Below are 144179 nucleotides of genomic sequence, written 5' to 3' on the forward strand. Positions count from 1 at the left end.
TCTGTATTCCTGTCTCTTCCTGTTCCCATGTTTTATTGTCTCTTCACAACATTTATTTGGGAATTATTAAATGTAATACAGAGTTGAGGAGAGGTAACTAGTCTCCATTGAAAGGCATGTAACTAGTTTCCTTACTACCACTGTTTTTATGTCCCCTCTTCTTTGGCTTGAAAAGTTTAATTTGAAAATCACTTAGAACATTTTCCTGTGTCAGTTATATAATTGTAGTTAAATATATTAGGATTCCCTAGGATTTAGGACCTTATGATTTCCAACAGAGAATTTACAAGCCATGAAATAACATGGAATGCCATAGAGTAGATTATTAATTTATATTTTTTTAAATAGAAAAAGATATGTTACATTTTGTAATAAAACACAACCAGTAATATAAGGAAGTGTATAATTTTGAGCCTGACCTTAATTTTATGTAATTTTTCTGTTTCTTAGGTTTAATAGCCAGACCAGGCCAGCTTTTCCAGTGTTTCAAGTCATAGTTCCATTGATTTTACTGATGCATGGGAATAAACACTTCAACACAATTATAAACCTACCTCAGGTAAAATATAAATCTATAAAAATGCTTTATCTATAAAAGTGCTGTATTTTTTTGCCTTCATTGACAGCCAGGAGTCAGACCTTCTTTTAAAATTTCACCTCTTTCTCTCTAGGCAAATAAAGGAGCAATTTAGGAGTAGACATTTTTTATCTGTTTTAGTTATGATGAGATAGCTCATAATTCCTGAAAAAGCTATTTTATTTTTCCTTTCATTGTGATAACGTTCTAGCCAAATTAAAAGTTATAGTCTGCAAAGACTGTATATCTGGCAATCCAGAGTACTTTAATGCATCTTTTCACACTTCACAAGAATTGTTTCCATGTCATTTGCCACTAAAGCGCACTCCACTATCCTGAAATGCTGCACTGTTCATTGCAGTTGTTCTGATACACTGCTGAGATGAACTGTCTCTAATATCAATACATTTTCTTTCCAAAACTAGTCACATCTGGGCACTGAAAAGTGTTTATTTCAGATGGGCCAGTATCTCTTTTTGAAATTATGAACAATTTTCTCAAACAAGAAAGTTCTATTAATATAAATTTACAAGCAAGAAATCCATGTCTATGTTCTTCTCTGACTCATCTGTTATCAAAAGAATGAGTGTCGTTTCTAGAAAACTATTTTACAACTGCAGCCTGAAACTTCAAAACTGTTTAGCATCTTTCAAAGGGAAAAAAAATGCAGCATTAACATCTCAGATTAAACAAAGGGTAACAGAGAAAAAAACATTAACTTTATTTCTGTCATGGAAAGATACAAAGACAGGATTTATCATTCCTGATCAACATCTGACTTAACATCCTATCTAAACTTGGTAATCAGTTTAAATCTCTGTCCAGTGTGGGATGCTTCATCTAAAGAGGAAGTCTTGCTACTCCCTCAAATACCAAGATAATTGCATAATGCTATTGGAAGCTGAAGAGATGCAACTACTTCCTAACTTGTCCAATTACTAAGCTGAGCCTTCAGGCTTCCTTAAGGCACAGGACCCTGCCTGAGACCATAGGCAGCAAGTGGGGACTGTCTCCCTGGCATCCCCTCCTGTACTTCCTCTCCATCAAATACATGTCTCAGACAACAGTTGTATTTGACTCTTCTCGACCAACTTGAAGTAATGGAAACTATGGAAATAACTACTTTAAAAAGTGAAAACTATAGACAGGCGGTTTAGTGAAAAGCCAGACTGAAGACTGGATGATAGGTCAGGGATTGCTACTAAAAAGTGACTGTATGTGTATGTGCACACCTTTACACCTGAATGATTTACTGAAATAGCCTTCATATGTGAGGACAGGCTCACTTCTAGAAAAGGACATTTTAGTGCTGCTGGATGAACTTGTTTTGATAACTATGAAAACTTGTATCAATAAGAAACAACTTGTGGTGAAAGATTTAAGTGACAGGGTCTTCTTGGATTTCTAGCAGCATTTTTTCACAGAGCACTCACATCTTCACAGCTTATGCAGTCAATGGAATTTCTTTAGTAGTGAATTACTGCTTATTTTCTCAGAAGGAATTGTAAATGTAACTGTACATTTTATTGTAATTTTCCATTTTATCTTAGAAGCAGCAGAATAGCTGAGGTTATCTCAGTGTCACTGTATTATACTTTGCTTTTTGAAGTCAGTAATTTAATCTATTAAGCTCCAGAGTATTCATTGGGTACTTTGAAATACTATTTTGACTATTTTGAAAAGTTGCAGAATAAATTAATAATAATTGATGGCTTAATATATCAGATCAAAAAAATGGCATTAAGGGATCATGATCAGCATTTTGGGTTTTTTGGTTTTGCTTTTTTTTTTCTCCCCACTGCACACTAAGTTGTGATAACATGCCTGGTAATCATATAGAAGTTGAGGAAGATTCCTCTGCTTCTGAGTGTCTTCTGGAGTTACTGATAAATCTTGCTTCTATCTAGAGCATATCTCAGAAGAGTTTCCCCTTTTCTTCAGTTGAACTTCTGCTGCACTTCAGTCCTCAGGACAAAGAAAAGCAGTCTTGTCTGCATCACTAGTCCTTTGTATAGTGGTTCAGGTTGCCCAGAGGGTTGTCCTACAGCTTTCCAGTTTTAGTACATTTCCGTTAAAAACAGAACTGATAAAAAAATTTAAAATATTTAATTAAACGCTTTTTCATTAATTGTCATACACTGTAAACACTGTGTCAAGTTGTGGGTGTCTGTAAACACACAGCAGTGAGGCTGCAGCTGATTTTCAGACAGGAAATTGTTGCAGGTGAAGCAGAGCAAGATCACATCATTTTAGAGTATAAAACCTATTGGGTAGTAATATGGGGCAGGATTACAGTTTTGACCTTATGCTATCAATGAGGAAGATGAGCTGTACACTAATAACAGTTCCCAGCAATGCTCCCTATTGTGCTGGGAGTGCACACAGAGCAGCTGCTGCTGCCCTTACAGAGACTTGTGCAAACACTGTCATACACCAGTCCAGCTCTGCTGAAATCTGCATACAAACAGCATCATCGCTTGAACAGTGTTAAAGCTATTGCCTACCGCTACTCAGGTTTCTGTTACTGCTTTTGACAGGTCTTGATGAAACAGGTGAGGTTCTGCATAGAGTGAAATAAGGAAACAGAGGAATATGCTCTTCTTTATCTTCATTCCTATGCAGACACTTACGGAAAAATGCTAGCCAACATTTTGTCATCTCACTGAGAGATATCTACACAGCAGTACAGCTTTCAGACAGCTAAATGGGTGGCTTGGAGATAAAAGAGAATTTTGGAGAGGCACAGTCAGAGACCAGACCTCTCATTTTGATGCAGAACCAGCTAAATGCTGTTTAATCCATACATAGTGAGGTGATATAAACCTGCAGTCATCTTTCTACTAAAGTGTGAGCCAGTAACAGAACCTTGACATGAGACAATGACTAGATTAAGATCTAACGAAGTAAGGTGTGGCTAATATTGGAAAAATAATTATCTAGCATGAGTAACAGAGAATCTACAATCTGCTTTCTGAAAGGGTTGCACAGCTCAAATTGATTCTTAATGAAATTAGTTATTTTCTAATTGCAGAGCTAATTAAATTGTAAAGAGAGATCTGCTGGCACTGGAAACAGTATTTCTATTCTTCAGCCACAACCTTCTTATTACAAGAGCTGTTGAACTACTTTAGGCTGGCTGGACCTCTGCTAGAGCTATCTAATCCAGGTTTCCTTCAGTATTTCTGGAGAATATTTGCTTAAAGTGAGAGATAATTTCAAGGAATGTTTTTATAATAAATGTCTCAGAGTTGAGTATATATATGCTTCCTTCAGTCAGTGAACAAAGCAATAGATAGATTCTGGGTTACACTTTCCTTTGCCCATGACATTAGTAATTGGAAGGTATATAATATAATTGGAAGTAAAAGGACCTAGGTGGCCCTTTTACTAGGGCCTGCATTCAACATACAGAATTTAAATCACTAAAAAAATTTTAAAAACCCTTCAGAAAATAGTTGTGTTAAGAAATACAGATTTCTGCCCCATAAATTGAAGAACAGAAATATTTTCTGATAAAACAGTGGTAACTCTCCTAATGGCCACCATTCTATAATTTATTAAAAAAGCAGGGTATTTTTCTTCACTAAATATAAGGTTTTAGAACATTTAGATACTGCCTATATCTATGAAAAAAAAAAACAAACCATAACGTTATCACCGTTATATCTGAATATGCACATTTTGTATGAAAATTGCTACTAGTTAGATTAAGATAAATGTGCGAACCAAGATGGTAAAGGATTCAGTACTGAATAAAAATATTTTTAGGCCAGCATGTGTCATATATCTCATATGTTTAGGATGCTATTTATAAAGTTTTCCTACATGAAACCACCAGAAAAAGGCATTGCCAGGGACTGCAAAAATAACAATTTTTGTCTTTTACACTTTGAAAGCCAAATAAAACTGAGTCATTGATAATAGCAGAAAGCTTTCCACACTTTCATGCTTACAAATACTCCAGATTATTAATATCTCTTTAAAAGTGTCTGCATTTGAAAATAAATCCTCAGATAATGATGTAATGCTTTTAAACTATGAGAAGGGAGATTCAGACTAGAGATAAAGAATAAATTTTTTCTTATGAGAGTGATGAAGCACTGGAACAAGTTGCCCAGAGAGACAGTAGATGTCCCATCCCTGGAAATATTCAAGGTCGGGTTGGGGACACTTTGAGCAACCTAATCTGGTTGAAAATGTCCCTGGTCATTGCAGGGGGTATGGACTAGATGACCTTTAAAGGTCCCTTACAACCCAAACTATTCTGAAACTCCATAATACATGCCATTAGATCAGTCACTCCTTTAGAAAGCCCTGGCAAAATCAGAGATAAAAGAATGGGGAAATCAGACACAGTGAAGATAGACTTAGTGGAAAGCTTCTTGTGTTAGTTACACACACATATATATATATACATATATGTATCAAAACATATATCTATATATAAACCCTCAGTGCTGGTGAAACATAGGTGTTGGTTTTTTTGCCTTTCTAAGTAGTACTGATGTATAAGCTTCAGTGTTTTAACATATGATCTCTTCTTCACTGAGTGTGACTGAAGCTGCTGTGTTTTATATTTAGCACGTTAACTAAATGAAGTTATGATTAGGAAAAATAAAATGTAAAAATGACAAGTTGGCAGCTCTGATGGGTATCTCTCTGACAATGTCTCATTTATTCTCTCAGGCTACACATGCCAGTACACGAACAGAGCTACCTGCAAATGAACCACATCCCCTCTCTTCTGCCTATCATTCATTGCCTACCACCGCTGAAGACTGGAGAGACTCAGTCTTGCTAATAGTCAGCCCTGTGGTTAATTCTGAAGGCAGAATGTGGTCCATCCAGCTCGCATCTTGGCAGCTGCTCTCATTTAGCAGGGTGACATTAGCTAAAACTTATTTTTGTCAGTTCATAAGAAAATATGATGAGGTGAAGGCATACATATGGTTACATTTTCAAACTGACTGCTGAAAAATGTTCTCAGGCTATTTGGAAAAATGCCTGTTTTTAAAGACAGAATTGAAGTTTTGTATAGAAAATAAGTTTCCAGCATATACTGTATATCTTAAAAGTGCTACAGGTGAATTTGAAATTATGTTTTCAAAAAAGTGATTAAAAAATATATGTAAGAGTTGCCATTCAAAACATGACAGCTGACAGCCTTCAATTTTTAGCAATTTGGAGGGTGCTATGAGGCTGAGTAAGAAAACACAGGAATACAACTGAATGACAATTAAATCTGACTTTAGATCATTTTACAGGCCGAATTATCAAAACCAAATACCTTATCTTTCATATTTGTAGTCATAAAAATATACATATTTGTCCAAGACTGTTTAATTGCCTTAACAAGTTTTGAAAGCTTGCCAAAAATTGAGTCTCGCTTTGCTCACATTACTATCCAAGAACATTCAGGCAATTGCAGCTCTTGCAGATGTCATGATGTCAGATTTGTGGGCAATGACAAGCCATGTGACTTTCTGCTGCCTTCACAAACAGCAGCTGAGAAATATACAGTATCAGACTCTGAAAGTTACAGTGCCTGTATAAAAGCATGCTGTAACAATGAAACAACAATAACAATATTTAGAGGACAAGGAATGATATTGCAAGATACCTAAAGTCCAAGATTCAGTTTCAAAGTCTAGGAAAGTCATGTGAGAAATAAGGAAATCACACAGATTTGTATTAAGGACAATATATAAAAAATCAGGTCTAAATGTGAAATTAATGCATATACCACTTTGAAATTGTGTCCAAGAGAGAAATATAAATATTTTACTTTAATTTTGAGGATCTTGATGACATAAAATTTTCCCAATATATTTCTTCTACTTGAAAATGAGATTAAGGGCATCTAAGTCCATTATCAAATATTTCAGCATATTACTATTGTATTTTCAACATATCTCCAAAAGTTAGAGAAACTGAGAAACATAAAAATGTACACTTCCAATTGCATCTGAAGTCAAGTCACAGCTGCATAAGCATCTCGATCTTTCTTTTCAGAAATTGTTCGCTACTCAAGCCAGGATGTAATTTACACTACAATCATTGTCTCAGTAATTTTCTCCCTCTGTCCTTTCTGCCTGATGTGAATCTACAGTGTCTGGAGGATGTAAGACCTGTGTGTAAATAGCAGGTCACTTCTTATGTGTGATGAGAACCATAATTTTGAGGAACTTGGTAGATTCTTGAAAAGACAGAATGGAAACTGAATGTAATTTCCCCTTTCTTTGGCACTTATTTTGATTATTTGTTATTTCTAAGAGAAGGGTAGCACTGGAGAAAAGTATTAAATGGGAGGCACTCAACACTGGCTTCTCTTCTGTAACTCAGAGACTCTGAAGGAAGTGCAATGGTTAATTAATAGCTAGACTTGTAAAAACAACTATGTGGCTGAGATGCATAGGGGTAACAACATGAGTTCGAAAAACTCATTTTCTGTGGCAAGAAAGAGTATTACATAGCTTGTAGATACTATTATTACTAATTAAGTAATAACATTCAAAATTATATTGAGCTCTATTAACATCACCTGAAGTTTTTACAAGTCCATAAACTAATATGATACAAGATGATTACTCCATCAATATTTTAAGAAGAATTATTTCCTGTTTTGACCTAGACTCAGTGATTTAATCAGTTACATCAGAATAAAACAAAAAATTGTCATCATGTTGACTAAAAACGGAATATCTTCCAAATCCAAGAAAAGATTACCAAAATATTTTTATCCTTTACAATGATGTACAGCATTAGTATTAGCAGAAAAGAGCAACCCCTGTGCCAATTTAACAATTCTCAAAAATATATTGTTTTCTAGAATTTTAGACCATTTTGATATCTTTAATATTATCCAAGCAATTAACTATAGAAGCACCTCCCTTTAGAATAAACTGTCTTTAGAAAGTAAGTGCATGAAACAATGTACTGAGTGATCTAAAAGCAGTAACAGAAGTGCCTTGATACAAACTAAAATGCTTTAAGTGATGTTTTAATAACATCACAGGTTTTATCAGAGTGCTTTATTAATTTTCAATGATATAACCAGAATTTGTTTATAAAAGGGAAAATAAATGCAGTAATTATGAACTGTGAGCCAGAAAATGTATGCAATGCACTGTGCTTTCAAATAAAGCAAACTAGTTACATATGTTAGGCATTGCCTTGCCTGCTCTTTCTGTGAAGTGGATGCAGGTACAATTTATGGTACTTTAATCCAGCTTTTTCATTTTGGAAAAAAAATCCAAACAAAACCAATCACACAAAAAAACTATACCAACATTCAGTATAATTTGGCTTTATATTTCTGAAGGAAGAAGGTGCTTGCTACCTGTGAAAAGGTCATTAAACACCTGTGGGCTATCTCTCTCTTTTAAAGGGTTTGGAAACTGACAAATGCTAAAAGCGGAGGACTCTTCTCAGTGTTGTAAAGACTAATAATCCTATTTGTCTGCATTCTCAAAGTGATATTCCCTTTCTGCTTATGATATGTTTCCTTTGATGAGATCTAAATTCACTCATCAGAAGAGAATAAGAAACATCTTACAGGGGCAACTGATCCAACTGTCCCCACAGTAAGGACCAGAGACACTGCTGAGAGAAAGCTGCTATCCCTGGGCTGTCTGCTCCATCCTGCCCAGAGACCACAACAAGCTGCCTTGGAGGTCAGTGGGCACATCCCTGCTTGTACCTTTACTATCTATGGTTCCATTCTCCAATAATTTCCCTCATCTTTTTTTTGGGGGGTTTTACTAGTACTATCTGCATTAACAGCCTCCTGTGCCAACATATTACACTATGTTCATTACTTGTGGTATAAAAATCTGCTTTTACATGTTTTAAACATCACACAAGAATGATTTTTTCACTTAGGGTTTTAAAGGCCTTTTGTTCTCAGTTCCATGGTAGACATTTATATTGGTATTGACTGACTCACCAAATACAATAATCTTTATGAAATTAAATTGTCTAGCAGTTATTTAGGTGTGTTTTTTTCTGCACCACTCTATAGTTCACTTGCATATCTGCATATGTAATTTAGCATAGAAGATAGATCCAGTTAAATGTAAAATAAAAAAGGAAAACAGAAAATTAGAAAGTCTCATTGGGAAAAAAACCCCATAAACAATAAATTAACAATGTCATAAATGAGCTTCAGAATTTCAAGCTGCAATGCTGCAAACACAGACATTTGTAATATGTACTTAGGTTGGGTATTACATACCTGATTTGGAAGCAGATAAATTGAGGACTTTAAAGTACCTCTTTCCACAAGCTTTAAGATAACACAATAATAAAATACCATTCCTGGCTGCAGAAAACAGAAAGGAAAGAGTTTGTATACATGAAACTCCACTGAAAACCTTTGTAAGTCCACTACCATCCCACTGATTTTGACTACTAATTACAGGAATCTGGTCATTGGCTAAAGCAATAAACACACAGCTATTGTGTGTAACCTGCCCAGATTCTCTTAACTGTGCATGTGCAGTAGGTCCAGTATGGACTGCATATATAGGTAACCAACAAGTTGGGATTTCTTCTTTTTTTGCAGTTTAGATACTTTTTTACCAATAGCTACTAGTGAACAGAGAAGGATGAGAAAGCTGAGATTGACAGTTGAATGAGGAAGGGCTTCAGGACAGGAAAGGATACTTTTAAGTGGACCCTCAAATGAATCAAGAGAGAAATGGAGAAGGTGGTTAATATATAGAGATGTTTTTCTTAGCTGGGGAGTTCCTCATCTAAACTCTTGTCCATTCTGTCTCCTTCCATTCCCAGTTTTCTCATCATTTTTGCATTCTCTCCTCCCATTTTGCAATCTTCTTTCTGCTGGCAAATTGTAATGTCCATTTTAACTATAGCAGTCAGTGAGGTTTGGGCATCACAGTCCCTATCTGGCATTCCCTTCAGACAGGCACCTGGAATTCATGTTTTCTGCATCTAACATGCCCTGATGTTTCTTTGTAACGTAGCTGCTCTTTGACATAGGTGAAAAACCAGACAGCAGGAAATTCATGGAAAATTAGAATTTGCAACAGTTAAACTCAGAAGCACAGCAACAAAATTATCAAAAATTGTATCAAGACCCTGTCAGATAGAGTCTTTGATACGTTGATCTTCAGAGAACTTTAGGAATGTAAAAGGACAGAACTCAAATAAAATAAGGAAAGGAAAAAACTGCTGTGAAAAGACAGCTTTGAAAAAAGAATGCAGAGATAATAAGACTTCATCCTTCAATGAATGAATTACAGCAGTGATAAATAAAAATAAATCAGTCTGAAAACTCTATAAAAACAGGAAGTTTTTTTCAAGCTCATCTCTCTGTATATTATTTGGCTGAAGGGAAATTTGAAATATTTGAAGTGCTAAAAGATGGTTTTAGTGAAAAACTCTTCACAAAACCACAAAGATTACAAAGCCATCTTAATATGTTCACCTGCATTTATGGGTAAAAACTTCTTGAGCCCAGACACACAACAATGTCCACTACTTGTCTACCTGTCACCAGCTTATTGGGGTAGAACGCAACAGATACATAAAAGATGAAAAACAGTTACTGGAATTACAGAAACTGAGCTTGTGAGGAGACAGGAGTAGGCAGCTCTTTAATGTTCATCTTATGCAGAGTGCAATAAGGAAGCAACAAGAGACAAGGTAAATGAGATTCAGTGACTAATTTCCCCAGTGGTGGAACTCCTACACATTTTGACTGCAGATCATTAAGCATATACATGGTAGAAGAGACATCCATGTTAAACAATGCCAATGGATAGTAAAAAGTCAAAATGGCTTCAGAAGCAGTTATGAGAATCTGCAAGCTAATGGAAATAAGGAGGTAAGAGGTAAAGTGGAGGCAGTAGTGGAGGTCCAAAACAAGAGATGAAGACACAGAGGGAATCAGCACTCCCAGTAATGAGAGACTAGTTTTCTCCTATTTAGGCTGTCTCACAATGCCAACAATAATTACTGAACCCATCCACTTTTTTCTTTTTTTTTTTTTATTTTTAACATCCAGTAACAAGTTGGTGGGTTTTATTTTCCTTTTTTATTATTTTTTTTATATACACACTGCCCGTAACATATTGCTCCTCTGTTTTAACAAGGAAAACTTGATTACTTGTGATCATCTTGAATATCAATCTTGAGTCATGATAGTATAAAATACATTGCACCAGCTGATACAGTGTGCTCCCAAATCACTATTTTGGGTATACAACCACCTCTTTTCTGGTTTTGGTCTGGGCCAGGTTTTTTGGTAGCGGGAGAGCTACAGGGGTGACTTCTTTAAATAAAAAGTTGGCAGAAACTTTCCCTGTAACTCACAGGGTTAGGGTCAGTCAGTTCTAAGGTGGACCCTGCACCTGGCCTAGCCCTGGCCAATTAATGATGGAGGTAATGCCTGTGTAAGTAAAATATTTGAGAAGGGGAAGAAGTTGTTTCACAGTTGCTAAACAGGGAGTGAGAATGTGAAAACATCTCCACAGACACCAAGGTCAGTGGAGAAGGATGGAAAGATGGGTGCTTAGGCCCTGGAAGAAAGATTCCCCTGGGATATGTGGTGTAGACCATGGTGAGGCAGCTGTGCCCCTGCAGTCCATGGAGGCCACCAAGGAACAGAGATCCACTCACAGGACCCCACACTGGAGCAGGTGGATGTCTGAAAGAGGCTGTGACTCCATGGGAAGATCACTCTGGAGCAAGTATCTGGCAGGACATGGGAGTCCATGGCGGGAGAGGAACCCATGCCAGAGCAAGTTTGCTATCAGGACTTATGATCCTGTGATGGACTCAGGCAGTAGTAGTCAGTACCTGAAGGATGACCCACGTTGGGGCAGGGTGTGAGGAGCTGTCCCCATGGGAAGGACCCATGCTGAAGAAGTTCATGAGGGACTGTCTCCCATGGGATGGACACCACAATGTAGCAATGGGAAGTGTGAGGAGGCCTCCCTCTGATAAGAAGCAGCAGCGAAGTCCATCTGCAATGAACTGACTGCAACCCCCATCTCCTGTGCTGCTGGGGGGGAAGGAAACAGAGTCCCAGGAAGAGGGAGCAGTGTGGGGAGTTTAGATGGTTTTATTTCTCATCTCCCTGCTCTTATTGTTCCTTTAATAAATCAAACCTTTTTCTCCCTAAGTTGAGTCTGTTTTGCCCGTGATACTAATTGTTGAGTGATCTCTCCGTCCTTATCTTGACTCACAAGCCATTTGTTATATTTCTCTCTCTCACTTGTCCAGTTTGGCAGTGATTTTATGACTTGGTGGACACTGGGCTAAACCACCACACTGGTCTAAAACAAGAGCAAAAAAATTGAAGCTGCTCTTCAAGGTTAGGAATATTTTTTAAAGTTGAACTTAACTAGGCTTTCAATTAAGAAAATCTGAATGAAATACCCACGCTTACAGTGCAGTGGGGTGTGCAGATGTCATCTGGGCATTTGTAGCAATTCTATGAATCATTATGTAGCTATCATTTCAGACACTGAAAACGGTGTAAAAAACCGTTTTTCTCATGCTATATAGATTGACCATATATAAAGAGCTCAGAAGGAGCTGGATTGAGCACTCCTATAGATGTGAATGATGCATCTCTTCCTCCTGAATGTTTTCATTTAGTCTATTTTGTGAAATGACCACTTCAGCAATTCCTTCTCCTTGCTGGACAAATGAGATACAAATCCATTCTTTTATTACATGAGTCTCATATGGGGTCTCATAAAGTTCCCAGCAGTCTTATTTGGGGAAATGTGAGCAGCCCTGTGTGCATCAGATTAGAACTTTTCATATTTCATTACATATTGCGCACAGCAAAAAAGAATTTCTACTGAGTCAGTGATGCTTCTTTTGTAATTGCTCTTGAAAAGCACTAAGAAATCCATGGGAGCTCAGCCTCTTGTGGAAAAAAGCCCTCATTGCAGCAATCATAGTACATTTATAATTAGCTTAATAAAGTTTTTTTTTTTAATTGCTCCACAGATAAAAATACTGTCTTGTAAAACAAGTGACAGTTCTGAGTTGCAAGTAAGAATTTATTACAACCTTGATACTGCAGATGGAGAACATTAATGTAAGCTTACTGTGAAAGAACACCACAGTCATGGAGACCAGGTTGGAAAAACAATTACACATAAGCTGAGACAGCAGTGACATACATCCTTTGGTAAATTATTTGCATGTACTGTACTGCACTTCATGTTTTTGTTGAGTGCTGAAAAAAAGGGACTTTCTTGTGCAATACATGATACGCAAAAAGCTGTGACTATTACAAGATTATTTTCTTTTGTGCACCTGAAGTTACACACAAAAGCTTAATGAGCATGTGCACACAACAATGCCCATCACTTGTCCACTTCTCGTCATTTTGGGTTTTTTTTCCAATAATGATAGCAAGTAAAATCTTTGAAATATAAGATTGCCATGTAGTCAGACAGCCCAAGATGGACTATGTGTCTTTACTGCATGTTTAAGAACCTCTGCTTTATGAAATTGCCTTGCATGACAAAACAATGTAATTCCGGAGTCTAGGTTGCATAAACAAGGAAACCCCAAATATCTCATGGTTTGCCTTCTACTTCACACCCTCATCCATTTGCTTTGAATAAGTTGGCAAGAAGACAAGTCAGTAAGAAAGAACTTTTTCACTGAAACGGTTACGCATTGGAATGGGCTGCCTAGTAAAGTGGTGAAGTCACCATCCCTGGCGATACTTAAAAGGTGCGGCTTAGAAGGTGCGGCTTAGTGATGGGCTTCGCAGTGATGATCTTAAACGTCTTTTCCAAACGAAATGTTTCTATGATTCTGTGAATACCTGTTTCCAGATTGCTGTCAGACATGTCAAAGAAATCTTTGCAAAGGCACAATTATTACTAGAAATCATTCTCTGGCTTCCAAATTCGGGGCCATGTGGGTACTAAAAAAATACACCCGTTTCTTTTCTCACGTTTGGACTGAGACAAGAAAGGAAAATCCTTTCTTTGCAGAAGTCAATGCAGTGCATACGCATCGAAGAACGACGGCAGAACTGAGGATTAAGAAAAGCCACCGTTTTACAGGTACTGGCAGGGCTCACATTCAAGCTACAAGCAGAACACCGAAGTCACAGCTCTTGCTCGGGCAGCAGACCGCGATCAGTCCTGGAACTCGTACTAGCCTGAACGCTGCCCCAGGGACAGCCCGTTCGGCTGCGCCAGGCTGACCCTTACACCGCCCCTGCACTACCCGCACTGAGCTGTCAGGCTGGGAGAGCGCGGGCCAGGACACTTCCCGGGCCGCGGCGGGCCACAGCCCTCCGAAGCCGCGCAGCCCCGCCGATACCCGCAGCGGGCCGATAGCGCCCGGCGCGGGGACATATGGGAACTGTAGTAGGTGTGCTCCCGCCGGTGCGCTCTGGGGTTCCGCAGGGCGCGAACGCTCCCAGCGTGCTCCGCGGCCGGCAAGGGGCTGTCGAGGAAGCGACGGGCCACAGCGGGAAGGAAGGCGGACTACGTCTCCCAAGGTGCCCCGCGGCCGCCGTTGGCCAGGCGGTGCGGGTTGGCGGCGGAACCGGCGCGGCGGTTGAATGCCGGCGGGAAGAGGGGTGCAATGGAGTTGTCCTTGCTCGTCAGGAAACTGGGTAACGGCTCCGCTCTCCTTCTCGGGGTTCTGGGCCCGGCGGCCAGGCTGCGCCGCGGCTATCCCGACCCCTCCGCGGGGCTGTGGGCCCGGGGGCGGCAGAGGCCTGCCCCGCGCCCGTTACAAGCGCTGCGTGGGTTTCACGCGTCCAACAACAGGCCCGTCAGCTATGTGTGGGAGCCCGGCTGCGGGCTGGAGAGCGAGGAAGAGAGGGAGAGGAGCTGGGGGATCCTTCCCGGGATCCTTCCCGCTCCTTCCTTGGCACTCGAGCAGCGCGGCTTGTACCCGCCCGGCCTCCGCGTCCCAACGGCCGCCCCCCCGTCCCCTCATTCTTTCTCTTTGCTTTGCCACTCGATTCCCTGCTGCAGACGAGGAGCAGACGGGCACACGGTGATGCTTCCCAAGGAAATGGCAAAGGCTTTCCCTTTCACACACGGTGCCTTTCGATTCAGTGGGCTCGAGCACATTTATTGGCCGATTCATGAGTCTGAGGAATTTTCAATATTATCTACAATATTTACTATTATATATATTCATAGTAATATTATTATAAATAATATAAATAATATTAATATTATCTACAACATCTGCAACGTTTTCAGAATTTAGCCATGTGCTTCAGGAAAAAGCCCATCCTATTGATACAGCCTGGTGCCAAACGTAAAACAATGTGTTTTATAATATTTCACCACTTTACACCCTGCAAACATACTTGATTAGCTGGTGAACACAATCATGTTTGTCTTCCTGATAAGCATCATAGTGACAGCATAAAAGCCAGATATTTTCAGCAAATCCATGACAGTATTCTGTTTGTCCAAGAAAGAAATGTTACGTCGGGTAGCTTTACCTTTTTATTTAATCACTTTTTCTTGGGCAGGTCATGAACTGGCAGAGATAAGAGAACGATCATTGAAGACTATTCTGTTTAAATTAGATCATAACTTGATTTCATATGCTGATCTAGTCCATGAAAAAGCGCTTTTCCGTAATCTTTTGGAATGGTTCAATTTTCCAGTTGTACCAATGAAAGAGGAAGTGCTAAATCTTGTCAACAGTTTGATCAAGGTATGACTTAATAACATTCATCTGTATTAAAACTGTATGTCTTTAGAATGCTCAACCTAAGTAAAACTGGATGTTATTTTGTTTTGTACCTCTGTGTAGTGAGATTTTAGAGTGTGTAACTAAGATAGGAATAATAAAACCAATGTGTGGACAGAAATTAAATCAATTTGAGTGACAAAAGATGGGTCAGAGGGACAGCTGAAAAACAAAAATTCTTCATTTGTACATTAGTTTCTCTGCTTCTTCGGTGTCTTATTTAGTGCTTAATTTCTTCTTTCGGGCATGTTTTGCAGCTAAGCATTTGCACTATACTTGGAAAGTGAAGATTTGAATGATAGTGCAACTTATTTAAAAAAAATTAAAAAATGTTGCAGAAATTTCAGAGAACTCAGATGCTTACATTCCCGTGTTTTAATTGCTAAACAGCAACTATGCAGAGGAAAACATATTCCATCCTTGACACTGATGGATGATCTAAACAAATAAAGGCAAAATATAACTGAAGTTTAGATTACTGGTCTTTCCTTTCCTTCCCTGCCTGGCCTTCTCCCTCTAATCCAAGAGCTCGAGACTCTTCAGTCTAACTTTATCAGTTATTTGTCCTAATGTAGCATCCACTTGCTGCTCAGAAAATGATTGACATTGGTGCAGTGGAATTCTTCTCTCAGCTTCGCCCTGATGTGAATCCAAACTTTCAGGCCATAATAGATGGGATTGTGGATGGACTATTCTTTCTCCCTTCTGGACTTCCTTCTAGTTCTTTATCAGTATGTTATCAAACTCGGTCTCAGCCTTCAGTAGATCAACCAGGTAAATGACATATTTTGAAATGTGATTTACTGAAAATGTAAATAAAGTCAAAAGCTTCTAGGCTAGCAAAAGCTGATGTTTTCAGGCATGGTAGGCTAATAATTCCTGGGAAATCAGTGATGTGTATAGTAAATAGATTCTGTCAGAGAAAGTGTGATCTTGGTTAAATCACATAGTACCATTCCTGTAAGAGAATCCTGTTTGTAAACAGACCTTCTCTGTCCATTTTTTCACTGTGTTATATTTGTTTGCTATAATGTAAAAAGGGCATGACACATAAGAAACACCCAAAGACACCTTTATGGCAGCCAGTGTAGCCACTTTGAACTAATCTGTAGTTAAGACTGTGTACTTTGCAGCTTTTCTTTGCATAGTAGACTTCAAATCTGAGAGCTAATCAAATAATAAAAAAACTTAAAAACCAAAAAAATTGAAACAGTGAGTGATCCTAGTAGAAGGATTTTTAAATCCACATTAGATGTATGGACTGTCTGCTTAGATTTGGAAAAGTATTGGTTATAGAAAAATGTGTAAACCTTGGGTAATATATGTGAAGTGCTTCACATCTATATAAAGTGCTGTTACTTCTGTTACCTAGCTTACGATTTGTTACAGTGATTTACAGTGCCTCTATTATTCCCGTCTAACTTTTCCTCCTTGTGCCCACATAAGGGCGGATTTTTACCATATATCTTATATATGGGAGGGCCAACTTTTCACGTGACCTGAAAAGACAGTAGTTTTGGTAGAAAAAGGTTTTAAGTGGTTAATTAAATAAGTTAATTTTATTACTACGTAAGTGGATTAGAGGAAAATGTTTATTTTGGCTGCCAGGTCCCCATCGGGCAATACCTTTTGTTTAAGTATTTTTGCTATTGCTTATATGTTGTGTGAGGTAGTATAAGAAAATGGAAAAAAACTTTATAATTTCAGAATATGATTGTGAAAAATAAACATTATGTAAACATTTATCTACTTTCCTGATCATCTAAGACTATTTAAAATCAATTTCCAGAATAACTTAAAACTTAAGGGCAAAAGGTGGCAGTTTGGGAAAAGCGTGAATTTAATTGAGTTTTGCTTTTGGTTGTGTATGTGGTTATTTGGGTTTTTTTAGTGCATTTTTTGTAGACTTACCCTTTATTTGTTTCAGTTCAGCCTCAAGAGAAATCGTTCTCTGGATACTTTTGTCAAGCTAGAAGTCATCTGTCGCAGTTAGAAATACCTCCCAAAAGAAGCAGTGGTACGTGTTATTCTTACAAAATAAGAATATGTTAATTACAGAAAGTGCTTAGAGTTGTAATTTAGATTGAATTTCATTACAAGTATTATTGCTGGTTATTCTTTCTCCTGTTGTTACTCCATGAAATTTAGTATCACAGCAACTACAATTATAATGCTTATAAAAATGACATTTGTCGTGATCTTTCTTTTTTATACTAAATACTGTAACTCTTTTTTTGAATATGTAAAGTATCTTAAAATGTGCTGTAATTAATATTTAAATTGCCAAAGCTTTTCAGAAGGTCTGTGTTCAATAATCAAAAGTGACTATTTAAGCACCTTTTTCTTTCAAGAAACAGTCTGAGGTACATTTCTACTTTTCAGAAAACTGGATTAGATCCTTTAGAAGCCTTTAGTTTGTATCTAAATGAAATCCAGTGTCATGCTTTTATTTTTTTGTTAGTAAAATGAAACATGTTTCACTGACAAACACAGACCAGTATTGGATTTACCTGTGCCAATATACTAGTAGCAGTTTACTGGAGAATGTTGTATTTACTATGTAATATGGTGCTGAGAACTAGATATGTAAAATATGACTTTGGAGTTACTGTATGTAAATCACCAGATCACGTTTTTAGCAGTATATTAGCTGTCTTTAGGATTGCACAGTAATTATTACAAATTTTAAGTTAAAAATAGCTTTAAAATTGAGTTAGTTAAAAGTTATTAATATTTAGCAACAACTATAATTACAACTGCTTTAAGACTAAAATCCTGAGGTCAATTTTCTATTTTTGGAGATCATGCTAATATATATACTCTTTTAGTAGAAGAATGAAATTGTAGTTTGATTGAAAGCATGGCCTGGGGTACTGAGCACTCTTTCACTAATGCTGTGTTTTCTATTTGCTAAAACTTTCATCAATAAATTTATTTAACTTTGATTTGAGATGATCTTAGTATTTTTTTTGGTATTGCAGAAAAATTTTTAGAAATACTTGAGTTTGTACAAGTCTATATTTAGTAAGTGATATTTGTAATTCAAATAGTATACAGTTTGTAAGTTTTTGCCATAGAAATATACAGTGTAACACATTTATAAAGCATACTGCAAAATATCCACTTTTTTTTTTTGGCAGTGAAATGCTTGAAATTTTCAACATTTCCTTGGCTAACTCTGACTTCGACAGACAGGCATGTGCTTTCATCAAATGAAAGGTACAACTTAAACATTGCTGATCACATGTTGTTTTATTTTTTCTTGGGTAGAAGTTATAAATTTCTGTCCTTCCACATCATTAGACTTCCTGCAAATAACCTAATGAGTTAATTTTTGGTAAGTGATTGTAAAAGCTGTGCGGAAAGTGGGCAGAGCAGATAAATAATGAACTGTAGTAGGACAGATTTTCTGTTAATGTTGACCTACATAATTTGTGTTTAATTCAGAGTACTTTTTCTTTATTCATAACACTGCAGTCGATCTTTTAAGTTACTCAAGTGGATCAAAGATATAATTCAGTTAATTTTAGAACAAACTGGAATAAAATCATGATTTACCCCCATGGACACTTGGCAGTAGTAGCTTAACTAGGTTTAGGCTGATGTTTAGGTACAATGCCTCATCCAGATGTTGAATCATTCAGATCATTTTTTTTTATTTGTTTGTTTGTTTCATTTAGAATAAGTGTTTGAAGTGACCCAAAGAAAAGTTCTGTAGTTGGGATTCCTTATGAGTTGACACAGAGCTGTGATTAGTTTTCCAGCACAGCTGGCAGTGCTGGCATAGATGGACTATTTAACAAGCCTACTTTAACTGTAAGCTTTCTTGGAATAATGTTTTAGGATTTTTTTTTTTGTCCTTTTGAAAGATCTCTGAAGGATTTCAGATCTTTTTTGCCTGAGTCTAGAACAGAAATCCTGAAAACTGGACGTTTGATTTTTTTTTTTTTTCCCCATTGGTTTCAGAAAAAATAAAGAAAAGAAATATGAAGCAGAATATCCAAAAGATTGCTCTTATTTACTAATATACATATTGGAGAACAGCTAATAAATTTCCTCCTTTATATAACTTGTTATTGATAAAAAGTATCAAACTTTCTTATTGTTAAGAATTAGATTACTTGCTGTATACCACTGAGATAATCACTAGCTTCACAGAGAATTTCCTGTCTTTTTTACCTTAATTTCAAATGCAAAATCAATAAATTCCTTTCTCTTCTGGAACTGATTTATACATGTGGCTTGAAAACAATTGGCATTGAATTTGTTCTTTATTGTATACAGAATTAGAATAACCAAGGAATAATTCAACTTTAAAAATTCTATGACAAAAGAATTACAGCATTTTTTTACTTTAAATTCCTCAGTGTTGCAATTGCAATGTGTTCAAGCTAATGATTACTGGTTGGGTCTTTTTTTGTTTTAATATGTATTTAAATCTGAACTGCATTTTTAGCTCTTTGAGAAGTAACAACCAGAGTTTAATTTGGAGTACGTGTGAGCTTCTTCAGGATGTGATTATGCAAGATTTTCCTGCTGAGATCTTCCTTCAAAGACCAAAGATTGTACAGGCAAGAATTCACATAAAGTTTAAGGTTTTTATTGCACTATGGTTTAAGTTGTGCCAAGTGAGAATTGATGTAAATGATAAAATTTGTTTCTAAACAAAATAGCTAAAAAAAGTTCCTTTAAGTAGACACTAGGTGCATAGAAAAGAAGATATTAGCTATGTATTGTGTTTAGAAATTTATTTGGTTGCTGTAACTTGTATTGCTAATCAGTAATGAAGTGTGTTGTGAAGTAATACAAATGGTGTTCAATGGCACGGAGTTGCATTGGAGGCCTGTGGCCAGTGCAGTTCCACAGGGATCAGTTCTGGGGCCAGTCTTGTTCAACATCTTCATCAATAACCTAGATGACGGCACAGAGTGTACCCTCAGCAAATTCGCTGATGATACCAAACTGGGAGGATTGGCTGATTCCCCAGAAGGCTGTGCCGCCATTCAGCTGGATCTCGACTGGCTTGACAGTTGGGCAGAGAGGAACCTCATGAGGTTCAACAAGGGCAAGTACAGAATCCTGCATCTGGAGATGAACAACCCCATGCACCAATACAGACTGGGAGCCCTGGTTGATAATAAACTAACCATGAGCCATCAATGTGCCATCATGACCAAGAAGGCCAATGTTATCCTGGGATGCATCAAGAAGAGTGTGGCCAGCAGGTCAAGGGAGGTTCTTCTCCCTCTCTATTCTGCCCTGGTGAGGCCTCATCTGGAGTTCTGTGTCTAGTTCTAGCTCCCCAGCTCAAGAGGGACAGAGTCCAGTGCAGGGCCACCAAGATTATCAGGGAGCAACTTCCTTATGAGGAGCAACTTCCTTATGAGGAAAGGCTGTGTCACCTGGGGCTGTTTAGTCTAGAGAAGAGGAGACTGAGGGTGGATCTCATTAATATTTACAAATAACTAAATGGTGGGTGTCAGGAGGTTGAGGCATTCCTTTTTTCTATAGTACCTAACAATAGAACAAGGAGTAATGGGATGAAGCTGGATTCTTTTTTTTCTGGGTAGGACAAAATTGTATCACTATCATATACATACCCTTGAATGAGCTCCCGTTATGAAAATAGTGGCTTTACTGGAAGTACAATATTGAACTGAGCTTTTTACCTTAGGTCTGATAGCCTTGCATTCAGTAAGAAAACAACAGTTAAGCCTATCTATCTATTTATTTATTTATTTTGCTGTGATTTTTAAGCACTTAGAAACCTTTGTTAACTGTATTTAGTGCAAGATTCTTGCTGACATGGTTATTCTTGAAGGTGCATCAATGTTGAGATACCTTAGCTGATGTTTTTGTATTTGCAGAGCCTTTTATCTTTGCTAAACCTGGCTTTTGGGGGAGATGGAAGACACTGCTTAGCTTTGCAGGCTGTATCATGTCTGCACCAGTTGTGCATCTTCTTGAGAAGCAGACTTAATTTTCACAGAGATCCAAGTTTTTCTGCCATGGAGCAAGGTAGGTAAATTTTTGAAGTACTGTTTTTTTTTTTTCTTCCGGTAAGATTATCTAAAATGATTGAGAAAAATAAATAAAAAGCCAACCCACAACTTCATAGCAAGTGTAATCTTGTGAAACTGTTTTACTAAATGATGGTGTCCAGTACTATTCATGTTAGTAAATATTTCTGGAGTACTTTCATTATTTTAGAATACTAACTCGTTTTTACAATTGCCTAGGATTCTCCATTCATCAATTTCTCCCAGTATTCAACTGTTTTTGCATCAGCAGGAAAGAGATTTTAAAGTAAAAATAAATGAAATATGGAAAATAAAGTTGGGCAGGCTCTCAGAGAAGTTTTCAAGCTATTAGTGCTTAACAACTTAGTTACTAATTTCATGAGCTATACTAATTTTATATTTTATATTTTATGACTGAAAATAATAATTATTCTGGATTTTGCAGTCAATATGTCTATTTCACAATGTTCTTAATGCTAAAATTTTTTAGATTTCATTTTGTAAATTAGTTATAATGATCTTCCTGTTTCCATTTTATCAGCTGAATTTAATCAACTTTGTTTCTGTAAATCGATAGTCTGCTTCTCTTCATAAAATTGCCATTATATTTGATGTCCTAAACGATAGTCGCTATTCCTTTGATAACTGAGTTACAACATCAACAAATCTAATAGCCTTAGTGAGAAACTATGTTTGTATCTTTCAAACTCAGGATTTACAGTTCAACTGTAATTTTCAGTGGTTTTGCCATGGAATCGAGTTTCTGGACTGCTACTAGACAGAGATGGAGCTGTTCTAGCTCACTAATATTTATTACTGTTTTCCATATTCTACCTTAGTTACTTTTACCATTATTTTTCTGTGTATTATCTGTCAGAATAATGGAAAGTATGGTTTATGTTACATAAAGGCACAGCTTCCCAGAATTCATCTTACTGTCAAGAAGCAAGAGCACCACCTCGTTCTCAGAATCCATCGCTTGGAAGTAGTAGCCCTCGGCCATCTGTGATTGGACGGACAGTTCAGCGTCCCAGAGGAGATGGTCAGGATTGGGATGCAGCATCTTCCAGGTGAATAAAATAGGAAATAATTTACACTTCAAAAGAAATTATTCATTCAGGATTATATTGTCAGCTCCTTATCAGTGTGTGGGATGATGTAAAACTTTTGATAACTTGTGAAAATTCAAACTACGTTTGTGAATTGAGCAGTTCTTTTATGTTCAGGATACCTAAGATTAGTTTTACCTGCCACATTCTATGACCAACCAACATTTTGAGTGAAATCTCTTAGTATCAATTGTTATTGCTTGTGCATGTAAGTAAAGTCAGGGATTTTCCTTTTTCCTTAGCAAATGACCCTGTAAGTTCTTTTAAGTTGAGTGAAGTCATCCCATAGATAACAGTGTACAGTATTGTCAAAAATGCTATGCTGTATGAAGACTTCCATTAAAGACTTTAAAGTTTGTTGTTAAATCTGGCAACAGATTTCAGTTGTATAACATCCGTAAATTTGACTCCAATGTGAAATTATAAATTATCTGCATACCTTCAAAACGTTGAGGGTTTTTTTGTGTGTGTAGTTTTGTTACTCATCTTCACACAACAGACTTAAAGCTTCTGTTCAAGAGCCAGTGTCTTAGTATCTGGGAATTTAAAAGTTCTTATGAATCCTTACTATGTCCTTGTTGGCAGCTCTTTTGAATCTCTATGATATATTGGCTTAGTGATTGAGTAGCTCCAGGTATTCAAACAGACTATGCTATTATAGATGGGAATAGCTCATGCACTTAATTGTAAGTATCTAAATGTCATTATGTTAAAAGATTATTTTTACTTATCTTAATTTTTATATATATATATATCTATATTTAAATTTTAGAAATGCTATTGCACTGTAAATTAACTCAGGCTTTATGCATTCTAAGACTTGACCGTTTTCCCAAGTTGAACAGATAACCGTTTAGTAGTGACTGGTAATTGTGCAAGAGATAGAGATGGCCTGGCTATCAGAGTAGTAAGGAAATTTACATAAGAGTAAGCACCTGTTAGGGTGGTGATGAGACATCTACAAACCATGGAGTGGTAAATTATTAAAAGTATAAGGCTATGTTATAAACCATTCATGACTGTGCACTGATCTTACATCCTGTGTGCTGCAGTGGAACTACTCACTGTCCATGAATCCCTTTTCTTACAAAAATGTAATTTATCCCAGAGACACAGTGAAGAAAAATATGATAGAGGGAAATGACTGTGTGTTGCTCTGACATTACTGATTCTGATATAGAAGAACTGCTTCTAGTGAATCTTGCATTTTTTCAAAGTAAACAAATAATTTCTATTACAATTAATGCTATTCTATGTGTAACTCTTGGCTTTCCTTGTTCTTAAATCTTGAGACTCTACAATCTATCTGTTTATCTGTTTCAAATTCTCCCTGGGAACTTAACCTTTCCTCTCCTGAATTGTTTTTATGATTGATACCTCTCCTTCCTTCACCTCTGGTAAGTACCATCAGAACCACCATGTATGGGTGAACTATTTTATTAGTCTTTTATCAACTTCTTAAAATCAATTTCTTTTAAAATTGTTAATTTCTATTATTCAGACATCTTTTACATTTAGTTAGACAATATAATGTAACACAGTCATGCCACAATTCAGTTTCTTCAGCTTGTTTCATAATAAAAGGCAACCAAACAAAAAAACAACTGGAAAGGTTATACAGGTTTTTTAAAGCGATGCATGATTGCTAATTGTTTTTTCAGAAAAGAGAAAACACTAGAAAACATTTGTACTGAGTTGTATTAATTATAATACTGAAAATAGATTGTTTTTGAAAACAGTTGTAAAATAATAAAATGGTGAACTATATGTAGAGCTTGATTTTTAAATTATACATATAGTTGTTATATAATATATTCTTGGTTATGCTTTAGACTTTATTGGGCAAGGGAATAATTTCTGTTTTACAGTGGATAAAGAAGTTCTGCAGGCTTAAACATAGGGCACACTTAATTTTCCTTTGAAGGATTCTTGTTGCTAGCTTCATTGAAGAGTTTTAACGTAGTGGATACAGTTCAGGTTGAAATTTGATTTAGGAAGTGGCCTTGCTTCAAGTAACTGATAGATCTTGTTAATCAAAGTCTCTTGCTCTTTTGTATTCTTTGCAAATCAAAGTCTCTTGCTCTTTTGTATTGTTTGCATGTGTTTTTCATCCAGTATGCATTTTTATGTGTATGTGAAAATGACTGCTAAGCCAGTAGGCATTCACTTGTAATGCTACTAGTTCTGACATTTGAAAAAACAACAAAAAAAATTCCCCTCTTCTGCAACACTGGTGAATAGCAGAGAAAAGTTGGAATGGAAGGAAGCATATGCATTAAGGAAGGAGGACATTAAAATACTTCATGCTGATTTTAATATCTATATGTATATGGATTTTCTCTTTGGGATAATTAACTATGTCTCTTTTTGTTTGTTTGTTTGATTTGGTTTATTTGTTTGTTAAGTGGAAACAGTACTCAAGCAAATGCAAACTCCAGAATCTCTCTGCATTCCCCACTTGATGCAGTACATCTTGACCTACCAGATATTGAAAATGAGGACACTTTAGAATTACAGATGAAACAGCTTAGCCTTCCTCAGTTCTGTGTTTCAATCTTAGAAAATGCAATACCTCTTCTAAGAACAGGTGAGAAAGTTTTGAATTAAGTATTTAACTTCTGTATCCTTCCTATCTTTAGTACAAACCTAAGTTGATATTATGAGGTGAGTACCTCAAATAAATAAGATACAGATGATTAGTGATATACTGTAGCTATTTATAACAGTTCTTTTCTAGGGACTTTGTTCAGCTTGAAACCTGTATTTGATTTCCAGAATTGCTGCAGAGATTTCAAGTACTTTTTTACTATTGTAGAGGAGTGGTTGTAGGAAGAAATGAGAGCGTGGTGGAAAAATGGTATGTCTGTGGAGAAAGTAATTCAAGAAGATGAAAAAACAGCCATAGTCAACAAATGTGTCTTCCAGTGTCTTTAAGCAAGGAGTTTTCCTCTTGTTCAAGAAATAAACACAATTTCTGGGAAGAGATTTGTTTTTAGACTTAAGAATGCAGTAACGAATTATAAGTTTGTTTTAAGAAACATAAGTAATGATAGTCTAATTGTAACTAATGATTTTTATTTTAACTTTCGAAGGTTCTGAATTGCAAAGCCTTTTTGAAAAGACAGTCTTTTTGCTCTTAAGTTGTCTAAAGTAGTATTGAGCGGTACTACACTGTCATTCAATACCGATATTGGTAAACATGATAAAATTCTCAAATACAGGAGCTGGAAATGTGTATGTATGTATGTACGACTGGAATACTAAAAGTTGTTTTCTCAATATGCCTGAGCTAGGTAAAGGCTTTAACTTAAAAAAATGGCATTAAATATATATGATACTTATATTATGGTTCACAGAACACTGTAAATACTGTTGCATTCACAATTCTTTATAACTTTTTGGGATGTTCCCTTTTGTCACAAAACACTAATATGTGTGTGTATTTGATAGTAATGTCAGCATTGATTTGTGTCCATGGGAAATTTATTCAGTCCTCTTTTTTTTGGCAATAAACGAAACTAAAAGGAATGAAAGTTTCATTTTCTACTTTCAGAGTAGTGATATTTAAATATTAATTCTTCACAAGAATATTCATAACTTGTGACATCTTGTTTTTTATTTATAATATAAAACTGTAGAAGATGTGTTTCTATTTGCATTTCTGGTGCATGTCACTTCAAATCTGCACAGTTAAAGTAATAAGGTTTTCTATCTTTCAAGATTCTTTCTTTAAATCTTATCACAAAACTAATTTAGTTTCATCTTCAGATGAAGTTGGTCTGTTTCTCTTTCCCACAATATTTTTATGCTTTTTAAACTAATGGATGATATTTCTTCTTTCTTCCACTGTGCTATGATGAGATCTAGATTGTAAGCAAACTAATATTTTTATCCTTTTCCCATTGATCTGAATTCCTGTGATCCAAAGACACGCTATGTTTCTGTAAGACAGGGACACCCATTAGTACACTGTTTCTTCTGTGGTTATATTTTCTGAATTATTTTCTTCAGCAAGATCAGCAGGCATCTTTACTAACATTATTATCACTTTATATGGTATAATGTAGATTTTATTCTCTAACTGTTTAAATTACTGGGTAAAGAAAAAACAGTTTACCGTAAAATTCACCTGGTTGTGTTTTACAGTATAATGTATATTTCAATTCAGCTTAAATTCTGTTGTGTATGTTAACCTCTCTTGTGAGTGAAGTAACTTCAGAAATCAATTGTGATATGGCTTGTGGATGCTTGGTTTTTTTGGTTTATGGATTTTTTTTTTCTTTCTATGTGATCAGTTTTGAGGTACTATACTTGTCAGAAGTTCAATGTTAATACTGCATGTCTTAATTATTTAAATCTGAACAGCAGAAGATTTGTTTTACAGTCAGTCATTGATTATATATGTGTTACTGTGCATTTAGTAATAATGAACTCGTAATACATACTAATTGCCACAAGTATTGAGAAGTAAGTACTTTGTTGATAAATTTGAGTAGTTTGTTGGAATGAACTTGCATGCCTGTAGATCATCACAGGTGCAACAAAGCATTGTTGCAGATGTTATGTTTAGTTACTAGCTTAAAAATATTTCTGAAACAATAACTTTAAACCTCTGTTTTTTAATATTTGCATTATAATGAAGGAACTTAAGTCAGCTTTCAAATGTTTTAAGCACAGAAATTGAATTAAGAATTTGCAAAATAACTGTAAAGATTGAAAAAGTGATTTTTGAACTTTTTAAACATTTAATCTTCAAATTGGAAGCATTTTTCTAAAATAAATGGAAAACAACACTTTGTGAGATAGGAAAAAGCAGGCTTTCAAAAAGGCCCACTGCCATTCTCTGCCATATGCTCACTCAGAGCAGATCACTTAGGCTGCAAATTGTATGAGTTGTGGTCGTTGTGACTCCATATATAGTCTCACACACACACAATTTGCCTCAAGTATATCAACAAGGCTTCTACAGAGTGTAAAATCTGCAAAAGATAGAAAAAGTGATGGAAATTAATGTTCAGTCATAAAAGCAGTAAAGCTTGCTTTCTTTTTTTAACAGATTTTGAAGAATGCAAAATTTTTACAGTAGTTAAAGAAAAAATTGGAAATTCAATGGTTGTGTATGAAATCCATCCATGGTTTTAAATAGAAACATACCATCAACAAGTAACTAAGCCAACAGTAGCACTAAATGGAGTATTTGGGAGAAACTGTCACCATATGGTTCCCCAGGATGTCAGATGGTTTTGGCATCTTCTGTTGTATGAGCTTGAAAAAAATTGGTCTGATTCCAGATATTCTACCTTCTTGATGAAATGTTCTAGCCTTTGACTGCTTCTCTTCTATTGTCTTATGATCTGAGGGTGTTAGGGAGAGGTTTATATTTGTGGTAAATGTAGGCTGTAAATGTTTAAGCTCAGGCTAGGTTTCTTTGTGGCCCTGTGTTGAAGCATAAAACATTACCAAATATAAAAGTAACCAATAGACAGGCCAGATTAGCCTCGTTATTAAGAGATACTGAGTCAGAAGGAGCAATGAAAATAAATATTAGCCTAAAAAAAGGTGGGGTGGAAATTGGTGTGGAGTAAAAGTAGATAAAATGGTTATTTATCTCTTTGCCTTTCTAAAGATGATCTCAATATAATCATAGAATCATAGAATGGTAGAAGTTGAAAGTGACCTTTAGAGATCATCTAGTCCAACTCCCCTGCTAAAGCAGGTCCTCCTAGATCAGGTTGCAGAGGAATATGTCTAGGCAGGTTTTGAAAATCTCTAGAGAAGGAGACTCAACATCCTCCCTAGGCAGCCTGTGTCAGGGCTCCCTCACTCTTACAGTGAAATAGTTTTTCCTTGTGTTTAAATGGAACTTTTTGTGTTCCAGCTTTATCCCATTAGCCCTTGTCCTGCCACTAGATACAACTGGAAAAAGTGATGCCCCAACCTCCTGACATCCACCATTTAGTTATTTGTAAATATTAATGAGATCCCTTATCAGTCTCCTCTTCTCTAGACTAAACAGCACCAGGTCCCACATCCTTTCCTCATATGAAAAGTTGCTCTTGTCCCCTGATCATCTTGATGGCCCTGCACTGGACTCTCTCCAGAAGTTCCCTCTCCCTCTTGAGCTGGGGAACCCAGAACTGGACACAGAACTCCAGATGAGGCCTCACCAGGGCAGAATTGATGGGGAGAAGAACCTCCCTTGACCTGCTGGCTACATTGTCCTTGAAGCATCCCAGGATGCCATTGGCCTTCTTGGCCACGAGGGCACATTGCTGGCTCATGGTTAGTTTAATATCAACCAGACCTCCCAGGTGCCTCTCAGCAGAGCTGCTCTCCAGCAGGTCAATCCTGAGCTTGTACTGGTGCATGAGGTTGTTCCTTCCCAGATGCAGGACTCTGCACTTGTCCTTGTTGGACCTCATGAGGTTCCTCTCTGCTGAACTCTCAAGCCAGTCAAGATCCCACTGAATGGCAGCACAGCCTTCTGGGGAATCAGCCAGTCCTCCCAGTTTGGTGTCATCAGCCAGCTTACTGAGGTTGCACGCTGTCCCCTCATCCAGGTTGTTGATGAAGATGTTGAATAAGACTGGTCTCAGATCCGAGACCACAGGCGTGTGACTTGACTTGTCTCTGTTTATCACCACCCTTTGGGCTCTGTCATTCAACCAGCTTTCGATCCACCTCACTGTCCACTCATCCAAGCCTGAGTTTGCTTCTGAGGATATTTTGGGAGATGGTGTCAAAAGCCTTGCTGAAGACAAGGTAGATGACATCCACTGCTCTCCCCTCATCTAGCCAGCCAGTTATGCACTCATAGAAGGCTATCAGATTTGTCAGACAGGATTTCCCCTTTGTGAATCCATGTTGACTCCTGATAACCATCCTCTCCTTCATATGTTTAGTGACAACATTGACGGTGAGTTGTTCCATCACCTTTCCAGCGATGGAGGTCAGGCTGACTAGCTTGTATTTTCCTTGGTCCTCCTTTCCCTTTTTGAAGGCTTTTTGAATCCGGAAAGAAAGCCACTTCTACTGTACCAAAATTGCACATTGACAGGAATATATAGTACATATATGGAAGCCCTGTAGTCTAGCTTTTTGATGGGAAATCTAAGTGACTTCTTTCTGAACTTCAAAGATGTCCAGTAATTGGATTTACAACTGTAGTAAAGTTTATTTAGCACAATAGGATTTAAGGAAATGCAGTCTTTTTTTAAGGATATAATTGCTTTAATCCTTTCTGTTATGATTTTTGGCTAGTTGTTATGTGATTTAGCATCGGTTTAGTGGAATTTCAGATTCAGAACAATCACTTTTTCAAAGTGTTGCTTTCTGAACATCATATGATATTTTGTCTGTATTTGAATTTATCCTTTAATTTGTATTCCTAGGCAGTAGGAGAATGACGATGGAAGTTCTTGAATTGCTTGTTGAAGACATGTTCCTTATTGGTGATGCTATTTCTGAAAATGTTTGGGAAGATGATAGCCTTTTTGCATTGGAATTGGTAAGATTCTTTAGGCTTTGATCAGCCATATTTAACAGTCTGTTTTTATATGCCTCTGACATTTTCTGCAGTGATTCATATATGTATCTAGTCTTCTGCTGAGCTACCCTTTTGAAAATCTAAAATAGTTTATTACTAGTTCTATCACTGGCAAATTATATTTTTTATAATATAATATAATTTATTTTTGCAGACGATACTTGAAGTTTCATTTAAAGAACATAAGTAATGAATTTTGTCTAGTAGTGAAAGGCTGTTAAGCAGCCATTGAGAGAAACACAAATAGGAAAGTGATCTTAAGAGAAAGTACTGACTACAAATGTTGGAGACTAATTTGATGTAAATGACAACATTTACTTTCCTTACACCTTATCAACTGTTTAAAATTGGGGACTTAACTGTTTAGATCCAAGACTGGAGTTATAGAATGGATGGTATCCATTTCCTACACAGGATCTACGAATCCCTGCATAGATTTCAGCTATTTTTGCTTAGCTGGCAAAGAAAGAAGGGTTTTTGTCCCAAGAGAGACTCAAAGCATTAAGATACAGTTGACCAAACTATTTAAATTGCTCAAAGTACATACTTGAGCACACTTAAGAGTTGATATGTACATGAAATATCAAATTAATGAATAACAGACAAAATAACAATGTCCAGCCTGGCTTTTTGAAGACAGTTGAAACATGGCATGGCTTATGCTCATAACAGGCCAGAATTGTACTCTGAAACTTGTCTAAAAAGTGTAGTCCTGGTTGCACAGGACTTTAAGGTTAGAATTCATGAAAATACCACTGAATATGAAACAATAGTATTACAATAATTACAAATATCTCTATTTTACAAATGATAATAGTCATATTATTAGTAGGACGTTGCAGTGAGTGAGAACATTTTTCTTTGAGTTTAGTGTACTTATCTGCCAAAATCGATTATAATTGATGAACATCAGGTCAGTACTGAAGATTCCTTGCAGAACACTTAGTCTAAGAAGCTTAGTATAATCTTTGTGTAGTCGCTGTATGACCTGAATCGGGATATTCCATTTCATAAAAATTTTTCAAACTACCGTAGAAACTATGAGTATCATCATATGTACATCATATGATTTTTGTTAGTAGTATAATATTTGTTTCCAGACTACTAACAAGCAAAACTCTACAAATTAGCTGGGCAATTGTATACAACTATATTGATAAAAAAAAATTAAAAAAAGAGCTTTGATGATAAGAACTTTATTCCATTGGTATAACTTCCAGATTTATTAGTAAAATAGTTTTCATATATAAAATTCACCTCTCATTGAAAGTTCTAAATCTTCATCAATTTGGGATGCAGAGCTGTACTGTGCACTGCAGTTCAATAAAGCTAATTTTGATAAAGCAATTGCAAGCCAGGACATTAAAAACAGGTCTTCATCTTTCTTAGTGTTTAGTAAATAAAAATAACCAAATGGATCATTTTAGTAAAATCAGCTGTTAAGCTTACCTTTATATGATTTAGTAGTGTTATCAAAATAATGTCTTTTAGCAGATGTAAACTGTGTTTTTGAAAACGCTAATTGCATAACTTTATTGCTTCGTTTCTTTGTTTATCCAATTTTTAAACTTTGTACTGGAATATCTTAATTAAAAGTAAGAATTTTTGAAATCTCATTAAAAAATACAGAAGTTTGTAACTGTGTGTTTTACCCATGTTTTTATACTTACTTCCTCCCATCTAAAGTTTTTACGGTTTTCCATTTTGACAAGTGTTAAATACAGCTTTTTTTGGATCACTGGCTTTGAGACAGCTATCTCTGTCTTGGGGAGGAATGGTCCTGAAGCAGAGACTCTTCCTGCCTCTGCTAAGTGTAGCAAGGCAGAGAGAAACTTACTTTTTTAACTCCTCAAGTTGAAAATGAATCCTTTTCATCTTACGGAATAATAACATGTATTGATAATTATTTTGAAAGACTGATTTGATTTAGTCAATTGCTTCATGTCACTTTCTACAGCTATGTTAAGTCAGATAAACAGTGCTTAATTGCTTAACGGTGATTATCGTTTTCTGGAATTAGTAAGATAAATCTCACATATGCTGTTGCTTTCTTAATCATTATTTGGCACTCCCAAACTGGTAACTGAAATTAATTCTAGCCTTGTTCTAGTGTCCTTAAGTACAAACCTGGCTTTTTCAGCTGAGCAAAATTCAAGGGTTTTATTTTATTTTTTCCAGTGTCAATGAGCAGAATTTATTCAAATGATAGTGATTCTCAAGTAGGCTTGTACATTATCTGAAAAATTTGCTGCTATTTCCTTTGAGAATGAATAGGCATAAAACCCATTTCATGTTCTCAAAGTTTGGGTTATGGATTGTTAGGGTCTTTTAAAGTTTTTAAAATTTTATTGTAAAGCTTTATTAGCAGATTCAAACCAGCTCCCTCTATTTCCATATTAAAAGTGAACTTCAAAATTAGTGAGCAGGAATTAAAGGGAGGACAAAAAGTGTGGGGAGGGGGAGAATAACCAGTAATGGGTAATCACTGACCAAAGTATACAGAACTACAAGTGAAGGTGGAGCAAGGTCTGGAACGAACGCAGAGTTCTGATCAGATGACAAACAAAAAGCTATGTTTTTTGTAACATTTTTTTCACATTTAAATTATTAGTTATAATTGTGTTAATGATGTTATTGAGTGCTGTATAAATGTTGTAAAGATACAGAAATGTTTCAACTATTTCTAAATGATTTTATTTCTGATTTTGTTTTCAGAAAGACAAATTGCTTCTGGCCATGGGTTTGCTTGGAGAAACTATATTATATCACAAAACCAATATTACTGCAGAGCAGCCTGAGCTGATGTTTGTGCATCACAGAATGGCATTTATTAGCATTTCACTCTTCAGTGTTAGATTACTGCAAATTCTTCTCCCTGTAGAAAAGGTATGCACTAGTTTTAAGTGATTATCTTGTGATTTTGCATTTCAAGAGGGCAAAAAGTAATACCTTGGTGATTAATACTGGGAAATTAGCCATTGGTCAGAAAGATTAATCAGATTTACATTGGCTGATGTATGAACACAGAAGGCAACTTTGGCTCTTCTTCAGTTATTGATGCATTCTGCAGAATCTTCTGCAAATTTCAAGTCTGTAAAAAGAGATTTTTAATATGTTTTTTAATGAGTTTTTGAAATTAAATATCCTTTTTCCTCCCATAGTGGGTTTTTTGGTACGATGTATGGTTTACAAAGCTGTCCTGATCCCTTCTCATTTATAGTGTATGTGTGCAAGTAAAACTAACCAAGGCTAGAACTACATAATGTTTGAATTCAGCACTCTTAATCTGGTGAAACTTAGTCAGCAATTATGTTTTGTACATCCTAGTGATTTCAGTTACTCTTTGCTCACAATGGTATTTAAAAGAAATTTGTTGTAGCTCTTGAGATTGTGGGTTTGTGGGTTTTTTTTCTGTTTGTTTCAGATGGAGAGATCTAGAAGTTTTTCTTCTGATGGAAAGTGTTAGAAAATGTTTAAATCTATATGAGTTTACTTTTTTTGGGATCATTTTATTGTAATACAGCTCCTTTTTTAGACAATTTTCAATCTCAGTCGCAGATTTCAGTTAAAGGCTTTTTTCCAAAAATATTAAGTCTTTCACTATTAATGTAAGTAGTCTCTTGACCTGCAAATAAATCTAGACATGGAATCTAGTGACTTTTAATAATATTTGTCTTTATGTTCTTATGTACATAATCTTTCAATTCTGTGTATGATGAGAGTTAGAAAAAGGTTACTGTATTTGAGATCAAAATTGTAGTTAGAGGAATACTGAACACTTGCATTGAAAAACCCAAAAGAACAACAAGATTTCCAGTTTTTAGTATGGGATATTGCTAAGTGGAACTGTAGACAGCTTTTTATTAAATACAAAAATAATTGTGATCTGTGTGTTCTCTGCCATCTAGTGGTTAGACAGTAAATTGACCTGGCCAGTGTTTTGTGTGGTTAGTGCTGTGGCTGATTCATACATAACTTTTGTGACTGGCTGCAAGTCTGACATCTAATGAACTGTGACTTGTTAATTGTAAAAAAAATCTTTATGTAGAACTGATTTGATATGTATTTCTCTAATTTTTAAGGAGCAGAAAAACTGATTTTACTTGTTGAATGATTGCAAATGCTGTTGTTGGTTTCACTAGTTTTTTTGGGCTGTTATTCTAACAGTTGTTTTTTTTTTTCAAAGGCGAGTAAGGTTTCACAAAAGAGTTTGCTGAATGCTTTGTTTCTTCTATCTCTGGATGTCTCCTTCTCCTTGGAATACCCAAACATTCATGAATCTGTAACAGCCTATCTGGAGCAGATGAGTACTGAGGACTATAATACTTATAAACAAACTTCAGAAGCTACGTATTCGATCGAATGCACTTGTAGCTTTATGATTGAAGTTCATAAGAAGGTGTGGAATTTTATTATATAAAATACTCCCTGTAGGCAAATATCACTCCTACACTTCTCTTTCTCATTGCTAAAAATTATAGTCTAGTATAGCTCAGGAAAGTCTGTAAGTATGAGTATTTCATGCTATGCTAGCTGTAGTTAGTTGGTATTCATTTTCACTAATACTACTCATGATGTTTGTAAAAATCTTATTCTAACTAGAACCAAAGAAATAAACATTTAGAGATCATAAGTGGTTGCAAGAACTTTAACAGGCAAAGCAGTGAGATCAAATTAAATACTCTATTTAAATATATAGTGTGGGTATATATGTGTGTGTATGTAAGTGGCTTGGTATTTCAATTGTACAAAAAATTTCAATTCCCAACTAATTGGTAATTGTAACTGTAATAAACAAGTACTTCTAGACTGTTAGAGCTTTCTGTGTTTCACTTTGTGATGAGGACAACTAAAACCTTGCTTTATTTGTTAAGAGATTCTGGCATACTACTGAAATATTCTTCTCCATTATCCAAATGGACAAGTAATTTTGAAAAAATACTTATTCAATTGGTACTAACAGAAATAAAATACAGAAATAAAAAATTTAGCTGTCCTAAATCTGCATGAATCCTTTACATAGGCAGGTTCTGAACTTAATTAGAAGCAATATTCTACATGTAAAATACTATTTACAATGAAACAAACTCCATCAAATTTATGTGGCTCCTGTATTTGGTAACCAAAAGTAGGAAAACATTTGTACTTAACTTTTTAGTAAAAACAAACTTGCTGTTTAATATTAATAGTGAATTGTTGAAAATTTAGTAGTTAAATCTTTCGTTATGTTCTTCTTACAGAAAATTCATGTTGATTTTAAAAAAATAACGATTTGATTGAAAACAAAGTATTCAAGGATGAGTCTATTCACGGTCATTTTAGAAAGTGTTGTGAATAGAGATATAGCATTCATACTGTGAAATGTTAGACATACATTATTGCCATTGAGTTTAATAGAATTTTATTTGGATTCAGTAGCTGAAGGGTTTTTACCTCCTAGGAGTACATTCTAACATTTATTTCTTTGAAATCTATTGAATTTGTTAATCAGGTTAACTATAAACGTCTCTGTGAAAGGCTGAATCAAACCCTATTTAGTAGTTGTATTGATGGTAAATTCTAAAAGATTATGCAGTAACATTGTGTATTTTAATATTACCAATTCTGATAATTTATTTTTTTTCTTTTTACTTTTCAGGGGCACGAAAATCTTTCTGAATTAGTAGAATTGGCACAGCAGGCCTTGAGTAGTCTACCCTACCATCAGCACTTTCCCTTGCTTCAGGAGTGCATTCACATATGCTCAGATATGTGAGTACATTACAGTTTAAAATACTTGAGAAAATAGAATCTTTTATGGATAAAGTTTCTCAAGTAGAAGCTTAACTTGTTTATTCCCTGTATTTAAGCAAGTGTTTTCTTTTAGCCATTTAAGTGTCTCTTCTAAGTAAATTCTCTCTTTTCTAGTGGATCTCTTGAAAATTGAATTTTCAATAAAATTAATGTTTATTCTTTTCTATTTTTAAGCTTTTACAACTTAGTATGTAAAGTTACTGTGTGATTTGTAAAGAAACAGTTTTAAATGCTTTGATCAGACTTTAAAACTTAAAGAATTCCTTTGTTTTGAATTTATTTGTGTAAATTACTTTTACTTTCAGAAACCAAGACGACTTATTTTACTTTAGATACTATATGTTACAACATGGCATCTAATTTATTAAATAGGATTGTTTCATTGGGTTTTTTTGATTTTTCTGTGTCTCTAGTTGGAGAATTTAAGTTAACCTATGGTGAATGAAAAAATTTTGTCTTGAACACCTATTTAGAAGTAAAAAATCTTAATTTTATACTGATTCAGAATTTGGCATTAGCCATTTTTTCAAAGGAAACTCCATTTAAGAGTTTTCTAATAACTATTCTTAAATTCTGAAACATCATAACACCTTTCAGTGTTCTAATGCTTTTAGAATTAATCACTGTTTACTGTTTCAGACAACAGGAAATACACTTCACAGTCTTGTAACTAACATGGATTGACTTTGTGATACTGATATAGACTTTTACCTTCCCAAGGAAAAAAATCAGAAGACACAGAAATTTTGTTATAAACATATACCGTGATCTGAGGAGCCTATTGAAGCTCAATAGAATTTTGTGTTTTCAAATGAACATAGATGTTTGTCAGACCCGTGAGAATTTTGAAAAACTATAATTATTATGAATGGAAAAAAAGATACAAAAATGAAAATTGATACTATGGTTTTGGCAGACATATTGTGATCTCTGAACTTCTGACTGTCAAGTCATTCTGCAGAATATATAGCTTTTCAGGAAGCTTTTTTCCGAGATTATCCTGAAATTTTACAGGAAAACTTTTGTAGACCTCTTTGGGCATTGTAAAATGTGTAACAGATTTTTCTTTTCATTTTTAGTTGGAAGTCTGACGAGGGTAACTCATTGCTCCAGGCTGAGGGTCAGAAGATGCTTCTGCATCTATTGTCTCATCCTTTGCTGAATGTAAAAGCTGAAGCCTATCAGTGCTGTTTGGAAGTGGTTAAGGTTAGAACTAATGCTTGCTTAACACAATTGGCAATGTGCATATTATCTAATTAAAACCCCATTTTTATTGTGAATTCTTTTAACTTTATTAGAAGCTGTGAAATGTATATATTCTTGGGCTTAAAAGTTTACTGTTACATTTTTGGTATTAAACTACTTGATGAAGTTATACTTCAGAATGACAGAACTTCTAGGGGGGGAAAAGCAGTGCCAACCAATTTTATTTTTTAAAAGGATTCTTAATAATGCTGGTTATTAGAAATATTTGTATTTCATTTTGTTTTTTAAAAAGTTGAGTTTTTTTTTTTTAAGTTTTCAGTTTTGGTTTTCTGCTGAAATGAGGTTTATAGGATCGTAAAATCATTTGGGTTGGTACCTTTAAAGACCATCCAATTCCATATCCCCTTTCACAAGATCAAGGTGCTAAGAGCCCCATCCAACCTGACTGTAAACATTTCCACAGATGATACACTTAGCACCTCTCTAGGCAACCTGTTCCAATGTTTGACCACCCTCATTGCAAAAAATGTCTTCCTTTTATCTAGTCGAAATCTACCCTCTTTTCATTTAAAACTGTTACTTCTTGTCCTATCGCAACACTCTTTGCTAAGAAAGTTTGTCCCCGTCTTTCTTATAAGCCCTGTTATGTTCTGAAAAGCAAAAGTAAGGTTTCCCTATAGCCGATCTTCAGGCTGAATGACCCCAACTCTCAGTCTTTCCTCAGAGGAGAGATATTTCGTATTTCATCTCTCTAATAATTTTTGTATTCTCTCTCTGGACCCACTCCAGCAGGTCCATGTCCCTCTTGTACTGAGGGCACAGAACTGGACACAGTACTGCAACTGGAGTCTCAGGAGAATGGTGCAGACAGGAAAAATCCCCTCCCTCATCCCCCTGACAACACTGATTTTGATGCAGCCAAGGGTACGTTTGGCTTTCTGGGCTGCGAGTGCACGTTGTTGGCTCATGTCCAGCTTCTCATATGCCAGTACCCCCAAGTTCTTCTGTGCAGGGCTGCTCTCAATCCATTCCTCACCCTGTGTGGATATTCAGGGGTTGCCCTGACCTATATATGGGACCTTGCACTTTGCCATGTTGAACCTCACAAGGTTCACATAGGCCCATTTCTCAAGGGCAGATTCTACTCTATCATAGTGATTTTGCATTTTCCTTTTTTTTTTTTTTAAGGAAGCAAAAATCATTTTGGGTTGATTACTGTTCAGTTTTATGCAAGGATATTTACCGAAGGAAAAGTAAATGTGTAATGTTAATAAAATACTGATACTTTCAGAGGAAATATTTTCACCTAGTTTATGCTTTACTTGCTTATACCTTATAAAAATGTGGAAGAAAAACATCTCTTTTTTCCTATGTATAAAAGTTTAGGTTGTATTTAAGAAAATATAAGTCCTTTTATGTAGTCATTGTTTTAAAGGCTTAAGTTATTTTTGTTTTGGGACAGCCTGTTTTGATTCTGTTTTATATGATGTTTTGCTACTACCTTAATTTTTTATAAAAATAGCTCAAGGGATAAAGAATATCAACTTCTTAAAACTTTGCCTGTATTCTATATTAAGGATGCCAATGTCATATTCATCAGGTCATTTTAGGTATTCAGCAATATTGTCTCACTTTTCTGTTTTGATGTAATACTTTGTCATAATTCTTATTTTCTGTAATGGATATCAGCAAAACTTACTGTGCCTATAGCACAATTCACTGATGTACAAAGATGATGGAGCCAGTCTTATGCAAAAAAACCTGCTCTATCTCCCCTGCAGAAAACTTGTATTTTTGGTGAGATTCTTACCTGCCCGGTTTAGGTTTTGTTTATTTTAGTGTAATACCAAACAACATATATAACTTGTCTAATTTATTTTCTCTGTTTAAAATAAAACCAAAATTATTTTGTATTTCTTATAGCAACAGGAATTGTGAGTAATTTATCTGTAAAGACAATGTCTCCTCCAGGACTGTAGTGTTTAGCTTTCAGAACTGTAGTCTTCCCAAACTGCATGCAAAAGCCTTTCAATCAATGACAACTTCAGGCAATCTGTAGAACATGATGAAGTAGTAGAGATTGTTGTGAATTTTAAAACTAACCAACTTCATTTTTACTGAAGAATTGTTTAGGTATTCATAATATTTCTAATCCTGTGTCTTCAATCTGCCGTGGAATACATTTTCTCCTTCATCCAAAAGTTTTATATGAAATCTGTACATTTGGCCTGCAGGAAGATAAGAATGAGGTACTGTGTTTAGTAGCTATGTTTATAAGTTGATGTGCATGCAAAGTAGGGGTTGGTATTGTCCATGGTGGTCTAAGGGTTATCTAAAGTTTTGGCTACATAGCATCTTGTATATAGAAAGTCTATGCAAACAGTGAAGTTCTAGTAAATGGAAAGGATATTTAATGGAAAGGTTTTTTTAATGGTAAGTTCAGAGAGAGAATAATGTTCTATGCGTAGGATGTTATTAAATGCAATGAAGACCAAGGAAAGATTAAATAAGCCTTTTTAAAAATTATTCTCCTGTACTATATTAATCTGTAATAGAATGTGCATATGGTGGAAGAGTATGTATGATTTATGGCATAAAATGCAGAATTTTAGCTACTAAAAGTGTTTTTACACTATATAAGGAGGAGTGTATTCTAAGAAGCTGGGATTTTCCTTCTATTCCCATTGTAGTAATAATACTGTCTTGGTAAATACTTTTTGATAAAGAGCCTCAGATGAGTTCATGTTCAGTTTGAAATATTTGATAACCTTCTTAGTTTGATTATTTGCCTCAAAAAAATGAAATAGCCATGTAACAGAGGCTTTAAGTTGCTTTTCTTCCTATATCTTCAGAAGCATAGCATGAAGCCTGGGAATGAAATGCCCCAGAAAGGTAGAGTCAGGAAAGAAAAGAAACAATTTGTTTTGTCTGCAGGACAGAGAGACCTATAGATGTATAAGTTGAAGTAATAATTTATTTTATTTCAGAAAAAACAGAATTCTAAGAGAATAATGATTGGATGCTATTACAGCATTGACAAACTGATGTAGACACATTGGCTGCTGTTGCATTAGTTTATCTTTTTTGTTATTCAACAGGTAAACTCTACAGCCGAGACCATTCTGATGCATCTATTGCAGGGACAATTAGTAATGGCAGTATTGACTTGGAACAAGTTTATTGAGGCCCTTTGTCCTGTCATTCCTGTTTTACAGGTACTTCTAAGTGCTTTAATCTGAATTTGATGTATGAAATGATGTAAACAGTAACACTGTCATGTTAAACAATAGAGTATTCACCTAAGGAGCTGATGGAAAATAGATTAACAGTAATATATCTACAGGCATCTTTTGTTACATGTCAAATGGATAATTGTTTTTTAGAGTTCTTAATGCTGATCAAAGTTACTGGTTTGAATTTCTTGGTGAGTTTTAGCCTGATATTACTAGTGTGAGACTTTGAAATGTTATAGTAGAAATTGACAAGTACTGACTTGGATTTAAATGGCTTGAAGATTTGAGTGAATAATCCAAGTATAGTTTAAAACACTGCATGCTTTTCAATATTAGTAATTATTAGAATATCCTGCATATCCTAAATTAAAGGATTTTAACACTTCTGTCATGATTATAGTTTTCTGATCAAATATATGCTCAATAAATAGCAATAGGTGCAAACTATATTTTCTGACTATTTTAGTATTTGTGTTTTTATTTCTTTCTTTCCAATATTATAGAAATATCAACAGTCAGTATTATTCTTCAACTTTAATCTTTTTATCTGTAATGATGTGCAATTTTTTTTGTTTAATTGTCTTCATTCTTGCCTTGATCTAATGAGAACTTTTTTCATTTCTCAGTCTGATTTTTCTCCCTAATTTTTCCATCCAAATTCTTTACTGTTTTTTCTCTAGTGCTAGAAATTTCTCTTCTATGATCTACCTGTACTCTTTCAGATTAAATGTTTTGCTGCATCTGCCTAGTGTTTGGTTTTCCTGATGTCTGTTTTTTTGTCTTATTTATCTCTTTTATTTAACTTAGCTAATACCTCCAAGTGTGCTATAAATGGTGGATGTCAGGAGGTTGTATCTAGTGACAGGACAAGGGGTAATGGAAAGAAGCTGGAACAGAAAAAGTTCCATTTAAACATAAGGAAAAACTGTGAGGGTGAGGGAGCCCTGGCACAGGCTGCCCAAGGAGGATGTGGAGTTTCCTTCTCTAGAGGTTTTCAAAACCTGCCTAGACACATTCCTGTGCAACCTGATCTAGGTGGACCTGCTTTAGCAGGGGAGTTGGACTAGGTGATCTCTAAAGGTCCCTTCTAACCCTACCATTCTGTGATTCTGTGCATGGTTCTGTGCTTTTTTGTCTTATTTTTTTTCAAAAAATATCACTCTTGATAGTGATACCTACTTATTTGTATCACTGCTACACATGAATTTGTTGCCTACACCTCAATATTACATATGTTGAAAAAACTACTTATCTAATTTAATCCCTGAGATAAATGGCACAGAAATCAAGACAAAAATGGGGAGAAATTGCACATAAGATAGGCTATGAAATAGAAGGCTTGGACAGAAAAATATGCAGAGAAAATACACTCAGAACTTGAAAGTGGTGGGAAGAAGGTTACTTCAGAACTTTCTCATTCAGTTATGTTAGCTTTTCTGTGTCACCCACATAAGAATCTTTCATTGGTATTCAAGATTAAATGACTGTAAGCTAAACATGTGAGAACGAACTTACGTGTGCTCTCATTTTTGTGAAAAGAATTTACCTCTAATCTGTAGCATGTATTTGAGCAGAGTGTACTGGAGGTCTATATTTACCCAACACATATAAAATGCATTGGTTTTTTTACTCTTTAAATGTTTGCAGTAACATTACTTGGTGTAACTGATTCTTGCTTGTCTTGTTTCTATGTGCAAATGCTTTGATGAAACATCTGAAAATAGATAGGATTTAATATTTCAAAGTAACTTCTGAGAGACTAAATTTTATTTATTGAAATGGAAACTGACCTTCCAGAGCAGCGTCATGGTAACAGATTTGGGTCAATGTACCTCTGGGCTGTGTAAAAATCTTTAGTTCAATTTGTATAGAGGATCATTTATTAATTTTTAAAATTTGTTTTATAGCAGAATATTTAATCTGCAGAAATGGAATTTTTTCTTAAAAGTTATTGCTTTTTATTACTGTGTTGCTCCTTCTCCACCCCTTAGCCTCTAAAAAGGGAATTATCTTGTCTAGTTTGCTAAGTTAGTAAGAAGATTTTTTTTTTTTTAATTTGTAAATTTGTTTGTTTATTGGTTTTAGGGGTATGCTGACACAAAAGATAGGCTAGGTAACTGTATCCTCACTTTGAGTGAAACAACCTCTGACAAAGGAGAGGGTGTTCTCCCTAGAACTACTAGAATACGGGCTGCTCTGCGTCTTCTCTTCTCAAAAAAGCAGTTGTAAGTAACACGTTATTTGTTGTTATTATTAAATGATACATTATATGTATCATTTCAGGATGTCTTCTAATGTTGATGACAAAAATGTCTTTTCTAGAAAACCGGTTGATTATTACGTAGTGGGTTGATTGGAAAGCTAGATTAATCAATGTTTAGTTGAATAAGTACTTCTCCTCCTGTATTAATTTTAATAAACTAATTAATTTCTAATAATACAGCTGAAATTTTCTAGTGTGCAGATTTTATTTTCATTCTTTACTCCTTTAGAGTTCGTTCAGCGGCACTTAAGCATTTAGCATTCCATCTTACAAATGAAGAAGAGGCAAACCTGAAACGCCCACATCTGCATGGTAGTGTGCTTTCCAGCATCTCAAACTTATTTATTATAGAAAGAGCTATTGAGCTAAAATTGGATGATAAAACGGAGTCAATATTCAAGGTGAGCAGCCTCTGTCTAAATATTGTGTCATTGATCAGCTCTTCCACGTGCCCAGTTAGTGAAGTTACCACTTTCTGAAGGTTGCAGTATTTTATAAAAATTGGTTTATTTCATAAAATCTGTTGATATTTCTTTCTGTGAACTTAAACAGTAGTTTTTATGCTACTACATGCAAAAATAAGTTAGTTCTTTCTTCATTTTTTCTTTTACTCTCTGCAGATAAGTTAACAACAAGACTTGAGTACAGAGAGCACAGACCTGCCCTGTTTCCAACAATTTCATTGTACATGAAAAGAGTCTGATTTTTTTTTTTTTTTCCCCCTCACATAGAGCTTTTCCCCCACAAAATCAATTTTTAATGAAACAGGGACAATTAATTTTTAATGAGTATTCTAAAACATTATAAATTTATGTCTGTTTTCTTAATACTACTACTTTTGCAAAGTGAAGAACAAATCACAGGTATTTGACCTATGTGAAAACCTATTTTTCTTCATTTTCATTTTTTGCTATCTTTCCTCCACTCTCCTTCCTTCTTTACCCTCAACATTTTCAGATTAACAGCAATATGTAAACCAAATGCTAAAATGCAATCCATCTGTAAAAAAAACTACTCTGGCTGCTTATTTTACACTTGATTTATACTCTTCTGCTATATTCTTCAAAAATATGCAGGATTATTTAAATTTCTCTAATCCTGTTGCCATTAAAAAATCAATCCCCTTCACAGACTTAAAAGCATATTCTAGCATTTCTATGTGGTATTGGTCTTTCCGTAGTCCTACATTAAGCATTTTTTGTTGGAAATCTGCATTTGTTTTACACTAGAAACTATTATACTGTTATATCCTACAGATATTATTAAAGATTAGTTGCCAAATATCTAAATATTATTACAACCTAATCCTTTCTTGTTATATTCATGTGCAATCTTATCAAATACAGTCTAATAAGGAATTTAGGTCTTTTTATTTTCCACTTGCTGTTAGGAAATTTGACTGGTTACCTTGAGTCATAATAGCGTACTGCATGTAATTTTAATATAGTTTTACTTTTAGGCAGAAACTGTTGAAAAGCTGTATGACATCTTGACTTCTGATGCTGTTGACCTAGTTTTACGAAAGTCTGCAGCTGAGCAGCTAAGTATCATTCTAGAAGGTAAAATTCTTCAGAAAATTTGTATTCATGTGCTGATCATTGCTTGAGCTTGCAGTTTTGCTAACTTTTCTGTATTTTTGTGCCAAAGGTACTCCTTATATGTATATTCTTGAACCAGAATTTTAACACTGTTGTGGATGACCTAGGAATTCAAATTAAAAAAAATAGTTGTTAGTTGTTGTTTCCCTCAAGAATAAGAAATAGCGATCTTACTATTTAAAAAGAAATAGCTGCCTTGGGTAACAGAGGATTAAACTGAATTCCCTGATCTTTTTTTCCTGCTTTTCCTTTTCAGTTTCTTGGTCTACCTCAGAACTAATGGTGCATCAAATTTTTTGCTATTGCTAAATCAAATACTCAGTCTTGAGTGAGGGAAGTGATGGTCAGTAAAAAATAAATATATTTGATGCTGTAGTATTTTACTTAGGAAAGTTAATTGTTAGATTACACAGACTAGCTAAAGGGATTTTATGCTTAGTGAAGAATTTCTTCTGTCATTCTGAATTTTTTCCTGTATTTTTAATTAGGCTAAGTGGAAACTACAGTTAAAATAAATTGAAAAATCATTTGTGTGAGTGAGGATTCAATAAACAAAAGCTAAGCTTCCATGATTATAAACTCTTTCAATATCAAGAGGCAGACTTCCTGTGGCATTTCATCTAATATCTTTGCAATGAAAGTTTTCTGCCTTTTACTCTTCATGATATAAGTGACTAATCATAAATTTGCATCACAGTTTTTTTTAATAATTGTGTTGCTCTCTTGAGGAAAACTTATGAATTCTAGTAAAGGAGATCTGATTCAATTAAGATGCAAGTAAGCAGTCTTACACAGAGTATTATTTGACTTGTTGCAGTCATAACTATAGATTTTAAACTTGAATGGTTACACTATCCCTACTCAAACTCTGATTCCAAACTGTGTTTTCTTCAAGGAACTCAAATCCCTATAATTGAACATAAATTTTTTTTCACCGTAGGAAGGTGAAGCCTCTGATAATATTAAAATTAACATTTTTCTTGCCAGAAAAGTGATCACAAAAATCAGGAAATGTCTGTCTTCTAAAATACATTTAGTTGTGGCTACCAAAGTTCTCAGATGTCAAATGATAACAAAACAGCACAGGATGAAATTGTGAAGTGAAAAATGCAGCTTCACTGGGATGAATTTCATGTGAAGAATCACTTTATTTAAAAAAAAACCAAAAACACACCCAACCAAATGATGCAGCTTTTTTGTTGTTGAATATTCTTAGACTAGATTCTCTGAATGATGAGATCAGTGAAAAATACTCTTAAGGGGATTTGGCAAAAACCATTTTTAGTTCCATATTAAACTGTTGAAGTCTTTTTAATATTACAAATTAAATCCTTACTTGACTGAAATTGAATTGCACTGGGAATCACTGTCATTGTGGATCATAAAGTTCTTATGGGATGTTATGCGAGGTATTTAAGAGTTTAGTGTTCAAGGGGATACTAGTCAGATAACTAGACTTTGAGGAGGCTTGCCTTGGTAGAGCTAGAGCTATACTTGTTCTGTTGATTGCTAATTTTGGAAAGCTGTTCTCAACAGCAGGAGTTTGTGATCTTGCAGAAAGAACTTTAATAAATTGGTGCAGAACTAATGATTATTGTAATACTTTTTTTCCTACAGATACCAAAATGCATGGCATTGTAAAGAAGTTAGGTGTGATAGAACAGATTTTGTCTTACCTTAATGAATGTGTACATGTGGATGGCAAGGTAAAATACTTGTTATAAATTCTTCTGCAAGAATTGCAAAGCATGACAGTAGTAGAATTTGCCATTTTGTGCAATTAAAACACTAATTTTTGTGCATTAATACTGTATAGGCTACAAATGTTTAGTAACAATTCCAGTTGCAACATATTTTTACAGTTTTGGTAATTCTAAGATTCTTTTAATGAAAGCAGATTGGCCTGCCTATCTGTGAGAGTAGGTAGCCAGAAAACTGTGTTTGATGTGGTTCTGAAATATACCAGAACTTCCCTGAATTTTTGTAAGTAGTTTACAAAAAAAAAATTTTATGATCTTAAAAAAAGTGTTAAATGTTATAGTGTCTAAACTTAAGTCCTGAGGCAAATTGTAAGTAAGAATGAGATGTTATTGTAAATGACAATCTAAATCAGATTGAGTTTAAGTAAGTATATGACTAAGAAAGGTCTTGGGAGATAAGATCACATTTAGAGTTGAATGTATATATATTCCATTTTTGTAAAATATCTACCTTAATTTTTCTGAAAGTCATTATTTGAAAACATTTTATGCAAGCTTATTTAGGTTATAAGTTGCTCAGCATCATTTCACTGAATAAAACTTTTGCATTTTTCTTAATTTGCTTGCGTAGTATTTTTACAGCAGCCTGGAAGTCCAATAGAGTTATTTTAAGAAACTGTGAGAACATTTGTATAGTAATGACTTCTTTCCCAAAAAATTACAAGAGAAAAGGATTGCTTGATACTTAGTGGAATTCCTCATATTTGTTAAATTAATGAAAAATTATGGTGGTCTTTGGTATTTTTTTTTCCAGATTATCAGAATCTAAGATTATTTTATCCCTGTAGCAATAAGAAATGTGTAGTCCAGTTTATGATAGCTTGAATATCAGTACTTTTGCAAAACAGATTAAGGGAAGTTCTCCTCCCCCTCCACTCTGCCCTGGTGAGGCCTCATCTGAAGTACTGTGTCCAGTTCTGGGCTCCCCAGCTCAAGAGGGACAGGGAGCTTCTGGAGAGAGTCCAGCACGGGGCCACCAAGATGATCAGGGGATTGGAACATCTTTGTTACGAGGAAAGGCTGCGGGAACTGGGACTGTTCAGCTTGGAGGAGACTGAGGGGGGACTTCATTAATACTTAGAAATATTTAAAAGGTGTATGTCAAGACGATGGAGTTACACTTTTTTCTGTAATGTCCAGTGATAGGACTAGGGGTAAAAGCCTGAACACAGAAAATTCCCCTTGAACATATGAAAAAACTTCTTGACTGTGAGAGTGAGGGAGCCCTGGCACAGGGTGCCCAGGGAGGTTGTGGAGTCTCCTTTGGAGGTTTTCAAAGCCTGCCTGGACATGTTCCTGAGTGACCTGATCTAGGTGGACCTGCTTGAGCAGGGGAGTTGGACTAGATGATGTTTAGAGTTCTCTTTCAACCCCTACCATTCTGTGATTCTATGAAACGCAATTGGAGAAATTGAAGTATTGGATTCTTCAGGGGCTTTTACTGTTTTTTTTTTTATATTTTTTTAATTATTTTATCTCTTTTAAGAGATGCAGAGTAATGCAACTATTATTTTTGTTTTGTTTTACATAATAGATATTAGCATAATTACTTAATAATACAGAAACACAAAAATATAAACAATACCTAAGTCCTTCATAGCTGTTTAAGAGTCTAGGATAAACTTAAAAAAGAATGTTTTCAGCCCTTTATAAATTTTAATTTAATCCAACAAGGGCACAGGCAATACCTCTCTAGGGGCTGTGACAACTTTCTTTTACATATATGGTTTGTGGAATGTAAGATGTTTAATATAAACAGGATGTTCAAATGTCAGATGATGAAAGGAGGAGAAGAAATCTAAAATTGCATATATGAATCAATTAATGTTTGGATCAAATAATCAGGACAGTGTAAGCAGATAGCTGTATATGAAATTGTACTTCTTCAAGTGCTATCATTCAGAAATTTGTGTATTAACTGTTCATAGAAGTTTTGAATCTGAAGCGCTCTGCTCTGTAAAATAACTGTTATATGTTTCCTCTGAAAAATTACTATGTGGCCTTATTCCTGTCTCTTGAATATAACCAGTAGAGATCTTATCCTTAGCTTCCTCAAGCTTTGACAGTTTGAACTACTTCCCAAGAAAATGGACAAATTAATGGTCTTGTGAAAGACATACTATCTTCTCATTCTTAGAAGCAATGACTTTGGTTATGTTTTTGACTGTTTACTGATGCTTCAACTTTTAGCATGCTACTTCTTAGGTTTCTTGATCTAAAGACTGAGACCCAGAAAATGGGTATGGTATAACCAGCTATTTGTGTTCTTAAAAAAGTAAGTAAGCTTATTTACTTGTAAATATTTTTTGATTTTAGAAATCCTTTTCCTCACATATATGCTTCTTAAAACAACATATTTCGGAAGCAAAACCTATAACTGTGTTGTGATGTCAGAGAACAATAAAATGACCATAAATTAATAATGAAATAAACCTAGAAGCTTATAAATACTTTTTAATGAATATGCAGTTATTGTCTGGTTGAAAAGTGCTTGTCTAAGAAAGTTCTGTATTTCTACACTAGAAATGATGGAATGTATTGCGTCATAGTATGACAGTTTGTGTTAAGCATCACAATAATAAATTATCCTACTTATTATGTGTATTTATTTTTTTTCTGTGTTCCTGCAGCTTATGGAATCCATAATGTTACCATGTCTAACACTCTTACGCAAACTTGTGTACGCTGATCCAGGTGTTCGTCTGTCCTTAGCACAGCAACCATCTTTACTGCTTTTGCTATTCAGAGGTAAAAATTGTATTTTAACTTGAAAACACGTGTGGAAAGAAAATGTGTGAAATACAGTTAGATGTTTAACCCCAAAATCTTAGAGACCTTGGATCACTTCAGTGTCTCTTAATAGTTAAAATAAAAATCACTGTGTGCTGTTGTTACCTATGTTGTGACATCTGTTGAAGATGCTGGGAAAATTACTGTGAAAATCAGTTGTTTTTAATGGTTGTTCTCCGATATGTCATTAAATGTTGATGCTTTACTAACATTTTTAAATATCTTTTTTTTTAATTTAGTTTCTCTGATATTCCAAAATGATCACACTGTTTTAAGTGAAGCTACAGTATTGCTTTGTCTTCTGTTGTTTGATGAAGTAGCAAGAACAGAAACATGGTATGAAAATCCAGTTACTTAATGGCATATTCTCTAGTGAAGATTTAAGAGTTTTTTATACATATCCAAACAAATTATGCGCTGAACTTTTATATATCCAAAAGTGTATATTAGTGGACCAAACAAATTGTTTCATGATTTGAGTTGCATGCTGTATAGGTCTACATGGCAAACTTTTTTTCAGTATAAATATTTTGTACCTCAGTGCTACTTTTCAGTTGAGTTTAACTTTAGAAAAACCCTGATTGGTTTCTAATACATCTTTTCCATAAATGCAAACTACACAAGTTAAGCAACTAGTTGTAGGCATGTTTTTTTCACTTAATTAGAATTCTTCTGTTAACTTTGAGTGTAGCGGTTGACTTGAAAGCAACAGACCTCAGTTTAGGATATTTTGGTTTTTGAAATTTGCATACGTTTCAGAAAAAAGATGCTGTTAGAATTCACACACGTGAAATATATGGGAAAGAACTATAATGTACATTTTTTTCTCTAATACCAAAAAGGAAACAGTCATGTGCTTTTGATATGTTGTCTCTAATTTCATTTTTATGTGCAGTACATCTTACAACAAGTGTTCTGTCGTGATCTAAGAACTATCTTAATACTGCATAATTCTGAACAAACACTTATTAATACAAATAATTAATCAATGAGTTACTAAAGAGCTAGCTGGAGGAAAAAATTAATACATCTGAATAATCAGTAATAAATGTAGCATTAGTAGAAAAGTGAAGCTTAAAATAATAGGGAATAATAACTAGTTTAATCTCTTGCAGGGCTGATGATATACCCATTAATGATACTGGCCCACCTGCCTTCAGTTTACCTGTTGCTGTTGTTAGAAGGTATGTGTGAGTGGTTTGATGTTTTTGTGGCTGTTTTTACAGTTAACTTCTTTCTGTTTATGGCCCATCCTGAAACATGAAAGTGGGAGAATGAAGGGAAACATTTGATGTTAAATCTTCTTCTCCAAGCCTTTGTTCTCTGAAAAAGAGTTTCAGAAACTTTATTTGCAAATGTAAAAGCTTACTCTAATAGGTCATTGAATTAATAAACAAATCCCAAACCACACATTTTAGTATTATTACTTTTTAAATTTAATATTTTGTTTCTTTTTTAGGTATCATCTCCCAGTCAGGATCACTGCTCATCATGTAGTTAGCCCTAATACTGTTGTGGTGCCACTGTCTTCTGAACACTTGACTATGAAACCTGTGTCAGATATGCTTAAGATGGCTTGGAATCTTTCGTGGCACCATGGGATTGAAAACCTGTTGCAAGTGATAAATTATGAGAAGCAAGAAGAAATGTGAGCCATTTTATCTGGATTTTAAATACCAGTATAGTTCAATTAAAGTAGTGTTCCATCAGGTTTAAATAGCGTTTCAACTTCAAATAGCAATTCAGGTTTTTACTGGTCTGAGAATGCTATCAAATATGAGAATACTACTGAGAGCAGCTCTGCAGAGAGAGACCTGGGAGTTCTGATTGATAATAAACTAACCATGAGCCAGCAATGTGTCCTCGTGGCCAAGAAGGCCACCAAGATGATCAGGGGACTAGAACATCTTTCATATGAGGAAAGGCTGTGGGAATTAAGGCTTTTTAGTCTAGAGAAGAAGAGACTGGGAGGGAGGATCTCATTAATATTTACAAATATCTAAATGGTGGATGTCAGGAGGTTCGGGCATCCTTTTTTTTGGTGGTATCTAGCAACAAGACAAGGGGTAATGGGATGAAGCTGCAACATAAAAAGTTCCATTTAAACATAAAACTGTTTTACTGTGAGGGTGACGGAGCCCTGGCACAGGCTGCCCAGGGAAGTTGTGGAGTCTCCTTCCTTGGAGGTCTTCAAAGCCTGCCTGGACATATTCCTGTATGACCTGATCTAGGTGGACCTGCTTCTGCAGGGAGTTTGGACTCTTATCTCTAAACATCTATTCCAACCCCTAACATTCTATGATTCTATGATCTTTTTAAATGTAAATGATCACATGCCAAGAGTCTGTAGATATGTTGTCACAGCTAATGTTTCACCTAAATTGCATTTATATATGAAATGTAGAGTTGATCCAACATTTATTGATGATCAGGCTCATTTCATACAATTTAGAATGGGCTCTATGTCTTTTTTTTCTTGGTAGTCGTGGATTTGTTAGGGAGCTCTCTTTTTTTCTCTTTCTAGTTGCATGATTTTTTTCTCTTTCCTTGGGGATTTAAATTTCAACTAAGTAGTGGTTGTTGTTGTTGTTTTCTTTTGGTTTTTTGAGGAGATAGAAGAGGGGGAAGGAGAAGAAAAGATTGATTAATGAAAATAAAATTTTAGGGCAGTTAATGTTTTGTCTTCTCATTTGAACTGGGAAGTGAAGGAGTCACCGCTCACTAAAATAGTTTGTAAATATACTGACTGTTAATCCTTTCTCTTTCATACCTTTTCAGATTTTTAGACTCACTAAAACTGTCTTCAGAAGACATTCTTATCCTCAAAATAACTCATACAAACTATGGACTGCAGGATTGTCTTAATTCAATCATTCAGGCGGTATCCCACAAGGATGTCAGGGCTGCCCTTACTAGGCTTAGTTTTTATGTTTTGAATGACAGACTTGCATTAAAATGTAGTTCTGAATCTTGTGGAGCCACTTTGAAGAGCTTTGTTTGGCAAAAAGCAATAAACAGGTAAGCATACTGACTGCAGAAATCTATTAAAGATTATGATGCTTAAATTGTAAATTCCCTAGTTTTCCTTTTGTGGGTGCTTGCTTTGATTGGTTTGATTTGGTTTGGGATTTTTTTTTTTTTTCAAATGTATGGAATTGCTTGTCATGCACCTCTGATTCTGTGATATATATGTATGCTGTTCCCTCTATATGCTGGAGGAACAGCACAGCATGGTCTAAGGAATCCAGGAGGTTTCTGAAGAGCATCAGTGACAGCTACCTGATCTAGATGACAGAGGAGGCAATGAGGAAAGGTGTTTTGCTAGACATCACGCTCATAAACAAACAAAAACTCATTATTGTTAGGGATGTTAAGGTCTAAGGCAGCTTTGCCTGCAGTGACCATGAGATGGTAGAATTCTGGATCCTGAGGGAGAAAGGCAAAAAAATAAGATCAGAGCACCAGGTTTCAGGAGAGCAAACTTTGACCTCTTCAAAGGTCTTATTGTTAGTGTTTGATGGAAGTTGGATGAAAATGTCAGGAGGCCTGCATGGATTAATAAGGAGGTCCTGGCAAATCTCAGGCACATAAACAATGTCTACAGAGGGTGAAGGTAGGGACAGGTAATTTGGGAAAAATACAGAGACATTGCCTGACACCACAGTGAACATGAGCCAACAAAATGTGCCTTTGCAGCAAACAAATCTAATGGTATCCTGGACTGTATTAGGAGAATTGTTGCCAGCAGGGTGAGGAAGGCAATCTTTTCTCTCCACTTGCTACTGATGAGGCCATGCTTGGTGTGCTGGTGTGCAAGAAATACATGGACATATTGGAAGAAGTCCAGTGATGCACCACAAAGATGCCGAAAGACAAGAGCATGAGGAAAGGCTGAGAGAGCTGGAACTGCTTAGTCTGGAGAAGAGAAGGCTTAAAGTGGGCGTTTTGCGAATGTGTACAAATACCTGAAAGGAGGATATGAAGAAGGTGGAGCCAGGCTCTTTCCAGTGATGCCCAATGACAAGGCAAGAGGCAATGGGCACACACAGAAATATAGGAGGTTTCTTCTGAACATCAGGAAACACTTCTTTACTGTGAAGATGACGAAGCAATGGCACAGGTTGCCCAGGAGGTTATGTGGTTTCCGTTTCTTGGAGATACTCAAAAGCCACCTAGACATGACCTTGAACAACTGTTCCAGGTGTCCCTGGACAAGTAGGGATGTTCTACCATGTGCTATCCAGCCTCAATGATTATGTGAATCTGTAATTTACATACATAGAACTAGCAAAAAATAATGCTGTTTTTAAAATAATCCTTATTTGAAATGCATAGGTAGACTTTGCTATTATTATTCATTACTGGTGTTTAACAGCTAATTACCTTTTTTCTTTCCTGTTTGTGGCCTTTTTCAGATTTTTCAGCCTTTTATTATATGTAAATACATTTTTAATATACACAACATGCAGATGTTGTAATAATACACAAAGGTATAATAGTACATAAGTATATTAATATAGACATTTTTAATACAAAAGTATTTAGATAATTTACTGTGTATATCATTAACATAATTTCATAGATATAATTAACATACTTTCAAATTACATATATGTACATTTAACTGCTTTATATATGTACTCTATAGGATTCCACATTTGCAGGTGACTTCGGTCGTATTAGTCTGAGATCTTAAACTCTTTTAATGTGCTAGAAGTATGAAAATGAATATTTGTATTTGTGTTACAGGTTTCTGCAAGTTCTTCCAGCTTCTGCAGAGGATGAGAAGCTTTTAGTAGATATCCTAAGATTTTTAAACAAATTGCTTAGAGAGCAGAGATCAAGTTTGGAGTCAGACCATGTAAAGTGGTTCTTGAAATCATTGCTTAAAAATGTAAGAATATACCTAAGAAGTTATTAAGAAATTATATAACTATGAACTGGTTAGCTGTTCTATTTCTGGTGAGTTCCTCAAAGGAAAGACTTTTCTCAAGAAAAGCACAAAATAATATCAGATCTTGTGGTATTAGTGTCTGCTCTTTCTTGTTTTTCTTAAGAGAAGAGTAACAAAGAGTAAATTTCCTTCTCTGCTTTACTTATTATATGAACTGTATCTCTAAGCCCAAATGTTATATTTGTCAAAAGCAAACAACTACTTGTGGATGCCATGCTTTGGTGTCGTTAACTATGGTGATATGATTTTATAGAACCCTATGACTATAGTTATAGCTATACAGAGCTCTATATGTACATAAACGTGTAAATATACACATATGATATGTATGTCTCATTGCATAGTTAACTGTGATGTGTGTGCAATGTAACTTAAAGAATGAGATGCAATGTAACTTAAAGGATGAGGTTCAGACTGGTGTGTTGGAACCTTCTGTTTGGCAAAGATATTTATGAACATTATCTGTCTTGCATTAAGAACAAGAATTAAAAGTTAGGACATGTTTTTGCTTTCAATGTGTGTGTCACTTCAGTTCTGATTTTACATGGTTACAATATGTCTAAATAAAACATTTTTTTTAAACATGAGGAAGATATTGTATGAGCATATGCAGTTCAGTTACTGTAGTTAAAATACATGTATAATATTGAAAGAATGTATATTTTTTCTTGTCAGTTTTTCTAGACTCTGCTTTCTGTTTGAGAGATTGGTTATGTCCAATACTGTTCATTTAAGATGTGTAAAATTGGGAACTACAAAAACAAGTAGCAAATGAACATCGCAGAGCACTATAAAACAACATGTATTAGATTTGTCGAAATAGAATAATTCAATCTTGTGTAAAAATAATAGTTCAGTGGCAAAGATGGAAATAATAGTTGTGGTTTTAGAAGTTTGCAAAGTACTGTTCTTCAGAAAGTGAGAGCATACTGACCACATGCAAGACTGTCTGTGGTAATGAATGTCGTATATTAAATACAGTCTGCATGTGCTTGCATTTTCCCCCTTTAAAATACAATCTAAACATTTAGGGAAAAAATGCTAGTAGACTTCTTTTCAATTACTTATAAAATTTAAATGCTTCCATTTATATGGCTAGCTGGGAATCCTGTAACATTTTTGTAAATATGTCCCATTCAGTATATTAAGTGATTTTAAGTCTCACAAGCAACCAAGAGATAAAACATACATCTTGAACTTTCTGACATGCATTTTCTGGTTTTTGTGATCTATTTTTTTGTTGCAGATTATTGCTGTATGTAACTGACTATTCTTTCATGCTTCAAAATACACAGTATCGTGGCTTAAGAGATTTTAAAGGCCTTAACAGTAGATTTTTTTAATGATGTTTAGTAGGTTCAAGTAATTGGTAATTATGACTTTTTACTGTGCTTTTTACAGAAAAACTTTTAAGTAAAGTTATCATGGAATTTATGATTTTTAACGTTTGTGATTTGCAAGCACTCAATAGAAAAATGACTTTAGTGTGAGTATTAAAATAGGATTTAAACAAGGCATTATATGACTGTATTTTCTTTTTTTTCTTTTAGAAGCCAAAATCCCTTTTGGGCCTTCTGGTGCGGACAGAATCTCAACTGCAGGATGAAATAGATGAAATACAGACTGCTGTCAGGCAGCAACTGGATAAAGAACTCATTCATTTTTTTAACACATTGTTATTTTGTTCCATGTCAGTGACCGACAGGTACAGTGTGAATGGACCTGCCCATGTAATTCTAACAGGGAATCACAATACTTACTGCTGCTGTATCTCAGTCAGAACTGAAATAGGATTGCATCATGACTCAATCATTTGAAATTGTAAACATGGAATATACATCTCTTAAAGAGAAACATTAGACAGTCCTTTTCACAGTAAATTAGTAAATTAACTGTGAAGCTTGGAAAGTATGTACTAGTGGTCTCTTTTTCAGCAAATGATAATTAAACATTGCAGGGAGAAGATAGGCTATTTCTTTTTCACTTTTTCATTTGCACAAGTGAATGATAACTTGATTGATTTTGTAGCATTTATAGCAAAGTAAAACATTGAAATATTTGAAATAACAACAAATGTTTATTTTCATTGAGCTCCTCTTTGGCCTAATACAGTATATCAGTGCACATTAATGATTATTTAGGACAGCTGCTTGCAGCATGAAGTTCCAGCCTTTTTCAGTCAGTCAAGCAAACACAGAAATGAAATTCTATTCAGGTTTTTTTCCTCCAAGTTTCTAATATTACGTCTTCCCACACTAAATCTTTATGTCCAAGTGTATAAGAAGAAATACTAAAATTGCAGCTTAAGATAAACTTGTTTGTTAAGTGTCACAACATAACTGTAAAGATACATTCACAGTGTTACCTTCTTCATTCTTCCCATGCAGTTAGTTATTTTCTAATAATATTGACATCTAGAAAAGGGAGGATTGTAGAAATTCCTGCTAGTTATATTTCTCACTCTTTTATTTTCTGTCTACCTGAATTCTAGAGTGATGGTATTTTGCATCAATCATTTTTAAACCAGAACAAATACAGGCTGAGCTACAAAGCTTTTCAATGCTTCTTACTCTATTACCTATTGTCCAGTCTCATTCTTTATTTAACAGGCTCCTTAATAATTAGAATTGTATCTAATTTGTCCTAATTTGGTTAAGCACTGTTGCTATGAGGTATAATATTGTGCTTTCAGAACCTTGGAAAAGCTAGAAATGTCAACATCAAATCCATATGATTATGTGTATAAGGCAATAGTAACTAATTGAGATGCTGAAACTCACAGACTAAGAGTAAGAAGAATGAGGCAATTGTCTCTGGTAAAGTGATTAATTGTAATAGCTTCGTGTTTACAATTGGTTGTTTTTGTCTGTTTGTTTTGTTTTTTACAATTAAACCAGAGAGGGCCTGGAACTTGCTGGCTCTTTCAGAACTGAGCTGGCAATGAAGCTGCTACAGTGCTTAAGGCTAACAGATGCACCACACTTTTATGGACTTCCTTCACTGGAGAGGACATTACGAGGAATGGTTCATGTCACTGCACTTCCAGACTGGAGTACCTACTCTCCTGCAGTTGAACCTGTCACAATTTGTAAGAAATATTTAACAAGTCTCCTTGAGGTAAGTAGTTTATGTTAAAACTTTGCTTTTGGTTTGGCTTTTGGAATGAACCATGCAACTAATAACACTATAATTTTTAGGACATACTTTTACTGAATATCATCACTAGGAATAGATGTGGAAAAGGTACTTTTTTTCTGCTTAGTAAATAGCAAAAATATGGAGGCTAAATTGAGTGATGTGTGTCTGTAATTCTTATAATGAGTTGTATGTGCCCTCATCTCCTATTTAAGAGATAATATGAAGTGATGATAGTTTAAGCAAGATCAAAAACAGATGTGATTATTTTTTTCCTTTAAAATTATTTTTATAAATTAAATTCTTCAGAGCAAAAGTCCAAGATCTTCTCCCATAGGCAAAGTCCATGTATGAAAGGGAATCTGAGGGAACGGTAACTCATTAGGCAGGTTTTAACACTGAGAAAGCAGAAAAGAGTTAACTCACAGTGCTGCATTTATTGAGAAGCTGAAATTACCTTCTGTTTTTTGCTACATCCTTGAATGTGATAGACAATTAGTTTTTGCTCCAAAATTACATCTTTTGAAAACTCCAGGAAAAGAGATATTTGACTTTCTTGTTTTATGAGTATTAAGTAAGGTAGGTACATTTAGAAGCTTTCTTCTTAGTTTCAAGTACTAAAATCTTTTTGTAGCATTGGCAGAGAGAAAGAAAAATTTAGTCTTTTACAGGGAAGTGTAGCTTTCCAAGATTTCTTGAGTAGAAATATATATTTTAGAGCTACTTGATTAGTAGTTTGAAATCTAGATTAAAAATGTACCAAGGTTATAGATGTCATGTGAAAGAAAGTTTATTCCTAGGCAAAATCATAATAAATGTTACTGAATGAAATGAACTGGTAATACATAAGCTCTGTGCAAAACAATGATGCAGTTTTACATGGTTTAAGTATGAAAATAAGCATAAGGCTTCTTTTTGGGGAGGAGGAATGAAAGTGGGTTTGAAGGAATGCTTGTAGAGTGGAACACTGAAAGAAAGAACAGCAGCAAAAATAGAGAGGTTTAAATAGTGATGAACTGAGGAGAAAAAAAATTGAAGTGTAAGTTTTAAGATTATAATTAAAAAAAAGCATATTCTGTTGAAAGCAGCATGCTCTTTTATTTAAAAATGTATGATTAAATACATGATTAGAGACGGGTGATTTTATGTTACGACCCAATGACCTTTATTTTTGTTCATTAGAATTCTAAAAAGAAAACTGATATGTTTATTCCAGTTCAAGTCACAATAAAAGATACATATGTTCCATTTTCTTGAACACAGAATTCTGAAAGGAAATTATATTTCCTATTCCAAACTTAGTAAAAATAAATGGGTACTATAAATGGACTGTTTCCATCAGATGCAAACTTTCAGGATTCCATTAAATGTTGTGCTTGTTAGTAAGCTCTACCGCATTCTTCTTTTGAAGAGCACATAGTCATTGAACTTCAGAAGTTCAACCATATAGGAAACCATCACTTGACTGAAGGACTCATAAATACATTTTTAAAATTCAACTAAAATTCATCTTTTAATGAGTTTAAACTATGATTTCATAGTGTTTAGGACAATTTGTACTCTACCTGTAGACTGCTTACATTAATGATGCCCCCACTCTTAGGTCATCTCATCATTTTATGTTGAGTGGGGAGGAAATGCAATGTCCTTCATGGGAAAAGGTGTTACCAAAAGCACTGTTCTTTGCTTACTTCACTTATCTAATGAAATGATGGCTCAAGCTAAGGATATGGTAAGTGTCCTTATCTTGTCATTTGGGAGGGGGATGCACAAATATATTTTAACTTCTAAGTTAAGCAAAGAATTTTGGTATGTAGTGGAGGAAGTTGTCATATGTTGCAACAGATGGTAAAATGAAAAAAATGCATAAATCAAGTAATCTAATTTGATATATAATGTTAGATAGATAGAATAGAGTATAGCACATAAGAAAGCTGAAGATTCAGTTCTAACACAAATAATTCTGCAACTAATTCTGTGGATTTAGAAAGGCCTTCTAGCAGAATAAGGTACAATTTTATTTTTATAAAAATGAGAAATCAGAATTTTATGTAGGATGAATAAATACAAGATTTTATAACAGCATGATTTCTTCGGCCTTGTGTAGATAACAGACTTTCTAACATGTTTACACATATTTGTGTGTTTTTCATATATATATGTTCATGAAAGAATATACACAAAATGAAAGGATCATTGTCTTACTTGTAAAAGGAGCTATCGTTACTTATTAACAAAATTTATTTTTGTGTCCAAGAGCTGAATTTTTCAGAGATTAGAAAAAATGACTTTAAAGAAAATTCAAGAGTTTAGTGTAATCATTTTTGAGAATTGCTGTCCACTCTTGTTAATATATGTGATAGCCACAAGTGAAAACCTTTCAATATGATCAAGTATATATATATAATAGAAATAGCAGTATACCTGCTTCTCCAAATTACGGATATATATTTCTTCAGTTTTGTACTCCTTCTTCAAGATATTAAGTACAGACAAAATTTATTAAAATTACAGGGGACAGAGTATGAAGATGCAGAAGGATGCAGAAGACTGCATCCTCACAAGAGTAAGATCATAAATACATGATGAAAGAGTGGACATTTTTAATATCCATCTCATAGAGTAGTATTTATAGTAGCATAATGATCAGTGACATTTTTTTATGGCTATAACAATGTTAATGTCTAGACTGTACTAATAACTTACAACTGCAAAGAAGTTTTACATCCTGGATGTTTAGTAGCATGTGATTTACTGTCAAGTCTAATAGAAAGAGAAATACAAAATTAGCCTTCTTCCTCCATGCAAGCAGTATTATACAAGGGGTTCGCTGGATAATTATAAGTAAAAAAAAAAAAAAAAATGCATGACTTGAAACTAGTTAAAGCAAGTGGTTGTTTTGTTTTGTTTTGTTCTACTGGTTCTATTGTGAACCAGTATATTAAGATCCTTTAGCTCATACTGATAGACAGATCTTACTTAACAAATGTCTGTAGGAGTACACAAGAAAGAGAGCATACACTTAGAGTATGCTGGAATTGTTGCAGTATTTTGTTTAATTACTATGGTATCATATAATTGAGCTTGCTTTACTGACCTCTGTTTTGTATTCCATTTTCTGTGTTAATGCCCTTCTTCCCCAAACTCAAAGACCGTAAAACACAGTGCTTTTTGTAATTAGTATTTTGTGTATTGAGAAGATCCATGCAAATACATGTCTCCAAATGAAACATCAGTCATCTTGTTGTGTAAAAATATAAAGACTGAGTTGATCGGAGACACACAAAATTTTAGGTATTGTGATTCTTATGAACTTAATGCATTGCTTGTGCAGTGCCATGTTTCAACAGGGCACTTTGCAATTATGTTTGGGGTTTTTTTTAAACTGAACTGAAGAGATTAATTTGCAAAGACAAGTATGATTTATAGGATTTGCAGCTAGATAGTATGTGGTAGTCTGCATGAATTTATATATGAAGAAAAAGAATTAATTACAATAAATGAAGTAATTGCATATTCTTTTTTTGACAGAAAATGTTAATAATAAGCAAAAATAAAAAATGTAAGGAGTAAATATTAGATGGAAATAATTATCTCAATATTTCATGTAAAATACTTAATTTCTCTTTAGCACATCTATCCTAATCCTGTGTGTAAGACAAATTTAATTTCATTCAGTAGGTGAAGTCAAAAAGTTAATAGAGACAGAATCAAAATATTTTTCCTGGAACATCAGTGTTGTGTGCTTTTTAAAGTGTTATTGTCTGTAATTGGCAGTTCAGGCTGTTGGTAGACTGACATTGAAAAGCATGGCATTGAAAGAGCTGTAAAATAAGTTATCAGTTTATTTTCTGTTTTCTGCTCAGGACTGGATATCTCTTTGGTCTTTACCTTATGACAACAGTGAAGAACAAGTTGCTTCTCCACTAGGTCTGGCATGGCTGGTTCCTTTATGGGTAGATAGAGACCCTGAGGTTAGTTAATACAATATTGATATTTTATTTTGACACTTAAGTATTTGAAAACTTTGTTTTATTATTTTGTTTAATATGGAAACTACAGTTTTGCATTATTTTAAATGTTGCTAACTATAACAATAAATATACAATAACAATAAATAACAATAAAGGTAAGGAGAATGTTTCCATATAAATATCTTCTGAGAAATCCTTCCTCACATCTTCATTTTCTGTCCTTTCACTAGGCACTCATGATCATGATTAATAGGCAGTTTTCATTAACATTGCTCTTACTTAACTGCAAAGAAAAAAAATATTTACATGAACTACAAATTTAAAGCACATGTATTTGATGCAGATCTGTTAAATTAGAATTTCCTAGATGGAACTATTTTTATGTGGTAAAATTTGAAGAATACTGAAGATTATCTCAGTAATTTTAAGTATTCTAAATATATTTTATTAATTCTGTTATTTTTACGTACACATAGTTGTGATTTTAAGTGTAGGGCCAGAGAAATATAGGAAAAGAGGTTGTTAATTAAGCTCCAGACTCAGTTGATACAACTTTATTTTAAAAATATGTTCCTAATTTCTGTTAGAAATATCATTGTGTGTTGTGCTTTATGTGCTAGGTCAGATTTACATCTCTTGGAATAGGATCAGCTCTTACATGTCTTGAAACAGGATGTATTGCATTAGCAGAAAGTTGCCAGAACATTTCAGGAGGCCTGTGGGGAACAGTGATAAACATCCTTCTGGACCAATCTGAATGTAGCATGGTACGCAGGGAGGTAAGTTTCTTGTGTTCTTTTGCTGTCTTAGGTTTGTCAAGTTTTTCTTCACTAAGGATTTCACTAAAAGATTTTTTTTTTTTAATTCTACTTATCCATACTCTGATGCTGCACTACTTTGTAATGTAAATACTACCTAATTAAAATGTTTAGCTTCTTACAAGCTCAAGAAGCAACAAATGACTAGTTAAAACCAGAAATGATGAAGACAATGCACGTGAATGAATAAAATCTCATAAGGTTTGCTCAAGCAGACAAATAAGTTGATAAAGCATAACAAATTAACTCAGATTTTAATGGCTGTTTTGTTTCATTTATGAACAATTTGGTTAAAACTCATCACCTGATCTGTAGTATTTTCAGCCATGAAGTAATCTAATTTGCCTGAACATTAAGGTTTATTTGTGAGAACTGAAAGTTTGTACTCTGGTAGAGCAGCATATAAATAATAATATATTTAGACTGTGCACACATTCTTTCCAACTTTCTATCAACACTAACTGTGAGGTTTTTTGTGTTTTCCAATGACTAAGAACAACTGTGACAAATATTAAGTTTCTTCCTAGCTCAGTTGCTCAACCAATTAACGATTCTAAAGTAATTTTAAATTTATTTGTGCAAACTGCTTTTGAGATTGTGTGCTTCATTGTTTTATCTAACTTCCAAATAATTTTAGTAGTCTTATAAGAGTAAAGGTATTGACAAAAGATTGACAAAATATGAAAAAGTGATTTCAATCCAACCACATATTCATGTATGTTCTGATTTCAACTGAGACAGAATTAATTTTCTTCCTAGTAGCTGGTACAGGGCTGTGTTTTGGATTTAGTGTGAGAATAATATTGATAACACACTGACATGTTATTGCTAAGTGTTGCTTATCCTAAGTCAAAGACTTTCCAGTTTCCCATGCTCTGCCAGCAAGGAGGTGCACAAGCAGCTGGAAGGAAATATGGCCAGGACAGCTGACCCCAACTAGTCAAAGGGCTATGCCATAGACCGTCATGCCCAGTATAGAAAGTGGGAGCAGTTGGCTGAGAGGGGCAAATTCCTACTCGGGCATCAGTCATTGGGGTGCTGAGCAATTGCATTGTGCATCACTTGTCTGTCTAGGGGTCTATTTGTCTCTCTATCAATTTCCTTTTCATTATTGTTATTGCAATATTTTATTTTATTTCTATTATTAAATTGTTTTTATTTCAATCTGTGAGTTTTAGTTTTTTAAAAAAATCTTATTCTCCTCTCCATCCTGCCAAGAGGTCAGGGAGGAGTGAGCAAGTAAATGCATGATGTGTAGTTGCTGGCTGGGGTTAAAACATGACAATGTGATATGTGTGTAATATAAAGTAGAAGCACACACATGCGGTGTACTTAGAAAGGAAAATATTTGGAACATAATGTGCCTGTCCCAGTGTGTCCCTCATGTTGTTCCAGTTCTGCTACATTAATTTAAAAAGGGTGCATGAGGACAACAGAGTGAAGAATCATAGAATCACAGAATGATAGGGATTGGAAGGGACTTTTAGAGATGATCTAGTCTAACCCCCCTGCTGAAGTATGTCCACCTGGATCAGGTTGCACAGGAACACGTCCAGGTGGATCTTGAAGACATCCAAGAAAGGAGACTCTACAACCCCTTTGGGCCACCTGTGCCAGTGCTCTGTCACCCTCACAGCAAAATAGTTTTTCTTATGTTTAAATGGAGCTTTTTATGTTCCAGCTTTATCCCATTACCCCATATCCTGTTGCCAGATACAACAGAAAAAAGGATGTCCCAACCTCCTGACACCCACCACTAATATTTATAAGTATATAAATGAGATCCCCCCTCAGTCTTCTCTTCTCTGGACTAAACAGCCCCAGTTCCCACAGCCTTTCCTCATAAGGAAGATGCTCCAGTCCCCAGATCATCTTGGTGGCCCTGCGCTGGACTCCCTCCAGAAGTTCTCTGTCCCTCTTGAGCTCAGGAGAAATAAACAGTTATCCAGGCTTTTCTGCTTAGGGATTTTTTTCCAGTGCTATTTGTTGTGTAATGCTCATTCAGTTGGATTGACTGTACTGGAACAGTGCTGAAAGTTTTTTATAAAAAAATAAATTAATTTCCTAGTGATTTCTTTTCCATCACTTCCTTGTCTTTTTGTCTTAGCAGCTTTCTCTTGCTCTAATGACATCTATCATGTTTTTTCCAATGCCAATGTTAAAATTCTTTGGTCTTCAATGTATGTCTAAAGCAATGGAATAATATATAGACTGCTGTTCAGTCTGATGTAAGTTTCTGTGAACTGTGACAGCTAGATGTCAACATTGATGCTTTCATTTCTTTCAGGCTGCTTTTATTCTGCAAAATCTCCTTGTGATTCCAATTCCTACAGAAGATGTGAAAGATTGTCTTTGGCAAGTAGGTGACTATTACATTTCATGAGAGAGGTCGTGGTGTCACAGAGATGTTACTTGATATAAAAACTTTTGTCTGTATACCTGTGAAATAGAAACTTAAAAAATTACATGTCCAAGGTAACATTTTGGAAAGAGAACTATATGAATAGAGAAACTTCTTTTAAACTTTGAGCATGTCCAAGGAAAGAACCAAAGCTAGTTTGTATATATGTTACGTTTTTTGAATATAGTATCTGTGAGCTCCTAAACTTGCTTACTTACATAGTATCATTAACATTTTAGGATGGAAATTGGACATTTATTTCACACTTGGAATGCAACATGATTTGAGGGTTACGAGCAAGAAGAAATTCTGGCCATGTGAGGTTTATAAAATATTTTGAAAGAATGTGCAAGTGATGATAAACAACCTTTTCTGACAGATGAGGCAGGTTGTTGTTGTAGTCAATTTAAATGCTGCTTAAAAACATAACCCCTTGCGTAAAGCTGGATGATCTAGAGAAGGTTACTTGGGACTGCGTCCAGTTGTTTTTTGAGTATTTCAAGGATGCTTTTTGAGTATTTCCACAGCCTCTCTGAACAACCTGTTCTGATGTTTGACTTCCCTCTCTACTTATTAAAGGAGAAATAAATTTCTTAAGTTTAAATATAATTTCCTGTATTTCAATTTTTACTCATTGTCTTTTGTCTTGCCACTGGATACCAATGGGAAGAGTCTGTCTCTTTTACTTTCTCTAATCAGATACTTGTCTGAACTGGTAAGGTCTTCCGGAGACTTTTTCTAGTTCTGATCTTGAGTCACTCATCTCATGTTACTTTCACAAGTCTGGTTCATTTTAGATAAAGGTCTTTGGATCTTAGTTCCCCATTTTGCAAATTTCTATGGCCTTGATACCCATTCTTTCTGTCCATTGTGCTTCTTCCAGTATGTGAGATTGTACCTGTATGAGAATTACATAAATTCTTTTTTGAAGAAATTTGAAGATGCAACCATATCCTCGTTTATCTGTTCCTTTCTGCAAAAGATCAAGTTAGTGCTGAAAGGCATTTTTGTGATTTAACTGGGATAAGTTATCTATGATTCAGCTGCACACAAAGTCAATTATACCATATCTTGCAGAGCTACATTTTAAAGTATGTCTTATCGTTCCTTTCCGTTGATCATGAAGGAAAAAGTTCAAGTACTCTTATGAATCTCACCCATGTTTCAGTTTAATGCTTATTACTTATATAGTGACAATATAAATAGTAATTCTTTAAATTCATAATAGCAGAACATTTATGAGGCAGCCACTTGTTGAATAAACAGTATTAAAAGTTACTTTGTCTTTTTTTAAACACTTCAGTGACTATGGTGAGGTGACAAAATTTGAATCCAGTAACAGAATTCTGGATGAATTCCAGTACAACTAACAGAAAATTTTAGTCAATGTGATACTTATTAATAAGTGCAATTATTAATAATTGCTCATCACATGAAAGATATTATGAAAGATATTATGAAACAACAGTTTATGGTAACTGGTAAATTGAAACTGTTGAAACTGCAAATAACAATAAAAATGGAAAGATACTACAAGGATCAAATTTTGTATTTTGGAGTTACTTTTTTCCCTTGCATTAGATAAGATAGTTTGTCTGTTGACTTTAATGTAAGCAAGCTCAAGGAGAGCTACAAAGCAGATCTTGGTGAATATCAGGAATAAGGTACCATACCCTAAGTAGAACATGATTTTTGCATCACTTAGGCAATTAGGACTGGAAAAGGAAAGGCTATTAATAGGACAGTGTTGGCTGTTTGTAGACCAGTATCATCATGAGAATCTCTATAGTGCTGCTATTATGTAATTAATCTGCTTTATAATAGTTCATTTTGCTATGTTACTTTAAAGTAAGTGCTGTAGGAAATTTGTTGTCATGAGTAAAGTCAGCTTGTTTAAAGTACTCTAAGACTGCAACACATTGTATTGTATAGATTGCTGAAGTCAGAGCACTTTATGAATGTAATTGATGAGTAACTCGGAGGCCTTGTACAATAAAGTATCAAACATAGCTTTTTAAACTGGCAAAGACAGTTCAGGATAGTAAAACCTTGACTTAATCTAACACAATTTCCACAGCATGCATTTGTCATTGTTGATAAAGTCTAAATATGTTGCTGAAAGTGTACATTTTATAATTCATTGTAAACAGTTTACATAAAGTATCAAATCCTTCAAACTGTTTGTCATACCTGATTCTTCATGAATTGACATAAAAGGCAAATAGTTAAAGTAGTTACAATAATCTGTTTACATATTACAGAATGCAAAAAGAATGGGCATTAGCTATCTAAAACTGGTTATAATTTACCCTGTAACACAAAAGAGTTTTAGTGCTTCTACTTGATCTGGTTTTTATTTTGTTTTCTTGGAAATTAAGCTTGTATTTGGTGTAATGGAGGGGCTGGGGAAGATCTAGAGCCTCCTGGGGACAAATAGTGTTTTTCAAATTACTTATTTGCAAATGATCTACATCTGCTGTCTCCTGTCTACCGAAGAAAGTTTGTGATTAACACTGATGATTTTTTCTTCATAATTTCAACTAGTCTTTTTGAAGTACTGCAAGATATCGTCTAAAACTGCCTTTCAGAATATGATTGGTTTGAATTTTTCTCAGGATGAGTTCTTTTGCCAAATAACACTTCTGCTTTTATGGTTACTCTGAAACAGGTTATGTTGTAGCTTAATGATAACTTCTTCTGTTACTATAGAAAACACTAGAGAAATACAGTAACAAAGGCAGTCAATCAGTCTTTTTCTTTGAAATTAGATTATGAAATCAATCTTTTCAGGTGTAAACCACTGCTCTAGAAAGTTTTCCCTGACGTCGGTATTTAAAAAGAAATGACTGAAAACCATTCTTCAAAGATAATTTATTTCTTTTTAGTGTCTTGTTTTCTAAATAAATCTCTTATCATGGTGTATTGACATGGATATAGTATAATGGCAGTATACTTTAGAACTGGATGACCTTTTCAGGATATTTACTTTTAGTATATTTACTCTTTTTCTAAAAAAACCTTTCGCATTAGTTGATATATGTCAGTAGAATTAAATTTGAAATTAAAATTTTTAAATCTCCTGATACATTTACTGTCCTAAACCCACTCAATTACATCTTTCCGTGGCTTTGTACTTAGCTGTTAAAGAATTTCACACACACTTCTTAGGCTTAGTTAAATTTTTTTGACAGTTTATTTTGTGTGAAAGAGTTCTTTAAAGAAATGATGTTTGTGAATTTCATGTCTTTAGGATCCTTGTGTACATGATGAAGAATCTGGCCTCTCTCAGACAAGAAGACCTGCACTGAAGTCGCTTTTGTATCACTGCCGATTCTATGAACATGTGAATCAGATGGTAAAACGCTGTTACTTAGGATGTTATACTTTTGATTTGAATTCTTCCAAGGAAGACAACCTCATCATAGAAGAAGAAGGTATAACTGATAGGTCATGTTAATATAATCTAGAAGTATTTTAAACTTAAATAGTTTCCAGTTTTGAGTAACTTACCTCAAATAATTTTTACCAATAAAGCGAATCGAAAATGAATGCATAAACCATGAACTTAAATATATTGTCAAAATATTACTCTGAGGATTTATAAGTAATAGATCAGTCATTAATTTAACATATCTCAGAAAAGAGCTCTGAACTGTTACTTACATCTTTACAAAATTACAGATGGAAAAAATGTAATTGGTTCTACAGTACATTTTCTTGCAACATATTGGAGGTAAAAAACCCATTTTTACAGCTGTGACTTTATGACAATGAAATTTTTGGAAAAAGAAATCCATGGACTGCGTCTAAGGCTCCTGTTTCTTCATGTGCTCAGCCTCAGAGAGGTTTGAGTAGGAGTTTTCTGAATTTCTAAGTCTTACTGGGATTCATTGTGGGAATCTACATTCTTGTTCAAATGCATATTGCGATCTTAAGTTTAGAAAGCTAGAAGATTCTTTGGAGAGCTCAATTAATCCTTCATTTGTATTTTCAGAGTTACACTATTGATCTATAATGACCTGTTTATGCTTTTTAATAGGTTCCTTGTCATCTTAAAAGGAAATATTACTTTAGTTTATCTTCCTGAAACCATTTTTGTCAGGTTTTCCCCAATGCATTTTTCAAGAAAATAACCTCATCTGCAAAGTTATGTTAAAAAACAAAATTAGCTAGCTCAATAATTAGCTATGATATGTATAGGATTTATATTTTTTGAGTTTTACACTAAAAATCTATGCTTTGTTCTTTGTTGTTTTCTAAATATATGAAAGCCTCAAAACCTAGTATTGACAGATTGTAATTTTTTTATTCTGAAAGATTTACAAAGTAATTCTGCCTTCATTATTTTAAGGATAAGAGTTCTCTTGAAACAGCTTCTCTCAAATGCAAATTTTAATTTTTTTTATTACAAGAACATCTGTTCATTATGTTTATGCTGCAAGACTCCAGTATTTTCTATACTTTTATACTTTACATTTTAAATAAGTCTAAACCTGAACTCCTTCAAATAACTAAAGGCTGTGCAACTGTGGTTTGACCAAAGTGTAGCTTTTTTCCTACACTATTTTATATTGCTGTGAAAATTGTATTTAACTTGTTTATTCAGGGAATTTGATGAATAAGAATTCATAGCTACAATGTATAAAAACTAGTATTCTGATACCATCTATGGGTGACAACTTTTCTGTTTCACTGAAGAAATCCTCTGAAAAGCTTGTTATGTGCTCTGCTGGTCTTGTAGTAATGAAAAATAAAATTTTATTTTCTTAACGTGTTTTTTTTTTTAATTTTCCAACAGATTTTGATGATTCTCTTAACATTTGGAAGGCTCCATCCAGTGAAAGCCGATCTTCACATTCTCAATCAACATCTGAAACTATGGTAACTTGCAGAGTAGTCTATTTATTTTAAATATATGACTGTTCATTAGATACTTTGAAGAAATTTTGCACTGTTACAAATTATTAAAAAAAACAAACCCAAAACAACAAAGCAAAATTGAAATGAAAATTTAAAAAATGAAACTAAAATGAAACTTACTGTGAAGTAGCTTTAATGGGCTAAAGAAATTTTTTATGATTGATTAACTTTAATTATCTTTGTTGACAAAATGCAAACATCTCCATCTATAGTTGTCATTTCTGCTGCTTTAATCCAAAATGTCCTTTCAGAGTGAACCTGTATTTTCATTACAAAGCTACAGAACTTAATCAATCAAAACCACATCAGTACATTAGATTAAAATTGTGTTCGGTGTCATAACAAACTTTGGATACTTAAAATGCTTTTATACAGAAATGGCACTAGTGCTTGAATGACCCAAAATAGACATGAAGAATATAAGAAGGCAGCTGACTGCTCGAAAAAATAGTTTCTGACTTGGGATGACTACTGCAATGAAAGTCTGCAAACGTATTCTTTCTTTCAACATGACAAATGCGAAGGAGGAGAAATTAAAGTACATTCTTCCACTTCCAGAGTAGATTTGCAATATCAGATCAGGCTATGGAAGAAGCTTTTATAAGGTTCATTTGTTACCTGATAAAAATAATCTGTTTTCAAAGACTGCAGCATAACTCCAGAAAAACTCTGAGATGTTGAACTGAAATCCATTTTTATATTTTTATTACTTTTTCTTCAAAATATTTTGATTTATGAGTTACAGTCTAATATAAAATCAAAGCTGTAATATATATCTCAGAAGTTTATTTTCTGTTAAACAGATGTGCTGTTATAACAAGGACTGAAAAAGCACAGAAAGATTCTGTCTTGTTTTATTGAATAAAGTTGATGCACCCAGTTTTTCTGTGGATCGTAATAAAAACATAGAAAAGCTAGTATTGACATTTTGTTACCATTACAATTTATCTCTACTGTCCCGACTTTCTATTATAAATGTGTTGTTGATTAGTAGAGTGTTTCTTACCTGGCATGTTTCTAGTAATTGGCGAATTGGATTTTCATTTCTCTAAAATGTGCCTCCCTCCCCAGTGCTTAGGGTAATTTTAAACAAAAATATTCAAATTTACATATTTAAAAATAGAATGAAACTGCCTGTAAATCAAGAACTAGATGTTAACATGAATACTGCATTAAAAAAAAACCTTTATAAAAGAATCTCAGGTTGTTTAAAAGCAATTGTTTCCTAATTGTTTTTATGGAATACATGATGTGCCACTTTTTTCCAGGAATGAAAATGGAACAAATGAAATTTTATTTTGTTCATGGTACTTGAGGGAAAAGTTAATTTCAATTAGCAATTCTTATCAGAGTTGAGTGTCCAATCCACTCAAAATTATGCTTAAGTGCTCATGAAGAGTTCAAGAGTTCATTACATTTCTTTGGATTCAGTAGCTTAAAACAAAAAAAGCAAAAAAATAATTTGGTATTTACTAGATCAAATTAATGTCTTTTCAGTTATATGTGCAAAGTAGAATCATAGTTTAACAGAAAGGCATAGCTCTAAAATTCCAGTTAACAAATGGACAATTTATTACTTAAAGTGGAAAGCGTAGTGTAAAACTAAAATATGCTCATTTGTGTCAGTCTTCCAGATGTATAATTCATTAGATATACTCCATACCAATATTATGCTTTTACAGCTAATGTAACAGCATTTTATTCAATTTTGGGTTTTCTATTCTTTTGATTTGTTTTCTTTCTTCCCTTGATACATATGAAGATTTCACACAGTTACTTTTGTTGGAATTTTTAGAAGTTAATTTTATTTCCATTTGACCTTCATGGACTTTTTTAGCAGCTGTAAACTCTTGGGTTTGTGAACTAAGTTTCTTACTTTTAAAAAAATACCAGTGCTAACATGACAGATCGTAAATTTCCAAGCTGAAAGGCAAGATAGAGAGGTCTGATATTCTAATGCCAGTGTGTGTGTTAGGAGCAGATAGAGGCAGGGAACTGAGACTAAATAGAAACTGTATTTCAGAGTGTAGTTAATGACTATTGTCTATCTAGTAAAGTTTGGAAATACATTTAAAAACTCAAACTTTTTGAGAAATCAGACATTTGTAATTCATTCCTATATTGCTTCAAATTTTATGTTCCTACAGTTTGGCCCAAAGCTTTCCATTTTTATGGATGTGCAAAAGAAACATGTTTATGAAGTCATTAACAAAAGTTTGTAGAAATTCATCTCTAAATTTTATATATTGATAGTATAAGAAGATGTAGTTATTCTAAGCCCAATAGATGGCATACTTTCCCCACCACAGATGAAAGGGAGTCTGCAGGTCTTATTTAAGGGAAAAATGTGTGATTTTTTTTTTTTTGCGCGTGCTGTGGATTTGATAATAAAAACCACAAATAATTGAGTTACCAGCTATCAAAGTAAGTAAAATTGTTTCTACTCTACTCTGATGTTTTAAAATATATATATATATTTAAGTTGTTATGAATATGCATATTCATTTATTTCTTGAATGTCAATCTAGGAAGCTGAAACTGCTTTTTTTCTTCAGTAAGCAACATCCTGAAGATAATTGCCCAAGCAAAAGTGATGTCTTTTTTTACTGAATTGTGTGAATTTCTTTTTGGTGAACAGAAAATGGCTGGTGGATTATCATTTTTTTTAATATTTGAAAACAGTTCTGAAAAAAAGATAATACACTAGTTTTCTGTTTTCAGATATCAAATAATTGATACTTGAGCTGTGTACTATCAAAGGCACATAGGTTTCATATAACTCTAAGTGGAAATTACTTGAAGTGAAAATGACACTGCATAAACACACTAGAGTTCTTCTGTGTCCAGGACTGTTTAGCAAAATGAGCAGTTATTTTAAAAACTTCAGCTAAAACTAATGAAGGTAAAAGATCTACACACTTTTCCCAGATAGCTTTAAGTAATGGATATTCTTTCCTATGAAATCTTCTTGCTATTTTATAAAAATGTCTGCTTCATTTTCTGGAACCATGGTTACCAGTGTGCTATACAGTTAAGTGATTTAAACCTTTGAAAAGGGAACTGAATAGAATTAATCACAGCAAGCCTATTAAAGCAATGCCAGAGGGATTTTTATACAAGAGGTTAAGAAAAGACCTTTTATTAATTTCTGGTAGATAAATGGAAAACCCTCACACTTCTCCTGTATTTCTACACAGACAGTTTTTGTACTCTCTGGTATTAGTTCTAATCTCCAGCTGTCATCTCCCAGCCAACATAACCCTTTCTTTTCCCCAGTTAAACCCCCTTCTAAAGTCTGTTGTTTCACTGTTAACCAGCAGAATACTTCATTGCTCCTAGAAAGAATACAGTGGCAGTAGTAAATGTCCTTTACTTAGATAAAATGTCTCACACCCCACCATTCATCCTTATCAAAGGTGATTTATAAAAGCAGTAATATCTTATCTTCTGGATGGCAGAGCATTGTGGAAACAACTTTATTGTGTTACTGTGTGTTTTCTGTTAAAATAGCAGAAAATTTCTGGTTTTAACCCATATCCCACTGTGAAGCAGTTACCACTAAATGTTCCATTAGTGCAGGAAGCTGATATATTTCTAACAAATAAAGCTTTTATTGATTTTTTTTTTTTTTTAAAGCATATCTAAGACCTTGTTTTTATTTTTTTGTCTGAAGTGTTTAGTTATAAAAGATGGATAAAGAATTGTTGTGTGATATAGAAGATATTATTTAGTCACATGTGAAAACTTGTAAAAATTCATAATAGTATCTTTAAGCATAGTAATAATTCCTTTTAGAGCTTTTTACAGAAGAAACATGTCAACTGGTGGAAGTGGCATTTTGAGTTTGCGCTTTTTAAGAAAGAGTTAAGTTTTTGTCCTTTACTAAAATGAAGAACAGTGCTGAGTAAATGCAGCATTTTCCATGTGTCAAGATAGATTGATTTATTCTAATAGAAATAATGGATTTTAGTGATTATTTAAATTGGCAAGCACGAAACTTTAGTTTATTTGAATTGGCAAATACTGATTGTATTTGTATAATCTAACCAGGATTTGAATTCCAGTTGGTTGGTACAATTTGATGGTGCATTTTGCTAATGACAATTATCCAAGCATGTCTCAGTGTTTCTGTAACCCAAGCTATATGTGAATCCTGGGTTTCAGTCATGTTCTTCCAATCTTACTGTAGCCTGTCTTCCATGTTACAATAAACTTCTGGCTTTTTTGAGGAACTGAACATGCTTGAGAATAAAGATTCAAGACAGGAAAAAAAACGGGAGAGAAGCGAGTTGAGAGTATGAAGGTGGAAACCTTTCACTCCTCCAAGCACTCTAATCTCAAGTAAAGATGTGCTGATAGAAGCCTCTTTGGAAAAATAGTTTGAAGTGATGAAGGGCAGAAGGGAGGTTAAACCTTCTAGGGAATATTTCTGTAGCCCAAAAGACTGCTGAGTAAATCCAAGACAAACCTGGAAAGCAGTGTCCTAACTGCAAGGACATGATAGCTAGGAAAGGAGTAATCTGTGATTTCCTTCCCTCCACTTTTTTTGTCAACCAAGTAATTTTTAATTTTTCCTTAGGTAAAAAATGTATTCCAACTGATATTCTAATAGACTTTTAAAAAGAAGACCTTTGAAATATTTCAGTCTTCCTTTGAAAACTCCCTGTAAGGAAAAATTTTCTCATCCATCTTCAAACTATGACTCAGGATTTCATTGGATTTTCCAACATTCTACATTCTTTACACCGTGTAGTGACACTCTTGAAGAAACTTTTTGGTGTGAATTGTCCAGCTAAAAAACAATAAACAGAAGCGAAAAAGTGACCTGACATGGGAGATGCCTATCAGATCCTCTCTGTAACAGGTCATAGGTCTTGTCATGCCACAGAAGCATTATAAAGCTGGAGACTCTAGGTATTCTGATCTCAAGTTTGTGGTTTTAACACAGTAGCAAAAGTATGGAGAACTTTTGAAAGCATGAAAATTTAATAATATAATGGGTAATGTAGAATTGATAGAAGGAGCATGGTAATAAAACAGTAAAATTATCTGCTGTCATATAAATCTCATGTCTTTACCATGAAATGAATACACATAATATGGATCACAGAAATCAGGTTAAGAGAAGTACCCAGAGTTGGAAAGACTCTGGAACTTTTTGGCTAATGATTAATGTGCTTGTGATGTTCAGATAAAAATATGTCCTGATACAAATGGACAAACGCTGATGTTCTCAGTAGAGCAAATAGTTCATGAAAAAGTGGAACTTAAATGCTTCAGTAATGCCTTTCTCTCTTAGTCTAAACGTAGATTCAGTTGATTGTATGGATGAAAAAGAAGGATGAAGAGAAGGAATTTTCTGTAATGTAGGCATTGATGAGTTTTTAACTGAAATGTTCATACTGCACATCTTTCAATAGTTTCAATTATTAACTGCTTATAAATTATATATATACATACAGTGCACAAAAAAATCATCAAATTGGGTTTAAACAATAATTTTTTACTGTTTTTTATTTCATGAGTTTGGTTTTGTGGGACTGTTTTTTTCCCCTTCAAGCAAAATACAAATAGAAGTCTGTTCTATAAAAGCTGGAATTAACTAATTTCCTTTTTATATCTTTCTAGATTCAGTCTTCGTCACCATCACTGGGGAGTGTTACTGAGCTTCAGGCAGTAGTCCCAACAGATTCAGCCACTTTTATACCTGAAACTGTAGTTGATCGGCTTATGGCCCAAGGTAAGTCAAACTCTGAGTTTGTGAACACAGTGATGAATACAGTGTATTATCCTACATGTGTTACAGCATTTGGTAGATGCATATAAAATTTGTGTATTGCTGGAATAATCACCATTGATGCTTCTAGTGATTCTTTTGGAAGACAACATGAAACACTTCCTTTAAAATTAAATAAGGTGAAGTACATTTGACAGAAATGAGTGAAACGTAACTCAAGACTTAGGTTCTATTCCTGTAATCCTATCACCCTTTCAAAACATGACATTTTGGTAAAGCATGTGCACATGTCACAGAGGGAGACGTATATATGATTGTATATAGAAAGACAAAAGTGAATATAATATAAAAGAACATATGAAATAGTGCAGATGCAGAGAGAGATATCTACAAATAAAAAATATTTTTATGTTAAAGAACTGAAAATTTATGTCTTTCCAAATTTACAGTTTAATGATTACTAGTGCCTTGTAGAAGGAACATTTTATTTCTGAACTATTAAAAACAACACTTCTTTTCATTATTCAGTTTCTTTGTTGGGTGGCAGGTTTTGTTTTTGTAGTTTTTTCCTTCTTCCAGAATATAGTGTTTTAATTGTAGAGAGCACTTGGGTATTTTATTAAAAAAAAAAAAAAAAAAAAAAAAAAAGCACCCAATATGTCTTATGTAACTGCTCCAATTAATCTTTTTTGGTTTTGTGTGTTGTTTAGTTTTTTTAAACATTTTTTTAATTAAACATGTTCTAGGTCAAAGTGATACAACCACAACAGAATCTGCAAGTCAACATGACTCTCCCATGGCTGCTGCTCTGTCTAAACAGCGTGCTATAGTTACACCTGCACTTTTGTCAGCTGTTTGCAGCCTTCTGCACAATCTACTGATTGTTACACCAAAAGATACTGGAACTGCTCTTCAACAAGCACATTTGCTAACAGCTCTCAGCAGGTATGAGATCAATAACTGCTGAACTACAAAGGTGTAGCAACAGAAGTAAAAATTTTGACATGAGATCTACCAGTGTTTGTAACTGAAACCTTATAAATATATTGATCACTGTTTCTTTTGAAGTTTTCAGAAATACCTTTTTAAAAAAAAGTACAATCAACAAAATAAAAGCATTTGGATTATTTCTTTTTTCACAGAATAGCTAGTCTTCTACAGGACTATACTATTTTCCTCTCTTTTAGTCTTTTATCTAGTCATTTAGTCATCTATTTTGGAGGTGTAATTTTACTTTTTTTTTCTCTGCAGTCGAACAATACACAATATAGTCAGGTATTCAGAATTGCAGATCACTTTAGTTCATTTTGTGGGATTTTTTTTCTCATTGAATTGAATGCATTATTTTGAGGATGAGCCAAGGACTGTCATGCTAAAAGAGAGTAAATAATGCTTGCTGAACTGGAAAAGTATTAGATGACAGACCCTCCCATTTTGTTTCTTTTTTTAAACAATGAGCCACTTCAAAATAGTCTTCGGATAGTATTCCATGTTTCCAGTTGCATTGCAACTATATATTTCATCTGTAGAAAGTGTTTGGAAGTCTTGAAGTGAAAATGAAAACTATTTCCTTTTTTTAAGGTTTTCAAGAGCTTCTGTAGCTGCTCTTTATACTGCAATTCATGGAAAAAAACCACTTCAATACCCTTGTTAGAATACATTTTATATTATTACAGAGCTGTTCATTCTTCTACAAGAAAAAAAACAAGCAAACAAATACAAACAAACATTTTTTACCAGGGCAATAACAGCAATTGAGATTTATCTTAGTCTAATTATTTTGAAACAATTCACTGCTACTGTAGCTATCATTGCACTAGACTTACTTCAAAACCTCACTATTTTAAGAAAGTGCTTTATAATTTATTTTTATTCCATTTATTTAAAATACTTCCTTCTAAGGAATGTTAAGTTAGTTGAATATTTGATTATTTAAGTAAATTTATAACCAATTTATTTTATTTTAGTCTTGTAAGTGCTAATCGAATTGAGAGATGTATCTTGGAACTGAAAGCTCCATTGGGTCATCCCTGTCATATAGAACATGTAAAAACCCAGGTTAGAGAAGCATTTTTTTACTTTCTAATGTTGTTAAAATAATGAAAGTAATTACGTTTGCATAATCTATAGTCATTAACATAGTCCAGACATACTGCTGTAGGGTACATTCTTGTGAATCTCTGTGCTTCTGATAAGGCTTAAGAGAAAATAAACTGTGTTGTGTTCAACTTAGAACAATTAATTTATTTGTTAGAAGTATAGCTAGAATCATTAAACTGAAAAAAAACCAATTGTACTTTAAAAATAAAAATTGAGTTTAGCAGTCATAGAAGTCATGTAATAGAATTTATTTGTATGGTACTCAAGTATGAGCCAGATACAGTTACTGACACATTCTACAACAAACCTGACTGCTTTTGTCTCCAATCCTGGAGACATGTATTTCTCAACTAATTTTGGTATATAAAAAGTATATAGGGTTACTGCCAATGGAACTTAACCCTTGTGTCAAATTTAACTATGTATATGTAACATATAGAGCATTCTGTGTTCATGGCATAGAACTATTTAGAAGAATGATTTTCGATTTATATCGTGTTATTTCTTTTAACTAGTGTGTATTAGTTCAAAATGTTATGATTCAGCTGTGGTGATGTATTGAAGAATGTTTTTTATTGTGAAAGATGAAAATAAATGGCTTTATTTCATATCTTTTAAAAAATATTTAACAGGTATTATTACTGCTTCAATACTTATCATCTTTGTCCAAGCTTCTGAAAACATGTTTACTGGTGGATTCTCAGCTTGTAATCCACGATGAACTCTTGAAACCTCTCTTGGGAAATATCTTCTCGATTCTCACCATTTGCTTCAAAGATGGGTTAGGTAATGAAGTACTATACTGGAAACAGGTTCATTTACGTACCACCTTTGTTTAACTTGACAGTTATTGTTAGACTTAGCTATCCAATTTTGTGTAAATGCTTTGATTTTTTTTTTTTTCTATATTGTCTTTGCAGATACCGAGTTAACATCTGTACTTCATGAAACATGGGTAGACTTTTTCAACCTTCTAGCTACATTATTGTGGAAGAGTGGCCAAAAATCTTTTCCATTTGTGACAGCAGCCCTTGCAAATCATTTTACAACAATTATTGGTAATAACCACTACCATTCTATGAATCAATGAAAACTATTCCTGGATGGGTTTTAACCTAGCAACTAATAAAATAAATAAACAAATAGAAAAGAGGGGTAAGAGATAAAGGAATTGAAGGTTATTGTACAAAGGAGGGGTTTTTTTGTTTGTTTTGCAAATATTCCTTCTTTAGTTAATGGCCTAGTCAGGGCTTTGGGTCACCAAGATTCTCAGACATATTCCAATACTGAAGTATAAGCGTATTCCTTTCAAACTTCTGCTTTCATCCAGGTGCATACTAAGGGATCTGCTGAATCTAAATATAATTGCATGTAAAGCAGCTGATGGATGCCGTTGATATTATAATACATGTTGAATAAAGTGAGGAGAGTTCAGAAAATTGAACAAATGAGTTAGTAAATAGCGATTACTTTTTTGTTTTATAGTCAAATTAATACAGAACAATTAATTCATTGAAACCTACAAAACTCAACATTTTCTTTCTTAGATTTTAAGACTTATAAAATGCATAGAATTTTTAGAATTCCTGGTGTAGTGCTGTACTGCTTGGTTTACACACTTTCTTTGATAAGTCTTTCTGAGTTACGAAGCACTTATGCTTTATTCAGAATGAATTATAAACATATTTATTTTCATCCTTTCAGATGTCATTTGTGATTGTATTAATCTGCCAACTGCATATCCTGCTTTATATATGGCTAGTTTGCAGTTCCTCTCTGTCCTTTTGAATGAGGAAGGAAGAAGACAGCTCCAAGATAAACAAAGTATATGTCAGAATCCAACTATTAGCTTTCTTCTGGACCATGTTGAAGGATGCCAGAAATCAGCAACTCAACTTACTACATTAATTATTCAGGTATTTAAAATTTGATGATCTGGTTGCAGGATATATTTTGCTAAAAAGGAATACAGTTATCTAATGAAAAAACAATTGTTTCCAGTTGTGAAGTAAGACCTCTTTACTTTGAGACATCTATTACACTCATTTTTTAAATTCACATAATAAACTGGATCAATTGCAAAGAAGCGACTTCTAGGAAGTGCTTTGCAATGCAATTTTGTGCAACATCATGGTATGAAATCTGAAGTAGAGAAGATATGTTTGGTCAAATACTGAGAAACTTTTTTTTTCTACTTAATGGGATTTTTAAGGTCTGAGATGTAGCTATCCCCATTGTAAATGGCAACATTGTTGTTCTTAATGTCTACCATGAAAATGTGAACCAAAATAAGTCATTAAGGATTCTAGTTCACTTCCGGTGGTGTGAATGCTAACAAATGCTAACTTAGCACCTGGTCTGCCAGTGTGAATTTTAGCAGACTGGGTCCTAATTTAGTATGCATTATTGAATACAAACAAATTGATAAACTCACATGCTGTCTTGGAAAGGTTTTGATATTTTTGTGTACCTAAACTTTAAGCATTATTTATATATACAGAAAACCTCAAATTTACATTTTTTTTTCTAGATACAAAATTTCCATTTTTTTAGGAAGACTCTATTCTTCTCTTCAACTAAATTACAGTAGGGCTGACTGTAGCTATATCTGCTGTGGATTTCAGGGACATCTTCAAGTTGTTAAATGTCATAATTTCAAAAATTAATTTAAAGTGTCCAATGCATTTTAGTACTTCAATACTAGTAGTTTAAAGCTATAGATTCTCCAGGCAGAAGGCATTATAAATTTAAACTGAGATACTTTTCCCATTCAACTAGTAGTGAACAATTGAGTAATTATTAATTATTTAAGTCTTTGTAATTGACATACAGAACTAACTGGTGGTTAGATGACGGGAAAGCAGTGGATGTTGTCTGCTTTGACTTCAACAAGGCTTTTGACACCATTTTCCATAACAAACTTATAGGATTACTCAGGCAGTGTGGTTTGGATGAAAACTGGCTGAATGACAGAGCCCAGAGAGTGGTGATCAACAGAGCCAAGTCAAGTTGGAGGCCTGTGGCCAGTGGGGTTCTTGGGGAGGAGTGTCTGGAAACCTACCAGGCAGAGAAGGACCTGGGAGTGTTGGGTTGACAGCCAGCTGAACATGAGCCAGCAGTGTGCCCAGGTGGCCAAGAAGGCCAATGGCATCCTGGCCTGTATCAGCAAGTGTTGTCAGCAGGAGGAGGGAGGTGATCATTCCCCTGTACCTGGCTTTGGTGAGGCCACACCTCCAATACTGTCTTCAGTTTTGGGGCACTGTCTACAAGAAGGACATGGACCCCTACCATGCTGTGATTCTATGAATCTGTGCTGGAGATGATCCAGAGGCATATATTTTGTTGCATATTAAAATTTATTAGGCAATTGTTAGCTAGGAGATTAACGCCAATAAAGGTAATATATGTGATATATTTAGATATGTAAAATCTGTGACGTCCTATGGCTAGGTACTCATGAGAGCTTTGTCTGAAGTTTTTCTTAATATGCTGTAATTTTGACTAACTTTAAAATACGTTTTTAGTTTCTTCTGTGATCCAGCAGCAGTTCTTATGTGACTGTATTTTTCTGATTACAATGCATATCATTGTCTATTTTTTTGGATGTCAGTATTGGAATGATATTACAATGATATTATTATTGCTAGATGGACAAAATTCTCTAGTGGAAAATATATAAAGCATGGATATCTACCCATTTTTCAACTAATTTGTTACATTACTCCAATTAAATATACTTCACAAAAAGAAGACAAACTACTATTTTTATCTGGTTGCAAGAATATTTAAACTATTTTCTGTGTGCCAGTGATATTTTAATTCTAAAGAATTTCACTGATATTTCATGTCTCTGCTTTATGATTGTATTGAAGGAAAGTGAGATTGCACTAAAGGCATGTCAGTGCATTGTCTGTGAAAGCAAGCCTGAATATTAGGAAAGGTCTGGAATGCCAGGACTGAGAATCTAGGCTTTAGGAAGGTAGAATGTTAAGAAAGAGTAAGGCATTCATTTTGTTGCTGGTTTTGGGGTTTTTTTTAACATTTAAATTAGAAAAAATAATGATACACTTCAATGCAGACAGACTATAAATATGACTATAGAGAGGGAGAATTCTGTGTAGGACTATAGTGATGAATAATCCAAATGAAAATACAGACCATTACAACGTAGATACGAGTACTGCTTTTTATATGCTCACTTTTTTCAGTAATGAAATTACATTGTTTGTAGGTCTGGGAGAGAAAATCTTCAAAGGATGTGCTGAAAGAAACTGCTACAAATGCACTGTTGTCTCTGTTAGCTGTCAGTAAAAATGCCCAGAAATGTGCTTTGGAAGGTGAGCATTTCAAAATGCATGTTAAATGATTTGTGAACCAAATGCTTGCAGGTTACATTGATTTTAAATCATAATGGCTTTTTTTTCAAAAGATCTAGTTTTCATTGGCATTTCTTTGCAGATTAATACAGAGAAATCATATATGTAGCTGAAGACTTTGCTAATAAAATATTATGTTTTAGTCTAAAATTTTGTGGAAATTTGAGGTGAAATCACATCTCTGTTCAAGTGAGAAGAGACCTGTCAGCTTTTACTGCTTGTGGCGTATTCATCCATCCAAAACTGGAGACTTTGCACTGGCAGTGTCTTCCATTTCTTGTTTCACGCTATGCCAGTACAGGTTTGTAGGTGTGAATGTGTCTTGTGTTCTCTACTTAGATAAGAAGAGACCTTTTTCTCAACTTTGTTCTTCCCTGCCTCTTTGTTTCTTTCTTCCCATTTAGCAATTAAATAGGGGCTTCTCCCTTCTTGCAATGTATCATTTTTTATGCCTAAGGTTTTTACTTTACAGTAGCAAACCAAAAATAAAATACTTCTAATCAGAGGAGTTTTGTGCCCACTAGAACACAGGGAGAGGAGAGACGTTCATTTGCATTTCTCATGTTTCATGGATTTAATACTTGCTCATCAGCCCAAGTGCACTTTGTCTTGGGTGCTTTCTTATTGCATTTCTGTTAGTTCTTTTTCAGGCCTTTACACCTACACTACACTGAAATAGCCTAGACATATCTGCTCGATGTCTGATCCCAATAGCGTCAGTTCTATAATATATTTCTGCTTTTTCCTAGTGTATTGGAGATCTGCTCAGCCCTTGCTTTAATCAGGATTCTCCTTCTGTTGATGACTGACTAGATCATCTAAGACTTGATTTCCTGTGAAGACACTACCAGGGCATGAAGTGCATCATGTTCTGTGTTAGAGCAGCCTTCAAACTATCCTTACTGTGATGCAACACAAATCTTAGTGAAGAGTTCTGGGATTTAAATCAATATCCTGAAGATAGCTGTAGCTCTAACATCAATCACTTGTTCAGCTCTTAATGATTACTTTCTAAGGTACAAATGCAGGAAAGGAACAACTCCTTACAGCAGTAGTATAGGCTGACTGGGGAGCTGAACAACTTGAACTGTCTCAGTCTTTCCTCAGAGGAGAGATGTCCCATCCCTCTGATAATTTTTGTGTCCCTCCTCTGGACCACTCCAGCAGGTCCATGTTTTCTTGTACTGAGGGCTCCAGAACTGGACACAGTACTGCAGCTGGAGTCTCAGGAGAGTGGAGCAGAGGGGCAGAATCACCTCCCTCGACCTGCTGGCAACACTGCTTTTGACGCAGCCTGAGATATATTTGGCTTTCTGGGCACATTATTGGCTCATGTCCAGCTTGTCATCTGCCAGTACCCCCAAGTTCTGTGCAAGGCTGCTTTCAATCCCTTCATCCTGTTTGACTGGATGGTCAGGCCCAGAAAGTGTTAGTGAATGGAGGAGTTAAATCCACTTGACAGTGTCACCACTGGTGTTCCCTGGGGCTCAGTGTTGTGGCCTGTTAACATCTTTATCAATGATCTGTGGGTTGACCTGCTGGAGAGCAGCTCTGCAGAGAGGGACCTGTGAATTCTGGTTAATAACAGACTAAACATGAACCAGCAGTTTACCCTTGTGGCCGAGAAAACCAATGGCATTCTGGGGTGCTGTGGTGGTTTTAGCCCTGGTTGGGTGGCAGATGCCCACCAAATCATTCTGTCACTCCCCCTCCTAAACTGGACAAGGAAGAGAGAAATATAATGAGAGGTTCATGTGTCCAGATAAGGACAAGAAGATTGTTCAGCAATTAACGTCATGGGCAAAATAGACTCAACTTGGGGAGAAAAGATTTTATTTATGAATGAACAGTCAAAACAGAGCAGGGAGATGAGAAATAAAACCAAATTTTAAAACACCTCCCCTCACCCCTCCTTCTTTCTACAACTCTCCTTCCTTCTCTGCAGTGGCACAGGGAATGGGGGATGGGGGTTGTGGTCAGTTCATTACAGATGGACTTTGCTGCTGCTTCTTCTCAGGGGGAGGTCTCACATTTCCCATTGCTACAGTGTAGGGTCCCTCTCTATGGAAGACAGCTCCTCATGAACTTCTCCAACATGGGTCCTTCTCATGGGATACAGTTCCACATGAACTGCTCCAGCATGAGGCCCTCCCATGGGGCAGCTCCTCACACCCTGCCCCAACGTGGGTCATCCATTAGGAGAACAGTCCTTCAGGTACCATGGATCCTTTACAGGGTCACAGGTCCTGACATGCAAACCTGCTCTCTAGCATAGGATCCTCTCTCTACAAACTCCCAGGTCCTGCCAGGATCTTGCTTCCCACTGAGTCACAACCTCCCTCAGGCATCCACCTGCTCTGACATGGGGTCCTCCCCAGACTACAAGTGGATGTCTGCTGCCTGGTGGCCTCCATGGACTACAGGGGCACAGAGGCACTGTGGTCTTCATCAAAGGTCACAGGGAAATCTCTTTTCCAGTGTCTGGGCACCTCCTCCTGCTCCTCCACTGACATTGGTGTTTGCAGAGATGTTGTTCTTACATTCTCACTCCCTTTTGCACTTCCTCCCCTTCTCAAATATGTTAATTGCGGAGACTTTACCTCAGTCACTAGTTGGCCAGGCCTTGGTCAGCAGTGGGTCCATCTTAGAGCTGACTGGCACTGGCCCTATCAGCTACAGGGGAAGAGCTTCTGGCAGCACTTTTTTTAAGGAAGGCACCCCTGTAGCCCAGCCCCCCCACCTAGCAAAATCTGGCCCAGACAAAAACTCTACAGCTGCATCAAGAAATGTGTATCGAGCAGGTTGAAGGAGATTATCTTCTCCCTCTACTTTGCCCTAGTGAGGCCTCATCTGCAGTACTGTGTCCAGTTTTGGGCTCCTCAGCTCAAGAGGGACACGGAACTTCTGGAGAGAGCCCAGCGCAGGGCCACTAAGATGGCTGAGGAACTGAAACATCTTCCATATGAGAAAAGGCTGTGGGATCTGGGGCTGTTCAGCCTTGGGAAGACTTAGGAGGGACTTCATTAACATTTTACAAGTACTTAAAAGGTATATTTCAAGAGGATAGGGTGACACTTTTTTGTGTTTTTCTCAAGTGATAGGACAAGGGGTGATAGACAAAAGCTCAAACACAAAAAGCTTAACTTAAAGAAAAACTTCTTTCCTGTGAGGGTGAGGGAGCCCTGGCACAGGCTGCCAAAGGAGATTGTGGAGTCTTCTGTGGAGGTTTTCACAACCCACCTGGGCATGTTCCTGTTTGACCTGAACTAGGAGGACCTGCTTTAGCAGGGAAACTGGAATAGATGATCTCTACTGATCTCTTCCAGCCCCTGCCATGTTATGGTTTTATGATCTGGATGAGGGGATTGAGTGCACCCCAGTAAATTTGCAGATGACATGGACCTGGATGAGATGGACCAATGTGCTGAGGCCAACAGCATGAGGTTTAACAAGACCAAGTGCTCGATCATGCACTTGGGCTACAACAACCCCGTGTAATGCTACAGACTTGGTTATGTGTGGCTTATATAGAAATAGTGGGGCCAACAGGAGCAAGGAAATGATTGTCCCCCTATATATGGCACTGACGAGGCCGCACATTGAATACTATGTTCAGTTTTGAACCCCTCACTACAAGGACATGGAGGTGTTGGAGTGTGTCCAGAGATGGGCAATGAAGCTGGTGAAGGGTCTAGAGAACAAGTCTTATGAGGACCAGCTGAGGGAACTGTGGTTTTGTAACCTGAAGAAGAGACTGAGGAGAGACATGATCACTCTACAACTACCTGAAAGGAGGTTGTAGTGAGGTGGATGTTGGTCTCTTCTCCCAAGTAGCTTGTGATAGGATGAAAGGAAATGGCCTCAAGTTGCACCAGGAGAGGTTTAGATTGGGTATTGGAAGGAAATTTTTCACTGAGAGGGTAGTTAAACACTAGTTCTGCCCAGGGAGGTGCTCGAGTCACCATCCCTGGATATATTTAAAAGATGAGGTGCTGAGGGACATGTTTTAGTGATGAGCTTGGCAGTGGCAGGTTAATAGTTGGACTTCACAATGTTAAATGTCTTTTCCTACTGAAATGATTCTGTGATGCCCTAGCCTATGTTGATACTAGATGATTTTCTGACCTAGGTGCAGGACCTTGCACTTTGCCTTATTGAACTTCAAGAGGTTCACATGGACACACTTTTCAATCTTATCCAGATCCCTCTGGCATGTTGACTGTACCACTCAGCTTGGTGTTATCTGCAAACTGACTGAGAATGCACTTGATCTAACTGTCTGTGTCATTGACGAAGATATTATACAGTATGGACTCCATAGGGACAACACTTGTCGCTGATCTCCATCTGGACATTGAGACATTAACCACTACCCTCTGCATGTGACCGTCCAACCAATTCCTCATTCACCAAACACTCCACCCATCAAGTTCATCTCTCTCCAGTTTTCGAGAGGATATTTTGGGGGACCATGTCAAAGGCCTTATAGAAGTCCATGTAGATGACATCTCTAACTGTTCCCTTGTCTACTGATACAGTCACTCTATGATCTTTTAATAAACTAAAGAACAAGAGAAGTCCCAGAAAATAACTGACCTCGACATTTTGCGCTTTGAGTCACATGTACATATGCTTTCTTTTGTCTCAATTCAGATGCAGCAAATCTATAGCTGTTAGGGAAGAGCTGAGTAAGATGGATGCATGCTCTAACTTCATGAAGTTTCAGTCTTCTAGGCAATGTCATTGAAGATATCCTGAAGAATTATGAGCTACTATCCTCTTCTTCCCAAATCATCTTCTCTTCTCCATCTTACTGTTCCTTCCTTTGGACATTCCATAACATCCTCATCAGAAAGCTCAGGCAGTGTGGCTTGGATGAATGAACAGTGAGGTGGATCGAGAGCTGGCTGAATGACAGAGCCCAGAGGGTGGTGATCAATGGCACAGAATTGAGTTGCAGGCCTGTGGCCAGTGGAGTTCCACAGGGATCGGTTCTGGGGCCAGTCTTGTTCAACATCTTCATCAACAACCTGGATGAGGGGACAGAGTGAACCCCTAGCAAGTTGGCTGATAAACCCAACTGGGAGGACTGGCTGATTCCCCAGAAGGCTGTGTTGCCATTCAGTGGGATCTTGACTGATTTGAGAGTTGGGCAGAGAGGAACCTCATGATGTTCAACAAGGGCAAGTGCAGAGGACTGCATCTGGGAAGAAACAATCTCATGCACTAGTACAGGCTGGGGGTCAAACTGCTGGAGAGCAGCTCTGCAGAGAGACCTGGGAGTCCTGATTGATAATAAACTAACCATGAGCCAGCAATGTGCCCTCGTGGCCAAGAATGCCAATGACATCCTGGGATGCATCAAGGAGAGTGTGGCCAGCAGGTCAAGGGAGTTCTTCTCCACCCCTACTCTGCCCTGATGAGGCCTCATCTGGAGTCCTGTGTGTAGTTCTGGGCTCCTCAGCTCAAGAGGGACAGGGAGGTGCTGGAGAGAGTCCAGTGCAGGGTCACCAAGATGATCAGGGGACTGGAACGTCTTTCATACAAGGAAAGGCTGCAGGAACTGGGGCTGTTTAGTCTGGAGAAGAGGAGATTGAGGGGAGATCTTATTAACATTTACAAATATCTAAATGGTGGGTGTTAGGAGGTTGGGACATCCCTTTTTTCTGTTGTAGCTAGCAACAGGACAAGGAGTAATGGGATGAAGCTGGAACACAAAAAGTTCCATTTAAATAGAAGAAAAAACTGTTTCACTGTGAGGGTGATGGAGCATTGGAACAGGCTGCCCAGAGGGCTTGTGGAGTCTCCTTCTTTGGAGGTCTTCAAGACCCACCTGGACATGTTCCTATGCGACCTGATCTAGGTGAACCTGCTTCTGCAGGGAGGTTGGACTAGATGATCTCTAAAGGTCCCTTCCAACCCCTACCATTCTATGATTCCTCTCACTGGGCTCTGTTGCAAGGAGGACTCAAATGTGCTCTTGCTCCTTGAGATCATTCATCTAGATGCATTCCATCTTGGCCACTGTTAGTTACCTCCTGATATCAAGAAGATAATATGTTATGAACTCACAGAATTTGGATATCTGAATCCATAAATCTCAGTTCAGGAGCATAACAGTAATGAAGATCGTTATAAGAAAGATATTTACATTTCATAAAATAGTTTTGATTGTGAATGAGCTTCTAAATATTATTTTTTTTTCTTTCAGTTGACCTGATAGACAACTGTATAGATAACATGAAATATGTCCATGCACAGCTGAATTTGGATTCCCTAAAGCCTGGGAAAGCACAGAAAAAAAAGGTAACACTAAAAATTAAAAGACTGATATAATAAGGCATTTCCCAACATTTTTGTTTGGATTTTTTCTATGGGGGAGTGCAGAAACTACTGGTATCTGTTATGGGTGAGACAAAGTGACTGAGAACTTGTCCCAGTATCCTGATCCATTACTGCTTTAAGATTCAGTGATTTTTAGAGCTTTTACCAATGTTGTTTTGTCATACACACACTTGCCAACCCAGAGTTATGTTCCATAGGTCTCAACTTTTTTTCCACCGTGGAGAAAACTGCTGGTTCAGGAAAGTCAGACAGCAAATGCCATCGGTTTGTGCTTTGCAGCTAGTCAGTTACTAGTCTTGGATGTTACTGGCACAAGCACCCAGGCATGTGTTGGTGTTTATATCCATGAATCTCTCTCATGTCAAGGATCTTCTCCCACTTGCAGGATTATCCCTCCAGCCAAAATCTTCATGTTCTTCTTTTCGGGCACATTTCTATCTTTCAGACGCCATTTCTTTTCAGAATTCCTTCTTTTTGCCACCATATTTTCTTTCCAGAACTCTCAGCTCCTGTACCTAATGTAAATTATTGATGTCCTGAGAGTTCTGTTTCAGACACTCACATACACATTCATCCATTTGTCACCCGTCAGTGCTCACAATTTATATATATTATATATGTATTTATTTAGCTTACAAGAGTATCTAAGAGTAATGTATTATTTTCATAGTTGGATTTTCAGCCATGTCTTGGTGGTCCTATCCAGTACAGATATTTTTTCCTGTCTTGTTTCCACAATAGTAATTCATCTGTTTCTCAGATTTTCTTTCTCAGTATCTTTCCACCAGTGCTAACCATTTTCCTTTGGTTTGTTCCTGTACCTACTACCACAAAAACCAGTTCCAGTCAGCTTATGTATATGTCAATTTTTTATTCTCTACCTTCTCATATTATCTGGCTTCCAATTCTAATTCTTTTCTGTCTTCCTGTATAGTTGATATGGGCATCTTGTTCTCATGTCATCAGACTCAATTGTCCCTGGCTTTAACTTTTCGTCAGAGGTTTTTTTTCTGTACCTCACGCTTGCAGTCCTTCCACTATCTGTACTCTGTTTATTTTCTCCATCCACAATTTTTTTTGTTTAGCTTTTTTTTAAGCTCTTTTCCAGTTGTTCCAAACTGTCACATCACCCAGCTCTTCTTTACCATGTATAAAAGTAGATTATTTCTTACCATCATGTAATAGTTTCATGTTTGTTTCAATCTGCTTGTTTTGTACCACTTTCATCCAAAAGAATTATTAAAATACAGAGAATAGCCTCTGCTGTCAACTTTGATATTTGTCCACTCCCACATAAAGCAGAAATTGCAGAAAACATCTTCTTGCAGGGTATTTCTGCATTATTTGAATTCAACAGTATTTTTCTCTGAGGTTTTGGCACAAACAGACATTAGCCTTGATTTGTGAGAGTATGAAACTGTGTTTTATAACAATGAACTCTTAAAAGAATTTGAGTTTGACTCTTGCATTCAAAAGCTACTGTATTTTTTCTTGAGATCTCCTAAACACATTTATCTCCACACTCAAGAAGTGGAGGCTGAAAGATGTCCTGCCCTGGGTATGTCCAGTAAGCTTGAAATCAACTGTTTCTTTATATTTTATGCTTTGAGAGGACGGTAGCTGGGGACATTTGCTCCTTTGTTAAGTGTAGAAGGAATTAAAAACTTGAAAGAAATTAAAGGAAAGGAGCCTCTGAGAAAGGTGAGAAAGACTTTATGTTTAATTAAGAATTCTTTGAAAGAGATTTACAAAAAACTTTGTGGTAGGTTTCCCTGCTGAGCTGGGACTGTAGATTGCTACATCATATTTAAGTGTACTCTTCATAGTATGTGGTGTATAATGACAAATGATGTGGTTTCACGTGAGAGAAACTGAGAGATTGCTTTCATAATCAGATTTAGCTGATCTTTCACAAAACTGCCCTTCAGCCCACTTTTAAAGCACAGCTTTCAAAGTGATGTTACCAAGAGCTGCTTCTTTTTTTCTCTTTCTCTTCTTTTAACTGTTGGGAAAATGTATTTGACCTAGCTTTATTCTCAGGGCAACTGAAGTATTTACCTGATACTCCTTTTCTTGCACAATAATTACTGTGCTTCTAGCCAAGGGCATGAAATGTATTTATAAATAGCCAAGCTTTCAGAAAAATACAAATGCTGCTATCAACAAAGTCTATAACTTTTTCAACCTCCTAGAAGTTTACATGTCCAATATGAGTTGTAACCTGTGACATATTATATGATTTCGTGCTATTTATTTAAAAAAAAAAAATAATATGGAAAGTCCTGAAGGAACATCTTAGAGCTAGCATTTTATTTAGCTAAAAATGAGACAAACCAGACATAAAATGCACTTGAAATGGTGACTTGTATGTTTCTTTTTTAACTTTCATGGATTTTTTTTGGTATAGACTTTTGCTTCATTTCTAGATGTCATCAACTGTACATGGTGCAATTTATAAGCAAGCACTGCTGTTTTACCTTGTCTGACATTAAGTATTAATCTTATTTTACATTTTTGTTTCTTTATGCTTGATAAAACAGAAATAAGTTCCTGTAGCAAACAAACATATTCCAATTTGATCATCTTTCAGAGGTGGTTTAGTATGTCAACTTTATAGGAGTTAGGTCAGCCAACGTTACCCTTTTAGTGTCACAGCACTATCATGAAGATAGATTTTTTTGTTTACTTGTGTACTTGAATCTCAGCACAGTACCTCACTGTCCAAAGTTCTGAATTTATCTTTGTAATATTCTTATTAAGTTTGAAACTGTTTCTGTTATTAAGGATAGGGAACTAAGATACTGGGAATATAAGGATGGATTGGTCTGACCAAATGTAGAGACCTGCAAGACAGAGCTAGTTTATCCTTGTTTTTATTCAAGGAATAAAAATAGTTGCTTGTAGGGAGTGATTCATTCAGCTGTTTTAGATGTCTGCTTTAGGGTGGAACTCGGAAAGTATTCCCACCCATTCTGTTCTAGTTGTAAGGTTACACATCTTTGCATTTAACCCTGTCAGTGCCCCTAGAACTAGTATCTGTGGCTTATGAAGAGAGATGCGGATGTTTTCAAGTAACTCCTTATGAATGTCTTCAGCATACATGTTGAAAGCTAGCTGAGATTAATCCTACCTGAAATCAGAAGGAAACTCTGCTGAAGGGATGTGACCCAAATGTTGATGCTTTAGGTTTGCACCTCTCCTTTGACATGTCTTTCCTCTTTGTACAAAATCAATTTTGGTTTTATGCTGACGATATTAAAATATTTTTCTCTGGATAGGAGGATAACCTTATCAAGCAGTTAAGGTGTTCTATGCAGCTCCTCAGAAACAATCTCTTTCAAAATGAAGAATGCAAAGTAAGTATTCTTATACAGAAATAATGTGAGCACATTCAGTTAGTGAATAAAGATTTTTTTTTTTGTCTACTTTGAAATTATTTTCAAGCTAGCTAAATTTAAGCTTGACATAAATTACAAGAACTACTTGAAATTTCATTATTATTCCTGTCTGCTAAAGAATATTTCATACCTGCATTAGGAACTCAAATGTTCATATTGAAACATCATCTCCCAAAGATTTCAGGTGGCTATCATCCTCTATACCCACTTCTCATTTACTTTCATCAGTAATTCCAATTTTGAAAGCATTTAATATGAAAAATTGATATAGGGAAAAATAGGATGTGCGTCCACAAGAAAGGCACATGAGAGATACATTTCATATCTTGGAAAGTAGTTTCCTCTTTTCCTTTCCCTTTCTGAAAGAAAAAAAACAATGAGCCATAGCCCAAAAATAATATTTTTCCTTCTACTTTTCTCTCTCTGAGTTATATGACACTAATCCTGCAAGGCATGATTTTATTTTCATCTTGATTTTTTTAAAAAATAATTTTTCTTTCTGAGAATCTTGTTTTGAATTTTAATTTTTTAATTTTGTAACCTTTGTCTTTTTCTCTGGACTTTTCAATTTCTGCTTCAGTTGTTCTGCCTACGAGTTTCTTCCATGGGGAAAATTACTGTTTTTTCATTCTTGCCTCTATTCTCTCTTTCTGATCATAACTCCTCCTCTTTCTCATTACTGATACCTTTTAAACGTTTGTTTTACATTTTCTTTTTCACAATTTAATTCATCATGGCATTGTGATACAACTTGTGCTAGTTTTAGCAAATGCATTGGTGGAACCAGAAGATGTCCAGACCTTCCAGTAGTACCTCTATTGAGGGCATGCATTAGCACATCCTTTTTGTATACTGAACACTATGTAAATTACGGGTCCAAATAAGGCATCTGGTTATCCCTAATGTCCCCATAACTTGTTTGTGTCATAATCTCAGATAAGATCATTGTGGAATATTTTTATTGTTTCAATCAGGGGTCTGCAGAGACAGGCGCTTGGAGGAGAGAAGAAGTTTACTGTTGACAACTGAAGTTTTTCTATAATTTGTTTGTAGAACTGCACTCTTCTCTATTTCCATGTTTTTTTAATTCCAGTAATTAATTTAGCTGGATAAAAATAAAACTTGAGAATAGGGCCCTTGAACAATCACAGTTGGAATAAATGAATCTTTATTTTGTTTGCATGTTTATCAGTAATTAAAATGTACTTCTTTTTACTGGGATAGAGTTAATTTCATTAATGTTCAAAGGGGGATGTCAGTTCTCTCCATACCATCTTTTAAAGTATACTGGTGGAACACAGTAAGATAAAAATAGGTAGTTTTTACTTATTTTTCATTTTCAAAGTATTTGACAGTATAGTAGTTTCAATTCTTCCTCATGTTCTTGTAGATGGCAGCACTCAAAGCTCATCTGGTTCCTGTTCTGCATTCGCTGTGGCCATGGTTTTTAATAGACGACTCCTCAATGCAAATAGCTCTGCATTTGCTTTGTGTTTACACTGCAAACTATCCTGCAGGTATGAGAATCACTCTGTGGTGTAATACATCAAAATATTTAACCAGAATAATTAAGACAGAAAAGCAAAATAAAGCGAAAAGAATGTTTATTACTAAAAAACGTAAAAGCACTTAGTCCATCAAAGCTGGACTACTGAAACACAAAAAGTTCCACTTAAATATAAGAAAAAGCTGTTTTACTGTGATGGTGAGGGAGCAGTGGAACAGGCTGCCCAGAGGAGTTGTGGAGTCTCCTTCCTTGGGGGCCTTCAAGGCCCACTTGGACATGTTCCTATGCGACCTGATCTAGGTGAACCTGCTTCTGCAGGGAGGTTGGACTAGATGATCTCTAAAGGTCCTGTCCAACCCCTACCATTCTATGATTCTATGATCTGTTTAATTTAGAAAGTGTACAATTGTATTACAGGATTAAATAGCATTGAATTCAAACGAGTATTTTTGAAGGTTACACTGAAAGTCATGCCAAACTGCATAGTATCCTGTAGAAATGCTACTCAAATTCTGTCACAGAGAACAGTACATTATACAGTTTCCACTTCAGTCCTCATTGAGAACATTCTAGTTCTGAAATATTTAGTAATCTAATTTTTTTCTTAATTAAATTTATTTCATTTATTTATGATCTGGAATCAGTAACTTGTATTTGTATATTTTGCATAAGGATTCTGTTCTTCCTTTGAGGAAGCCTTTTTTTTCCCATTGTTGAGTAATTATCGCTACTACTAGAAGCCTTTTTTTTTTTTGTCAGTATGAATTTGTCTCAGTCCCTATCCTGGTTATTGATTCAGATAATGATTTGCTAGTAACCTGAAAAGACATAAAACAATCTGTTGATGGCTTCCTGTCAAAATACCATAAAAGATACCATAAAAGAATTAGCATGGTTAAAATATACTAACTGAACGATCTCTGAGGGTTTTTTACCCTCTTTTAAATTAATGTTTCCAGACCTTAAATGTGGTGCTTGTGAATCTTTTTTTTAATTATGTCAAAAAATGTCAAAAAGAAAAATGTCAAATATGTGTTAGTCAACCACAGGAGATAAAATGTAATATCCTGTGATGTACTGGAAATCAAACTCAAGTTCTGGTGGCCTCTAGTGTTTCATAAGTCTGGGTGATTCTAGACTGCATTTTTGTTTTCCTTGCCAATAAAGACAAGTGGGTTCAGATTAATCATGGGTTTTCTTCTGTCTGATCAGAACTCTGAATTTGCCTATTCCGAAATGGCTAACCTCTGACCCTTAATGTAGTCACACACTTAGTTTTGCTGTGTCAGAAGTTGACCATCGTTAGAAGTGGCAAATGCCAGTAAATCAAAGCATATATATACATATTTGTGCACGAACATCATGTTGGTAGCTTATTTGTTGTATTAATTTCAGTTTGTCACTCAGTAGCATAGGATTTTGCATGCTAGTGTGGTACAAATTAATGACAGATGCAGACAGTGCTTTTTTTTTCTCAGAAAAATATTTTAAGAAATTTATTAAACCTTTCATATATGGAGAGACTTCTTTTTCAGAACCAGTTTCAAAGGGTCTCTTCAGATTCTGTTGCCAAATAATAGGATAATGCTTTAGATACAAAGTTCTGGTTTTAATCAGACTTTCTAAGACAGAGCAATGGCTTCTCTTTAACAGTAGAATTGTCAATTAGGTCCTAGAACAATAGAACAGTAGATGCTTGTTCCACTAAACTGCCACATTCAGGCTTCTATTCAAAGCATATACCGTTGACTTCACTGTGGTTCAGAGAAAAAAACCAACAATCCTAAGCCCTATCTCAGTCTTTGAGCTATTAGACTACACTAGATTTCTCTTTTGAATGTATACATGCATTTCTCTTATTGTAAGAAATTATTTTTTTTAAGGTTGTACTTCACTTTGTTGGTCTACTGGTGGACAATCATCACTTCCATCTGCGCGAAGTACAACTGGCAATTCGTTAATGCATAACATCTTGAGATTGGCTTCCCAAGTGTCAAATGATAACAGTCCAATTCAGCAGGTGGTCTTTTGTCTTCTTTCAAACCTTGCTCTGTCTCATGACTGTAAAGGCATTATTCAGAAGGTAGGTAGATAATATTCTTGATTTTTAGCAATATGATGGAAGCTTTTTCGTAATAAACACTCGAATCTCAATATGGAGTGTACTGTAATCTCATAGAGATGCTTCTGCAGGAATCAAAACTGTCTTCTCAATTTGTTGTTTTACTGTTCTCTAGGTGCAGTGTGTAATTTGGTCATATTCATAGTTTAGACAGAACAGCATATGGAATTATAGAATTTTTACTAGAACTTTTTATCAACTCTCAGTTTCAGTGTGGTGTTAAATTTTTAGTACCCATATCTATTGATAGCAATTACTAGTGGATCATGAAAGTGAACATGCAGTAGAAAAAACTCATGTGAGTACAATGTTTAATTTCTTGTTTACAAATCATTATGTATACTGTGTGAAATATAATCTTTATAAAAATTATGGAGACAATGTCTTACATGTGAGTAATTGCCTGTTAGGTAGAAATCTATTCTTATTATATAAATGTAAGTACTGCTATTTCGCTTCTTAGTTTGTATATTGAATGATTCTTATTCTATTTTTATCAAATGTTTTTTGAAATATGTTTCTTTTAAATATAACTTTGATCATTTAAATAAATTCATCATCTTGAGATAAGAAGTAGAGAGAATCCCGTAGAAAATCAGCTCTAGTGGGGACACAATAAAGCCAGCTTTCACAACAGAAATTACAAAAAGTGTTTGAGTTTTTTCATCTTTTACAGTAATTTAATAATTACAACAATTTCAGTTTACATCGACAACGTTCTGTGCTTGGACCTAATAAACTGTTAGAAAAGGCAGGAGGAAATGCAATCTTTTTGTGGTGCAAATTATGTAACATCTGTTTATACAGCTACTGATAGGCAACTTTTTGATAGAAACAAAGAATATTAAACACGTTTTATCATATTAACTTTTAAACCAAGATGTGGGTTATTTTTTGGTATGTAATTCTTCCAAAAATCCTTGACTAATAAGGGGTTCCCTGAAACAGCAAATGAAACACTGGTATAAGTTTTTGGTAAACTATGCAGATTGGAAGGTCAAGCAACGGTGAAGAAACGATGGGATAATATAAATTCTGTATTCTTTTTCTTCTTTTTGACAGAGTAACTTCCTGCAGAACTTTTTGTCGGTTTCATTACCAAAAGCAAGTAGTAAAAATCCTGGTAATTTGTCTACTCTTTGGCTGAAGCTGCTATTAAACATATCTTTTGGAGAAGATGGACATCAGATGGTCATGAAGATAAATGGTTTTTTAGACCAGATTGTGGAAATGTGTAAATGCAAGCACAAGAGCAGCCAACATCTAGCACTTCTTATTCTACATAATATATGTTTTAGTCAATCTAATAAACCAAAGATATTAGCAAATGGTAAGTATCTAAAGGGTATACAAGCTATTTTTCTCTGAGAAAGTTGTGTCTTCCAGAATACTGTATTTTCATTGCCATTGGGGTTACTGACCAAGAACTGATATTATGATTTAGAAAAGGAATTGAATAAAACTTATTTTTGCAGAAGTAATTATAGAACATATATTTTGGGAGAAAAGCAATTAAAATAGCATTCAGCAAAAGGAAAAGCATATAAATAGTTTAAAAACCTCCAAGATTTATTGTGTGACTGACCATTTGAACACAGTGACATATTATGAATGAAAGGATTTTTGCAGCTTTCTCAAACAGGTAGCTTTTCGTCAGGGTCGGTGGGGGTAGGTCTTGAAGAATTGATTCCTTGTGTCAGCTGGTTTGAAATATTTCTGTCTTTTCATTTGGATAAAACCTGATTAGCTCCTGCAAGTCGTGGCTGTTGAGACAAACTGTTTTGTCTTCTGTCATGTGCAGAAAATATTTAAGATAATGATAAGATTGCGATGTATATATTTAATGTAATAACAGACACAGAACTTTTTTCTTGGTTGTTTGTAAAAAGCATATTCCTTTCCCCCATATCAATTCAGAGAGAATGCTCCTCATTTTATTATAAGTTCTCAGCAGACTTTCCATAGTGCCCATGCTTTTCATTTTTACCTAAGATGATGATTTGCTTCCTTAATTAAGCAGACATTATTCAGTTGCTTAATCTGTGAATTTTTATTATGAAGTGAACAAGCTAACTTGAAGCATCTGGCTTCAGAACAAGACTAGGAAATTAAGGCATCCGCAGTGAGGTGGCAAATATTTTTCTTTGGTTACAAATTATCTACATAATAAGTACTAAGAGAAATAGAAACATCTTAATTTCAGTTTCATGGCTCAGTCAGTCCCTATGTGTAGCTCATAGCTATATGTAACATGCATGTTTTATTATTGATGGCTTAATGTTTTTTGTCATTGCTTGGGGGTTTTTTTCTGTATTCTTTTTAACAATTCTAACAACGTAGTCTGCCTGTTCCGTGAGTGTATTTAACCATAATTGATCTGATAATAAATTTTTTCTAATTCCTCTGCCATACCAATACTTGTAATAGAAATGTGTGCTCCAAGCATCGAAATATTGAAATGTATAAATATATTTGTGTGCTTTTGATGATATTTCTAGATGCAGGGCTTTTTAAAAAATATGTTTCTCATTAGATAAAGCGATTGCAGTACTCTCTGCCTCTTTGGAAAGTGAGAGTCGTGCTGTTCAGAGAATAGGAGCATCTTCCCTGTGGGCTTTGCTTCACAACTATCAGAAGGTTAGTATTTGAGAAATACTTCAAAAAATTGTAATATTTTATTACACTGCAAACAAGTCAGTAACCTTTAAGTAAGTAAAAATAAAGTTTACAGTAGCAGTCCCATTTTATTATTTTAATCACATAGCTGCTCAGACCAGGAGGTTAAGCAGTTTATCCTCTTGTTACTTGTGACTGCTTAGGTAAATGCAAACTGTTAACTTTGCTGTTAAGCTGTGAGCATGTGGGAAGGAAAGACAAGTCATTGTATTTTGTGTGTTTGTTACAGGCAAGAGTGACTTTGAAGAATCCATCAATACGAAGAAGAATAGATGAGGCTTATTCTTTAGTGAAAAGTAAGTCTTACTTTCAACTATTGCCAATCCTAGGTTTTTTTTTTTCCATCAAGCAAATCGTTAATCCATTTCGATTTATATCATATATTGTGGTGCTGCAAGATTTTCCAGTGTACTTTTAGCTCTAAAATCATGAGTAGTATGGTTTATGGTTAGGCATCTTAAAAATATAGATGTAGAAAAATACATACTGGTTAACAAATTATAAATAAGACCTCAGGTAATTGCTAAGGTTAGTTTGTAAGAATAGGTCTGATTGTGCTTGCAGAGAAATGCTTTCTTTGCACAGTACATTTCTGGGTTAAATTAGGAGGTGAGAAAGATGAGTCATTTAGCATTCAGTTTACTCAACAGTGCTCAACCTCACTTGTGTTCAGCCAGATGGAGAAGGGATCAGAACAGACCATTGTGCCAGTCTTAGAGCAGTGTGCTGGGAGTTAGCTAACTTTCTGAAAGCTTGAGGGATTTTTTTCAAGTGCCTAAAATAATATCATTGTCATTTGCTCAAATACTGTGATTTGAATAGCTTTTATGGGATAGGTTGCTACCTTCAGCTCAAGAGCATTCAGTTTGAAAGGTATTCAAACACTGGTCCATAGCTGGAGCTTCCATAGGTAATGATAGGTTTATTGTAGGTGGTTAATCATATTGGCTCAGATATTGCAAAACCATGCAAATGTGCCATTTTAAACCAATGCGTTTTCATACTGATTGTAATTGCTCTACAGATGTGCTTAAAGAGGTTTAGCAATTGGGGGGCTTATAATACTGGGTTTCATAGTATTTTGCACAAGAGAATTGGCACAGAATCTATGCCTACATTGAATATTGTATCAGAATAAGGAGGAGGTAGAACATCTCATGATAATTCTTTCTGTATTATCACCCAAATATGTTTTGTCAATGTGCTGTTGTTTCAAACTTATCCTTTAATGATTGACTACGTCAACCATTAAACATAATGCAACATTTCATGTACTGATCCTGTGTTAGTAAATAGATAAGTTTGTATAATTCTTTATAGTGTAACTACCACTGATCAGAGACTTTTCAAAATAATATGTTGAATCAACAAGATAGGAATATGCAGCTCTTACAGACTAGAACCTCATAACATTAATCCCCATTTATTTGTGTACTCCACTTTAAAACATAAACTCTTAGACTGAAATGTTGATCCTTAGTTCCGTAAACACTTAAATAGAAAAATACTGAGTATGAAAGATTATGTGCAACTGTAATTGTTAAATTTTTCAGTCATGTGACAGTGTCTCATATATTTTCCTCCATTATTTCTCAAGTAGCCTACCCTCGTAAATATCTGATCACTTTACAGTAATAATTGAACTAAAATAGTAGATGGATAGTGCAAGTGAGGGGATTTTTCAGTGTGGCTGTTGTTATTTTACATTTCCCACTTTGTCCTACCCAAGGAAGACTTTGGGAAGAAAAAGGCATGACCTTATTGTAACATAGCATAATCAAATGTTAGTTTTCAGTTTCTTTGTCACAACTAAGTAGAGGCTTGGAAAACTGCAGAAAAATAGCTGTTTGATTAAAAAAGAAACCCCAAACAAAAAAAGCCCGGACTTTACAACATAAAGTATTAGTACTTGACTTGGTACTCGTAATACAGAGGTTAAGATCGTAAAACAGCAGAAATTCTATCTATTAATTTGATGCACTCTTTGAAAAAGTAATTTTGTATTTAGAAGCAGCTAGAAATTAAAACTTTTGAAATTTCTTTTTAGCAACTCCACAACCAGAAGATAATGAACTACATGGTTACTATTTAAAATGCTTAGAAAATATAGTGCAGCTTCTTGATTGTTGATGATTGTCAGATGACTTCTCATGTTGAAACTGGACAGCTTATTTTGTGAGAGCCTGAAATTTGAAGAAAAAAGCCCTAATTCACAGATCTGTGGCAGCAGCAAGAAATTTACGAAGCCTTTGAGGAAGGAGTTCATCACGTTGAACCAAAGAAAATGCAGTAAATATGGTTCAAACTTTGTGCTGTAATCCCAATGGGAAATTATAATGATGCTTAATATGTAAAGAATGTAAAGTATGTACACAGAAGAAAAATGTACAGAGGATTTGAAAATTAAGTAACTTTCTTAAATTATGCATTGAAATTGTTATGTTAAACTATTAGAATTGTTGTTTTGAATTGGTCTTAATAAAGGAGTTTTTCATTGGGATCGGCATTTGTTGTCATTGTATTGTAATTTGTAATATTGCAGATGTGCCCAGTGAGTACTAGATTCAAGAAATGGAAACACTGGCAGTCGTGATGTGTTATCCCTCTTATGTATAGAACAGCAAGGTATGTGTTTTAGTTTTGGAAGTTTTCAGTTGAAACTGCTGCATTATTTTTAAGATGCTAACAACTGAAAAAGAGCTCTCAATTGCTGATACTACAGGTGACAGTTGTGGTAACATAGCAGTTTATTCAGCATGTGATATGTGCATCAATTTCAGTTAGTTTTGTTGCATAGTAGAAAGTATTTGAGACACAGTCTGTTGATTTCCAATTTATAAACACTTCAGATCTTTTCCTTGAGTCTGTTATCAGGCCTGTGTTTTCTTTGAACTGCTACTATGTAACTGTTGTCATAAGTTAAGACAGACCATAAGTATTCTGTGCTAAATTAATACATTGATGCCTAAGGACATGACAGTTTTGCCCTGAAATATCTATTTCCTCAACACGTAAAGTTTTTGGTTTATATCAGGAACAGATAAAAGTGCGTAAAAATGAAGCAAAACTTAGGTTAACATCTCTAAAAGAACTGTAGCAAGGCCATGTCTACCTGTGATTAGTCTTTTCTTCCTAACCAGGTGATGAAAGTAGTTCTCACTGACAATGGGGATTATTTTTTGTTTTGCAGTGCTTATAAATAATGTGTGACTTAGTATTTAGCTGACATAAGCATGATGCTTATAGTGACTGGATTAAATAATTACTGGAAGTATAATTGTCAGCTAACCTCCTGTTCCTCCACCAAACAAAAAGCAGTGATAGACCACTGGAGCCTGATTCTTTTCCGCTTGATACGTTGCGTAATTATTGTAACTTGCGAAGTGATTGTTAAGTGCTGTCATACTCATTCTGTAGCACTGCAGAACTATACACTGCAGGTCAGGAGAACACTTAACAGCAGACAACTCTGCAAGTCAGTTTGCTGTCTGGGCTTGGTGGCGGGCACTCTTCCCCTCAGACTAGAAAATGCTGATTATCTTCAGAGACGTGTTTCAGCATATTCAACCTCAATGACTTCTCTCATAAATCAGGTTGTAAGTAAAAATGCAGATTGTTTGCAAATTTGCTTTGTTTTTCTGAGACACAAAAAGTGAGAGTGCCCAATGCCAAATTAATTCTGGTGGAAGAAGCTGCTCAGCAGGGATGGCGAGACCTCTCTCAAAGTGTGGCAGTGTAGATTCACACATGGATCTGGTGTGAAATAGGGTGGCATAGTTGGATGACTTCATGAAATGAAACTACAATATAATATGAGCATTGAAGAACTAGATACTTGTTTTCTATTAAATACTTCTATTTTACTGAGCTGTGCAAGTTCTTGACAAAGTTAATCATATTGAAAAATCACTAATACATTTGGTGGTGCAGTAAGCCTTACTGAAAGTGCTGTGTTTATCCCCAAATGAGCAGAGATCTAACCACTATTTGCTCAGTATTTTGCAACATCTTACAATTGTGGGAAGCAACTGTAGGGATGATGTAAGTAAAGATCTCGGTTTGGTGTTGCTCCTCAGGAAAATCAAAACAATTTTTAGCCTCTGAAGGCGTGTACATCAAATCCCTATATTATTTTTATATACAGTGTCTTCAGAGAATACTTAAAAATCTTCTCCTTCAGGATTAAGGAAGTATGAATTTATTTATTTATTTGTTTGAAGGACAGAAGTTCATCACCTTTCCCCTCAGTGTTGGGGCATGTTCAGTGGCCACATTCTGTCTCCATGCATGTTAATAAAGGAGTGACTTATAAAACATCAATGACCCTGTAATTTCTGTTCACTGGCACTTAGACTAGCACAATTGGCCTCACAATAACCTTTAGTCTTAATAGTTTGCATGAAAGAAAATTAAAATATTGAGACCTAACTCAAAATTATACTTGCAGAATTTTAGAGGTGCATCTGTTTTCAAGGATGTGGTATTTATCATGTTTTGATTTTCAAAGAAAATTAAATCCTGAAAGACCTTTAAATTTTAAGAGCTGTAAAATAATTTCTTATCCTACAGGAAAGTGCAATTAAAGTGTGGATGTGTTCCCTGAGTAGACTGCAGAATTAAAGTGTAATATTCACCATTCATCCAGTTTCTCTAATAAAAAGCATGGCCATGCAAGCTAGGAGTCTCTTGAAAATCCTTATGCAGGAGAACACAGTTGCCATTTGCACTAACTGCAGATATATTATGCTCTTAGTTGGTTGCTTTATATTTTATGATAAGTTTGTAATCAAGAAAGAAGTTGTTTCAAACTCAAAAGAGATATATACATAAAATCCACTACAAAAGAGGCCTTCAGATTTGTCAGGACTGATGTATCATCTATTGCATCTTCAAAACATTCAAAGAAGTAATTTTTGCTTGAGTGGTGAAAAACTGTAGATTAAATTTAAATCATTTAGTTTTGATTGTGTATATGTGCATGCAAATAGAGTCATTAAGTCATCACTTGCTGATGAAGTTTTCAAACCTCTGAGTAATAGATTTTCAAGCTTACTTGGAGATTCTCAGACTTCCATTTATGAGAAAGGCACTATTTTTTGCTTTTCCAACAATTTGAAACTATGGATTCTCCTTACTCAGTTGTAACAACTACATAGGCCACGGTGGAGTTTGTCATTGGTTCATCTCCATGTCAGACTTACAAATTACAGCAATTACAGACTTCTGGCTTCAGCTAAATGATGGAGCAGTACTGACCTAACTCTTGGGGGTGGATTTTTTATACTGCAATTTTTGTCCAGCTTTATGTAAGGATTTCCCTTCACAGTAAAGTAGAAGCTACTGTGACATCTCCTCAAATATGGTGTCCTTCAGAGAAGTGCATTTATTGTCCTCTAGAGAGCAAAAAAAATAGAAATGACTAGTGGACACCTGAGTATTGTTGTCCTCTAGGGAGTCTAAGGACACTACAGTTCACTTGAGATTTCTTCTGGTTGTAAAAAATATGATCCCTTAAAATCTCTTCCCCCAGATGTCCTCCTAAAGCAATTACAGCTACACTACTGTGAGAGCAGTCATACTACTGTTGCTTTGCAAGAGAGTTTTGGTAAATAAAATTTCACAACACCACCTTTTGGCTTCTGGGCCACTCTCTAGAAGATGTGTGCTCTTCATTTATCACCTCCTCCTAGTTCATTGGTGACTACCTGACCCTCTTCAGGAACTCTCTTGTGGCCTCTGAGGATTCCCAAGAGCTAATGAGTCTCCATGTTGTATAACCTTGAAGAGTCTGGCCTTATGGACGAGGGTAAGTCTGTGCCATTTGGTGTCAGTTCCAGCTACTCTTGGGCAACTCTTATTTTTATAAGCACCGTTTTAGGTCATTAAGGGTAGGGATTTTAGGCTTGATGTTGGTATTCAGCTGCATGCTCGCCTCACCAACCCTATCTCAGCCACCACAATCTTTTAAAGAAAAAAACCCCAAGTATGGGGTGAAAAATGGTCCCGTTTTCACTGGAAGAGGCAGTTCTCACTGCACTGGCTTCCCTGCATCCAAAATGAGAGTGTCAGTCTCCTTTGGATTTGCAGGAAACAAACGTGCTCCGTTTCACAAGTGTACGCATTCTTCATAAGCACTTTCTGCATAAACACATTCTTCTCAAATAATTCTGAATGGTCAATCTGGATGTTATGTCGTGATTCCAAATTCTGATCTCTTGCCAACAGGACTATAACGTTTTTTATTTTTAAATCCTGGTTCTTAGTGCAAGGGTTTGAGAAGAAATGTAATTTTAAGAGAAATCAATATTGAATATGATTTTTGCACATGATTCTATAATTTCATTAGAAATGGAAGTAGTGTGAGACACTTGGAGTTAGATAATGTTTTAATAAATACATGATGGAACTATTTGGTGATGTTCAGCATAAAACTGATAAGGGTTTCTGAAAATCTTTCCATACTGATTTTACATATAACATTTCTATTTGAAAAAAATATCTTGCTTTCAGTGTTTATTGTCAAGTAATTTGCCTTTGCCTTGTTTCCATTTATCACAGTTATCAATAGCATGACATCCCACCCCCCAGTTTGTCTAAAGCATTTTTTACATGCTTTTATATGGTACCATGACTGAGACTGGAGTCACAAAGAAGTCTTTAAAGCTGACTTTCTTAGTGACACAAAATTTACTGCCTGTAAGAATAAAAAAGAGAGAAGGTTTAAGCACAGCAATTGTTTGTAAGGATTTATATTCTTCTGTTGGTATTGTTCAGAGTCTCTGTGTTGTTAAATATGAAGTCTAATGTTGTGAGTTTTATCCAGTATGCTTTTAACAACAGTTCATGGCAGAAAAGTGAGCATGAAAAAAACCCTGATTTTAAGAAGCTGAAGACCACAAAAATTCATACAAAAATCTTTAGGTGATGTTGGACTAGATCCCAGCAGAGGAAACACTATTGTATAGACAAATTCACTAGGGAATATAGCAGGGGCTGAGATCAAAGTGTAATCACCCAGAATGTAGCTCTTCAAGGTTGGTTATTTTTTTTCTCCCTGTGAACTAAAACATCTCTTAATGATAATGAATCTCCTCATCCTGTGCTAGGCATGTATTTGTAATAACATATCAGAAGACAGATTCTTAACAGCCTACTTCTTCATATGGCTATTTAAAGTATTCTCTGCCTTCTTCTCAACTTGCTGCCATAATTTTATTTCAAATAGAAATAAAATCTCCAAATGGAAACAGTGGTAGCTGGCAAGTGCTAAACCAAGGGTTTGAAATCTAACTACAACTGGACATTGGGGAAAAAAAAGATAAAAACAACTAGAATAACAGGTAAAATAGCCTGATACTGTAGTAAATAAATTCAAAAGATCACTGTTATAAACACTTGTGATAAGAGCAGCTATCTGTACTGTCACATTGTTTGTATTTCATTTGCTTGTTTACTTTCTTTTTAAAAAAATATTGTGCTTAGCAATGACTTATTGCTGTTGTTTTCCACTGTTGCAGTTCTAGAAACTCTTGATGAACCTTTATGAATTGCAATTGAAGGACTTAGTCAACAGATTTTGTGCTAACCACTTCAGTATGGGGTCTTTTTATACCACTATTGTTACACTACCTTAAGGTGGGTTTTTTTACATGTCAGTGTAATGATATTAAGTGTGACTCTCTTACAAATACATCACATAAAGTTGAGTTCCACGTGCATATTCTCCTTCTCATAAGTGAATGACATGGTAAGTGATGAATATACAGAATTTTGTGTTGGTACAAATACAGCAGTCCAAGCATTAACTATGGCTGTATAAAGGTACGTGTTACATGCACAGGAAAGCCCTTGATCTTTTCTGTGGAAAATAAAGGGAATATACGATGACCTACTTTGCCAGTTCTCCATGTCTTCTGCTTAAAACATCTATATTCTGACATTCACCTCTGCTCTGATAGTAATTCTTTTTGGTTTCAGTTAGAATTTTTCTGTCCTTCTGATTTCACAGGGACTAGTACAGCCTGGTTTGTAATTATGGATAATCCGATGCTGACCAGCAGAGTGAAATGGTGCAAAAGCCCAACATGCGCTGGACAAGCGGTGGGCATCTCGCCCATCTGTAAAGCCAGATTGGCTGCCTCAAGGGCCAGTGAGTAGAGTTTTGTGCTCCTATTCTCTTTTTTGATCATTTTATTGCTGCGTTTGAGTTAAATTCTTCATACAGAAATCTTTCCTCTCTCAGAAGTAAAATCTATGTTGTGGTGAGTCACTGGAAGTGCCTGACCTGTTAGCCAACAATGCTAACAATACCTATTCTTTAAAAAAAAATATAATTGAATTTCATTTCTTTTTCCTGGCGTTTTCTGTGAGTGTATCAGTATGCCAAACATGACAGCCTTTTTCGAATGCAGCAGAGGGTCATATAAGTGTTGGAAATTTCTGTTAGCCGTTCAGAAAAGCAAACTGAGAACTATTTAAGATGCTTTTGATGCTTTTGAAAAAACGGGTGGTATCAGAATGACAGGAAATGATCTTTGTTTCCAGAAGAATTTATTCACCATTTCTTGAATTAAGTCAGCTGCCGTATATGTGTTATTGTATATATCTGGTTTTTGAAGCAATAGAATTTCTACTGAAATGAAACGGGGACTCATATGTATTCATCTCAGGCTTAGTAGAAAATGCTGTTGATTCAGTTGTGAACAAAAAAAAAAAAAAAGCCCATTGAGACTGAAAGATAATATCCAGGAAATGTCATTTACCATCATCTACAACAGAAACAACAAAAACCAGCACACCAAGCTGTCAGTCCCAGGAACCCAAGGACAAAGCACAGCTATAACAGTACAATGTATCTTTTCATTTTATGGTTTGAACAATAATCAATCAAAAAATAGTAATGCTGTATATACGAGGTTCCCATTGGAAGACAAATACATTTTGCAATGGGTACAAGTTGATAAACGCAATTTTGACCATGGAGCTCTTGATCCAGGCTATTAGCTTGAATAACCGAAAACCAGAAATTGTATGGGTGACAGTCCAGCGTGTGCATGAGAAGCCCTCTCCCATTAGATCTTTAAGAATGAGCTGCCTGCAAAACCAAGGTCTCTGGTTATTTCTGATCAACCTAAGTTCAGACAACCAAATCTTTAAAATTATCCTAGCAAGGTTTACCTCAGATTATCTGTTTAAATTCCTGTCTCTCTCACAAGTGCATCAGATTGTTCTGATAAGCCTTTAAACATTGAGACTTCATAAACTCCAGTTGCTACCTTGATATCTGCATCAATATGCTAGGACAGTTATGTTGACATAGTTGCTAAGTCTCTTCTGAGTTGATGTGGTACTTTACAGGCATTTTATGATTCCTATAGATCACACACATAATTGGAAAAAAAGCCTTTTTGAGATCAATGCCTCTTACTATGAACAAATTAATGAAATATAAGATCTATGCCGGTGCAATAATTCAATTTTAAAAATAAATTATCATAAAAGAAATTATAATGATTCTGTTATGGATTCTCTGAGCCCTGTAGGTGTTCTTAAACTTTCAGGTTCTTAGAAATCAGGTTACAGTTACAGGCTAAATTTTGGGAAACAGAAAAACCTGGTATTCCTTCTTGAGCTGAAGAGACTAATTAAGAGTATGAGTCACCGCTGCTTTATGTCAGTAAAAATATCATTGATTTCTTTGGAACTACACTAGCATAAACCAGAGGTAATATGTTGTAGTGAGTCAGACAGGAGTTCATGGCACAATAATGCTATTTCTACTAAAACAAATGATTGCAGCAGATATTTCTTGGTTCTGTTAATTTATAGTTGACTGTGATACCACGCTTGAAAAACCTCTACTGTTTTGTTGGGCTTTGCCAAAGCGAATGAACTGCAAAGCAACAGCATGCTCAAGAAACATCTGTACTTGATTTTAGTGGGAAAGGCATTTTTACTTGAGGAATTGCTATGTATCAGTATATGAGACTGTAAAGGTAAAATACCCTAAACTAACTCCCAGACAGAAAGGTTTTTTTGGTTCATTACAATGTGATAGAATTTTAATTTTTCTTTAGATTTTGTTGACTCTTCCATTTAATTACATATGAAAAGGTTTGGTAGGAGGTAGTTGTTCTTGCATAGTTTCTGTGTCCTTCTTAATCCCCTCTCCAATGTATTTTTTTCCCCCTACAGAATTTAGTTCATTATTTCTTTCAAATGTTTGCTAACATATGTAATTTCTTTTTCCAAGCAGTGTGCTTGCAGGGGAAGAGATGATTTGTTTGTTCTGGAGTATGGTTCTTTCAAGGGCTAGTTTGAGTGATTGGATTGATACCTCTTACAACATTTAAAACGTGTCACAGATCAAAAAGAGGAAAAGAAGTGACTGTGCATTTGTGCCAAGGCAGTTACCTGGAAATCAGGATACAATCCTGTCTGTATAAAGTCAACAAAACCTTGGAGTAGGAACTACTGACGCTTTCCCTGAAGCCACTCGACCAAGGAATGACCTAGGAGTACTTAACTGCATTTCTTCAGAACAAAAGTAATGACCTAGAACAAGCCATGTCTTTAAAAAGTCAGATCTCAAACCTGATAGGTGTGTCAGACTAAATAAAACAGTTTGAAAATAATTTTCCCTGAACTCTGTGTCCTCATGGGACCAGATTTCTCCTCCAGCTCTGGTATGAAACGCCTCTACTGCATCGGGGTGAGCAGCCCTCCATGGCCACTGCCAAGCCAGTGAAGGCAGCCTGACACTGAGCCTGTGGGTCTTGTGTGCTTTGGAATCCCATCTCATCTCATCTGCTCCCAGCTCCTCTAACCAGCACCTCTGTGGTGAGCACATGGCTTCCTCCTTCAACTCCATCTCGATGCCTGGCTGTACTCAGCAGTGCGGCAGGGGAGAGCCTGGTCTCTGATAGGCAGCCAGCCCAGCACCACCAGCAGCTTCCACTTCTGTTGCCTAATGCCCTGCTTCCTGTAACTATCAGTAACTATGCAGAACTCATCAGACTAGAAATAACTAATAAAGCAAAGTTATGCGATTTCCTGCTTTTATGCATCATCACTGCTAACTCAAGGATGTTTGGCATTTGGTTTTTGGGGTGACTTCCTTCAGTTTTGATTTGCAGTGTTTTTTTGTGTGTAGGAGGGAGGTTTTAGATAGCATTGTCAGTTCAAGTTGATCTTGTAGGAGAGATGTGCATTATCAGAAAACTATTAGCTGCCACTTTTCTGTTTACCAAGCTTTTTTCCCAATAAAGGAGCACAAAAAGGGCTTAAGAGAAAGACGTTCTTCACCAGAAAAGTAGGCTGGATGCATCAAAGAAAATGTTAAAGATGCCATATATGAAATATGCATTGCTTGCTCTCTTTAGCTTTCTCTTTGGATTTTGAAGACCATTTTAAAAGTCATAAGCTTATTTGCTGTATAAAAGTTACAGATTTTTCTTGGATACAAGTCTGAGCTGACAATATCCTATAATTAAGGATAGCCTCAACCTTAAGTGAACTGCTTCTGCAGGAAATTTTCACATACAGGATGTATTTGAGGGTGTCATTTAGGAAACAATACCTGTGAACTGATCTAGGTGGACCTGCTTTGGCAGGGGGGTTGGACTAGATGATCTGTAAAGGTTCCTTCCAACCCTTACCATTATATGATTCTGTAATTCTATGAAACAGCTCTCTAGGCCTTTGCCAGCAAAAGAAAAAGTCCAGCAACATTCATCTCCCTTAGATTACTTTTAACAGGGTTTTTTTAGCAACATGATGGACATGAAAAGTAGATTTGAACCAGGAGCAGGATAATTCAGGAAAAATAATAGGTTTATGAGAGTGGCTGTATTCTGAAATGGAAAGGTCGACTTCTTGTCCCAATGATGGATTTGTGGGAGGAATTTTTAAGCCTTCCTGCTTTCATTTTTCTTTCATTAAAACGAAGCATTCAGGTTTTAGCAAATAATGTCACTTTTTGGAAACTAATAAAATCAGAGACTTCCACAGGAAGACAAGAAGTAAACTGAAAGAAATAAGCACGGTCAACTATGCAATATTATTACATTAAATTCTTAAGAGACTGAAATGTAATTTACTACTTTCCTTTGTGAATTAGTTCCTCCCATGTCTTTCAAACACTGTCTTCCATGTTAGTACTGTATGAAAATGCACAGACTCAACATAATGTTAATAGAAACCTGGTACTATATTCCTATTACAGAAGCAGAATAATTTATAAAATATTTGGCCTAATCAGAGACAGACATTTACCATCAAAACCACTGAACAGAAAAGGTTTAGATAGAAGAAAAAGGCATGGTGATAGCTTTTATCATTAAGGAATCATGCAAATAAAAATACAAACAAAATTAACTGGATATTTTCTTGGGATTATTTATTGAGATTTTTCTCTCTCTTTTGTAAAGTAGGTCAACTTGGCTTTATTAATTGTCTTAATACTTATCTTCAGTTAGCGCTTTTTTTCATATTTTCCACTTTTAATGAAATGAACAGAGCAGTATTTCACATGGCTGCTTTAAGAATTTCACCCTCACATGCAGACATGCGAACTTCACTGAAGTTGTCACAGGCAGACTCTCCTGCTATGAACACATTCATGGAATGCTACTTACACAGGGAACTTAAAAAAATATCACCAACCTTCTTATTCACACCTTTTTCTTCAGAATCTGCAAGCATAGTTCTTTAATGGTGTTAAAATTTGTTCAGCAGTGTTGTTTCTTCCACTGCCTAAATGTGGACCTTTATACTGTTAGTACATCTCACTATTAGCTCATCACTTCACTAAATGGAGCTTTTCAATGTTCAGTTGGCATCCATTATTCATGAATAATCTCCTTGGAAAAAAATTGTGAAAACACTCTTTTCGAATCTCTACATTTAGTATTATCTAGCTTTCATGTTTCAGTTGTGGTTTCTATCACCAACAGTCTTAGGTTCCTGACCCATTTCAGCAGGTTCAGTGTTATGCTAGGGTGAGTATCCAGTTAGTGGTCCAGTTACAAAAATGTAAATAATTTTCCAGTTCCCGAAATGTAAAAATTTAAAAATTCCTGAAAACATACCCTTTTGCAAAGATTAACTTGGGGGTTGACGCGTTTCATCATAAAGCTATACTTTACAAAATGTAACCTCTTGTAGGCCAGTTTAACAAGAGAGGCTTATCAAGAATACGAGTATGTATATTTTCATTTCTACATTTGGGAAAGCCTTTTAGATTCAGCTTTGTTTTTCCTCACTGAATCTTCCTTACAGATATGTCCCCAAAATGTGATCATATTTAATTCACAACCTTTTTCTTTCTCTTAGAAGGAATATCTGACATTAATATAACATTTCTGAGGTTAACGAATACAGACTGAAGAATCCTATCTGTTATGTTACTGAATCAGGCATGCTATAGATTCATCCAGCTGAGGGGGCTTTTTTTGTTCAACTAAATTCAATGCAGAATAGGAAAATGCAGATTGAATTACCGTGCCTTTATCCAGCTGTACCACTCAGCCATTTTGCTTAAAAAAACCCCCATAGAATGGTGAATGGAAGCAAGCAGTTTTCTTGATGACAGCACACTGACAACCTCATCAGTATGGATGAGGAGTCCCCATCCATAGAGAAACAGGGAGTTACATCACTTGTTACTGAACTGTTTTTTGTGGGTTGGTTAACCTGCTTTCAACAGAGTTGGAGCTAATCTACAGCAATGCTCACACCAAGTGCAAAATAGCTAGAAGTTCCTTCTTCCCAGCCCATTTGATTCATTATCGTTACTGAAAATTCACTGAAACTAAAGAATCTTTTTGCCCTGACCATTTTGCACTTGGTCATGTTTGTAGGTAAAGAAGTGATAGCTTGAGGAGTCTCCTTTTTAGCTTTCTCATGCTTCACTGCACTGCCACAGTCAAGGCCTTTTTTTTTTCTGGTCATAGCGGCAGTCTGCAAGTACATTTGCCACTCTTTCTGCACTATTGCTACAGGCCTATCTGTTAAATCTTAAATACTAATGAATCATTAAAAGGGTATTAACATATTGTGCTGGCCTTATGTATATGTTTTATTCTTCATAGTTTTATAGCCATTTTCATTAAAAAAATCATTACAGAGATTATTGTGACATACTTTGAAACAGCAGCATTTTTTACATATTATCTATGTACTGGAGTTTGGGAAATTAATGCACCAGGAAATGAAATGACTCACCCAGGGTCACTGAAGATGTATGTTCAAGTCATGATTAAAATTGAAGCTGTAGATCTCCATTGTATCTGCTGCACAATCTTTTTTTTCTCTCTCTGCTGTAATTTTCTTTTAAACCACATCCTACAGTTTTATATTCATCTGGAAAATTCCCCCTTGCTGCTTTTGTTGTCAAACTTTATTTGGCATTTCTGAAGCAATTAGTTAAATATGGCTTATTTGTCTTTGTGAGCCTTCTCTTCCTTTGCTTGCAGTTCAACTGACTGAGAGAAAATGGAATTAGTGGGAAAGAAGAGCCAGGCTTTGGGTGGTGGTGGGCAGAGGATCAGAGGCAGGGCCCAAGAAACTGATTCAGTGATGGAGTGACCATGAGATGTTCTGCTATTGTTGTGATCCACAGATTATCAGAGATCTGTGGATTTACTACTTTCACTGCTGGGGAGGAGGAGTGGGTAGGGAGAAACATCGGTTATAGGAAATGGAGGTAGGAGGAAGAGAGAGGGCTACACAGTGGACCTTCCCTTACACTACCTGCTCTGATATCTCCACTGCCCAGGAGGGTAGTGTGGAGATGGTGAGCATTTCTCTTTTTATAGGTTACTTTTTCTGTAAAAATATGATGCTTTAACTGTGGCTGTTCCCAGGGTATACCAGTAGAGCCACTTTCATACTGCCTACAGCTTTCTGATTTGTGACTTGCAGGCACGTTGCCCAGGTGTCTAGAGGGCACTTGTGTTGCACTCTTTAGAGGGAGGCCCGGTAATGCTCTGGTTGCATGTTGATTTTTTTAGCAGATACAACAAGAGACCCCGTTCTTGGGACTAACTGAATGTCTCTGACATTTGTAGGAACTGTGTCCACTGTACAGTACAATAAATGTCTTTAGGCATTAACATAGTCTATCATCAATACTTAGTCATCATGTGAGGTTGGATGTTAATTTCTTAACTTCTGTTTTTCTTTCAATGCCAGATGGAGAGAAACAAGCATGACAGAGCAATAAAATTGTAATTTATAAACAAATAAATGAAGAATAATTTTCATTTAAGGGAATTTTGAGGACTTCCTGAGTACTTTATTTTAGCTTTAATGAAATAAAATAGTTGTGTGAAAAGTTCAATTTCTAATAATAATAATAAAAAAAATCACCATATGTTTGTCTTTTCTGCTTTAGATTATGTGGAACTCATCTGTAAACTACTACATACTATATGCATTATGACATAAAGAATAGCATTTCAAGCTAGAGAGATACTTTGCCATTTTCACAACTACAATTTGAGAACAACTAAGCACTGAAGTTAAAGATTTGAATGTGGGAACCACATAGATCCTGTGTAGCATATTTAAAGGCTGCACAGCATCCAGGAACTGGACTCCCTCGACTCACAAGGTCCTTTCTTTTGCAATACAAAGTCTGCAGCTTAGTTTCAGAATCTTCACATTTCCTGTTTTTCTTATCAGTAATACTTCTGTTTCCTGAGACAGCTAAATGTAAGATAATATTTTAATCTGTTTGAAAAGATAACTTTGTAATGCAAATAAAACAAGTCATGGGAGAGAACTGAGCTGGGGGCTATTAAAATTTTTACACTTAACGTCAGATGTACTACTGACTATCTAGGTGTACTTTTTGCATACAGATTTTGATTTGACCGCGATAGTTTCAATTGCTAAATTAAAATGTAAGTAAACACTACTCTTAGAAAACCTGAAGTTTCTTAAAAGAAACTGATGGTGTTGAAAGACTTTATTAGTCATCAAAGCTTGTGCTGCAGTGAAGTTCCACTGTTTGAGAAAATTCTCAGAATATTTAATTGAAAGTAAAACAACACAGAAACGAAGCAGCAAGATAATTAGAAATTTTTAATGAGGAGTCATTTTTGTTCAACGTAATTTGGAAGGCTAAGATCAAGTTTCTAGGAAAAGATTTTGCATGTAATATTCTGCTTTTAAAGGAACTTTGATTTTGTGAGTAACATATCTGGTAAATTCAAAGAATACAACTTCCTCACAAAACTGAAAAATTCCTCCAGAGGAATACATTACCTACAACAAGTGCAATTACCTGCATCTGTGAACACTAGGAAGTCACTAGTAAAAATGAGAAATCATGAGTGAAAAAAACCCTGTATTGCCTTTCAAGAAAAAACCTTCAAGAAGAAGAACATTAATAAAATACTTGAGTCTTCATTGAAAAATATTCTGGGTAACAGGAACTCAAGAATCATGTCAGCTTAAGAAACTGGAAATTAACCTTTATAATTTTATTTTTTATAATTTGTAACAAAGATGCTTATATTACTTTGAGATTCTGGAGCATGCCCAGACACAGGCAACAAAGCTGGTGAAGGGTCTGGACAACAGGTCTAATGAGGAGCAGTTGAGGGAGCTGGGGATATTTAGCCTGGAGAAGAGGCTGAGAGGAGACATGATCACTCTCTACAGACACCTGAAAGCAGGCTGTAGTGGGGTGGGGATTGATCTCCCTGGTACTGAGATGACAGAGCAAGAGGAAATAGGCTCAAGATGCTCCAGGGGGAGATTTAGATTGGAGATTGGGAAGAACTTTTTCACCAAGAGACAGTGGAACAGGCTGCCTAGGGGGGTGGTGGAGTCCCCATCCCTGGAGATGTTTAACAGACATGTAAATGAGGTGCTGAGGGACATGTTTTAGTTTAATGGTGGGCTTGGCAGTATGAGATTAGTGGTTGGATTCCATGATCTTAAAGATCTTTTCCAACCAAAATGATTCTATGATTCGCTTCTCATTTAACCTAGACTGTCTCATATATCTATAAGTATTACTAATACGGTTAAATAAATATATTACTTTTTCTTTTCCTAAGAGTAAACACAGGCTTTCATTCAGATAGTACATCGTTAAGAGCGACAAAGTGATCTATAGTAAAAGATTTTTTTTATCCCTTCATCATTTGGTGGATTCTGTGTTTATTGATCAAGAGCATCTTTCTTTTGAGGAAAGGCTGCAGGATCTGGGACTGTTCAGCTTGGAGGAGACTGAGGGGGGACCTCATTAATACTTAGAAGTATTTGAAAGGTGTATGTCAAGGAGATGGGACAATACTTTTCTATAGTGTCCAGTGACAGGACTAGGGGTAATGGACAAAAGCTGGAACACAAAAAGTTCCACTTAAGGAAAAACTTATTTACTCTGAGGGTAAGGGAGCACTGACACAGGCTGGCTCCCACAACCAGGGAGATGGTCAAGTCTCCTTCTCTGGAGGTTTTCGAAACTTGCCTGGATGTGTTCCTGTGTGACCTGATCTAGGTGGATCTGCTTGAGCAGGAGGTTTGAATTAGATGAACTTTCAAGGTCCCTTCCAACCCCTACCATTCTGTGATTGTGTAATTGACAAGTGTGGTTGTTTGACCCTGGCTGAATACCAGGTGCCCACCACGCTGCTGTATAATTCCCCCCTTAGCAAGCCAGGGAGGACAGAAAATGAGATGGGAGTCTCGTGGGTTGAGATAAAAGCAGTTTAATAAGGAAATGGCAAAGCCACGTGTGTGAGAAGCAAAGCAGATAAAGCTGTTACTCTTCTTCCCATCAGCAGCGATGGTCCCTGCTTCTCAGGAGGTCCGGCCACCTCCTGAGAAGCAGGGCTTGGGTACGCATATTGCTTTGGAAGGCAAAAATGAATCTCGCCTCCACTTCCTGCTCACCTCCTCCCTGTTTATATTACTGAGCTGACATCATATGGTGTGGAATACCTCCTTGGTCAGCCTGGGTCAGCTGTCCTGGCCATGGCCCCTCCCAAGATCCTGCCCAGCCACAGCTACTGGTGAAGGTGGGTGAAGGAATGCTGGAGGGACAGCCCTGATGCTGTGCGAGCTGTAGCCACAATATTGAAGTGTTATCAATACATGTTTTTAGCTACCAACAGGAGGCACATCACGACAAGAGCTGCTGTGGAAAATCACCACCACCCCAGACCCAATACAAGAAGGTAGAATTGGAATAAGTGCAATTGCAACAATGTGGAATTTTAGAACCAACTAGAAAGTGGTAAAATTGAGTCATTGCAAACATTTAAAATGCCGTATTATCTTAAAACATGCCTGACATAATACAGATAAATATATACAGGGTTTTTTTTCAGACAGGTTGTTGCATTGTGGGAGGTGTTTAAAACAGATCTAATACTAAATCCTGTTCAAACTTGTGCAAGCTATTACTCACTTGAAATATGAATTTCTCTTTTCACCTTTAGTTCAAATTGCATTTGTTTATTCATTTGAGAATTTTAATCAGTTGATTCAAGCTTAGCTTTGTCTTCAGATCAACCATATTGTTCCAATTTTAAGCAGCTCCATAAAACCATGATCTGCTGAGGAGCAAAAATGCTTGCAATTGTCCTGAGAAAAAAAAATGTACGAGTCAGGCTTGTGACAAATTTCACCATAAGTCACGAATGCTGAGGATTCTTACATCTATGAACAAGAATTTTTGAGCTGCGTAATTTGGATCCAAAAATAGTGTCTCATGACGTGTTGTCACAAATAAATTCTCAGATGTTAAGACATTACTTTTTATAAGTAATCACATATTTGGGACCTCTAATATATAGGAACCGTCTTCTCTTTAGATTTTGTGCTGCCTGAATAATAGGTAAATGTTGAACTGCAGTGTCAGAAAAATGGAGAAATTATGTTGATTGTGGATACATGACATGGAAGAGTTATGTTTGCTTCTACTGATGAAACCTAGGAACACCATCAATTTTCATATTTAAAGTTATAAACATCCTGTGAGACGGGCACATGGTGCACAGAGACTGAATGAATCTGTGTTGTAGTGTAGTCACTGATTCCAGTGTTTTTTGAGGTTAACCACACAGCTCTCCTTACCACTGTTCTCCAGCTTTGAGGAAGTAAGGTTGCTTTCTTATTCTTAGCTGACATCTTTCATTTTTTTATCACATCATGCATCATGACAGATACGATTGCAATTCACAAGTGTGTGACTCTGTGTTTCAGATAAACTGTAACTATTCAATGATATTCACAAGTTAGAAGTAGTAATAATTTCTAGTGTTTTAGGGCTTTTTTTTAGTGAAATTTTTCTTCAGTGTTTTGTTTGTGTTGCTGCCAAGGTTGCTACTGAGTTTTTCTATAATTTCAGTTTTCAGTTATGTTAATTCTGAAACTGTACGTACTTCAGTCAAAGTGGAAGGAAAGTTTGAGGACTGAACTCTAAAACACTTGAGAAGGTGAAACTGGCATGCATATATCCAAAAAAAGCCGTGATAATCCAGGCATATTGGATGAAACTTAATGTGTTTCTGAACTCAGAAAGAAAACGCGGATTGAAAATTGAATGTCTTGCATCCAAACTATGATGTGCATATCGAAGACAAATACGATGGAAGAATTCATTTTGAAAATACTTCCAGGGAAGACAAGTCCTTATCCTTCATCGAGAATATTTTTAAGGATATTAGTCTTTACTTTTGCTCAATTGTAACTTATCCAGATGGAATTTGGGAAAGGGTAATAGAAACTATTAAAATAGGTATCATTTTTTTAAAAAAAAATTCTGATATATGCCAAACAGAAATCCATGCCAATCTGGGAAGTTTCTACAACTGAAATTTTTCAATTATATAGCACTCAGAAGTGGACTTGGTGATCTTTCGAGGTCCCTTCCAACCCTTAAGATTATATGATTCTGTGACTCTGTGAAATGATCCAGCATGACAGAAAAGAGTTTTATTACCTTGACAAAAGTTCACTTTAAAAGAAGTGATAAGTAAGCGAGGGAAATGGAGTAGACAGGCAGAAGTCAGAGCAGCAATGTATTACATGGCAATCTTCAGGTATTAATGGGCATTGCAATGGTGATATTTCAATTGGGCCAGGATTCTCATAATGTTTTAACAAGCTGTAGGATCCCTTCAGAGAGTGAAATTGCAACTATCCATGAAGTTACATGGATGAACCTTGTAACTACCCATGGAGAGTACCATATTTCTGTCCATGTATTTTCCAAAGATTCTATAGTTGCTTGACCACTCATCCTATTAGGCTTCTTTTCCAGCTCTAGGAGTAAGAGCAGAAAGAACACTTTTCTAGTATTTTTCGATGCATGCCTGCTCAGCATTGATCAACTGACAACTTTGATGCAAATTCCCAAACTTCTGTGATAAGAAAGAAGTCTTTAGAAGATCATTATGCACATAGGATAGAATAGTCTTCAAAAGATAACTTGCTTGTTGGTTTCTGCTTGGTTTTTATTAGTAAGCATTACTGCTCATCAAATCAGAAATTAAGCCAAACACAAATTATTGCCCTGACTTTGAAAAAAAATAATATTGCCTTCACTGGACTGCTTAGTTAGATGAGATAGTTTGGAATTTAAAAGATTTTCTCCTATATGTGACACATTGGCATAGGTGTACAATTTACAGTTATTCACATTTAGAGGTCATATCCTGATAATGAAAGAGTTAAGCGGGGTCCTTCAGAGTAGGCTTGTAGTTCAAGTCAGAGCTTGCATCATTGGTTGGTTTGATTTTTGATTTGGGTTTTTTTCAAACATTGGAAATTGTGAAGAATTGTTTTTGATTTTGGGTTTTTTTTTTTAAATTCCTGAATAAATTTGTGTTTCTGTCGATCAATGACAATGGAGCATTTGCTCAGGGGATATATTTTGCTATCAACTCTGAATAAGAATGGAAGTTCATTAATAGAGTATTTAAATGCCAGATGTACCATGAAGTACTCCCATATTTTAAATAGAGTGATCAACCTCTTGTGTGATAGCGGAGATAGAGCTTTTCTATTCTTAGCTAGTGTGATGATATCCCTGCCACTCAGCACTTACTTCTATATTAACGTTCTTCTGCCTGCCAAAAGTGGCATGTTGCATAGATTTTTTTTCAAGTCCCTATTCACCTGAAATAGCTTGCTTTCTATTTATCTCTGCCTCAATTTAGAATGTGATTCATAGGTCTCACTGAAAAATTATCAGCCCTTTAAAGCACATGGAAGCAAGAACTAATCCTGAGGGATCTTCATTCTTTGTCTCTTAGACTCTGAGCTCCCCAGAGCTGTTTCTGTTTCTTGCACAGTGTCAACCACATTGTCAGCACCTAATTAGAAAGCAAGAGGATGGAGGCAAGTGAAGCTGCCTTTTTCATACCTCTGCTGTTATTACCGACCTATTCAATGCTGCTCTTCTGTAGGCACAGACATAGCTTGGACCAGCCAGCTTGAATAAAGATGGTAGGGATAAGTTAATGCAGCTGGCATGCTACTTCAGAAACAGGTGCTGCAAGTTAATCAATTGGGCCCTGGGTGATCTCATGGGCAGAAGCAGCATATAAGGAGGTAGCTAGCAAAGGAAGGGTGGCTTCGAGTCAGCTCTGGTGGTTGTACTACGTTGCCCCTGTACGTCTCTGCATGTGCATTACTTAGACCCTCTACGTCTTTGAGTGATTATTGCCTTCACAACAACAACAGAAGGGATGTTCCCAGCCAGAACTAGGCAGCACAGGAGATTTTATTTGTCTTAAAATAGAATTAAAAATAAATACATCCACCCACAATACAAAGAGCAGGTTCCAAAAAAAAAAAAAAAAACCAAAAAAAAAAACCAATCTTGAGGAAAGAACCAAGTGATCCACCCTCAATCCATCACTCTATTAAAATGTAAACCCTCACAACTGTGGCACCACTTAGGCTGCTGTAAATTCCTTCAGCTATAAAAGAATTAAAGAACTTAAGATGACCAACAGATGAAGAGATACTTCCATCTTATTGATAATGCTCACAGATCAGCATGCTAAAGGATCTGAAGAAAAGTCCAGAACTACATCAGGAAAAAGAAATATCAGTGGAGCTACCAAGACCTCATCCCTTCCTGCCAGTGTGCGTCCCTCCTACCATCTTTATTCAAGCTGGCTGGTCCAAGCTATGTCTGTGCCTACACTCTTCTTGCTTTTTATCATCTGTGATGAACTAAGGATTAGATGCCCCTTCAGTATAAAAGGCTAGGGTTAAAAAACCAAACCAGCCGTATTGGGAACAGAGTAGATATATCTCATCTTTCTTTATGAAGGAAAAGCTCAGATCAAAAGGAATTATAAAATTGTGGAAAGCTCAGGCTGGAAGAGACATTCCAAATTAATCTCATCTACCTCTGTGTTCTAAGGCAGCAGAAGTGTTACTGAAATCTATAATGGTAACACTCTCCAAAACAGGTTTTGTAGTTTAGAAATCCACTGTCGGTTTGTTGCAGTTCTGGGTGTGTGTGGGACCACTCCTCCTAGCATACACACCGAAAAATGAAAGAACACTCCTTATATACCTCACAGAGAAATGAAGCAATTAGCTCATTTTGGCCACTGTGGCCTTACTGAAACCCTTTCGAAGTTGTTTGTCTGCTCTGTTTATAGCCAAAGCACAACTGTCTTGCTGTCATAAGGCTCCCTTCCTCAGCTGCTTCTCAGGCTGATTTTGAAGGCCTCAGCTCACAGGTGTCTGCACAACAGAGAAGTGGACACTGGCACTTTAAAATACTTTTAACCCCTTGCTTGCAATTCTTTACTCGTTCATCACTCAAAGTCCAAACCAGGCTTGTATGAAATAGTAAATGAGGTTAGAGATTTGGGGACTATAAATTTGGAGGGGTAGAACTCTAAGGAGTCTGAAGAAGGGTCTACAAATGAGAAATCTCCAAAGTCTGGTATAACAAGTGTATCCGTAGCATCCTTGACCAATTCTCATTTTCGGAATAGATGCTTAATAATACGGTGTAGTCATTCTAGCACTTAACAAGGCTTACAATCAGGTTTTTTTCCCACTGTATCTAAGATAGCTATCTCTTGTTTAATATTGAGTTTATTCCCTGTAGTCCTTGCTTTGGAACAAAAGAGGAAAGCTCTCACATTGCTATCCTCCCCTCTGTACTAAACAAACACAGTTCTTTTTAATTCTTAGTTCATGATTCTACATGTCATCAGTTTTGTTCTCATCAGAGTCTTCTCCAGTTTCTTTATAACCTTATGAAAATAAGATACTTTGAATGAAACACCATATTCTATCTGTCTTACCATTGCTAAATGAAGCAGGATAATGCCTCCTCTAAAGTCTTGTATATGTGTCTCTGTTGACACACCTGAGAAAAATTGTCTTTTGGAAACAGACAATGTGATAATATTTTCAATTCTATTTGACTAGCAATGAGAGCATGCAGATTCTTTTATTCAGCACTGGAGATTTTTCAACTTTTTCTTCTTTTTACTCCTTACCATTTTGAACGTTCAGTTAGTTACTAAGAAAAATGATGCTGTTATGTACTCATTTACTTTGTTTGCATCAAAATATGCTAAGTAAAAAAAAAAAAAAAAGGAATATCCAATACCCAAGAGGATTGCTGGGTTTTCACCAAAGTAAGATAAAATTAGTAGGCTTGTTTTATATGTCCCTATGAGCATTGTTTTGTTGAACATATATTGCATGTCAACTGGATACTATAGCAATAAACTTACAATGTTGTGGGATAATTTGGATATGACTCTCGCTTCTTATCTATTTATCTCCTGACCCAACCTCCTGTATGGGGAGATTTTCTGCTTGCCAGAGAGACTGCCAAGGCTTCTCTAGTCCTCAGAATCCTAACCCCTGCCATTTTTTCACATGTACACCAAAGATGAGTCCAGGAGACACCTAGAGCACATCAGGCATGACTGCATGGTGCTGGAGGTTGTGGTTATGGACGTAGGCATCTTTGGTGGTGTTAAGACCCAGTTGCATGACTGATGTCAACAACAAGGCATGATCTTTTGTCACCATGGACCCTATTTGATGACCAGTGACTGCTAGGAAGAGACAGGATGCACCTGCGTACATGGGGGAAAAAAGTATCCTTTTCAACTGACTGGTGGGAGGAGAGATGAAAACCCACAAGTGAGTGAGAAAGTGGACTGGGCTGACAAGCAAATGTCGTGGCGTTATATGGACAGGAAACACTTTGAAAACAACAAATCAGGGCACAAGGGTGGCCATTCCAAGTATATCTACACAAATAGGTAAATGTTGAGGGGACACATTGTGAGAAAGCTCTCATACATTTTCTGGGAAATCAGTAAGAGTGAAGTGTCTGTACACCAGCCAGCAGAGCATGGGCAATAAACAAGGAATTAATACTCTGTGTGCAGTTGCAGGGCAGCCATCTCATTGGGACCACAGGGACATAGTGAAATAGCTCACGTGACTGGACTGCTGCAATATAGGTTCTTTAGAAGGATGGACTGGAAGGAAAATTGCCTGTTATATAAGAGAGCAGTAGGAATGTGAGAAGTTTGGCCTAGGAATGGATGATGAGCCAGTTGGGTTGGGATTAGCAGGCAGATTAACATAGGTGATGTTGTGGTGGGTATCTGCTACTGACTGCCTGATCAGAGTGATCTATCATAACTAGAAGAAGCTTCACATTCTGTGATCCTCATCAAGGAATTCAGCTACCTGATATCTGTAGAGGAGCAACACTGCAGGGCATGATCAATCTGGTAGATTTCTGGAGTGCACTAATGGTAACATCCTCACTCAGGTAGCTGAAGAGAGGAGGCACTCTTCTCAACAAGGAAGAACTTGTTTGGGTTGTGAAGATCGGGGTCAACCTTGGCTGCATAGTACACTTCATGATCCTAAGAGAAGGCAATAAAAGCAAAGAGGCAGAATTACAACCCTGGGCTTCAGAAAAGCACACTTTGGCCTGTTCAGCGATCTTCTTGGAAGAATCCCAAGTGTTATGGAGAAAAGCTTTTCAAGGAAATGACCCATGCAGACAAGCAGGAAATCAAAGAAAAAGTCTAGGAGACATGTATGGATCAATAAAAAGCTTCTAAGTAAACTCAAACATGAAAAGGAAGCATAGACATGATAGAAGTAGGACAGTCAATCTGGAAGGAAACTTGAAACATTGTCCAAACATCAATGGGTGCAGTTAGGAAAGCCAATACTGACCTGGAGTTGAATTTAGTAGGTTAAAAACATTTGGAGGGGACAAGTATTCTCCTACCTTTATAAGCTATTAATAGGAGAGATGCCAATTCAAATTCCGGACACGAAGTCACCAAGTGCCAAGCCGTGCAAACATGTGAGAGTATCCCATGGCAAGGATCACGGTATGTATTCATGTCTTTTCTGGAAGAATTTTCCATATTTGAAACACTGGAGTTCATGGGAGAGTGAGAATGTTTTACCATCTCAACAAAAATATATTCTGATGCCTTTACTGCTTCTCACCTGCTATTCTGTAATTTTATGCCACTGCAGACACCACTGGGAAATTCAACTTAACTGAAGTATGGTATTGTTTCTAGTATCAACCATAACTGCAGCAACACCTGGTAGTTAAATTCAGATCCAGGTGTTGTATAACTTTGGTTTTTGTTTCTCAGAGTATAAATGTGATGGATGAACTTGTGAGATAATGGAATTTGGAAATCATTGCAGGATGAAACTGCAGGGTAAAATGGAAACTGCACAGTGACAACTTTAAAATATTAAAAAATTAAGGAGATAGTATTAATTTATCTAGGAGAGATTCATCCCAAAGGCTGCAGCTCATCTCCACCTCTCGTGTGGGTCTACTCTGCGGCCCACAGGCTCTCCAGCATGGCCTGTGCAATGACTGCCTCTTCACAGAGTCCCTCGCCCATCCGGGTGCACTCACACAGAGCTGCTGGTAACATTCAGTCCTGCCATGGCCCTGCACGGGTTGCAGGGGCACAGCCTGCATTCTTGCTATGGGTTTCAGGGAGGTCTCTGGTCTGGTGCTCCTCCTTCCTTCCTCCTTCTCTGAATGTGGGGTCCACGTGACCGCCTCCATCTTGTACCACTCTTACACATCCCTGCCAGCACTTCAAATTCCCGTTCCTAAATGGTGATCACAGATGCGCCAGTTTGGCTCAGCCAGGCTGGAGGTGGGTCTGAACCTGGGAGCCAAGGGAGAGTCTGAGAACTTTTTACTGGGTCTTCACTGCAACCCCCTCTGCCTGTTACCAAGCAAAAGCTGCTCCTTGCTAAACCATGACAGTCTGAGATTTGCTTTCCAAGGAAAATATTGAAAGATTATTTTTCTAAAAAACATGAAAGCTTACATTTTTTTCTCCTAATAGACCTAAAGAAGATAGGAATATGTATATCTGAAAAATATAATAACATCCTGCCAAAAGACATGTAGAGAGGATATCAAATATAGGGCACTTCTTTACTCAGTAGAGGCAAATGCACCTACTGTGATTGCTGTCACCTCCTCCTCCTTTCTGTCTCAGAGACAAGATGACATGGCCATCGCAGGGACAGAGCAGGCAGCAGTGGCAGTGGCTGGAATGAGCAGCAGACAGGAGAAGTCTATCAGAAGCAATAATGAAGATTTTTTTAATAATTTTTAAATGTTCACACATGCTGTGTCAATTCAAGTTGTGTGTGTGTGTGGGTGAGGGTGTGTGGGCATGTTTTTTTTCCCCTAGAAGTATTTCTTAGAGTGGGAGGTTCTTCTCCCACATGTACTAGGCTGAAAGCAAAGAAACTGTGTTCAGAAAGGTGCTAAATAAAGTAAGTGATTGAACAGAGGAGAGGGAGGATGAAAGAACTATGCTGATGCTGGTGTCAAAATAAAATGGGCCAACTGCTTAAAACAAAAGCCTGGAACACTTTAGTGTACTTGGAAGATTTAATTAGAACTACGTAGGCCAGAGTCTCTGCTGCTTGTGTCTCTGCTGCATAACCATTTCAGTTGTCCAAGGTATCTTATGGTAAAGAGAGATTTCCACCTTTCATCAAGAGTAAAAATACTTGAATGTTGCTGCATACTGACTAGTAAAATGCACATGCAAAGGGGAATAAAAAAAGCATCATCATGTCTGTGTTTGAAAATGGTTGTGACAGAATGTACAGTGGCCAAGCATCTAAAAATTCTTTCTGTTTTGTCTGCTTGTACCTAATTCCCATTATTAGCATATTATTTATTATTTATATACTAGCAAATTATACAAATATGTCAAGTTTTGACCCTGAAAAGTTTTCACTGAATTTGTAAGGCAACCTTAGCTTTGTAAGGTACCTACTACAGTGTACTCAGCTGTGTCGTAGTATTGTATTGGCAAACTGGGATCTATTATTTGGCAAATATTACACACAAAGTTAACTAATAAGTTATAGGACACAAGAGATTGCCATGATTTTGGTGGAAAATGTTTTATTTATTTGTTCACAGTTCAACATATGTGTAATGTACATTTTTTTCCTAGCAAATGCACAACAGAGTCACAGGGTAGCAGACTGGTTGTTAAACAGTCCTGGTTGGCTGCCTTTTGGGTTAGGTGGGAATCCTTGGAAGGCCAGAGGTAGCATCATCATACACATAATTTCCCAAATAAGCATGTTTGGATAGAAGAAACACTTGGAGCTCAGGGTGGCATTGGCATGCAATACACAGGACAGCAAGGATGGATCCAGAAGCAAATGGGGACACATGAAGAATCTTAAGGAGAACTTGGATAGCAGTGGGACTTGCTCATAGCAGAAGATGACAGCAAAGATTCCACATTAGAAAAAAACATTTCTCAGGGAAGAATATGTAGCTTATTGTAAAACTGGCAGCTATTGCAAGTTATTGGTGTGAAAAGTGGGACAAGAGGAAGGATATGACCTCTAAGAATATGATGTGTGAGGGAGAGAATGGATGCCAGTTACCTTTTCATTTATGCCTCTTCCCTTGCAGATCTGAATCTGAGTTTGCAGATCTGAGTCTGCTAGGTAGAAAAAAATTACCTGTTCTAATGCAGTAATTTTTGACTGACTGCACTTCAAGGAACATATTTTGCAAGCATAGAGTCATTTAGTCTACTTTGAATAATACTTAAGACTTCCATGAGTAAATTCTTGCTGAAACTGGTATGATATCTGAAATGATCATACAGCCTTGGCAGTCATCTTCAGCAATAGAAATTTAGCTGTCTTGGGCAAGCTGTCCAAGGAGTTAATTAGCTTCACTGTGTTGTACCTTCTGTTTAGTTTAGCAAATTTATCTCACTTCTGTCCTTGTCTGTCATTAAATTTGTCTCCTTGACTGGAGACATGATCTTCAAGTTCTTCATTAATTTTTTCTAGGTAAACTCATTAGACACAGTTCCTTTTGTCTTTCGTCACTTTATTGTTTTCATCATACTTCTGGTCTCCAAAGGCAGTGGGAATGTAATTTTTATGTGCTGTGTTCTATTGATAAAAAACTGCAGCTAGACTTTTTCATTTCACCGTTTCAGAACTCTTAGACTTCCACAATGAAGTCTCCATCATATCAATGAATGGAATCACTTATTCCTAGATTTAGGGTAGTACTTACATGAAAACCTACTACTCTTTGTACCTAGTTTAGGAGGTGTGCTAGCCCACCCTGTATTGATGATTTCTCCACTACTTATGATTTTGACAAGTCTAGCTCTAGCAAAATCCAAACCAATACACTTTACTAGCACTTTTTCCCCCTGTATGTTATATCAAGGAGGATCTAAATTTAGCTCAGTCCTACAGCATATTCAGTTCCACCCAGAGTACTACTAAGTTCACCTCATCTCATGGATCTGACTGCAGTTGAATTTGAAAACTTTGTATAAACAGATTTTGATGCACTTCATGACTGTTATTTTTCCTATGAAATTTTATTTTTCTGTCTCTGTTTCCAGTTGTTGACACAGAGAAAACCACAATAAAAATACATAGCAGTGGATTTTTTTGTCTTAAAAACACTTAATAAGAAAAGAAACGTACTGAAGGTCTTGAAAGATCAATTCTTTTGCACTTCAGAAAAATGAGTATGATCATTTATCTTTTTCAACATTAAAGTCTACAACAAGATGACATTGCTGCTTGTAACTGATGAGACATGGACATGACAAAGCTGCCTTTAGAAACCTCATGGCTGTGGAGTTCTCTGGGTATCAGCAACCTTGCCAATCTTTCTATTGAAGGTTGTTAAAAAATGTTTTTTCTTAATTTGTAAGTGGTGAATTTGATTATTAAGTCCTGAACGTGTCTGAAAGTCTCCTTTAATGTCGTTCCACACACGTGAGGGTCACATCAAACCACGTTCCAATTAGTGTGAAAGCAGAAGAAGACTATGACAAACTTCTTTAGACCAGTCTCGGTGGCCAGAAGGGTCTGCAGGCTGTGCGAGGCCGTGGCCTTGGCCTCAGCTGCAGGCCGCAGGCTGCTCACCATCAGCCTGCTGGAGTGGCCATTGATAAACATATTGTAGACTGATTGATTGCTTTGGCCAGTGTAACCCACATATTTTTCTTAGATTGTTGAAATTGCCTAAAACCATTTACCACAATCATTTTAAGCATCAACAGTATGAGAAAATCCATTTTTTACTCCTGATTAAAAAAAAATCCTTCACCAATGAATCCAAAACACAAACAACTTCCCACAAACCTTCTTCACCTTTTTTTTTTTTGAATGTGTCACTGACTTCTCACTGCCAAAATGTTCTGTTCTTCCAAGTTCCATTCTTGACACCTAAAACACCTTAGAAAGTTTCCACTCTTCATCATCACAATTACAGCAAAATGCAGCGTAGAGTCGTTGAGACAACGGATTGAGGATGGAAAAGATGAGCTCGGCGGTCCGTGAGCGCTGGGGCCGGTGGTGTCGGCGCGCGGGGGGTGGGGGGGGCACTCCGGAAACCCGTAACGGCCGCGGGAAGCGGCCGCGCGGCGGCGGCTGCGGATGGAAGGGGCGGGGAGGGCCTCGCTCACTTGTCCCGGGCCTGGCGAAGGTGGTGGCGTCGCTGCTGCTGGTCTCGCTGGTGCTTGGGCTCGCTCTGTGTCTGCTCTCGGCTGCGCCGGGTCCTTTTCGCCTCCTTTGACTTTGTAAAAACTCTTGTGTAGAGGAGAACTTGTTTAGGGTTTGGTTTTTTTTTATTTTGGTTTTTTTCCCCCTCGCAGCACGCCCCGCTCAGCGACGGGCCGCGCACCGGGCTGGCTGTCAGCGCCGACGGGCCGCGCACCGGGCTGGCTGTCAGCGCCGACGGGCCGCGCACCGGGCTGCCTTTCATTCGGCGGCGACGGGCCGCGCACCGGGCTGCCTTTCATTCGGCGGCGACGGGCCGAGCATCGGGCTGCCTTTCATTCGGCGGCGACGGGCCGCGCACCGGGCTGCCTTTCATTCGGCGGCGACGGGCCGCGCACCGGGCTGGCTGTCAGCGGCGGCGGGCCGCGCACCGGGCTGGCTGTCAGCGGCGGCGGGCCGAGCACCGGGCTGCCTTTTATTCAGCGGCAACGGGCAGCGTCTCGATGGTCTCTAGTAGCTCCAGTTTCTTTAATACATCCTGCAGGAGCTTGACCGTCCCCTTATCTGTCTCTTTCGGCTTCGATGTAGTGGCTAACGCCTGGGCTGCAGCCATGGCCACATGCTGTTCTGCTTGCCTTTCCTTTAAAGTATTTATCACGTCTCTCCAAACAAGAACTAGATCTTTACTGATCTTACTATTGTCCTTATCACCACTATCAGTGGCTTCCCAGAGAAGGTTTCCCACCTCTCTGCATTCTTCTGGGCTAAAGATCAAGGGTATATCTTCCATGTGATCTCTCTTGCTTATTTAATCAACTTATGGAGTTTCTTTGTGCTGGCTGCCAGTCCTCTCTTAGTATGCTAGCCAATAAATGCACCGCTGCCGCAGTCTCCATCCCTCAGCTAGTATTCCTGGGTGCTGGAGGGGGCAGATTTCCTACCTTACAGTTGGTGAGTCGCAACCTCACACCCAGATTCTGCGGCTCACTTGCCTCGCAGTTCCAGCTCCTGCCCAGCGTTCTCTGACCATACGTTACTTGCTGCAATTTACCCACAATTTGCCTGCAAGAGTCAGTGGTCCCTGTTTGGGAAAAAAATGGAGAAGAGAGCACCACTGGAGAAATGACAGACATCAATATAGTCAAGTCCTGTCTTCTATCAGATAGAAATTCCTCTACAGATAATCAGTATGGTGTCATGGAAGAGCAGGAGACCGGGGCTTCTGCCGGTACCTCGCAGCCAAGCGAGTGATGCAAGTGTCCTCTGAGGGGATTCCAAAGATCCTGGACTGCTGGATCCAGAGCTTGATGTGAAGCTCCTTCAAAGCCTTCTCCAGTGCCTGTGAAATGCAGAACATAACCTCCCACATAACCATGCTGGTGCTGCACGATAGACCAGCCCATCAGCAGGACTGCCTCTGCACAGCAGCATGGGGCCTGGGTGAGCGCCGTGGAGTGGAGCCCCTACACCTGACTCAGGATGCCATGGGCAGGCAGCAGGAGCAAGATGACATGGGGTTTCTGCCCTATAGGTCTCAAAAGAGCATGCTGATGGGGTTATGGCCTGGTTCGGCCACCTTGGTTTGCTGTGGGCAATGCCAATCCCCACCGCGGGCTGCAGAGCATCATGGGATGAAGGGCCCTGCTCCTCAGGGCTGTCCTGCAGTATTCCTGCCTGGCTCTGGCAGCCAGAGAGTTTGCCAACCCCTCTCTCCTGGGGAGGGAAGGTGGCTGCCAGGGGCAGTACCATTCCCCCAGTGGAGTCACGTCCAGCAGCGCCACGATGACACCCTTAGAGTTGCTGTTAGCCCTCCACAGGTGGCCCCAGGTACCTGCCCTCAGCCCTTCTTCCGCCCTTGGCCAGGCTGCTCAAAACGAGGACCGACATGCCCCCTGCAACGAGACCCAGATCCCAGTCCTCAGGCAGCTGCTGAGATGTCTCCTCCTCCTCGTCTCCCTCTGGGAAGAAGAGACCCGACGTCTGGCTTGGGAGGCTCCTTGCTCTCTCTTTGTACTCAGCCGTCAGCCAAACCATCAACAAGGTGGACATGACAAAGCTGCCTTTAGAAACCTCATGGCTGTGGAGTTCTCTGGATATCAGCAACCTTGCCAATCTTTCTATTGAAGGTTGTTAAAAAATGTTTTTTCTGAAGTTGTAAGCGGTGAATTCGATTAGTAAGTCCTGAAGGTGTCTGAAAGTCTCCTTTCATGGCACAGATTCTGCCACAGGCTTTTTCCCAAGTGAAGTATACGAATGGATAAGAATTTCATGTATTTATTTATTTTTAATTGAAGTGGTGAGGTTTCTGGAATTGTAGTTCATGGTCTGGAATGTCTTTCCACACACGTGAGGGTGACACCAAACCACGTTCCAATTAGTGTGAAAGCAGAAGAAGACTATGACAAACTTCTTTAGACCGGTCTCGGTGGCCAGGAGGGTCTGCAGGCTGTGCGAGGCCGTGGCCTTGGCCTCAGCTGCAGGCCGTGGGCTGCTCACCCTCAGCGTGCTCCAGGATATACTTGAGGAAGAGCTGCCTTTGCCGCAGCAGCTGCTCTTGGAGGCGGAGCATGTGGGCGGCCTGCTCGGCGTCGTCCTCCCAGTGCAGCTTGCTGAGGACATCCTGGAGCTTCCCGCGGGCCTCGCTGCTGCTCCCGCAGGCTCTTTGCACCAGCTCCTTGGCCAGCTGCTGCTGCAGGGCCCGTGCCTGACGGATGGCGTCATCACGCTGCTGCTGCAGCATCTCCTGTGCCTTCAGCAGCTCCGTCTCCTTGGAGTGCAAGAGTTGCCGCATCTCCCCCTCCCGCTGCCTCTGGTGCAGATCTCGCAGCCGCTGCAGCTCCCGTTCGCGCCGCTGCCGCCACGTGGAGTGTAGCCGCTGGGCCAGGAGCTGCCGGTCCCGCTCTGCTTCCTGCACCAGCCGCTGAGTTTCAGTGGCAAAGCGGCGGCACAGCTCTTGGGAGTGGAGCCGCTCCGCCTCCAGCTCAGCCCGCAGCCTGTCCAGCTCGCGCTGCTGCTCGTCCGCCTGCGCTGGGCCCCCACGGGGCGAGGGACGGCTGCGTGGCACATGCCCCCGTCGCACGTGGCGCCGGCTCATGGCTGTGGGGATAGCAACCAAAGTGCCAACCACCGACAGTGCGGGTGCCTCCCGCTCGGCAGCTGCTGCGCCCGTGACCTGCAGGAGCACGGACGGCAACTGCCACAGCCAGGGCTGCCCGAGCGTGGCCTTATATACCCGCCTGGGGCGTGAGGTCACAATGCAGTGGGGCCCTGTGGCCTTAGAGGGCGTGTCCAGGGCCCCAAAGCCACCATGGCAACGGGGAGCCGTAAAGCTTTACGTGGCCATCAGCCCGGGCCCTGAGGTCTGAAAGGAGAGGTGGGACTGTAAGGCCTTCTGTGGTACGGCCTGGCTCTGGCCTCCCAAAGGATGACCACCATGGCCTTGTATGGCTGAAGTCTTCCAGGGCTTGACAGAAGCTAACCTGTGTGTTTCGTACTGGCAAGGGCCTGCTGGCAGACATCAGGGAGATCCTGCGGGGTACCGAGCGCTGACAGCAGGCTGTGTGTGGCTAGCTGTCTTCAGGAATGTGTGGAGGGCTGCGAAGATGCACCAGGCCAGCCCCATCACTCTGAAACTCTCTGAGGAGCTGCCACACCTCTTTGACGATGCAAGGAGCTGTGGAGCCTGAGCCACACTGATGGGCACTTTGGGAGGGCAACTCTCGTCCCCTCCTGGCTCCTCTTGCGTGGCCTTTCATGGGCCCTGGAGCTTCCTCCTTCCCATCAGCCACACCGATGCACCTGCTCGCCTGGGCAAGGGAACGGCTGTTGCTGAAGTCCTCCTGTCCTCCTCCCTCTCAGGAGTCCAGCCAGAGCGAGAGAGAGCGAGCTGGAGAGAGAGAGCTAGAGAGAGAGAGCCGTGTGGGAGAGCTCCATCAGCCTGGCCAATCCCCGCCGCGGGCTGCAGAGCATCATGGGATGAAGGGTCCTGCTCCTCAGGGCTGTCCTGCAGTATTCCTGCCTGGCTCTGGCAGCCAGAGAGTTTGCCAGCCCCTCTCTCCTGGGGAGGGAAGGTGGCTGCCAGGGGCAGTACCATTCCCCCACTGGAGTCACGTCCAGCAGCGCCACGATGACACCCTTAGAGTTGCTGTTAGCCCTCCACAGGTGGCCCCAGGTACCTGCCCTCAGCCCTTCTTCCGCCCTTGGCCAGGCTGCTCAAAACGAGGACCGACATGCCCCCTGCAACGAGACCCAGATCCCAGTCCTCAGGCAGCTGCTGAGATGTCTCCTCCTCCTCGTCTCCCTCTGGGAAGAAGAGACCCGACGTCTGGCTTGGGAGGCTCCTTGCTCTCTCTTTGTACTCAGCCGTCAGCCAAACCATCAACAAGGTGGACATGACAAAGCTGCCTTTAGAAACCTCATGGCTGTGGAGTTCTCTGGATATCAGCAACCTTGCCAATCTTTCTATTGAAGGTTGTTAAAAAATGTTTTTTCTGAAGTTGTAAGCGGTGAATTCGATTAGTAAGTCCTGAAGGTGTCTGAAAGTCTCCTTTCATGGCACAGATTCTGCCACAGGCTTTTTCCCAAGTGAAGTATACGAATGGATAAGAATTTCATGTATTTATTTATTTTTAATTGAAGTGGTGAGGTTTCTGGATGGGGGAATTGTAGTTCATGGTCTGGAATGTCTTTCCACACACGTGAGGGTGACACCAAACCACGTTCCAATTAGTGTGAAAGCAGAAGAAGACTATGACAAACTTCTTTAGACCGGTCTCGGTGGCCAGGAGGGTCTGCAGGCTGTGCGAGGCCGTGGCCTTGGCCTCAGCTGCAGGCCGTGGGCTGCTCACCCTCAGCGTGCTCCAGGATATACTTGAGGAAGAGCTGCCTTTGCCGCAGCAGCTGCTCTTGGAGGCGGAGCATGTGGGCGGCCTGCTCGGCGTCGTCCTCCCAGTGCAGCTTGCTGAGGACATCCTGGAGCTTCCCGCGGGCCTCGCTGCTGCTCCCGCAGGCTCTTTGCACCAGCTCCTTGGCCAGCTGCTGCTGCAGGGCCCGTGCCTGACGGATGGCGTCATCACGCTGCTGCTGCAGCATCTCCTGTGCCTTCAGCAGCTCCGTCTCCTTGGATTGCAAGAGTTGCCGCATCTCCCCCTCCCGCTGCCTCTGGTGCAGATCTCGCAGCCGCTGCAGCTCCTGTTCGCGCCGCTGCCGCCACGTGGAGTGTAGCCGCTGGGCCAGGAGCTGCCGGTCCCGCTCTGCTTCCTGCACCAGCCGCTGAGTTTCAGTGGCAAAGCGGCGGCACAGCTCTTGGGAGTGGAGCCGCTCCGCCTCCAGCTCAGCCCGCAGCCTGTCCAGCTCGCGCTGCTGCTCGTCCGCCTGCGCTGGGCCCCCACGGGGCGAGGGACGGCTGCGTGGCACATGCCCCCGTCGCACGTGGCGCCGGCTCATGACTGTGGGGATAGCAACCAAAGTGCCAACCACCGACAGTGCGGGTGCCTCCCGCTCGGCAGCTGCTGTGCCCGTGACCTGCAGGAGCACGGACGGCAACTGCCACAGCCAGGGCTGCCCGAGCGTGGCCTTATATACCCGCCTGGGGCGTGAGGTCACAATGCAGTGGGGCCCTGTGGCCTTAGAGGGCGTGTCCAGGGCCCCAAAGCCACCATGGCAACGGGGAGCCGTAAAGCTTTACGTGGCCATCAGCCCGGGCCCTGAGGTCTGAAGGGAGAGGTGGGACTGTAAGGCCTTCTGTGGTACGGCCTGGCTCTGGCCTCCCAAAGGATGACCACCATGGCCTTGTATGGCTGAAGTCTTCCAGGGCTTGACAGAAGCTAACCTGTGTGTTTCGTACTGGCAAGGGCCTGCTGGCAGACATCAGGGAGATCCTGCGGGGTACCGAGCGCTGACAGCAGGCTGTGTGTGGCTAGCTGTCTTCAGGAATGTGTGGAGGGCTGCGAAGATGCACCAGGCCAGCCCCATCACTCTGAAACTCCTGAGGAGCTGCCACACCTCTTTGACGATGCAAGGAGCTGTGGAGCCTGAGCCACACTGATGGGCACTTTGGGAGGGCAACTCTCGTCCCCTCCTGGCTCCTCTTGCGTGGCCTTTCATGGGCCCTGGAGCTTCCTCCTTCCCATCAGCCACACCGATGCACCTGCTCGCCTGGGCAAGGGAACGGCTGTTGCTGAAGTCCTCCTGTCCTCCTCCCTCTCAGGAGTCCAGCCAGAGCGAGAGAGAACGAGTTGTAGAGAGAGAGCTAGAGAGAGAGAGCTGTGTGGGAGAGCTCCATCAGCCTGGCCAATCCCTGCCGCGGGCTGCAAAGCATCATGGGATGAAGGGTCCTGCTCCTCAGGGCTGTCCTGCAGTATTCCTGCCTGGCTCTGGCAGCCAGAGAGTTTGCCAGCCCCTCTCTCCTGGGGAGGGAAGGTGGCTGCCAGGGGCAGTACCATTCCCCCAGTGGAGTCACGTCCAGCAGCGCCACGATGACACCCTTAGAGTTGCTGTTAGCCCTCCACAGGTGGCCCCAGGTACCTGCCCTCAGCCCTTCTTCCGCCCTTGGCCAGGCTGCTCAAAACGAGGACCGACATGCCCCCTGCAACGAGACCCAGATCCCAGTCCTCAGGCAGCTGCTGAGATGTCTCCTCCTCCTCGTCTCCCTCTGGGAAGAAGAGACCCGACGTCTGGCTTGGGAGGCTCCTTGCTCTCTCTTTGTACTCAGCCGTCAGCCAAACCATCAACAAGGTGGACATGACAAAGCTGCCTTTAGAAACCTCATGGCTGTGGAGTTCTCTGGATATCAGCAACCTTGCCAATCTTTCTATTGAAGGTTGTTAAAAAATGTTTTTTCTGAAGTTGTAAGCGGTGAATTCGATTAGTAAGTCCTGAAGGTGTCTGAAAGTCTCCTTTCATGGCACAGATTCTGCCACAGGCTTTTTCCCAAGTGAAGTATACGAATGGATAAGAATTTCATGTATTTATTTATTTTTAATTGAAGTGGTGAGGTTTCTGGAATTGTAGTTCATGGTCTGGAATGTCTTTCCACACACGTGAGGGTGACACCAAACCACGTTCCAATTAGTGTGAAAGCAGAAGAAGACTATGACAAACTTCTTTAGACCGGTCTCGGTGGCCAGGAGGGTCTGCAGGCTGTGCGAGGCCGTGGCCTTGGCCTCAGCTGCAGGCCGTGGGCTGCTCACCCTCAGCGTGCTCCAGGATATACTTGAGGAAGAGCTGCCTTTGCCGCAGCAGCTGCTCTTGGAGGCGGAGCATGTGGGCGGCCTGCTCGGCGTCGTCCTCCCAGTGCAGCTTGCTGAGGACATCCTGGAGCTTCCCGCGGGCCTCGCTGCTGCTCCCGCAGGCTCTTTGCACCAGCTCCTTGGCCAGCTGCTGCTGCAGGGCCCGTGCCTGACGGATGGCGTCATCACGCTGCTGCTGCAGCATCTCCTGTGCCTTCAGCAGCTCCGTCTCCTTGGAGTGCAAGAGTTGCCGCATCTCCCCCTCCCGCTGCCTCTGGTGCAGATCTCGCAGCCGCTGCAGCTCCTGTTCGCGCCGCTGCCGCCACGTGGAGTGTAGCTGCTGGGCCAGGAGCTGCCGGTCCCGCTCTGCTTCCTGCACCAGCCGCTGAGTTTCAGTGGCAAAGCGGCGGCACAGCTCTTGGGAGTGGAGCCGCTCCGCCTCCAGCTCAGCCCGCAGCCTGTCCAGCTCGCGCTGCTGCTCGTCCGCCTGCGCTGGGCCCCCACGGGGCGAGGGACGGCTGCGTGGCACATGCCCCCGTCGCACGTGGCGCCGGCTCATGGCTGTGGGGATAGCAACCAAAGTGCCAACCACCGACAGTGCGGGTGCCTCCCGCTCGGCAGCTGCTGCGCCCGTGACCTGCAGGAGCACGGACGGCAACTGCCACAGCCAGGGCTGCCCGAGCGTGGCCTTATATACCCGCCTGGGGCGTGAGGTCACAATGCAGTGGGGCCCTGTGGCCTTAGAGGGCGTGTCCAGGGCCCCAAAGCCACCATGGCAACGGGGAGCCGTAAAGCTTTACGTGGCCATCAGCCCGGGCCCTGAGGTCTGAAAGGAGAGGTGGGACTGTAAGGCCTTCTGTGGTACGGCCTGGCTCTGGCCTCCCAAAGGATGACCACCATGGCCTTGTATGGCTGAAGTCTTCCAGGGCTTGACAGAAGCTAACCTGTGTGTTTCGTACTGGCAAGGGCCTGCTGGCAGACATCAGGGAGATCCTGCGGGGTACCGAGCGCTGACAGCAGGCTGTGTGTGGCTATCTGTCTTCAGGAATGTGTGGAGGGCTGCGAAGATGCACCAGGCCAGCCCCATCACTCTGAAACTCTCTGAGGAGCTGGCACACCTCTTTGACGATGCAAGGAGCTGTGGAGCCTGAGCCACACTGATGGGCACTTTGGGAGGGCAACTCTCGTCCCCTCCTGGCTCCTCTTGCGTGGCCTTTCATGGGCCCTGGAGCTTCCTCCTTCCCATCAGCCACACCGATGCACCTGCTCGCCTGGGCAAGGGAACGGCTGTTGCTGAAGTCCTCCTGTCCTCCTCCCTCTCAGGAGTCCAGCCAGAGCGAGAGAGAGCGAGCTGGAGAGAGAGAGCTAGAGAGAGAGAGCCGTGTGGGAGAGCTCCATCAGCCTGGCCAATCCCCGCCGCGGGCTGCAGAGCATCATGGGATGAAGGGTCCTGCTCCTCAGGGCTGTCCTGCAGTATTCCTGCCTGGCTCTGGCAGCCAGAGAGTTTGCCAGCCCCTCTCTCCTGGGGAGGGAAGGTGGCTGCCAGGGGCAGTACCATTCCCCCAGTGGAGTCACGTCCAGCAGCGCCACGATGACACCCTTAGAGTTGCTGTTAGCCCTCCACAGGTGGCCCCAGGTACCTGCCCTCAGCCCTTCTTCCGCCCTTGGCCAGGCTGCTCAAAACGAGGACCGACATGCCCCCTGCAACGAGACCCAGATCCCAGTCCTCAGGCAGCTGCTGAGATGTCTCCTCCTCCTCGTCTCCCTCTGGGAAGAAGAGACCCGACGTCTGGCTTGGGAGGCTCCTTGCTCTCTCTTTGTACTCAGCCGTCAGCCAAACCATCAACAAGGTGGACATGACAAAGCTGCCTTTAGAAACCTCATGGCTGTGGAGTTCTCTGGATATCAGCAACCTTGCCAATCTTTCTATTGAAGGTTGTTAAAAAATGTTTTTTCTGAAGTTGTAAGCGGTGAATTCGATTAGTAAGTCCTGAAGGTGTCTGAAAGTCTCCTTTCATGGCACAGATTCTGCCACAGGCTTTTTCCCAAGTGAAGTATACGAATGGATAAGAATTTCATGTATTTATTTATTTTTAATTGAAGTGGTGAGGTTTCTGGAATTGTAGTTCATGGTCTGGAATGTCTTTCCACACACGTGAGGGTGACACCAAACCACGTTCCAATTAGTGTGAAAGCAGAAGAAGACTATGACAAACTTCTTTAGACCGGTCTCGGTGGCCAGGAGGGTCTGCAGGCTGTGCGAGGCCGTGGCCTTGGCCTCAGCTGCAGGCCGTGGGCTGCTCACCCTCAGCGTGCTCCAGGATATACTTGAGGAAGAGCTGCCTTTGCCGCAGCAGCTGCTCTTGGAGGCGGAGCATGTGGGCGGCCTGCTCGGCGTCGTCCTCCCAGTGCAGCTTGCTGAGGACATCCTGGAGCTTCCCGCGGGCCTCGCTGCTGCTCCCGCAGGCTCTTTGCACCAGCTCCTTGGCCAGCTGCTGCTGCAGGGCCCGTGCCTGACGGATGGCGTCATCACGCTGCTGCTGCAGCATCTCCTGTGCCTTCAGCAGCTCCGTCTCCTTGGAGTGCAAGAGTTGCCGCATCTCCCCCTCCCGCTGCCTCTGGTGCAGATCTCGCAGCCGCTGCAGCTCCTGTTCGCGCCGCTGCCGCCACGTGGAGTGTAGCCGCTGGGCCAGGAGCTGCCGGTCCCGCTCTGCTTCCTGCACCAGCCGCTGAGTTTCAGTGGCAAAGCGGCGGCACAGCTCTTGGGAGTGGAGCCGCTCCGCCTCCAGCTCAGCCCGCAGCCTGTCCAGCTCGCGCTGCTGCTCGTCCGCCTGCGCTGGGCCCCCACGGGGCGAGGGACGGCTGCGTGGCACATGCCCCCGTCGCACGTGGCGCCGGCTCATGGCTGTGGGGATAGCAACCAAAGTGCCAACCACCGACAGTGCGGGTGCCTCCCGCTCGGCAGCTGCTGCGCCCGTGACCTGCAGGAGCACGGACGGCAACTGCCACAGCCAGGGCTGCCCGAGCGTGGCCTTATATACCCGCCTGGGGCGTGAGGTCACAATGCAGTGGGGCCCTGTGGCCTTAGAGGGCGTGTCCAGGGCCCCAAAGCCACCATGGCAACGGGGAGCCGTAAAGCTTTACGTGGCCATCAGCCCGGGCCCTGAGGTCTGAAGGGAGAGGTGGGACTGTAAGGCCTTCTGTGGTACGGCCTGGCTCTGGCCTCCCAAAGGATGACCACCATGGCCTTGTATGGCTGAAGTCTTCCAGGGCTTGACAGAAGCTAACCTGTGTGTTTCGTACTGGCAAGGGCCTGCTGGCAGACATCAGGGAGATCCTGCGGGGTACCGAGCGCTGACAGCAGGCTGTGTGTGGCTATCTGTCTTCAGGAATGTGTGGAGGGCTGCGAAGATGCACCAGGCCAGCCCCATCACTCTGAAACTCTCTGAGGAGCTGGCACACCTCTTTGACGATGCAAGGAGCTGTGGAGCCTGAGCCACACTGATGGGCACTTTGGGAGGGCAACTCTCGTCCCCTCCTGGCTCCTCTTGCGTGGCCTTTCATGGGCCCTGGAGCTTCCTCCTTCCCATCAGCCACACCGATGCACCTGCTCGCCTGGGCAAGGGAACGGCTGTTGCTGAAGTCCTCCTGTCCTCCTCCCTCTCAGGAGTCCAGCCAGAGCGAGAGAGAGCGAGCTGGAGAGAGAGAGCTAGAGAGAGAGAGCCGTGTGGGAGAGCTCCATCAGCCTGGCCAATCCCCGCCGCGGGCTGCAGAGCATCATGGGATGAAGGGTCCTGCTCCTCAGGGCTGTCCTGCAGTATTCCTGCCTGGCTCTGGCAGCCAGAGAGTTTGCCAGCCCCTCTCTCCTGGGGAGGGAAGGTGGCTGCCAGGGGCAGTACCATTCCCCCAGTGGAGTCACGTCCAGCAGCGCCACGATGACACCCTTAGAGTTGCTGTTAGCCCTCCACAGGTGGCCCCAGGTACCTGCCCTCAGCCCTTCTTCCGCCCTTGGCCAGGCTGCTCAAAACGAGGACCGACATGCCCCCTGCAACGAGACCCAGATCCCAGTCCTCAGGCAGCTGCTGAGATGTCTCCTCCTCCTCGTCTCCCTCTGGGAAGAAGAGACCCGACGTCTGGCTTGGGAGGCTCCTTGCTCTCTCTTTGTACTCAGCCGTCAGCCAAACCATCAACAAGGTGGACATGACAAAGCTGCCTTTAGAAACCTCATGGCTGTGGAGTTCTCTGGATATCAGCAACCTTGCCAATCTTTCTATTGAAGGTTGTTAATGTTTTTTCTGAAGTTGTAAGCGGTGAATTCGATTAGTAAGTCCTGAAGGTGTCTGAAAGTCTCCTTTCATGGCACAGATTCTGCCACAGGCTTTTTCCCAAGTGAAGTATACGAATGGATAAGAATTTCATGTATTTATTTATTTTTAATTGAAGTGGTGAGGTTTCTGGAATTGTAGTTCATGGTCTGGAATGTCTTTCCACACACGTGAGGGTGACACCAAACCACGTTCCAATTAGTGTGAAAGCAGAAGAAGACTATGACAAACTTCTTTAGACCGGTCTCGGTGGCCAGGAGGGTCTGCAGGCTGTGCGAGGCCGTGGCCTTGGCCTCAGCTGCAGGCCGTGGGCTGCTCACCCTCAGCGTGCTCCAGGATATACTTGAGGAAGAGCTGCCTTTGCCGCAGCAGCTGCTCTTGGAGGCGGAGCATGTGGGCGGCCTGCTCGGCGTCGTCCTCCCAGTGCAGCTTGCTGAGGACATCCTGGAGCTTCCCGCGGGCCTCGCTGCTGCTCCCGCAGGCTCTTTGCACCAGCTCCTTGGCCAGCTGCTGCTGCAGGGCCCGTGCCTGACGGATGGCGTCATCACGCTGCTGCTGCAGCATCTCCTGTGCCTTCAGCAGCTCCGTCTCCTTGGATTGCAAGAGTTGCCGCATCTCCCCCTCCCGCTGCCTCTGGTGCAGATCTCGCAGCCGCTGCAGCTCCTGTTCGCGCCGCTGCCGCCACGTGGAGTGTAGCCGCTGGGCCAGGAGCTGCCGGTCCCGCTCTGCTTCCTGCACCAGCCGCTGAGTTTCAGTGGCAAAGCGGCGGCACAGCTCTTGGGAGTGGAGCCGCTCCGCCTCCAGCTCAGCCCGCAGCCTGTCCAGCTCGCGCTGCTGCTCGTCCGCCTGCGCTGGGCCCCCACGGGGCGAGGGACGGCTGCGTGGCACATGCCCCCGTCGCACGTGGCGCCGGCTCATGGCTGTGGGGATAGCAACCAAAGTGCCAACCACCGACAGTGCGGGTGCCTCCCGCTCGGCAGCTGCTGTGCCCGTGACCTGCAGGAGCACGGACGGCAACTGCCACAGCCAGGGCTGCCCGAGCGTGGCCTTATATACCCGCCTGGGGCGTGAGGTCACAATGCAGTGGGGCCCTGTGGCCTTAGAGGGCGTGTCCAGGGCCCCAAAGCCACCATGGCAACGGGGAGCCGTAAAGCTTTACGTGGCCATCAGCCCGGGCCCTGAGGTCTGAAGGGAGAGGTGGGACTGTAAGGCCTTCTGTGGTACGGCCTGGCTCTGGCCTCCCAAAGGATGACCACCATGGCCTTGTATGGCTGAAGTCTTCCAGGGCTTGACAGAAGCTAACCTGTGTGTTTCGTACTGGCAAGGGCCTGCTGGCAGACATCAGGGAGATCCTGCGGGGTACCGAGCGCTGACAGCAGGCTGTGTGTGGCTAGCTGTCTTCAGGAATGTGTGGAGGGCTGCGAAGATGCACCAGGCCAGCCCCATCACTCTGAAACTCCTGAGGAGCTGCCACACCTCTTTGACGATGCAAGGAGCTGTGGAGCCTGAGCCACACTGATGGGCACTTTGGAAGGGCAACTCTCGTCCCCTCCTGGCTCCTCTTGCGTGGCCTTTCATGGGCCCTGGAGCTTCCTCCTTCCCATCAGCCACACCGATGCACCTGCTCGCCTGGGCAAGGGAACGGCTGTTGCTGAAGTCCTCCTGTCCTCCTCCCTCTCAGGAGTCCAGCCAGAGCGAGAGAGAGCGAGCTGGAGAGAGAGAGCTAGAGAGAGAGAGCCGTGTGGGAGAGCTCCATCAGCCTGGCCAATCCCTGCCGCGGGCTGCAAAGCATCATGGGATGAAGGGTCCTGCTCCTCAGGGCTGTCCTGCAGTATTCCTGCCTGGCTCTGGCAGCCAGAGAGTTTGCCAGCCCCTCTCTCCTGGGGAGGGAAGGTGGCTGCCAGGGGCAGTACCATTCCCCCACTGGAGTCACGTCCAGCAGCGCCACGATGACACCCTTAGAGTTGCTGTTAGCCCTCCACAGGTGGCCCCAGGTACCTGCCCTCAGCCCTTCTTCCGCCCTTGGCCAGGCTGCTCAAAACGAGGACCGACATGCCCCCTGCAACGAGACCCAGATCCCAGTCCTCAGGCAGCTGCTGAGATGTCTCCTCCTCCTCGTCTCCCTCTGGGAAGAAGAGACCCGACGTCTGGCTTGGGAGGCTCCTTGCTCTCTCTTTGTACTCAGCCGTCAGCCAAACCATCAACAAGGTGGACATGACAAAGCTGCCTTTAGAAACCTCATGGCTGTGGAGTTCTCTGGATATCAGCAACCTTGCCAATCTTTCTATTGAAGGTTGTTAAAAAATGTTATTTCTGAATTTGTAAGCGGTGAATTCGATTAGTAAGTCCTGAAGGTGTCTGAAAGTCTCCTTTCATGGCACAGATTCTGCCACAGGCTTTTTCCCAAGTGAAGTATACGAATGGATAAGAATTTCATGTATTTATTTATTTTTAATTGAAGTGGTGAGGTTTCTGGATGGGGGAATTGTAGTTCATGGTCTGGAATGTCTTTCCACACACGTGAGGGTGACACCAAACCACGTTCCAATTAGTGTGAAAGCAGAAGAAGACTATGACAAACTTCTTTAGACCGGTCTCGGTGGCCAGGAGGGTCTGCAGGCTGTGCGAGGCCGTGGCCTTGGCCTCAGCTGCAGGCCGTGGGCTGCTCACCCTCAGCGTGCTCCAGGATATACTTGAGGAAGAGCTGCCTTTGCCGCAGCAGCTGCTCTTGGAGGCGGAGCATGTGGGTGGCCTGCTCGGCGTCGTCCTCCCAGTGCAGCTTGCTGAGGACATCCTGGAGCTTCCCGCGGGCCTCGCTGCTGCTCCCGCAGGCTCTTTGCACCAGCTCCTTGGCCAGCTGCTGCTGCAGGGCCCGTGCCTGACGGATGGCGTCATCACGCTGCTGCTGCAGCATCTCCTGTGCCTTCAGCAGCTCCGTCTCCTTGGAGTGCAAGAGTTGCCGCATCTCCCCCTCCCGCTGCAACTGGTGCAGATCTCGCAGCCGCTGCAGCTCCCGTTCGCGCCGCTGCCGCCACGTGGAGTGTAGCTGCTGGGCCAGGAGCTGCCGGTCCCGCTCTGCTTCCTGCACCAGCCGCTGAGTTTCAGTGGCAAAGCGGCGGCACAGCTCTTGGGAGTGGAGCCGCTCCGCCTCCAGCTCAGCCCGCAGCCTGTCCAGCTCGCGCTGCTGCTCGTCCGCCTGCGCTGGGCCCCCACGGGGCGAGGGACGGCTGCGTGGCACATGCCCCCGTCGCACGTGGCGCCGGCTCATGGCTGTGGGGATAGCAACCAAAGTGCCAACCACCGACAGTGCGGGTGCCTCCCGCTCGGCAGCTGCTGCGCCCGTGACCTGCAGGAGCACGGACGGCAACTGCCACAGCCAGGGCTGCCCGAGCGTGGCCTTATATACCCGCCTGGGGCGTGAGGTCACAATGCAGTGGGGCCCTGTGGCCTTAGAGGGCGTGTCCAGGGCCCCAAAGCCACCATGGCAACGGGGAGCCGTAAAGCTTTACGTGGCCATCAGCCCGGGCCCTGAGGTCTGAAGGGAGAGGTGGGACTGTAAGGCCTTCTGTGGTACGGCCTGGCTCTGGCCTCCCAAAGGATGACCACCATGGCCTTGTATGGCTGAAGTCTTCCAGGGCTTGACAGAAGCTAACCTGTGTGTTTCGTACTGGCAAGGGCCTGCTGGCAGACATCAGGGAGATCCTGCGGGGTACCGAGCGCTGACAGCAGGCTGTGTGTGGCTAGCTGTCTTCAGGAATGTGTGGAGGGCTGCGAAGATGCACCAGGCCAGCCCCATCACTCTGAAACTCTCTGAGGAGCTGCCACACCTCTTTGACGATGCAAGGAGCTGTGGAGCCTGAGCCACACTGATGGGCACTTTGGGAGGGCAACTCTCGTCCCCTCCTGGCTCCTCTTGCGTGGCCTTTCATGGGCCCTGGAGCTTCCTCCTTCCCATCAGCCACACCGATGCACCTGCTCGCCTGGGCAAGGGAACGGCTGTTGCTGAAGTCCTCCTGTCCTCCTCCCTCTCAGGAGTCCAGCCAGAGTGAGAGAGAGCGAGCTGGAGAGAGAGAGCTAGAGAGAGAGAGCCGTGTGGGAGAGCTCCATCAGCCTGGCCAATCCCCGCCGCGGGCTGCAGAGCATCATGGGATGAAGGGTCCTGCTCCTCAGGGCTGTCCTGCAGTATTCCTGCCTGGCTCTGGCAGCCAGAGAGTTTGCCAGCCCCTCTCTCCTGGGGAGGGAAGGTGGCTGCCAGGGGCAGTACCATTCCCCCACTGGAGTCACGTCCAGCAGCGCCACGATGACACCCTTAGAGTTGCTGTTAGCCCTCCACAGGTGGCCCCAGGTACCTGCCCTCAGCCCTTCTTCCGCCCTTGGCCAGGCTGCTCAAAACGAGGACCGACATGCCCCCTGCAACGAGACCCAGATCCCAGTCCTCAGGCAGCTGCTGAGATGTCTCCTCCTCCTCGTCTCCCTCTGGGAAGAAGAGACCCGACGTCTGGCTTGGGAGGCTCCTTGCTCTCTCTTTGTACTCAGCCGTCAGCCAAACCATCAACAAGGTGGACATGACAAAGCTGCCTTTAGAAACCTCATGGCTGTGGAGTTCTCTGGATATCAGCAACCTTGCCAATCTTTCTATTGAAGGTTGTTAAAAAATGTTATTTCTGAATTTGTAAGCGGTGAATTCGATTAGTAAGTCCTGAAGGTGTCTGAAAGTCTCCTTTCATGGCACAGATTCTGCCACAGGCTTTTTCCCAAGTGAAGTATACGAATGGATAAGAATTTCATGTATTTATTTATTTTTAATTGAAGTGGTGAGGTTTCTGGATGGGGGAATTGTAGTTCATGGTCTGGAATGTCTTTCCACACACGTGAGGGTGACACCAAACCACGTTCCAATTAGTGTGAAAGCAGAAGAAGACTATGACAAACTTCTTTAGACCGGTCTCGGTGGCCAGGAGGGTCTGCAGGCTGTGCGAGGCCGTGGCCTTGGCCTCAGCTGCAGGCCGTGGGCTGCTCACCCTCAGCGTGCTCCAGGATATACTTGAGGAAGAGCTGCCTTTGCCGCAGCAGCTGCTCTTGGAGGCGGAGCATGTGGGCGGCCTGCTCGGCGTCGTCCTCCCAGTGCAGCTTGCTGAGGACATCCTGGAGCTTCCCGCGGGCCTCGCTGCTGCTCCCGCAGGCTCTTTGCACCAGCTCCTTGGCCAGCTGCTGCTGCAGGGCCCGTGCCTGACGGATGGCGTCATCACGCTGCTGCTGCAGCATCTGCTGTGCCTTCAGCAGCTCCGTCTCCTTGGATTGCAAGAGTTGCCGCATCTCCCCCTCCCGCTGCCTCTGGTGCAGATCTCGCAGCCGCTGCAGCTCCCGTTCGCGCCGCTGCCGCCACGTGGAGTGTAGCTGCTGGGCCAGGAGCTGCCGGTCCCGCTCTGCTTCCTGCACCAGCCGCTGAGTTTCAGTGGCAAAGCGGCGGCACAGCTCTTGGGAGTGGAGCCGCTCCG

The 144179-nt window shown here is 38.6% G+C and overlaps 1 protein-coding gene across 2 annotated transcripts; it reads left to right on the forward strand.

Annotated features, from left to right (window-relative positions):
- The first annotated feature begins 14120 nt into the window (after window positions 1-14120).
- RTTN (rotatin) lies at window positions 14121-99471 on the forward strand. 2 transcript variants are annotated; one of them, XM_061994823.1, is made up of 49 exons: window positions 14121-14198; window positions 15078-15265; window positions 15877-16075; window positions 17229-17318; window positions 18442-18520; window positions 19758-19872; window positions 21169-21319; window positions 22232-22391; window positions 24836-25017; window positions 29822-29937; window positions 32692-32862; window positions 34163-34375; window positions 35615-35727; window positions 36849-36975; window positions 39099-39224; window positions 40074-40190; window positions 42294-42433; window positions 42701-42872; window positions 43931-44030; window positions 45687-45775; window positions 48460-48577; window positions 48859-48955; window positions 49735-49803; window positions 50079-50267; window positions 51398-51637; window positions 53369-53513; window positions 55124-55278; window positions 56471-56690; window positions 58312-58440; window positions 60575-60682; window positions 61303-61461; window positions 63788-63859; window positions 67152-67335; window positions 68700-68782; window positions 74450-74561; window positions 75305-75503; window positions 76526-76616; window positions 77291-77444; window positions 77579-77716; window positions 78363-78574; window positions 80890-80995; window positions 87246-87340; window positions 90658-90735; window positions 92168-92294; window positions 94168-94367; window positions 95469-95736; window positions 96940-97043; window positions 97312-97378; window positions 99130-99471. In XM_061994823.1, the coding sequence occupies exons 1-49, from the start codon at window positions 14168-14170 to the stop codon at window positions 99210-99212; spliced, it is 6681 nt and encodes a 2226-aa protein (XP_061850807.1). In that variant the 5' UTR covers window positions 14121-14167; the 3' UTR covers window positions 99213-99471. The 2 variants fall into 2 exon arrangements, with proteins under 2 accessions (XP_061850807.1, XP_061850806.1); XM_061994822.1 differs by lacking the exons at window positions 14121-14198; window positions 15078-15265; window positions 15877-16075; ... (2 more) ...; window positions 19758-19872; window positions 58312-58440 and having other exon boundaries at window positions 21243-21319.
- Window positions 99472-144179: the final 44708 nt, after the last annotated feature.

The sequence above is a fragment of the Colius striatus genome, chromosome 4 (genome assembly GCF_028858725.1).
Source record: "Colius striatus isolate bColStr4 chromosome 4, bColStr4.1.hap1, whole genome shotgun sequence".
NCBI lineage: Eukaryota > Metazoa > Chordata > Aves > Coliiformes > Coliidae > Colius > Colius striatus.

What these genes read in the sequence shown, in the direction of transcription:
- RTTN (XM_061994823.1), top strand. Translation starts at nt 14,168, where the DNA reads ATGGAGTTGTCCTTGCTCGTCAGGAAACTGG. An exon ending in TTTTTCTGCCATGGAGCAAG is followed by an intron (nt 21,320 to 22,231) that starts GTAGGTAAATTT and finishes TGTTACATAAAG; the next exon opens with GCACAGCTTCCCAGAATTCA. An exon ending in TGGGATGCAGCATCTTCCAG is followed by an intron (nt 22,392 to 24,835) that starts GTGAATAAAATA and finishes TTGTTTGTTAAG; the next exon opens with TGGAAACAGTACTCAAGCAA.